At 38.3% G+C, this 144,179-nt stretch overlaps 7 protein-coding genes across 14 annotated transcripts; 3 read left to right on the top strand and 4 right to left on the bottom strand.

Annotated features, from left to right (window-relative positions):
* Positions 1–25,949: 25,949 nt before the first annotated feature.
* On the bottom strand, positions 25,950–82,466 carry LOC149923058 (uncharacterized). The gene is made up of 3 exons (XM_090163785.1): positions 82,147–82,466; positions 45,367–45,676; positions 25,950–26,672 (listed from the first exon to the last, which is right to left on the bottom strand). The coding sequence occupies exons 1-3, from the start codon at positions 82,222–82,224 to the stop codon at positions 26,347–26,349; spliced, it is 714 nt and encodes a 237-aa protein (XP_090019911.1). The 5' UTR covers positions 82,225–82,466; the 3' UTR covers positions 25,950–26,346.
* LOC149923059 (uncharacterized) lies at positions 63,058–63,703 on the top strand. The gene is made up of 2 exons (XM_090163869.1): positions 63,058–63,257; positions 63,334–63,703. The coding sequence occupies exons 1-2, from the start codon at positions 63,058–63,060 to the stop codon at positions 63,674–63,676; spliced, it is 543 nt and encodes a 180-aa protein (XP_090019995.1). The 3' UTR covers positions 63,677–63,703.
* A 2,333-nt stretch (positions 82,467–84,799) lies between the features above and the next one.
* Positions 84,800–98,564, top strand: PIP5K59B (Phosphatidylinositol 4-phosphate 5-kinase 59B). 7 transcript variants are annotated; one of them, XM_090164214.1, is made up of 19 exons: positions 84,800–85,261; positions 85,854–85,909; positions 85,995–86,168; positions 86,240–86,370; positions 86,858–86,975; positions 87,382–87,534; positions 88,144–88,203; positions 88,268–88,507; positions 88,571–88,651; positions 88,718–88,941; positions 89,025–89,157; positions 89,223–89,310; positions 91,450–91,512; positions 92,471–92,686; positions 92,909–93,131; positions 93,197–93,396; positions 93,922–94,016; positions 94,924–95,022; positions 95,240–95,555. In XM_090164214.1, the coding sequence occupies exons 1-18, from the start codon at positions 85,165–85,167 to the stop codon at positions 94,978–94,980; spliced, it is 2,409 nt and encodes an 802-aa protein (XP_090020340.1). In that variant the 5' UTR covers positions 84,800–85,164; the 3' UTR covers positions 94,981–95,022; positions 95,240–95,555. The 7 variants fall into 7 exon arrangements, with proteins under 7 accessions (XP_090020340.1, XP_090020335.1, XP_090020338.1 ...); XM_090164209.1 differs by having other exon boundaries at positions 92,855–93,131; XM_090164212.1 differs by lacking the exons at positions 94,924–95,022; positions 95,240–95,555 and adding an exon at positions 98,263–98,564 and having other exon boundaries at positions 84,801–85,261; positions 92,855–93,131.
* Positions 98,565–98,671: 107 nt separating this feature from the next.
* Positions 98,672–100,065, bottom strand: LOC149923056 (zinc finger protein 830). Of its 2 annotated transcripts, none has more exons than XM_090163248.1 (7): positions 99,919–100,065; positions 99,747–99,846; positions 99,569–99,689; positions 99,427–99,501; positions 99,200–99,357; positions 98,987–99,141; positions 98,672–98,908 (listed from the first exon to the last, which is right to left on the bottom strand). In XM_090163248.1, the coding sequence occupies exons 1-7, from the start codon at positions 100,035–100,037 to the stop codon at positions 98,749–98,751; spliced, it is 888 nt and encodes a 295-aa protein (XP_090019374.1). In that variant the 5' UTR covers positions 100,038–100,065; the 3' UTR covers positions 98,672–98,748. The 2 variants fall into 2 exon arrangements, with proteins under 2 accessions (XP_090019374.1, XP_090019375.1); XM_090163249.1 differs by having other exon boundaries at positions 99,427–99,498.
* Positions 100,066–111,742: 11,677 nt separating this feature from the next.
* Positions 111,743–113,487, top strand: LOC149923055 (uncharacterized). The gene is made up of 7 exons (XM_090162412.1): positions 111,743–111,861; positions 111,932–112,210; positions 112,284–112,430; positions 112,497–112,643; positions 112,706–112,820; positions 112,891–113,068; positions 113,148–113,487. The coding sequence occupies exons 2-7, from the start codon at positions 112,135–112,137 to the stop codon at positions 113,256–113,258; spliced, it is 774 nt and encodes a 257-aa protein (XP_090018538.1). The 5' UTR covers positions 111,743–111,861; positions 111,932–112,134; the 3' UTR covers positions 113,259–113,487.
* Positions 113,488–113,862: 375 nt separating this feature from the next.
* On the bottom strand, positions 113,863–116,971 carry LOC149923054 (ferric reductase 1-like). The gene is made up of 13 exons (XM_090162411.1): positions 116,578–116,971; positions 116,231–116,373; positions 116,074–116,165; positions 115,672–116,002; positions 115,506–115,610; positions 115,285–115,447; positions 115,113–115,220; positions 114,932–115,047; positions 114,774–114,860; positions 114,656–114,715; positions 114,494–114,593; positions 114,214–114,419; positions 113,863–114,147 (listed from the first exon to the last, which is right to left on the bottom strand). The coding sequence occupies exons 1-13, from the start codon at positions 116,780–116,782 to the stop codon at positions 114,055–114,057; spliced, it is 1,809 nt and encodes a 602-aa protein (XP_090018537.1). The 5' UTR covers positions 116,783–116,971; the 3' UTR covers positions 113,863–114,054.
* A 10,608-nt stretch (positions 116,972–127,579) lies between these two features.
* LOC149923053 (ferric reductase 1-like) lies at positions 127,580–133,055 on the bottom strand. The gene is made up of 14 exons (XM_090162410.1): positions 132,981–133,055; positions 130,406–130,635; positions 130,192–130,334; positions 130,036–130,127; positions 129,541–129,967; positions 129,369–129,473; positions 129,149–129,311; positions 128,961–129,068; positions 128,780–128,895; positions 128,615–128,701; positions 128,494–128,553; positions 128,333–128,432; positions 128,042–128,247; positions 127,580–127,981 (listed from the first exon to the last, which is right to left on the bottom strand). Exons 2-14 carry the CDS (start codon positions 130,608–130,610, stop codon positions 127,889–127,891), a joined length of 1,905 nt encoding a protein of 634 aa, XP_090018536.1. The 5' UTR covers positions 130,611–130,635; positions 132,981–133,055; the 3' UTR covers positions 127,580–127,888.
* Between the last annotated feature and the right edge of the window lie 11,124 nt (positions 133,056–144,179).

The raw sequence follows: 144,179 nt of genomic DNA, 5'->3' as shown, positions 1-144,179 counted from the left end.
TTTCCTGGCGACTTTAGTTTCGGAAACTTGGGGGTCGATCTTGCGACACAGAGAGGAAATATCCAGAGCGAAGGAGCGGGTTGATTCGTGTTCGCGTTGTTCGCGGCGCTTCAGTTTACGACGTAAGTCGTCTTTAAGCGTAGTATCGTCGAACATTTGACGGAAGCGAGGGACGAAATCATCCCACGTGTTAACGTGAGAACGGCAAAGCTGCCACCAATCGTAAGCCGGACCGCGAAGGCGAAAGTTTAGTTGTTTTAAAAACATATCCGCGGTGAGAAAGCCGGAATCAAAGCACGCGTGAGCGCGGTCCAAAAACTCACGAGCCGAGATCGCGCCATCGTTACTAAAGAAAGGGAGAATTTCAGGCTTCGTGAGGAGAGCGGCGGCACGATCGGCTGATGACGGCGGAAAAATCGGATGCGCGGAATCGTTGGCAGAGGTATCGTTTACCGGCGGTGCACCACGAAGTGGGGCGCGCTGACCAGCAGTAGACGTAGCCGTAAAAGCGGCAATAAGGTGATCATAACGGGCATTCTCAGCTTCCCGTTGTTCGTCCCGTTCACGTCGTTCGTCGGCGCGAACACGCTCGCGATCGTCCATCTCCTCTTGTCGGACGCGGGCGCGTTCCGTAGCATCTTCTTGACGTTGGCGGTCGCGATCAGCGCGGTCCTCGCGGAAAAGGGTGAATAAGTCCTGGACCGACACAGACGGCACGCTAGAAGAGGACTCACCAGTTGGTGCCATGGAAAAGGACGGTGTTGAACGGTGAGGGAAGAGCTCGTCGCGTACGAGGGTTCTTTTGTGGAGACGCTCCTCCCGTTGACGATTTAAAAATTCTTTGTGAGCGTTATCAGACGGCATAAAAGGATAACGGAGGGTAAAAGAAGAAATTCCGCAATCGGGCGCCAATTATAACGTGGCCCGGATAAAACACGTTATAAATAATTAGTTACGATGATAAAACTTAATAACTAATACTTAGATGATAATCTAGAATAATTTACGGGACGACGAAGACGTCTTTATGATTTTACATCCAAAAAAGAACTGCCTTTATTTTCACAAGGTATAAACGGCTCGCGTACATTTCCACGCGTTGCCCAACCGTTCTCGGAATTCTCCGAAACCCCATGCAGTGGGCCAAAACCATTTCTCGCCTGGAGGGGAGAAAGGGTTGGTCATTGTCCATATCTGACCATATGTATATGAAAGGGGGTGACCCTAAAGGGCGTCGTTACAATTTGGTTCATTTTTTTATTTGATTTTAACTATAAACCTGCTACATTATTTAGGAATGGACTGAAAGTGTTTCCCATATCCCAAGTTAAAGGTATCGCTGTTACACCGGATTGTGAAATCTTTTTCGGAACAATAGATGGGGAAAAGGGGAAGAGATTTCGTCGTTCTTTCAGACCGAGTCCTCCCAATGCTCTACGTCGTTTTTCGAGGGATCAATGACCAGACAAATAGATCTGTGTATTTTTCAAAACGTGAAAATTCTCAACATACGAAAAATGTGTCACGGGACTGAACCGCTTTCCGAAACGCTATTCCCCACCAGAGAGGGCTTTGCGATCACGTATTCCCCACCAGAGAGGGTTTTGCGATAACGTATTCCCCACCAGAGAGGGTTTTGCGATCACGTATTCCCCACCAGAGAGGGATTTGCGATCACGTATTCCCCACCAGAGAGGGTTTTGCGATCACGTATTCCCCACCAGAGAGGGATTTGCGATCACGTATTCCCCACCAGAGAGGGTTTTGCGATCACGTATTCCCCACCAGAGAGGGATTTGCGATCACGTATTCCCCACCAGAGAGGGTTTTGCGATCACGTATTCCCCACCAGAGAGGGTTTTGCGATAACGTATTCCCCACCAGAGAGGGTTTTGCGATAACGTATTCCCCACCAGAGAGGGTTTTGCGATCACGTATTCCCCACCAGAGAGGGATTTGCGATCACGTATTCCCCACCAGAGAGGGCTTTGCGATCACGTATTCCCCACCAGAGAGGGTTTTGCGATCACGTATTCCCCACCAGAGAGGGTTTTGCGATCACGTATTCCCCACCAGAGAGGGTTTTGCGATCACGTATTCCCCACCAGAGAGGGATTTGCGATCACGTATTCCCCACCAGAGAGGGCTTTGCGATCACGTATTCCCCACCAGAGAGGGTTTTGCGATCACGTATTCCCCACCAGAGAGGGTTTTGCGATCACGTATTCCCCACCAGAGAGGGATTTGCGATCACGTATTCCCCACCAGAGAGGGCTTTGCGATCACGTATTCCCCACCAGAGAGGGCTTTGCGATGACGTATTCCCCACCAGAGAGGGCATTGCGATCACGTATTCGTCGTGGGGGAAATTTACCGAAATTTATGATGAACTTTTAGTATATTTTAACGAGGTTAAACTAGTTCACAATCTTATTAGTGATAATATCGAAAATCAACTACGTAAATTTATTCGAAACAAGTGTTACGGGTGTGAAATATCGCACGAGTCCCAATTACAACATGACTGTTTAATGATGGAGTGGTATCAAAGAGTTGATTTACACTTTTTAGATGCTGTTAGTAACTTAAACTATTCAGAAATCAATATGATGTATTCTGGTAAATCATTTCTGGAAAATAATTTCTGCGAACTTATTGTAAGTAAAATTGTTTGTAAGACGAAGCAAATGTTATTATAGACAAATAAAATTATTTTAATGTAATTTGTTAAAAATAAATAGTTGAATATTTTCTCACGACATTAACGATTTTAAATGTAATTTATGAACACTTAATAGTTGATTCCTGATAGTGTGTGCGCGATGAAAATAGATATATTAATATTTTCAAAATTAGTTAAGATCTTTTAATTCTAGCTCGTCTATTATGAAATTATGAACATAATTTGAATCGTGTACGAAAAGATTTTTGTAGATGAATTTACAGGGTATTCCCCTTCTGACATAAAAGAATTAATTGTTCATTGTTTAAATGATGTCAAATACTTAAATGAAGCATTTTCAAACACACTGTAATTTTAATAAAGTGTGGTGAATGTTTGATGCAAGTCTCCACTTTCACTAAAAATTCATTTTTTTACTCTAATAATAATAATAATAATCTAAGCAAATATTATTTATAAGATATTTATAGTTATAAAAGTTAGTATTTATTTAAATAAAAAAATAAAATATCAAATTTGTATACCTCGATGGAATCATATATTACCTACTTTATCAAGTTAAGTCAAAATTTTTGTGGTTTTAGTAAATTATACAAGGGTTATAAGTCATCATGATGACTTATAACCCTTAACTTAATAAATTACGCAAATCTCTCTCTCTCTCTCTCTTAAAGAATTCTTAACTTTTTTTTGTAAGATGAGTCGAAAATAATATAAACTTATAAATTGAGGAATAAACTTATATATTATAGAATGAAAAAATAAGAAATAAATAGACAATTGGTATTTTATTGTTAAATTATTCACAATTAACTTTATTTATAAAACATATGACTGTACGATCACGGGGTGGTTTTGAATAGTAACAACAACCCAAGAAATCGAACGCTTCGCATTCTTTACCACAACGACTGCTCTTGGAGCCTCTTCGTCCACAGTCAACCGAATTTAAATAGCGTAAGATATCTTACCAGAGTGAAATTTTCCTGAAATGCGCACACCTTTCTAATTGAAATGGAGTTTCTAAACTTAAAGGATCTCAAGATAGTTTTTGAATGACCTTCAGGACATGGTTCAAGGTCATTTAGTTCGTATCATCTATGCGGTCTGAAAATATAAAATTCCTTGGAAAATTAGCCTTTCGATTATTAGCTCTGGATTGTTTTTAGCGGACACCCTGTAGAAATTAAATCGGCGCTATGCTCTAGCTATTTATAACCGTTGTGAGAAACTTAACTTTCATGAAGATCTAAGTTTTGTATCTTTATCTGTTTGTGTTCGTACATTTGAGAAACAAGTCTTTGATTTCGCCTGTTTTGTTATGAAGTAAAAGCGCCAAACTTTACGCTCTCCAATTAAAATTTAGAGAATTCTATTCGCAACCTAAAGTTTCAATAGGTCCAAAATAGTGAAACGGCTCCATTCGAAGATTCGTTAAATTTTAAAACGGAAAAAGGCGCTCTCGACATGTTCCCGTAAATATTTAATTTTTTGGTTTTTAACGCTGTAAGTTTATTTTTCCAACGATGTGAATAAATTCTGGGGAATTTTAACAATAGCACCGTTGGTTTTTCTTTGTTTTTTTTCAGTTAATCAGTGGTTAAGGATTACAAAAATATCAAAATTATTTTGCGGAATTAATTATTTAAAAAGATATGACATAAATAAAAATGCATAATTAAATGGTCGAAATCGGCAATTTTATTTTTATAGGTGAAGATCAAGAATTACAAAAAAAAACAACATTATTTGGCGGAAACGCTGTTTTAAAACAAAATTTAAATAAAATGAAATGAAGAAAAAACTCAAAATCGGCATTTTACCCTGCCTATTTCAGTTACTTTTTTCAGCACATAATTTAAAGGCTGGACACACCCATTGATTTAACTACATCTGACACGTTCTCTTCATTTAAACGTCCATTTGTTAATAACGTAATCTCAAAACTAAAGCTCGGAATTGTTTATTCATTATCCACAAATTTTCCGATTTATTTAAAAAACGTTGGTAAAAAGAATATCATTTTAACTTATTTAATTATGTTTTTTACGCATCCAAGCATTTATTTGAATAAAAGTGGTATTTATTTAAATAATTGTTTGTTTTATTTAAATAATAGGCTTATTCACTTTCGATTATTTAAACATTTTACAATTTTTATTCAACTATTGGTTCTTTAAATAAATATTATTTAAATATCGCCGTCGAGCCGGATACATTCGTCAACTTGATTATGTTCCTCAACTAATCATCGAATCGGCTATCTTTCCGTGAGAGACAGTGAAAATTAGCGTGGATTCTCCGTTGGAAACCGTTTAAACCATCGATCATATCCCGATCGTAAACGAATCAACATAAGTCATCATGGATGTTCTGGTGAGAAGAAGAGCAGCTATCAAGGGACAGATCACCAGGATTGAAAATGCGGTGGGTCAAACAGCAACGAATCTATTTATTTAAAAAACGTTGGTAAAAAGAATATCATTTTAACTTATTTAATTATGTTTTTTACGCATCCAAGCATTTATTTGAATAAAAGTGGTATTTATTTAAATAATTGTTTGTTTTATTTAAATAATAGGCTTATTCACTTTCGATTATTTAAACATTTTACAATTTTTATTCAACTATTGGTTCTTTAAATAAATATTATTTAAATATCGCCGTCGAGCCGGATACATTCGTCAACTTGATTATGTTCCTCAACTAATCATCGAATCGGCTATCTTTCCGTGAGAGACAGTGAAAATTAGCGTGGATTCTCCGTTGGAAACCGTTTAAACCATCGATCATATCCCGATCGTAAACGAATCAACATAAGTCATCATGGATGTTCTGGTGAGAAGAAGAGCAGCTATCAAGGGACAGATCACCAGGATTGAAAATGCGGTGGGTCAAACAGCAACGAATCTATCTGACGTCGCCTTGAAGCTGTATGTAGACAAGGTGGAAAAACTATCGAAAGACTTGGATGAGGTTCACGATGCCGTAGTTGCAAATATCGATCCCGACGACGACGACTTCGCGGATCACGAAGATGAATACAACCCTCTAGTCGCTCGACTCGAAGATCTGACAATCCTACTCGTCACTGAATCGAATGAAAGAGCAGCAAACATTCCAGTGAGACCAGTCAGACCAGCTAGTGATGTACGTTTACCGAAGCTGGAACTTCCATCATTCAGCGGTGGTTACGTCGATTGGCTTCCATTTCACGATCTCTTCACGGGCACCGTACACAACAACGAATCGCTCACCGGAGCTCAGAAGTTTCAGTATTTGAAGTCATCATTACGAAACGAAGCAGCGCTCCTAGTTCAATCTATTCCGGTAACTGACGCTAACTATCTGGAGGCTTGGGATATCTTAAACAATCGGTTCAACAATACCCGGGAAATCATCGATGCACACGTAAAACGTCTCTTCAGTCAAACTAACGTCATCCAAGAATCTTCATCCGCTTTACGAACGCTCATCGATACCACCGCCGAATGCATAAGGGCGCTCAAGGTTCTCAAAGAACCAGTACAACATTGGGACTCCATACTACTTCATCTTGTAAAGGAAAAACTGGATTCAGAATCTCGCCGACAATGGGAACTTTCCCTGAGGGAGACCGAAAGACCAACTATCGAGGATCTCGTTACATTTCTTGAACAACGGGCCAGAGCCTTAGCAGCAGCTCCGCCTACAACTACTGCAATCAAGTCGAAGCCTCCATTACATCAGAGACCGAGTACAAAGGCTCATCATGGTGCTCTGAGCGAGACGTGTCACTTTTGCAACGAAACACACTCTGTATACAAATGTACCAATTTTCTGAATGCATCTTCGGACGAGCGTTGGAACATGGTCAAGAGGAGTGCCATGTGTTTCAATTGCTTACGAACCGGTCATCAAAGCAATGACTGCAAATCTGGTCATTGTAGGAAATGCAACGCACGACATAACACACTTCTACATCAAGAGAAGGAATTAACGAAGACGAAGGCAACCTCCGGTGTAGTTTCATGCCCATCTCGTGAAATAATTGGATCAACCCAAGTTATCTTGGCAACCGCAATGGTCCAAGTCAAGGGACTTGACGAGCAACTTTATCCAGCCCGAGCGCTTCTGGACTCGGGTTCTCAAGCCAGTTTCATCACGGAACAATTCACGAGGAAACTAAGATTGAAGGGAACACGTTTCAACGTCTCAGTTGACGGAATTGGAGCAACCGGAATGAACACCTCTCAAGGCAGTGTCATGGTGAATATTCAGTCAAATATCATTAACACGTCGGAGGTCATCGTCGAGGCAATCGTCCTGAAAAAGGTCACGGATTATTTACCTAACAGTCCGTTCGATCCTGGAAATTGTCTACACTTGAAAGGCTTAACACTTGCTGATCCAACTTTTCATAGCCCTGGACAAGTTGATATTTTACTAGGTGCTGACGTGTATCTAGAGCTCTTACAAGATGGCATTTGCAAGGGGAAAGAAGGTCTTCCAGGTGCCTTTAATACTCTTTTCGGATGGGCAGTTTCCGGTCCATTGCTGATGGCCGGAAGAAGTTCGAAAATAAAGGTCCACCATTGTACATTGGAAGCAGATTTGAAACATCTTTGGGAGCTAGAAGACATCCAGCCTCGAAGAATACTATCTCCAACAGAAATTCAATGTGAAAAGAACTTTGAAGAATCACATACACGTGACTCTACAGGAAGATTCACTGTACGATTACCAAAGATAAACGATGCACCAAAACTTGGAGATTCTAAACAAATGGCAATCCGTCGATTCTCTCACTTAGAACGACGTCTACGTGTTAACCCGAATCTCTATGAGGAGTACCGCAAGTTCATGGGGGAATACATTGCCCTTGGACATATGGAACTCATTCCCTCGAATGAAATAAAAATCGAAACCAATCCATCTTACTACGTGCCTCATCATGCGGTATTCAAAGAAGACAGTACCACCACGAGAGTTCGTGTGGTGTTCGACGCCTCTGCCAAATCTACAACTGGAGTTTCCCTAAACGATCATCTGCTAGTGGGGCCAAAACTTCAAGATGATTTGGTCAACCTCCTTATTCGCTTTCGTCAACATTGCATTGTAATGAAAGCAGACCTTGCCAAAATGTTTCGTCAAATTAGAGTACATCCAGACGACTCCGATCTTCAAAGAATTGTTTGGCGAAACAACTCACACGAACCCTTGCTCGAATACCGTTTGCTAACGGTTACATATGGAACCGCATCAGCGCCATACCTAGCAACTAAAGTCTTGAAGCAACTCGGCCATGACGTGAAAGAGACACTTCCGTTGGCATCTTCGGCTTTACAAAATGACTTCTACATGGACGATCTAATGACAGGAGACGAAACGATTGAGAACGTTTTAAGACTTCAGTCAGAAATCATTCTAGCTACATCTCAAGCAGGATTTGAAATAAGGAAATGGGCGTCGAATGAAGCTGCATTATTGGATACACTACCAGCGAACATGAAGGATTTACAAAAGCCACTATGCATCGAGAACGACGAATCAGTCAAGACTCTCGGCCTATATTGGACTCCTTCGGCTGATAATTTATCGTTTATGGTTACTTCTCCAGCGTCAAGAAGTTCAATCACTAAACGTACGATTCTTTCGGATACAGCAAGGATATTCGATCCTCTGGGACTGTTGGCACCAGTAACCGTTCGAGCGAAACTGATGTTACAGGAAATGTGGCAGCTAAAATTGAATTGGGATGAGCAACTTCCCCAACCACTTGAAGCTAAATGGAGGTCGTTTCGAACCGATTTACCAGAAATTGAAAACATTACGGTTCAACGGCACATTTCGCAAGCTAATGCTACAGACATTAGCCTGCATGGATTTTGTGACGCATCGGAGAAAGCGTACGCAGCTGCCGTATACCTGAAGACGGTGAATAACAACGGACAAATCAAAATACAACTGATCGCTGCGAAAACAAGAGTCGCTCCGCTCAAACAAATCACACTTCCGAGACTGGAATTATCTGGTGCATTACTTTTGGCTTCTCTGATTCAACTGATCAGGGAGTCATTGAGATTGGATATAGCTGATGTTCATTGCTGGTCGGACTCAACAATCGTCCTAGCTTGGTTGAAAGCTCCACCGCAACGTTGGAAAACGTTCGTAGCCAATCGAGTGTCAGAAATCCACGAGAAACTACCGAGAGCGCAATGGCATCACATTTCAGGAGATAGCAACCCTGCAGATTGCGCTTCTCGAGGAATATCCGCTAGCGAACTGGGAAATCATGGTCTCTGGTGGCATGGACCGCAGTGCCTTATTTTCGCCGCAACAACGCAAGAACTACATGAACTCTCAGAGCCAAATGAATGTTTATCCGAGGAAAGACGAATTATTTCGTTAGTAACACATCATCAAATGGATTTCACGCTCCTTTCCAAATTTTCAGCGCTTAAAAAACTCATTCATATCACCGCCTACATTCTACGTTTTGTCTTCAATTCGCGAAATGCGACAGAATTGAGGATTACTGGACCTTTATCGAAGGAAGAGAACGAAAAGGCGCTATCCCATTGGATTCGGGTCGTCCAAAGCAACAGTTTAAACGAAGAGATAGCTTGCCTTAAACAAAACAAAGAATTACCACGGAAAAGTAAAATCCTTTCGATGCGTCCGTACATCGATCAAGATGGGATTCTTAGAGTTGGTGGCAGACTTTGCCACTCCAACTTACCATACGAACAAAGGCATCCGGCACTGTTACCGAGACAGAGCAAATTAACAGAACTTCTAATACAACACGAGCACGAGAAACATTTTCACGGAGGTGCTCAACTACTAACTTCTGTCTTACAGAAACGTTATTGGATCGTCGGTCTTCGTGATGCCATACGTTTCCATATCAGAAGATGTGTTTCATGTGTACGACAGCAGGCAGTCACTGTAAAGCAACTTATGGGCGATTTACCACCAGCGAGAGTAAATCCTGCTCGGCCATTTTTGAAGTGTGGAGTCGACTACGCAGGACCATTTACCCTTAAACTAATGAAGGGACGAAGTCACCTCAGGTTTAAGGGATACATTGCCGTCTTCGCTTGCTTTACCACAAGATCAATTCATCTTGAACTTGTCAGTGACATGACCACCGAAGCATTTCTGGCAGCATTGAAACGCTTTGTTGCTCGACGAGGAAAATGCGCCGACATTTACAGCGACTGTGGAACCAACTTTACAGGAGCCGATCGAGAGATGAAAACATTCATCAAATTCATAGTCTCTACAAACAACAACGATCATGTGTCACGATGGCTCGCAGACGAAGGAATTAATTGGCACTTCAACCCGCCTGCAGCGCCACATTTTGGAGGCCTCTGGGAAGCCGGGGTGAAGTCCGTCAAGTATCATCTGAAACGAGTTCTTGGCACCATGGTTCTAAACTTTGAAGAAATGCAAACGCTTCTTTGCCAAATCGAAGCTTGCTTAAATTCACGTCCTTTAACGGCGTTAAGCTCGGATCCAAACGACTTCAATGCGTTGACACCTGGACATTTCCTAATCGGAGATGTGCTCACCGCAATACCCGAACCCGATCTCACTTCTGAAAACGTCAACCGCCTGTCACGTTGGCAATTGGGCCAACAAGTACTGCAGCACTTTTGGAACCGTTGGCGAAATGAATTCCTCTCTCGCCTTCAACAACGTCCAAAGTGGACTACACCAAAACCGAATCTACGAGTCGGCGACTTGGTCTTGCTCAAAGATGAAGATTTACCTCCAACCAAGTGGAGAATGGCAAGAATCACTGAACTTCATCCAGGACAAGACAATCAAGTTCGCGTCGTAACTGTCAGAACCTCTGACAAATCACTGAAAAGACCCGTAGTTAAATTATGCCAGTTACCACTAGACTGATTTTAATTGTATTCAAACTGTTTACTAAGGGTTATTTATGTATGCAAATGTAACTTTTCGGACTTTTACTATCTCATTTGAAATTCGTTATTTCAAGGCGGGCGGAATGTTCGGTTGTACACATCGTAATTTTGTATAGTACATGTACCTATATTCGTTTTCAAATGTTTATATAGCGCACGCGCGCGTGAAAGTGAGTTTTTGGTTGCTGTTAAAAAAGGTGTTATTTTGCGCGTGTAAAAATAAATTAACGGCCTGTTCTGTTTTGAAATAAGAGGAAAAAGGTTTACCGGTTTTTATGTCGGAAAAGTTCGCGTCTTTTATTTCGCTGTTCACGACAGGGGGTATATAAATCTATAGTGCTTGATTAAATTCCCAACGAAGTACAGATGAGTCCTTCGACAGAGTTCTGTCGTTGAGAACGTTAAAGGGGAACGGTCAAGCTTTAACCAGTTAGATAGCCCTATAGCCCATTAAAAACTAAAATTTATAGCGAAAACCGCGTCAAAAAGTATTGAGTGGTTAATTTTTAATAAAATAAAGAAATTTCGAGAAATCGAAAAGCGCGCGTCCGCCGCGACACCTGGTGAGAAGTCGGTGAGACAGAAAAACAACGTAAAAGCGCGCGCTGCTGAAGACGCGAAAAATTTGTTTTGCATGCGCGGCGCGTTCCAGTTATGAGAACTAAGCCTAAATTGCGCGATTTCAAAAGTTACGCTAGTTCGCAAATCGCTCATACGGGGTTAGGGGCGCTGGCGGCAGCCCCTAATATGGCGGCGAAAATTCAAACCCAAACACCTGGCGTTATTTTTCGTTTCAACTTTTTGGGCCAAAAGCTATTTTTTCAAGACAAAAAAAGGTACGTGTTAGTATATTGAACGTCTTGTTAATCTTTTGATACGGAAATAAGACCATATTTGGAAAAGCTTGGCCGTTCCCCTTTAAAAACTAAATTCTAAGCGCACATTAATACGAAACGTCAAACGCGTCTTTAGGGACCTTTAGGAACATTTTAATTTAAGCAATGGAATAATTTTGGCCTTTTTGGCGCCCCTAGAAATGACGTCTAGAGCGGCGCCCTAACATTTTAACAAGTTGGGCAAGACCACTTTTTATTTTATAAAATCAACTATTGTTAAGCCTTTGAGGCCCTCAAGGGGTCGGAGTGTGCAATAACTGGTGGCTTTACCGGGGAGTCGGGGTCCGGCTCTTGTAACCCATAAGGGCGGTGGCGCACTGGGAGATGTTACCTCCGTCCAAAGGGTCCTATCTCCAACCTCGGACTTCGGTCAGGTGTGGGCTGGATACTGGGCTTCGGCCCAGGCTAATGGAGAGGGGCCGGGCAAACTGGCCGCCTCGGCGGATTGGGTTGCCTGCTGTGGGGCTGCGGGCCTCCGTATGAGGGCACGGCGGACCCATCTCCCGGCCTTTTGGGTCACACCGGGATCTCCGGTGCCAGCTGTGCCGGGTTATGCGGGCTGCTGTGTGCCCACCGTTCCCCTTTAGGCGCTCTCTCCAAAGGGCTTGGCTCCCTGCCTCCATAGGCGGGGTGTCGGCCGGCGTTGCTAGAGCATCCGTTCTCTATCCCACTGCTGTGTGCGAAGTGGCGGGCTGGTCGTCCCATTGTTGCACCTTCTGCTGCGTAGGGCATTCTGATGATAGGCCTCCGCTGGTGTGGTTCTTTGATTTACCGGTACATCGGGCTATAAATTCTGACAACATGTTAAGCCTTTGAGATTTTTCTTTCCAGACGCGAAAACCTGCTTCGAAAAATCAGCTGATAACCACTCTGGCTACCCTGGCTTCGGTTCGTATTCCCCCTCAAACTTAGTTGATATAGATTCCGCTTGGTCGCTAATGAGCGGCCCTAAATGGGTTAGAGTGTGCAATAACTGGTGGCTTTACCGGGGAGTCGGGGTCCGGCTCTTGTAACCCATAAGGGCGGTGGCGCACTGGGAGATCTTAGCTCTGATAAAATGGTCCTATTTCCACCTCCGACTTCGGTCAGGTTTGGGCTAGAAACTGAGCTTCGGCTCAGGCTAACGGAGAGGGCCTGTGGAAACTGGCCGCCTCGGCGGATTGAGTTGACTGCTGCGGGGTGGCGGGCCTCCGTATGAGGGCACGGCGGTCCTGTTTCCCGGCCTTTTGTGGCACACCGGGATCTCCTGTGCCAGCTGTGCCGGGTTATATGAACCGCTGTATGCCCGTCGTTCCCCTTTAGGAGCTCTCTCCAAAGGGTATGACTCTTTACCTACGTAGGTAAGGTGTTGGCTGGAGTTGCTACAGCATCCACTCTTAATCCCACTGTTGTGTGCGAAGTGGCAATTGTTCCACCCATTGCTGCACCTTCTGCTGGGTTGAGTGGCTTGCGTAAAAGGTGCGACCATCAGTAGTAGGGTACTACTACCCATGCTGGATTTGACACCTAGCTGTCCGGGCTTTGAGACGCTGGCGTAGGGCACTATGATGATATGCCTCCGGTGGTATGGCCCCTTTTGCTAGGTACACCGGGCTATAAATTCTGACACACTGGTCGCTAATGAGCCAAACCCAGTACTAGATCCCCTTAGATGGCTGGGACTAACGCCATCAAACACAACAATGAAGACTACTACGGCCACCATACACTTTCTTGATAAATGGTGGTTGATTAGAAAACCTAACAAACAACCAACGTGGTGACACAACCGCGTTCCCCCCACTGTGCCCCTAACGCAAAGCGATATTGAGCCTCCCTGAGCAAAAAGAAGCCCACCTGGGGTGGGAAAAGAACTGAACTGACCTGTGATATTTCTAAATGCTAATAATTTGACGATAGCAAAGAGTTTTTGAGCTCCTAAGACAGCAAACAATATGATTGTTGTCCATTTTTAATAAAAAATAAACACAACGCGAAAAAACTCGTAATTCAGGTTTCAATTTATGTTCGATAGAACGCCAAAATCAATATTAGGTGACACAGTTTCTTTTCGCCTGTACTCGGACTAAAAGTGTTGTCTTTTTTTACCCTAAAACGTTTTATTCAACTGTTCCGGGGATGAGAATTACTTCGGCTCATAAATTATTGGCTTGTTCCGGAGTATTAGAGCTACTCTTTTTACTCCTTCTGAAAAGGAGGTGTAAAGGAGTAAATCAGATTTTGTTATCTGCTAGCCAGAATTTATCTGCTAAAAATGTCACAGGCAGTCATTTTGGAAAACATTTTTACCCCCGACTCGAACTAAAATGACGTCATAGCCTTACTCTTCTTACCCTACTCCGAAATCCCGGAACAGCGAAAAGAAACCACCTACTGAATCTGTACTTCCAAAATCCTACAACATATTTACCCGTATTTTCATATTATATCGTAAAGTTATTTACCGTTTCGGAGCGATGTGTACTTACGATTAATGTATTTATCCATTTACGCAACATTAAAATTCGGGTAAAGCCTACACACATTAAATTCGGGTAAGCCTTCAATCTAATCAGATTTCTTTGTTTAAAAGAATTCATTAAATTTTCCCTATCTTTAATTAACTCAATTAAGAGCTCGAAAAATTTTGTCGTTTTAATCTTATTACGGTATTACTTTTCGCCATTTGTTTTAATTCGATTTAATTTCGTGGTACGTAAAAGAATGTTTCAAAGAAGGGAAAATTCGGTTAGGTTTAAACCACTCCAAAATGTAAGTCTAGAATCTCCAGCTGAGCCCTGATAATTGAGCTCTTCGTAATATTATGTCAAGAATGGATAGAGGTTAAAAGAGAATATGTTTGCTGCAACTAAAGCCTCTATTTTCATGAATCCTGGATGATATTCTCCGCCTACACGGAGAGAAATAGAGAGTTTAAAATCGTTACCTGCATAAAAGGCCAAAAGGGGAAAGATTGCAAAGGGATAGGCGTAGGGGCCGCAAGGGGCGTGCTTTTTCTATCGGGAATCAGGGGTGCGTCTAGTTGGTCATACCTTGGAGGAGAGAAGGTCATACTGTGTTCTGACACGGCCCATTTTGACACTCGCGCAATAGCGGCCAACCCATTCAGAGCCGTACCTAGTCCAAATGGCGCCGTGGGCCAAAAACCAAAATGGCGCCCCCAGAACCTTAAGTAGAAATTTTTAAATTTTCAATATCTAATTTAAATGAAAATCATCGATTTTGCGCCCCTACAATTTTGGCGCCCTCGGCCCCTGCCCCTCTCGCCCTACCCAAGGGACGGTTCTGAACCCATTCGTTGAAGTATGTTAACGTACGAACAAAAATATCTCTCGGCTCTGAGTGCCCCTAGCGGAAAATTATTTTAAGAATAGCTTTTGCATTGAAACCAATATAAAGACGAGCGTGGCGCTGAACGCCGATAGTTTATAGTGGGAAAATCCTTGTTCATGGAATTTCGGCGAATGGGTTGGCCGCTATTGCGCGAGTGTCAAAGTTGGCCGTGTTTCTGACAAAAATATTTTTTTCCGAATCAGAAAAATTCTTAACAGAAGCGTTTCTTTTACTAAGAATTCTTTGCCACATAAAATTCATCCAAAAAATCAAAACAAAAAAGCACGTGTTTCTGTTAGGCCTTGGCTCTAAAGCACAATTTTAAATGAGTGGATACTAAAATAACTGTTAGACATTAAAAATCAATGACCAATAACGACGAAATATTACTTACCATTCACCATTCTTTCGTATTCCCACGTATTCTGTTTCGGGATCGTATAGTGTCACATCAATATCAGCAGCACTACACCCCGCCAGAAGAAGTATTTAGTTTCTCAGAATGAAAATTTCTGAGCTTCTGTGTTAGAATTCTGACAAACTAGACGCGCGTTTTTTCCGTTAACCTGAATAAATTCTTGATAATAATAAATTCCCAAACACTTTTCCTTGCGGAATCCGCACTTCATTAATTTAGACTTTTCTCCAAAAAAGATTCATTATTTTTAAACAAAAAATGCAATTAACTGTTTCAGTTAATTTGTAAACAATTAAGGTTAACTAGAATAGACTAGAAACTTGTCTGTAATTCAAATGACTAGATTCTTAGACTTAATAGATTCAAAGCTTCAAATGCGTAAATTTACTGAAAAGAATTGGTACAAAGGAGCAATTTACTCAAAAGAATTGGTACAAAGGAGAAATTTACTTAAAAGGATTGGTACAAAGGATCAATTTAATTAAAAGAGTTAGTACAAAGAAGCTCTCGAAGAAAGGAATAGAATATTAGACTAAACTAAAAATGCAGAAGCTCCCACTGAAATATAAGAAAATGTATACACAAGAGAGTGTGAACATGTGAGTAAATAGGTTAGCCCACTCTTCGCAAACGTATAAAACCACTACCTACGTAATTAATCATTAATTACGTAGGTAGTGTTAGAACAAACGCGTAGCAGGGCAGACGTAGCATATTATCTCATACAAGTTTCATTCATTTGTTGCATACAACAAATTCGGTAACATTAGAGCAAATGAAAAACTACAAAAGTATGGAATCTCATACATTTCTTACTAGTCGTTTCATAAAGGGGATTCTAGTCAAAACGTTGGATAAAGGCCTTCGTTTTGGGAAAAGTAAGTATGTGAGTGAACCAACGATTGACATAATTCCTTATTTAGGCAAAACATTCTCAGAGAGCAAATGAGGAATGTTTGAATAATTGGATATTAACAAGAGAAAGTGGTGAAGTTTTAACCGCTCACTGCACGTGCATGGCTGGTATGGGGGAGTCGTGTTCTCACATTGGAGCGATTCTTTTCCTTATCGAAGCTGGTGTAGCGCTGCTTTAAAACCAGTCATGTACTTCTGGGGTGAATCAATGGCTGGCTCCCCATGTGAAGCAAGTTCCCTTTAAACGTGCTCGAGAAATAAACTTCACTTCAGCCAAACAAAGAAAAAAAAGAATGGATCGTTTGCTGATTGAAAACACTCCTAACCCCGAAACGACAACTACAGTAATTCCCGAAAGAACATAGCTGTACCTGAAGTAACAGACCAGAAGTTTGAAGAGTATTTACAATGCCTCTCTTCGTCTAAGTCCAAACCTGTAATTCTTTCACTAATCAGTGGAATTATTTCGTGCAATGTTGCGGAGTTGGTACCCTAGAAATAAAGGCACCATATTATTCAGCCCGAACTACAAAAATACACGAATACGCCAAGTTAAAATCTTCTTGTTTGAAGTACAACGCTAGTTCTCACTCGTATATACATTCTACTAGTCATCTGTACTATTATCAGGTCCAAACCCAAATGTTGGTGTGCAATAAAAAGTACAGTGATTTCGTAATATTAACCCCTTGTGATATTTACATTGAAAGAATACTATCTGACTATGAGCTTTTCAGTGAAATTATTGAGAAATCTAAAATGTTATTTGACAAATCGGTGAGCACTTCTCTAAAAAAGTGCCACGTAATGATATTAGAGATATTCCTGTTAATACTTTTCGAGGCGATCAGGTTAAGACTTATTGCTACTGTGATAAAGGCGAGGATGGTAAAATGGTCGATTGCGATGGTGAAAATTGTCGGACTTAAAAGAGCTCCAACTATGAAACGTTGGTATTGTCCCAATTGTAAGTCAAAATAAAAGGCAAATAAAGCTAATTTCAAACTTTTAATTTCTTAAAATTTTTTACAATACATTATTATTACACTAATCAAATGAAACCACAGAATTGCATGAGTTAATCAAAGCGCAACAAACTTTAACAATTTTATCCAATTTATTTGGTAAATTTGGAAACACGAAATCGCACAGGTGCGACAGAAAAATAAACAAACGACAAACTATCTTGTGACTAGATTTAAGGCTTGTATATAGTTCTCTTCGCTATATTTTGATGACTATTATGAAATGACCGTCAGTAGCAGAGATGTAGACATGTAGTGTATTATTTCAAGGAAAAAAAGGGTGACTCACTTTCTCTTTTTATTTCGTGCCTGGCCTATATGGGGGGGGGGGGGGGCGGGGCAAGAAATATTGCGGTTACTCAATAGTGGTACCATCTCCTAATATAATAATGCATAAATATTTTCACACAAAGTAAGCGTTATTTACATTTTTGAAAGCATTTCAATTTTTAATGGGCCTTGGCTGTATCATTCGGCGATTTCCAACGACTAAGAGGAATTCGCTGAGTGTTATTAGTCTTTAGTCACATAATAATTTACGTTGTCAATGGCGAAACAGACTATTATTAAAAAATGCATTAGGTAAATAGGTAGTGTCATACTTATGTTTATTATGTTACTTATGGTTGAAGTAAATATATTAAAAATTGGTGGGCAAGAGGGGTCCCCAAATTGTAGTGCCTACGTGGGAAAAAATCCTGGCGGCGCCACTGGATGACGGTCTTTCGATAAAAAATTCAAAGCAATCGATGATAACTGCCACTTTGTTATTAAATGCTACCTTAAAACAATTTGGCATTGTTTGGTGTAATTCATCTCTCTCTGTCGATTTAATTAAACTATGTAGCCGAAAATTCACAACGTCTAACCACTTATCAAACACTCTTGAAATGGTTGAGGGCGAAACGTTGAATCGGTAAGCGAGATCTACAACATCTAAAGCGAGGTTCACACTTACACCTAAAATCGCTTCGTTTTAGCATTACCCGTTCTTCGTCTATGGTTTTAGCAAGGATCCTATATGTTAGAAGGATATGAGGCGAGGGACGAAAAATGGCAGTGCCGTCGGTGGGTCATGCGCGATAGAGAATCCGTCTTAAGATTCCGTCCAGGACAAAACATGGAGGAAATTTGTCTTTGAGATAATAGAAACAAGACGTCCCACGTTTAGAGGCTCTCTTAATATCGACGGCGCTGCCGGCGTTTTGAAAACACGGGCTGGACGGAGGGCTACCTATCCTTCTAACATATAGGATCCTTGGTTTTAGATAACTAGTTTTCAAAACCAGCGTGAGAAATCGCTCCGTGTTGGTTCGCGAAGCAACTCGTCCAAGTCGGTTCGCTTAGAATCGCTTTCAAAACGACAAGGCAGGGAAGTAAAATTGACCGTATTTTCCAAAATAATGGGAATAAAATTCTAAATAATGTCAAATAATATTACTGTATGTATAGTAAACCTGATTAACTAATTGTTTTGGGATATATTTTAGTATTTTCGAAAGTCTTGGCTATAAGCGAACCGGGGTGAAGCGATTTCGCACGTGTGAACCAAGAATTATCGTCGGTGGTCAAAACTGGCATTCAAACCGACCTAAACTGGGTTTTAAGCTTTAGTGTGACCGTGGCTTAAGTCTAGTCGGAGTCTTAAAAGGAGATCTAAAAACTCTTGAAACTGCGATAGCTTTGCGTTTAAACTCGGTTGCATATGGCGCACAAACAACTTAAAAGTTCCCATTATTATTGTTCAAGTTGGAAGACCCGTGTAATAAACTGCTCTTGCTTCGTTAGTTTGGATGTATTCTTCCTCTATTCTGTTTGTCTTGATATTTTCTTCCAGTCTATCAATACCATTGTAACCCGGCCACCTGAATTAATGGCTTTAAAAGTCGCTTGATGACTTAGGCCTCAGGTGGTGCAAAGGGTATTAGCCTAGCTGATTATTATTATTATTATTATATATTCCATTGTTAAATCGGTCATAGTCTCAGAGTTCTTGTATATCTTTTCGGTTTGAGTCTATTTGATCGATTCCCAAATGATCGAACGGGTCCCCTTTTGATCGAATTTCCATTTGATCGAATGGCATTTGATCGAATGGCATTTGATCGAATGGCATTTGATCGAACGAAATTTGATCGAAAGCTACTGTAGGGTAAAACTACTAGTTTTTGGGAGTAAATCGAAAAGGCAACATCTAGTCAGAATGAGATACAGTAGACTCTATGAATAATAATTATTTCTTTAAACTGTACTAAAGAAAAATAATATACAGAAAAAAACCTGAGCGCAGTGACGTAGAAAACAAAATATTATCTCGGACATAATTAATAGAATTTAGACCTATTAAAAAAACGAACTCTGTACCTAATTTTTAGCAATAGAAGGGCCCTTCGTTAGCGTGTTTAAAGGTTAGCCGCGTTCTCCTTGTGTATGTTGCTCCTAGCTGTCATCTAGCGTAAACTCCACACTATCATTAAATACTGAAGATGAAGTCGGAGTTTCTGAAATTTTCCTTTTAGAACGTTCTACCTTGGATTAAAAACGTTTTTAATCCAAGGTTCTACAGATCGATTATGCAAATTAAGCTTAGTGGAGTTGTATAGCCTAAAAAAGCGTTGAAACCCAATCAGGGTGGTTTTCAGGGTGGTTTTCATCCTCTAAACTTGATGGTTTTCCTAAATTAAATTAAATAAAAGAAAACACCATAAGTAACAAATCTATTTAACCAGAAAGCCCCATTTGCGATTTATTTAAGTGATGAATCGTACCTGATATGAAATGATGACTACAGATTCTATGCCATTTGCGAACCACAAAATCAGGCTGACAAAATTTCTCTTGACGCCTGTAACGAAGCATTTCTTCTTTTGATTGAAAGTTCTTCAATATACGGTCCATACCTGTCTTTGACACTTGGAATCGTAAAAAAAATAACCACCCTATCTTTTTCCTTCCGATTTTTACAATTGTAAGCCATACAGCCAACCATTTTGATTAAAATTTTAGGTGTAAAATAAGGGCTCAAATGCAAATCTAATGTAAAATGGAAAACGACCCCTTAAGCAGTTTCAAAGCAATATGTGTGATGTGTAAATCCCTAGTGAAATAAGGGTCAAACGTATAAATGCTAAATATTTCCTAAATAGTGTAAAAGCAATGTAAGTGATATGTGAAATCTTGGTAAAATATGAGTTTGGAATTTAAACAGATTTTAAATTTATAAGTAAGGTTTTGCTGATAAGTAAGCGTAGAGGGCCCGAATGTAAAAAAAGGTAAAATGCCCCTTTAAGTATTTTAAATCATTATTATTGCTTAAAATATATATATATATATATATATATAAAATAAGTTAAAAAGTAAAATGGTTCCTAAATAGTCTAAATGCAATGCTGGTGATATGTGAACTTTAGTAAAATAAGGACTCGCAATATAAACAATATAAAATATAAAAGCAAGACTGGTGATGATGTCAGCATAATGGCTCAATGGCAGTTTTATGAGCAATTTTTGTAAATCTTTCAATTTCTGTATTTTCTCTCAGACTATTTTATGTATTTTTTACCTGCTGTGCTCCGAGAGGAGCCGCCCTGATACAAAAGGGTGTATCCTATATACAGCCAAAAATAAAACCTTTAAACCTTTAAACCTTTGTTAATTACAAACACTAAGCCTCATCGCCTCTATGAGTTTTTCCACAGTAGAGTAAAACTTTATCTGCTACGCCTAGCTCCCAAGTTATCTGGCAGCCCGACACGGGGGAGTGCACGGGGGATGAATTCGTGGGGAAAAGCACTAAACCCCCTTTAGTGAGAACCATGTATACAAGGAGAATGCAGCTAGCCTTTAAACACGCTAACGCAGTGTTGTGTACAAATTTCAAACGTTTTACGGGCGGGGGGAAGATTATTTCCGAATTTTCCCCTTCCGAAGGCAGCAGGCGATAAAGCGTATAACCAATGAAAAATGTACACAAGAAAATGCACGACTTTTGACGGGTTGCGTTCTCCTTGTGTGTTTTATTCCTTCGTTTCCACGATGCACTCTTTTTCTCGAGTTTTAGGTAGTAAGGTTCGTTTTTTCTAAGAAAAACCCGTTAAAAAGCGACTCAATATTTTTGGCAAACGATACAGAATCATTTTATTCGTATACATAAAACATTCGGACAAAATATATACGGTTTCCGTTATAGAGTGGACATTTTTAATAGTTTTTTTTTATAATTCAGTTGTTTTTATTGAAAATGAATCCACTTTTACAACCACGATGGGTATAGAAAGTCTACAACAAAAAGGCTTGATAATTCAATGTTTTATTTCGAAGCGGTTTACCAACATTTTACCGTGTTTATATTATATATTGAATTTTCTTCCCTGCTACAAAAATACCTCGTGATAGGTTTGCTTTACAAATTGATTTCGTTTGCGTTGTAACTTTAAAAAACTTTGGAATTTCTATATATTGAAAAAAACACTCCATTCACTTTTCACATTTACATTTTATCTATGGCTATTTCTTTGGCTGGTTTTAGTTTCGTCTACAACACTAAGTCGGGTCTTTTTTATATAGTAATAAAATTATTTTATATTAACTAACTAATATACAAGTACATCCAGCTTATCCTATACTTACAAAGGGTATCACCTTATAGGAATTTAAAAAAAAAGTAACCACTCCAGTTAATACCATTTTTTAAGGGTTATAAAACGTAAAAATTGGAGTCCCATTTATATAAATTGTTCGGAGATAATCACAAAAAAAATATTTATCTCCTAACATTCGTAATAATGAAGTCCAGTTAAAAGGGTATTTCAATTTAGGAGCCACGCTAAAAATCGTATCAACGTAGAAATCAAGAAATAGGAATCGTTTGTTTCAAGGTGCGTCCGTTTGGGGGACAATTTTTCATTGCGTATCGCGCTATTTTTGACATGTTGGTGGGTTCGTTAATCATAGCCATTTTTAGGACATTTTTCATTACTGCCACGTCTGAAATTGAAAATCTAAGCGATCATTTTAAACGATTTTTTTTACAGAATGGTTGGTTCCAAATAATAATCAGTTACAAATAAAAGTTTAGCCTTTAAAGGGAATATAACCTCAGGTATTTATTGTGGAACATCAACGTTTGCAGCTCTGGCCGCTTTTGCCTTTGGCTTTAAAGGGAATATAACCTGCAAATCAATATTTATGGAAGACCCCTTCTATTTTTAAAATTACCCTGTACAAGGGCTCCAAATATAACCTGAGCTTATATTCCCTTTAAAAATGTTTGGCGCCACTGTACAGGGAAATTTTAAAAAATTGAAGGGGTCTTCCATAAAGATTGCTTTGCAGGTTATATTCCCTTTAAGCGGATGTCGCTTGAGTGTCGTAATATCAAAATTAATTACTTTAAGCGGACACAATTAAATATTTCCAATATAATATGATTTTAAATGACACCGAATTTAGATTTAGCCGACATTTCGTCGAATTAACAAATCGAAAACTGTAATCGCGAATATCATGACTAGAACAACACACTGTGTTTACCGAATCGCATCTTTTAGATACGACGAATTATATACGATACAAATCAATAAATATTTTATTCTTTAACAAATATTTTGAATATATTAAATTTGGGCAAGGGGACCGTAAAGGAGGGGGAAAGGTTGAAAAGGCGGTTGGAAAAACGCGATGAATTTTTTCAGAGATTCAGCATAAATCAGTAAAAACGGGGAGGAGGGGGAGAGAAAATATTCAAATAGGACGACTGATTAACAGCTTTTTTCCCCTATAAATGGAAAAAGGTAAAAATTTGCCTGCAACATTTACGCCTTTTCTCTCTGTCGAGACGGGTAAGGCTTACCGCTTTTAGCTTTTACCCCTTTCTATACCCGCTTTAAAACAGTCCGGTGACGTCGATAGGTTAGGCCTTTCCGAGATCGATAGATTTTTAGTGCCGGAAAAAGGTCTTTTCCCCTCTGTATAAAAACCGTTTCCTTATTTTAAATATTTGAAGGATTTCGCTTTGCTTTATCCCGGGTTTGGACTTGCCGAAAACGAAGTAAGAAAAAAATCTAACAATGTTCTTTTTCCGAGCCGTTTTAAAAAGAATAGGATTGGTCCGGGGAGCTGAGGGGGACTTTCCCGCTAAACCTTATAACTAAGTTATAGTTGAAGGGAATGAAGCGGGAATACGAGATGAGGAGGAGATTTTGGAGAAATCTTTTGTATAAAAGCCCAGCAAAAATCGCTTGCGGAGGTCGTTTTTCCCATCCGCAGTTGAGAAGATTGGTTTTGAAAAAGCCATTCTAGCCTAGTTCACTCCCATCACTCGAGTTCCGAACGATCTCCGGAATCTAGAGGGGACCTTGTCTCATCCTTGTCGGGTTTTAAATAGCCGAAGAGAATTGATTTGGCGAGATAGTACACGAGTGACATCCCGTCCCTTCGTAGGCGCGCTTTCTAAAGCTACGTTCACACTTACCCCTAAATTCGCTTCGTTTAGATAACTGGTTTTTAAAACCAACGCGAGAAATCGCTTCGTGTTGGTTCGGGAAGCAACTCGTCCAAATCGGTTCGCTTAGAATCGCTTTCAAAACGGCAAGGCGGGAAGTAAAATTGCTCGTATTTTCAACAATAATGGGGATAAAATTCTAAATAATGTCAAATAATATTACTATATGTATAGTAAACATGATTAACTAATTGTTTTGGGATACATTTCAGTATTTTCAAAATTCTAGTCATAATTTGAAATGACGTTAAGCCTTGGCTATAAGCGAACCGGGGCGAAGCGATTTCGCACGTGTGAACTAAGAATTATCGTAGGCGGTCAAAACTGGCATACAAACCGACCTAAACTGGGTTTTAGGCTCTAGTGTGAACGTGGCTTAAGTCTACCCGTTTCGAAGATTCCCGGGATTTAGAAATTTATTGGATAAGCTCCGGCGCTAACTTTATAGCCTGTAATCTCTACTCTTAGCGTTTGTCCCGTTCTTTCCCCCTCACTCTCCCCTTTTTTAAAATAAGCCAACGCAACCAGGCGAGAGTACTTCAAAACCCCACTCATTTCGCAGATTCACTCTTGGTTTTCTGTCGAACTTCAGCCCGCCCACGGAAAAGAGGGAAACAAGATCGACGAAGAAGGGGGGGTTGTAATGGTTCAATTTACCAGGGCCCGTGCATCCTAGAGGGTCCGGGGTTTGAACAAAGCGACGTAACCTTCTCCCAGAAACCCTATCGTTATCTCCAGTAATAATGGCTATCTTGTGGCCCGATTTTATTGTTTTACCGGGCCCGGGCCCGCTCTTTACGGCGCGGGGGGAGGTGAAGAATGACCTTAAAACCCAAAGAATAACATTCATCCTACGGAAAAAACTCGAAAATGTTCTAGACGATGGCGAAGGTAAATTGCGAGTGCTATAGGCCGAAAATGGCCAAAGTAGTTTGAGGGTCTTTGCTAAATGATGGGCTCGCTCGATTCGTAAAGGATTTCTAGGATCGAATCCTATGAATATATCAGGAATACTCTATCAAAAAGGGTCTTTTTTGAGATTTTATTTTTATATATACGTGAATAAAACTCTTAGCGGTTTTTCCGCAAGTTTTGAACACTCTCGGGTGACGACTAGCCGGATTATTTTATTGGGCGGACTTTGGTTTGGTGAAAAGTCGGCTTTCTGAACTGAAAACTTTGATTAGGCTTAACCGGAACCTCTTTTTCTCGCGGAGGTACGAGGAACGTAGTACGGGCGTTCTCTATCGGATGAGAAATGGTCGGCATATTGGTTGGAAGGAGGGCTTGAAAAATGGCCCCCTTTAGAAAGACTGTTATAACGGACACCTAGTACTGGTTTTTCTTATCACTAGATGGGGCGCCGAATAAATGACCCAGCGTTATATAAAAGATATTTTTTCCTCGTTTCTTCGCTATAGACTTGTTAACGAAAAGACTCTGTTGATTTGAATGGACATTTATGGTGAGTTTTTAAGAAGGGCACGCCGATATATTACCTCGTTAAAGGCCGACTACATTAATCGAGGGGTAGGACATTCTCAGATAATCTGTACACCGAGTTCGTGCATTTAGCACTGTTAAAGGTACACATTTTCAAGAGTTCGCAAGTTCCATTTAGTACTGTCAAAGGTACGGCAGTGTACACCGAGTTCGCAGAGTGTCTTACCCCTCGACATTAATCTTCGGTTTACTTAGAGGTCGGGGATGGTTAACTTTTATTCAATAGATAAAGCTCTCAAAATTTATATTTCTGTATTATCTGATTAATTTTTTGATAAATTTGTCAAATTAATCGGAAAAACGACGTTTTGTTCGATAAAAAGCTCAAATTTTACGAATAATACATGTTTTTTAATCATTTTCCGAAATATTAACCGGTAAATTTCTTTGTGTACATTTTCCCCCCGAAAAAATCAATTTAATCGTGGATAATGATTAACCGTCCCCGACCTCTACGGTTTACTCTGTCTTTCACTGGAAGTAGGCTGACTGCATGGCACACCTGTTTTGCAGTAAGCCAACTTCCAGTGAAAGACATAGTAAACCGAAAATTTATGTAGTCGGCCTTTAAGTTTATTTCTTACAAAGAAAATTGGCCTAATTGGCACCGTTGATAGATTGGAACCTTGAATTTAGAATGGGCTGAGGACAAAATTCAACGTTTACTCGGAACAATTAATTAAGGTATACATGTTTTAAGGAAACAGTCGCGAAATTGAATTGAAAGGCGCGGCTCTTTGGTGATTTCTCCGAAGCTTTGTTTTAGTATAATGAAATCCTTCTACTATAGTTTATTTAATCAACTGCTAATCGTGGCGTTTCTAACAAATGAATATTTAACAATTAACGAAATTCTATTTACATTCAAAGCACCGCCACCTCCGCCTGTTGTCATACAAAACGTCGACTCATTTGTTTTTTAAGAACGCGAAATGTACGGGAGCAAATTGGGAGGAGACTGAGAAGCTGGAGTGACAACTCTATCGTACAAAAAAAGCGAAACCGAAAAACAACATTGGCCCGTTTATTAATGTCGTTTATAGCTAAATAGACGATTAATATCTATCCGAAGGAATCGCATCCGCGCCAGGATCCCTCGAAAACGAGGTTTGAATAATATTCAGGTACATTTTTCCGTGACGATCGGGCTCAGAGTAAGTTACACATGAGCGTAGATCCTTGCATCATGGATTGCAAAGTGACTTGCGTGTCCATTGGCAGCAACTCGACTGTCAAGTCCTGGCCTCGCTGACTTCGGCATTTCGGGCAGTCGCAGTTGTTCAGGTAGCCTCCGTTCGATAGTTGACCCGCGCCCGTTTGACCCCGGAGCGGCGGGCCTCCGCTGGTGGTGGGACGTCGTCTGTTGGCCGGAATGGCCTGCTCGCTGTAAGCGGATGCCCCGACCTTTTTCGGCGGCTTCTCCTCGATTTCCGTGTAGATGTGGCCGCTGTCTCGTCTCTCGCCGCCTCTCGCCGCTGCAACATCGACAAAGATAATTAATTTCACATTTTTGCCTGCCTGGCACTGCTGTCCACGCGTTTCAACTCCCCCCCCCCCCGGAATATGAAAAGGAATTGCTCTCGGCTCGACGGGAAAGATAAAAGGGATTCGAGAGGTCGAACTTTTAAAGAAATTCCGTAGACTTTCCAAAATATTCCGAAATACAGCCGGGATTTCTTCAAAATCTGGAAATCCGACGCAAAATCATAAAATCCGACAAGAAATCCAGAAATTAAAAAATTCCGAAATCCGACGAGAAATCGCGAAATCCGGGACAAAAGTTAAGAAATCCGAAATCCAACAAGAAATCTTGAAATCCAGCGTGAAATCCCGGATTTCAAAATCCCGTAACATTATTGGTGAATGTCCGGCCCCTCGCAGGGGTTGCTAGTTCCATAGCACCCACTAACTCTTCCATTACATATATACTCCTCTCTTAAAGGGGCATGGAAACTTTTGAATTTTGAAGGTGGTGGCTACGTAATCACTTGTTTCCTAAAGTGGGAAGGTATGCCCGAGTCACGTGACGAAAACGGGAGGAGCTGAAATTCAGCCTCAATTTTCCAAAGCATTCTGTGTATCTTTGAATAATATAATTAATCTGTGCACTTCGATTATTCGCGGGATAATTAATTCTAGCTGTTGTTAACAAGTTAATTTTTCGTTATTTTTAACTGCACCAGTAAAGATATTTAGCAAAGCGTTCTAAGCGTTTCAACGTCACGTGATCGTTTTTGGGTATAGTCACTCGCAATATTTTGTACACCTGAAAACTGATTGTTGTAAAACAATTGGTGATTAATAGTGATTGCTCAACAATTTTCCGTGATTTACGGTGATTATTTTAAGTGAATTCCCGTGATTACCTATGATTTGTAAACCTAATTACTTAAGTTGTTTTTCTCATTTATACTTCGGATAGCAATATAACGACTCCATATTTCTGTTAAGGTTGTAATAATATTTATAGTATTTCAATGAAAATACTGAAATACCATGAGGGTTATTCTGTCAAAATCAAAAATGACCAAAAAATCACAATCCGTCAAAAATGGCCATGCACATATGGAGAAGGGGCGGATATCGAAACATCAAACTATCGATTGTGTAAGTTCAATTTTAAGTAGTGGTGGCATGTTACGCTATATCCGGTATTTAAGTCAAATCATAAACTAAATGCTTAAGCGGACGTAAAACACCTGTTTATTTTTGGAGCCCAAGACTTAAATTGGCACCATCGATTGTATGTTCGAAGCATTTCATTAAAATCACGTTGACTTTACAGACCGTCACGATTTGGAATTTGACCAATACTATCGATAGTTTGATATTTCGATAGCAGCCTCTTCCGCACACGCGCATTTTCATTTTTGACGTATCTTGATATTTTTGCAATTTTTCGTGGCGTTGCTACACAAATTGGGACGACTCAGTTTGCCATCTCCTTTAAATAACGTGAGCCGGTGCATTGGCCTAGTTACGCCACTGATCGTTGCCGTTTCCGCGATCTCCTAGATAATTATGGTAAGTAGGTGATTAGGGTAAGTTGCTCTTTATTTAGCGCCGTAGAAAACATTCCGTCGAAATGAAAGCACGCTTAACCCATCTAATGCTCTTTACAGACGAGGTTTATAAACCCGGGTTTAGATCCCGTTTTTGAAACCAGAGCTTATTTAGCTATACTGAAATGTGCTGTAAAAATTTAACTTTGGTTTACTGAACCCAGTTTTATTAGCCTCGTCTGAATAGGGTATTACAGAACAGTTCTGGAATACCTAGACATTCGATAAAAGATATACGTTCAAACTTCTAAAACGATATGCTTTAACTTTCAAATCTCCCTTATAGGGAATATAACCTCTAGTATTTCTGTGGTCCCCTATATATTTTGACTTTTCGGGGCGGCTTAGTGGGTTGTTGCCAAGCTAATCTCTTAAATTATCGCGGTATTCCATAAAAACCTCGTCGAAAGCTATACTCAATAGAGCGTTCTATAAAATCGGTGTGGTGTGCTTTCCCCCATTTAAGTTCGGAGGAGGTGAATGTTTGGCCGGTTTTTCATGTGAGAGAAAAATATTTATCTGGCAAACCCGTAAGAAAACGAAAACAGTCGAATTTTAGGAGTAGCAACGTAGTTGCTAGCCTAGGCTTCTCTAATTTCCGGCTTTCCGCGCCGTTTTCCTTATTTTAAATTATTTTTGTTAGTCCTGCTGAACTAGCTCTATAGTCTGTATGAAAAGTTTGGCCGATTTTATAGAACGCTCTATTGCAGGTTAAGATAGGAAAAATACCTAGTACATTTGGCGGAAAGATACTAGCACGAATTTCCGGTAAATCGGCGGCGGGAATTCTGAATTTGGTCTGTTTACGGTTGAATTTCTAAGTATACCCCGCGAGTATTAATTAATTAATTAACCAAGATAAGATTAAGAAACAGTTGTAATAATTTATTAATAAATAAAATTCGTTTGGCGAGTCCAGGGTAAGTATAGAATGGGTAATGTCGAGATTACCACGTTGATGTACATGATTATTTAGGAGCATAGTACAAAGAATACGCTATAACGAAGCTTGAAAATAATAATCTAAAGTAAATATTTATTGATCACTTTGAAATTTACGAAATAGACATTTTTAAAATGGATTAATATAACAGGCGTAGGAACCTTTAGGAATTCAACAGAAAAAGGGCGTAATTCGATATTTTGCCTTTCTTAACCCGCAACTGAATACATATTTCCTTTAAAAGGGGTATTAAATCGACTTATTTCACACGTCCGCCACCAGTTTAAACAAAGCTAGGGGTGATTGGCGCCTGTTACGTTTAAAACAAGTCGTAGCGTGTGATTTTTCAATTTAGTTTCAACTACCTTTAAATACCGCCCAACTTGGCGGGGAAACTGTAAATCCGGTAGCCCTTGAAAGGTGGAAAATAAAACCATAGAAAGCCAGAACTCTCGCTCGATAGCGCGCAGTCTTTGGGTTTTTCTTTGTGCAAAATTAAATCAACGCTCCTTGTAAGTCATCGGGCCCAGGAGCGAATTTAGCGGAGCCTTTTGACTTCCCCGGACTTTCATTAGTTTCTAACTTTTCCGGCGCGCTTCCAAGCCTTCCCTTTATTTTCCATCCGGTGGAAAGGCTCTCACCCTTTTCACTTTCAGTCCGTAATTTCCTCCTAGGCCTTTTCGGCTTTAATTGGCTTCTCAAACGATACAGTCTCAATAACCTCCAGGGAAACCAGCTCGCGTCATTTTATGCCAGAGAGTTATATTTAACAATCTGGCTTTTGTAAATTTGTTTATCCACGTTCCTTGTAAATAGACAAAGGCTGGCGAAAATGGCGCAAATGTAATATCTATAACCATGAATGTATTCATTTCAACCATGAATATCGAACTGCATTAGGTAGTCTGACCTCAGTCGTTAGGATGGGAGGGGCTTAGCTTTCATGACGTCGGCCAAAAATTGTATTGATGGGCAACGTTTTGAAACTTGAATAACTTTCAGTGCCAAGGCTTAGCGTTAAATTTTGTTTCTAAAATTTTAATACACATCTTTTTGATTGAACGAAAATAGGTAAGAATATGAATAAAAAATTCCTTTATTTACGATTATCAATTGATTTTGTAGTTGTAGAGGTATTTTCTAAGCAACACGAGTCATTTTATTCTATGGTTAAATCGCGTAATCTCGGCGGAAGCGTTTTGTGGATCGAGTCAACGACAAATGTCTGTCTCCTGATTGACTCAAGTGATTATATAAAACGCAGAAAGGCACCGCCCATCTCAGCCCCAGATGGTAGAAAGGGTAATGATATAGTTCGATATTCATGGTTGAAATGAGTGCATTCATGCTATAACCAAGAATGGATAGAGGTTTACAGGTAATATGTAGTTTCAGCTACAGCCTCTGTTTTCATGATTCCCGGAAGATATTCTCAGCCTTCAAGGAGAGAAAGCCCGCAATTTTGCCGGAGTGAGTCCCCCCATTACCGGCAGAAAGGGGGAAAGATTACACAGACCAAGGCGGAGGGGAGTGGTTTGTCTTCGGGGAATCACGATGAGAACAAAGTGTTGCCTACGTATTCTCCTGAATGCATTTTCGCTGTGATCATATACATATTACGAGAGAAATCACCGCGAGGGGTCCGTCACCGAAGGAAAATGTGTACAGGATTCGGAATCAAGGAATCTAAGAGTTGATTCTTGTTGATTCCATGAAGATTCCGTGATTCCACGATTCTACTCTGATTCTATGATTTCGCACTGATTAAGTAATTCTGTGATTTCACGCTGATTAGGTATGATTCCATGATTTGGGTATGATTCCAGATTACAGGTATGATTCCAGCATGATTCGGTATGATTCCATGATTTGGGTATGATTCCAGCATGATTCGGTATGATTCCATGATTTGGGTATGATTCCAGATTCCAGGTATGATTCCAGCATTATTCGGTATGATTCCATGATTGGGTATGATTCCATGATTGGGTATGATTCCATGATTGGGTATGATTCCAGATTCCAGGTATGATTCCAGCATGATTCGGTATGATTCCAGATTCCAGGTATGATTCCAGCATGATTCGGTATGTTTTAATGATTTGGGTATGATTCCAGATTCCAGGTATGATTCCATCATGATTCGGTATGTTTCCATGATTTGGGTATGATTCCAGATTCCAGGTATGATTCCAGCATGATTCGGTATGATTCCATGATTTGGGTATGATTCCAGCATGATTCGGTATGATTCCAGATTCCATGTATGTTTCCAGCATGATTCGGTATGTTTCCATGATTTGGGTATGATTCCAGATTCCAGGTATGATTCCAGATTCCAGGTATGATTCCAGATTCCAGGTATGATTCCAGCATGATTCGGTATGATTCCATGATTTGGGTATGATTCCAGTATGATTCGGTATGATTCCATGATTGGGTATGATTCCAGATTCCAGGTATGATTCCATGATTTGGGTATGATTCCAGATTCCATGTATGATTCCAGCACGATTCGGTATGTTTCCATGATTTGGGTATGATTCCAGCATGATTCGGAATGATTCCATGATTGGGTATGATTCCAGATTCCAGGTATGATTCCAGCATGATTCGGTATGATTCCATGATTTGGTTATGATTCCAGCATGATTGGGTATGATTCCATGATTGGGTATGATTCCATGATTTGGGTATGATTCCAGCATGATTCGGTATGATTCCAGCATGATTGGGTATGATTCCAGATTCCAGGTATGTTTCCATGATTTGGGTATGATTCCAGATTCCATGTATGATTCCAGCATGATTCGGTATGTTTCCATGATTTGGGTATGATTCCAGATTCCAGGTATGATTCCAGCATGATTCGGTATGATTCCATGATTTGGGTATGATTCCAGCATGATTGGGTATGATTCCATGATTGGGTATGATTCCATGATTGGGTATGATTCCATGATTTGGGTATGATTCCAGCATGATTCGGTATGATTCCAGCATGATTGGGTATGATTCCAGATTCCAGGTATGTTTCCATGATTTGGGTATGATTCCAGATTCCATGTATGATTCCAGCATGATTCGGTATGTTTCCATGATTTGGGTATGATTCCAGATTCCAGGTATGATTCCAGCATGATTCGGTATGATTCCAGCATGATTCGGTATGATTCCATGATTTGGGTATGATTCCAGCATGATTCGGTATGATTCCATGATTGGGTATGTTTTAATGATTTGGGTATGATTCCAGCATGATTCGGTATGTTTTAATGATTTGGGTATGATTCCAGATTCCAGGTATGATTCCAGCATGATTCGGTATGATTCCATGATTGGGTATGATTCCAGATTCCAGGTATGATTCCAGCATGATCCGGTATGATTCCATGATTTGGGTATGATTCCATGATTTGGGTATAATTCCATGATTTGGGTATAATTCCATGATTTGGGTATGATTCCAGCATGATTCGGTATGATTCCATGAATTGGGTATGATTCCAGATTCCAGGTATGATTCCACAATTCGGGGATGATTCCTGATTCTAGAGGTGATTCCTGATTCTAGAGGTGATTCCATGATTCGAAGTTAATTCGACTATGATTTCGTGTTTCGAAGTTGATTCCCTTATGATTCCATGATTCGAACACGATTTTTTGACTCTGAAACATTTATGATTCCCGCCTAGATTCCTGCGATTCGGAATCAAGTAATCAGGGCCTGTACATGATTCCTCGAAGTGACGGACCCCTCGAATCATCGTCTCTCTGTACTGCTAATGTTGAAACACGTAATCTTCTCAGGCTTCCGTTGATTTTTCCAAATAGCCTTAGGAATAAATACTTAATAAATCAAATACGGACTTTCTATAGCGGTTAACATCTGAAAATATGGTTTATAAATCGGTAAATATCTAGGGGTAAGACACTCTGCGAACTTGGTGTACACTGCCGTACCTTTGACAGTGCTAAATAGAACTCGCGAACTCTTGAAAATATGTACCTTTAACAGTGCTAAATGCACGAACTCGGTGTACAGATTATCTGAGACTGTCTTACCCCTCGGTAAATATGCGACATTGTATAATATTTTCAAATTCATAATTAAACGCGGTAAATGGTCAGCCATGGTGCGGTGTAACCAGCGGCATGGAATTCGCATCCAATTGGTAACTGCTTCAAGCCTACGAAGGTAATTCTTACTAACTTCTACCATTGTCAAAGCCTTCATTAGAGAGGGTAAGCCGAGCGCTCTAGAAGTTTTAACGACAACAACCCCCCATAACTTGAAGCCGACGCCATATTTCTGTCGATCTAATGTGACACGTTAATATCTATAGCGTTTAAACAAAAATATTGAATATTGCAATTTTCCTGCTCAACAAATCGAGCAGTTGTTCCTTTTCTAGCAATGTGCGTTTTCACAATCGTAAATCCGTAAATACTGGTTTAAATTGAAATGCAACTAAGCCTTGTATATTATAGGGCGAAATCGGGCTACGGAGACATTTTTAAAGTAAAGCAGGGTACACGAAAACAAATGTTTGTCTTTCGACAATGCTGACAGCCATACATAAGGCACGTTTTAGTATTGGTTAAACACTTTTCTTTTCGTCATGTATATGACGCGCCATCCATGTCAAAATTAAGGGAAAAAATACCTGTTTTTCTTTTAAACAAAAATTATATTTGTTAACGCCGCGCCGTTCAGGCCAAATTTATAAAAGAATAAAAAATGTTGCTGAAAAAGGTATATGATAAAATATATGAATATAGATGGTGTTACGTTATGGAAAAAAAGAATAATTCGGAGACTACTTATGTTATAATGGACCAGACAAAAATAGTTCGAGGTGAAAAGCATCATATTATGACTTTAAATAGCTGTTAGATCTGGAAAATATGGCTTAAAAATCAGTAAATATCGCTACGTAATATAATTCTTATATTTATCAATGTTTTCGAACTAATAAACGGTGTAAATGCTTAGCCGTGTCCACATTAGCGGGAAATTCTCGACAACTGGAAACTGAATCAACCCTACGCAGGTACAAGTTTCATTTTTTGGAGACTTCTATCGTAAGATATATATTATACACTTCTGGTTCAACGATTTACTTCAGGTGTAAGACATATTTTTGAAGTTATTTATACCATTGGTTATAGAGCTAACACTTACTTTAGAAATTAACACTAAAAGAACTGCAGCGACACTAACAAAGTCTATTTAAACTATTCCTTGATTTTCTGCGTTTAAGTGAACTGAGCAGCGAGCTCCTTTTTATGTGAACGTAGTAAATTGTCGAATTAGTAGTACCCGAATTAATTATTTTTGCTGTAAAATAACACCATCTAAATTCATATGACCATAAGTGGATCATTCTCTATTGTTCCGTAAAGTTATTTATTTTCGCAAAGTTTTTTTTATTTTCGCAAAGTTTTTTTCATTTTCTTAATTTTTTCTGATTTTAAAGAAGTTAATTTCACGAATGTGTAGATACTCCCGACGTTGTTGTTCATACTTCTAGATCGTTCTGCTTAACCTCTCTATTATAGAAAGAAACGCCTTGCCAGATAATAATTAATTTTATTTACATAAGGATTTCCCTGTTGGCGTGTTCTTCGTAACGAATGTGAATCGAATCATTGATTTTTCGATAAAAAATAATGGCTTAAGGACCCAATTGAGCTCCTTACCAAATATTTATTTTGTGGATTCGTTTATTTGGCTAATTGCTCAAATTCGATATCAGTGGTATCATAAGTAACATAATAACATTAAGTATGACACTTCCTATTGATTTAATGCTAATTTTCTAACCGAACCTTTTTTCGGCACTGATACTCGCTTCAAGCTGTGACTTGGACTCGCGACTTACCGTTTTGGATACGTTTTGATAAAACTTTAAGCCTAATATCGGAGAGCACGTTCTGGAGTGGAGGGGGGCTTTGGCTTTGTTTTGAAGCCCGCGTGCGAATCACGAGCCAAAAACTAAATATCCTCAGTAAAAAGGGTTACACACTGTTTAGATTTGATCCCGGGTTTCCATTCGCGTAACCCCCACTGCTATTGCAGAATTGCAGTTAGCGAAGCATACTTAAGCATGGGTCAGTTGTTGTCCATGGGTATCTTAGGCTTACGTTATCATTGAAAACAATAATCTGTTTAAAGGCATTAAAAGTAGCTCGACGATTTGGGCCTAAGGGTGGTGCCTTGGCTATTAGCCTAGCTGATTATTATAATTATTAGAGTATCAAATGGGTTTCAAAACACTAATATAGTCATAAATTGAATAGAAACAAGTTAATATGACATTAAAATAAAAACTAACATTGGAAACACGCAATGGTATTGACATATAAGGGCAGACATATAATACACTTGAATTATGTTGGATATTATACTGAAATGATATTGGAAACGCAACGCATTTGGGGCGGCTCAGAGGAATAACAAAGATTTCTCAAATATTGTCCTTGTCCAGGTTTTTCAGCGCATTATGGTGCTAACTCGGTCTCGCGGCTGCTGCTTGGCGCTGGCGACAAGACTGGGTGATGTCCGTTCAATGTAAAGGCGGAATTTTATGTACACCAGCCGGCGCTTCAAGGCACGACTTGGACCGCACTCGATGTTACTTTTTGCAGGTCAAGCGCGACTCTAACAAATTGTTAGTCCTGAAAGATGGTTTCCTTTCTATCCCGAACAACTCATTCTCTTCGCGCCAACTTTTACTTTTGTACCAAACCCTGGTCACGTGACCAGTCGGAAGCTTCCCAATCACCACTCGCCCACGCAACGTTTTAAAACTCCCACCGTCAAACTTCACGTGACATCCAAGTTTGCCAGTCCGGCTCGACGAACTACATTTATAGTATCCACTATTTGGTCTTTGATGTCTCAAGACATACGGCAGAAAACATAATCGAGCGGGAAACACAATTTCTCGGCAAGGAGAGGACGCATAAATAAATCAACACTTAAAATATTTCTAATCCATGGTACCCGTTTGACACTTAAGTCATAAAACGGGGGTGACTAAACCGGGCTGCTGTTACTTAAAAACATTTCAATAAACGAAGAGAGAGAAGCTCTTATAACAATGATGGGTTCACAAACTTTAACCTCGGGAGTCCAGGGAGAATATTGGCTAAAGATTCCCCGCCCATAAACTCTCACTCGGCGACCAAAGCCTTCGGTTCGAGCATCGATAGTTTGATGTTTCGATATCCGCCCCTTCTCCATATGTGCATGGCCATTTTTGACGGATTGTGATTTTTTGGTCATTTTTGATTTTGACAGAATAACCATGGACTAATTAATGTATACTAATTAATATATACACAGGGACGGTCCGCATAGGAAATTTAGCGGCTAGCGATTGCTAAATGTGCCCTCGAGCGGCGATTGTGCGAACTAACGACAAACTGAGTCAAGGGGGATGGAAACGGGAGGAAAGGTTTAAGGGTACAAAAAAAAGCAGTCGCCTTGCTGGCGATGTTGTAAGCTCCACGTGCGTTTGGTAAATGAATTCATTTATATTAACAATTAAATTGATTGATATTAATTTTTCGGCCCATACATTCGAGACGTTATTCTCAATTTCTCCAGACCAAAAGAAAATTAAAAAAGTGGATTTAAGTGATTCCGATAATGGTAAATCAAAGATTTTTTTGGACAAGGCTTAGAAAAATATGAATAGGAAAGGTATAAAGAAATCTTTCGTGTGTTCTTTATGACAATACTTCGAATCACTTAAACACGAAGGGTAAACACACAGCTTTTTCCTCATAATTAATTTGTAAAACTACTTAAATAAATTAAAGCTCTTAAATCATACACCTTATTCAAATGAACGAAAAAAACCGTTTGTTTTTGAAATCATAAGCAGACGCCAACATCGATAGACTCCAAGACTTGCAGATAGAGGGCAGCATCGTTTTTCCGTTTGATGACGTTTTGACTCGGCTAACTTTGCTTAAGGGGGGAGGAAAAGAGGGAACAGCATTAACAAGACTTAGTCGCCGATTTTATGAGAGAGTGGCGTTGTGCGGACCGTCCCTGTGTATACATTAATTAGTCCATGGAATAACCCTCATGGTATTTCAGTATTTCGATTGAAATACTATAAATATTATTACAACCTTAACAGAAATATGGAGTCGTTATATTGCTATCCGAAGTATAAATGAGAAAAACAACTTAAATAATTAGGTTTACAAATCATAGGTAATCAAGGGAGTTCACTTAAAATAATCACCGTAAATCACGGGAAATTGTTGAGCAATCACTATTAATCACCAATTGTTTTACAACAATCAGTTTAAGCCTACCATCAATGTTTTTATAGTATGGAGATATAGAAACAGATTTTAAGATTTTAACTGAAGATTTTCATTATAAAACCATTTGAAGCTATTGTATTTGGTTAAAGCTGCCCCTTCGTAATATTAGTTTTAGGTTTTAGTCCAGGTTTTTTTCAATAGGTGATAACTTAATTTAAAAAATGTATTTGAATGACTAACAAGGAGACGCACCGAGGTTATTTTCACCGATTTTCTTTAAATTGGTGGGATAAGTAGGTCTTTATAATGTAACTTTAAATTTCCCAAAAGGAAAAGTTTTGACGGGCCTTAGTTCCCTATGGAAATTAACATGGAGAAATCGCAATATTAATAAATCTAATATATATATATATATATGTGTTTGTTTGTTTGTTTGTCCACGGTAGGATACTACAGTTTTCAACTCAGGTCGACCACATTTGATACCATGAATGTGGTTTTCGACAGTTGGAAAATGCTGCCAGATCTATGAAGAGAGTTCTCAGCTTTGGCAAAATTGGCAGTATGAAGTAAAACCATATATAGACAAACCGGTTTTATGTCCACTTGTCGCAGCACAAACTCTATAATCGGCTATGAATGATCTTTTATTTAAAGGACTATTTAATAGCATTTACGAATTTTACTTCCATAACCAAAATTTAGTCAATTTTACTTGCATTTACCTAATTCACACATTTTACTAATATTTACCGAAATGTACATGCATTTACCCATTTCAAATAATATAAGCCAAATTTACTTATATTTACCCAAATTGCTTGCATTTACCCAAATTAACCTGAATTTACTCATTGTACAATTTTTTTAACATAATTTTTTTTAATATTTAAACATTTTTTCATAGGGTAAAGAAGATTTTAAGTAATCAAAAACAATTTTGGTTGCCTTGGTAAAACCATATGGGACGAGAATACGCTCTGATTTTTAGACCCAATCACAGTCGCTTTGCGGCCAGCTGCAAGAGTTCGTGTCGATGCTAGGGCCCCAACTGAATAAAGACGGCCGTACTTTAAAAACGGGAACTTTCAAGGTCATTTGAAGCGCTTAGAAGCTTAAGTGTTTTCCCCCCTCTTTCAATAACAGAGCGTCAGTGAGAGAAACAGTGGAAGGTAGGCGATTTCTCGTCCCCTTAGGGATATATACTGTCTATGGTCAAACTAAAGCCCGTCTAAACTTCTCCTTTTAGGAAATTTCAACTTACATAAAGTTCTACTTATCCCCCGAATTTAAACAAAATCAGTGAAAATCACCTCGGGTCGTCTCCTTGTAAGTTTAATGTCAATAATCCTACAAAATTAATATTTACAACAAATTTTCTGAAAACGATAATTTTTTTATCCATGGAACGATAACTATGAAGCCCCGCCGCTGAAAGAAAATGGAGATCACTCACACACGGAAATCGACTTTCCAGAAAATTAATTTAATTAACCCCAATTAGTTCTCACACTAAATATCTCGCAAAATTTGTCACATTCTTCACGAAACTGACCTTGTTCCGCGCAAAATCACGTATTTACATGGTTTAAGAATAGAGCAAAAGGTAAGTGAATTTCTATTCGAGATAAGGCTTAATGTCTAGAGCTTAGCGCCGCCGCCACCACCGATAAATTTTTATCCCGCCGTCGAATTTGGTTTTAAGTTTTTTAAATAACTTTATTTTCCCCCCCAAATTTTCAACGCCGAGTATTTTTGAAAAATCTGTGCGCCGCGCCTCCGCCGCTGGCTGATATTCCCGAAATGCCGCCGCCGACCCAAATCAAATCGGCGCTATGCTCTTGACAGTATTATCGCTCTGTAGCTTTGGGATATGACCACCATTTTTCGGCCAGTTTTTATCTATAGGAAAAGCATGGGTGACGTCGACATACGTCACGCCGATATTACTCTATTAATGTCGACTACTCGGCGAATTTATCGTAGCACGTCGCGAGCGAAATCTCCGCTGTAAGCCACGCCCTTTTTTATGAGAATCATCAGAGCCACTAAAGTCTTCCTTAGACATATTGACGTGGGAAAGTAGCGATCGGCTGAAGTTTTTGGTTTCATCTGTGGATTAAGAGCTGCTGAAGCCCCGCCCTCGGAATCGGGGTTATTTACACAACGCCATCTGTATTGGAATGAATCAGTACCGGATTTACTGAAGGAGGGGCCCTAGGCAGATTTTAGTACGGAAAGCGTAAAAACGCAAAACTCGGATGTCCCGAAGCTGAGCTTATGTCACGATACTAATGATTTTTGAAATAATAAAACAACAAGCCTGACATGTTTTTCTCTTAATCAGTGAAAAATCCATTGATTTCATCAGTGGTTGGTGGGGGCCTAGTAGGCCTATAGTCAGTTGCAGGCTAAGAAAGACCAAATATATAGTACAGTCGGTGCAAGGATACCTCAGGCCATTACCGGCAGTCGACCGCGTGAAATTTGAATTTGACCACTTTACGGTTAATTTCAAATTTCGTGATTTTAATCGTATTTTCGCGCCATCTAGGAACCGACATTAAAATGGATTTTTCAATTTAATGTTGTCATGAGTTTAATTACCGAATACAGCCGAATTATTTTGCTAAAGACGGTTCGATAATATAAGCTCCAAATATTTTAAATAGCCCAAGAGATACTATAAAAAGCATGATAAAGGTTTATTGTTAACAAGTAAAGAGAAAAACATAATTTTAAACGTCTATAGCTCATTAAAACAACGTTATCCCCAAGAAAGTGTGGTAACTATTTTAAAAGAAACTGCCGATTTAACTGGTAAGACGTAGAAATAAATTTACAAAATTAAATAATTATACATACCATTTTAAATTTAAGAATGATAGGAATGCCTTATCTTTTAAATTTGCTCGCCACCACAATTATGAAATTAAAAAATAAAGATTCCAATTTTGGTCTCTAGATCGCGCTATAAAAGACGACGAAAAGAGCAAAATTCGAATTTGACCGTAAAATGGCCAAATTCAAATTTCGCGCGGTGGAATGACCGGAAACGATCTGAGGCATCCTTGCGCCGATTGTACTATATATTTTGTCTTTCTTAGCCTGCAACTGACTATAGTCCTTAATCCGGCACTGGAATGTAGCAACAATACACGATTTCGACATTTTTGAAATAAAATAAATACAGATGGCGCGTGGTGTAAATAACACAGATTCCGTCGGCGGGGCTTCGTTGGCTCTTAACCCAAAGGTGAAACCAAAGATAATATAAACCTCGTACCCTAGGCTGCGAAGTATCCGAATAATTATTTTCGTTGAGACCTTTGCTAACGTGACGTAGGATCTTGTTGAACGCTTTTTACGCTTGTTGTAAATTTTGTAAAATATCGTCTGTTGCGGCGTCTGCAGCTAGCCTTACTCCGTGCTGCGACGTCACGTGACTGTTGAGCAATAGAAAACCCTGCTCTTACAGTCTGGGGGTACGTTCAGAAACAGTCAACGAAAAAAAAACCGATGGATTTATACATTGAGTTGGGAATATTTATCTAGAGGTCCAATCAAAACGTCGGATTTCAGTATTTCGCGAAACAAGTTTTTAAAAATAAGAATACTGTCGTCTGCTCCCATCAGCGTCCCAAATAACGAGAAAACGTTATCATTCTACCCGTGGCGCCGTCTATCTCTCAATGGTTCCTTCAAATAAGACGCGTTTTCAAGCAAAAATATTTTTTTTCTTCAAAATAATGGATGGCGCCACGGGTCATATGATAACGTTTGCTCGTCATTTTAGAGCAGACGGCACATTCGTATTTTTCAAAAACTTGTTTCGCGGGGAGCAGATTTGATTGGATCTCTAGATTAATATTCCCAACTCAATGGATTTATATTTTCCACCGATGAGCTTTTTCGTCATAATGACGTCGTAAGTTGCTGAACGCTTTTATTCAGTCATCGGTTTTTTTTAAAATAGCGTAGCATTAATAGTAGTTTTACGTCAGTAATGACGTCAGTCATCGGAAAAACCGACTATCTCTTTCGGTGACTTCGGTGTCTCACCGATGACTATCGTGACGCCAATACCCGAAATTAAAAGGCCGTTCAGTAAAGCACCGGTGTCAGCGGTGACTCAGCGGACTCACCGGTGAGCGTTTCTGAACGCAGCCATAGTTACTGAACGCAGCCCTAGATTCTAAATCACTGCCTCGCGCGTAGTCAATAGCGCTTACCCACTTCCTGCCGGATCTCCGAAAAAGTAGCTCCATAGTTAACATAGTAACCAACTATAGATAAAACCACGGCCAACTTTAATGACACGCTGTTCGCGCAACAGCGCGTCTTCAAAGATGGCCGTAATAAGGCAATACCGCGACGTATGGAGGCCGAGTTTTCGGGCGATACTTGCCGGAAGTGGGTAAACGTTTCATTAGAAAACCGTCAAAATTCTGAGAAGGAATTCTTCTTAAAGCCACGTTCACAGTTGCCCCTAAAATCGCTTCGTTTAGAGAACTAGTTTCCAAAACCAGCGTGAGAAATCGCTTCGTGTTGGTTCGGGAAGCAACTCGTCCAAATCGGTTCGCTTAGAATCGCTTTCAAAACGATAAGGCGGGCAAGTAATATTGCTCGTTTTTTCAAAAATAATGGGAATAAAATTCTAAATAATGTCAAATAATATTACTTTATGTATAGTAAACATGATTAACAAATTGTTTTGGGATACATTTTAGTATTTTCAAAATTCTAGTCATAATTTGAAATGGCATTAAGCCTTGGCTATAAGCGAACCGGGGTGAAGCGATTTCGCACGTGTGAACCAAGAATTATCGTCGGCGGTCAAAACTGGCATTCAAACCGACCTAAACTGGGTTTTAGGCTCTAGTGTGAGCGTGAGAACTCGCTAAAAAGCGTCAAAGATGGCGACTTACGAGAATGCCACGAACGTTGTACACTACTAAGCCCTTGACAATAAATAATATTTTGACACGATTTCACGACAATATAAGAAGGAAGAAAACATTTTAAAAGGAAATATTTCATCGAAAATTAACTTAACATTTGGTTTCCTCCTCTCCTGTGAGAAAAACCGTCAAAAATTTGAGAAGTGAAGAATTCTCAGAATTTTGACGCGCCCCAGAAAACTCTCAGAATTCGAATCTAGGTTACGGAGTTCTATATTATCTTTGGTTGAACCAAAAACGCCACCCGATCGCTAGAGGTCGGGGATGGTTAACATTTATTCAATAGATAAAGCTCTCAAAATTATTCGTAAAATGTTTTGATCAAGTAATTTATATTTCTGTATTATCCGATTAATTTTTTCGATAAATTTGTAAAATTAATCGGAAAAAAGACGTTTTTTTCGATAAAAAGCTCAAATTTTACGAATAATACATGTTTTTTAACCATTTTCCGAAATATTATCCGGTAAATTTCTTTGTTTACATTTTTTTCCCAAAAAAAAATGAATTTAATCATGGATAATGATTAACCGTTACCGACCTCTAGGCACCACCTTTGGCCCAAGTACTTAAAACTGCTCATTAGTTGGAATTAGTCGTCTTCCGTTGTTTTAGCCGCACTATTTAGTCACAACTCCTCAACAACGAAAACATTTACGCTTATACAGTGTATAGAAAATGAAGCTTTTTCTGGATCATTGTTTATTTATTTTAAAAAAAATTGCTCTTTTAATCGCAGAAGCGGATGCGAATGAAGACCCTCTAGATACTTCAAATTTTAAATTCAAATTCGAAAATACTGTATTATATTTATTCAAATAATATTTTTAATGGTCTTTTTTAAATGAAGTCCGTATTATGGGACCGTTTTGTTTGAAATGCCTCAACATTTAACATTTTAGGCCTTTTTGAATATTGTTATATGCATTTAATATGAAAACTTTACATTAAAATAAGATATTTGAGTAAACTTCAAGTACAGCTTGATACAAGAGCGCATGGTTACAAAATATACCCGAATTGTTCGAAATTGGTATACAGCTCTGAAAATTAATATACACGTGCCTTAAACTATACTCTCGACTACCTAAATTTTATTTTTCAAAAAAACCGACTGGAAAAACTTTCATAAGCAAAAAACGCCCTTGTTGCCGAGGACGCGCGCATCTTAGTTTATCTGTGTTTTTAAAACTTAAGGTTCTAAGTTGCACCGCATCTCCGCAACTTTAGGAATAAAAAATGGTAAATCACATGTAGCTCGCGTGGTAAAGGTGGTAAAGTTATGAATTTTTTTATGGTAATACGTGTCACAGTACTACTTAAAACCTGATATGGAACCACAACGAGATATTTTTTTTACTCGACGTTTTTAACGATTTTTCGTTTTTCTCCATAGGGAAAAATGGCATATCAGGTTTTAAGTAGTACTATGACACGTATCACCATAAAAATTTCATAACTTTTCCACCTTTACCACCAGAGATACACGCGATTTACTATTTTTCCCTATGGAGAAATACCTATGGAAAAATACCTCGATGTGGTTCCATATCAGGTTTTAAGTAGCACTGCGGAGATGCGGTGCAACTTCGACCAAATTATTTTAAAAACACTATTAAACTAAGATGCGCGCGTCCTCGGCAACAAGGGCGTTTTTTGCTTATAAAGGTTTTTCCAGTCGGTTTTTTTGAAAAATAAAATTTAGGTAGTCGAGAGTATAGTTCAAGGCACGTGTATATTAATTTTCAGAGCTGTATACCAATTTCGAACAATTTATCACCATGCGCTCTCACTATAGCATTCTGTATCCTTGAATGATAAAAGGATGAAAAGTACATTACCAAAGGGGGCCAAAAAGCTAAATTCAAGCAGAATTTAAAGTTATTACAAACTATACGAGTTATTCATACACATAAGATAAAAAGGATTTTGAATCAAAAAGCGAATTTAAAAGGATAGAAAATATTCAGAATTTCCCACAGTAGACCGGTTCGCCCTAATTGGAGTTCATCAGTAATGATCATGGAATCTGGTGTGTGATTAACAAACCAAAAAGAGAAGCTAAGCCTAACAATTAAAAATTTCAAAACTCGTTGCGTAGCAACGGAAAACCGAATAGGGGAATATCTTTAATTGGTCAAATTAAAATTTTTAATCGGCCAAAGCGTTGAAGGAGCAATTAAATAGGATATCCTAGGATATCCCTCACACTAAAAGTTTTGGGAAAGGCAACGTCGTCCTTGGCTCTTATCTGCTATAGCATCTAGAAGACTACAGATTGATACGCAGTACAACACGACCACCTGAATTAATAGCATTAAAAGTAGCCAAAAAATTGGGAGTAAGATGGTACCTTGGTTATTAGACTATAGCTGATTATTATTATCATGAAATTCCCTACCAGGATTAGTGCTCGCTGGTAATATTTCGGCTGTACCCAAACCAAACTTAGTAAACGCCAAATTTTTAAATTTCGACTTAGTAGTAAATTCAAAGATAAATGAGAATTGTATACCTACTGTAAAAATTGCAACCACCCAAAAACATTCCTCGATGCGAGATACCACTAAACAAAGAATTTAGACCCCAGGAATGGAAACTGCAGCTCTATCTAGTATAATTTTCTTGTCTCTAGCCTCCAAAGGCAAACCTAGGTTGACGGGCTTATTTCCGGTTCTATTGATTCTTCTAGCCGGAAGCTCTCCCGTCAACTCGAGAGGCGAGGCATTAACGGTTTTTCTTTCGATTCCTGGGGTCTATATTCTTTGCACTAAAGCACTACATTCATTATCATGAAAAATAATATAAATCAAAATCAAAAAACTTAATTTTCTGAAATTTAAAAAATGGTCGTTTATTAGGTTTTATCTTGAGATAGTCGATAAGGTCCCTGAATTGGAAATGTTTAACTTACGATTCTGGTAGAGATACTCCACGGCCTTAACGGGTATTTGCGGTAACTCTTCGGACTGTCTTCTGCACGTCTTTTTGGCTTCTTTGATGACGGCTCCGTGTACCACCGCGTTCTCTTCCTGGGATTTTGGTGGTGGTGTCCGGACCTGGGTCAAGTTCTGATTTTGAATGTCCGAGGTGTTCCTACTCGTTGAGGTTGTGACGGTGGTAGAGTTGGTGGGCGTGTCGTTGACGCCAAAGGGTAGACCGCATTTCGAACAGATATTCTTGTTCAAAGAATTTGATTTCTTTCTCGAAAATAGTCGCAATTTCTGAACCAAAGAGAAAGTGAAAGCAAAAAAATATAATAAGGGAAAGATAAAATTGAATAGGTTATTAGGTGGCTGAGGGTCTCGCCTTGAAGCCTCCAAAATACATTTTATCGGCAAAACTTTTTTTCAGTTCAAAAATTTGTGTAATCGATTGTGAATCGTGGAGATTAAATTAAGCCTACTTAATATAATTCCACTTTGAAACTATTGGGAACTGGGTCATGGCTCGTTTTTTTATTCGTTCTTTAGCAAAAATTCCGATGGCTATATACTTTTAGTGTAAGTATAATTTCTTCCAATAAAACCTAAAAAAAGATTCTTTCGATCGATTTACGGCGCCGGCTCCTTTTTAGATTCATTAATTTTCAGTTTTTCAATCGTAAAATTATAATTAGAACCCCAATAATTGACGCTTCAATTCTTGCGCCGAACTTAAGTATCGAAGGAATTCCTTTTATCTCTTATTAACTTTTAATTGCCTTTGAAGACTTCGAATAGTTTTGATTAGAGCATTTTCTATTGCATTTCCCTTACAAGAACAAAACCTTTAAAGTTTCCTTTAAATTGTTTTCAAAAACATAGATCTTTTTGTCGCCTGCAATACTTTAGTATTATTCGAATTATGGATTGTTGCTCTACTCCTTAGGAAATTTCCAAACCAAGTATTTTTACCATATTTCTAAGTTTTGAAATGTGCACGACCGTGAGTTACAGCTCATGGAAATGATGTCACAAGCAATTCGTCAAGGGGGGGCGAAATATGTAAATGTTAAGAGGGGGTCGAGAAGGGTGTGAAAATTTTGTACAGTCAAAGGTAAGCCCAAGGGGGGGGGTCTGAACCCGGAACCCCCCCTTGTCTACATCACAAGAAAAAAAAATGACTTTTAAAGCTATTAATTCAGGTAGTCGGTTTACAATTCGTAGGAGGGTGGTGACAAGCCCTTCATGCCACGCCAGCCAACAGCTCCCTACACTAACTATTTTAACTTATGAAACATGTACATAAACTATGGTGTGGGATAAATACGTCACCTTAGTTAGTTTACATGTTTTAAGGCTGCTTTTCACTATGGCGAAAATTCGACGCAAAAAATCCCGGTTATAGGACTAATCAGGAATTCATACACGAACTTGGAATGTTTATCACGCCATATAGTAAGATGTCACTGATCACTTAGGCTCCGCCTACTAGATAAAATATCCCCCTTATGATACGTTCCCCCTCACTTGGTTGTTTTAATACTAGAAAAATCTCAAGGTTTTATCACTTTTGTATAGCTGTATGGTCTGCTTTTCAGTTGTAGCCAAATTTCCATGGCGTCAAATGTAATTTGTGCATGATACTTTCCGGATGTTTGGATGTTTCAAAACTTTCACCTTCGCTGACATTAAAAAGCCTAGCCAACTCACGGACTACAGATTTTGAAGCATAAGACTTCATCCTAAATTTTTGGGAGTTTTGGTAGTCGATGTATAAGCCAATGAAAGACGCCAAAAAAATTACGAATGTTTTGAAGTCAGTAGGAGGAGCTAAAGCGATCAGCCAGATCGAGACGAAAAATAGTCCTAACCGGGATTTTTTGCGTCAAATTTTTATAATACAGTTTTTGCGCCGACGCTCACCGTGGCGTTTTGGCTCTAGTGAAAACCAACCCTCCTTTGAATATATAACAGACTTCCGCAAGTTCCGAACTGCATATTGTTAACAAACTTGGGCTAAATTCCTGTATTCGAATACGTCGAAAGTGTTGGTCATACGGTAACGCTGATAGTGGTTATACACGAAAGGCGAATCGATTCGGAGTGACAAAAGGGTCTTTTCTAATTATAACTGTAAGTCGAGGATAGAAAGGCGGCCCATCCCGGAACGAAGACAATTAACCCTGATAAGCTTAATTTAATGATTTTCCGTTGGGATTTCGAGCCAGTTCGCCAACGAAGGGTTGGCTGTAAAGTGTATTTGAAGGGGTCGGGACACCCAAAACTAGTTGAAAATTCGGACAGCCAATTCGCGTCCTATATTGATCGTCCGCGGGAATTCCTCTCCCTGACAAAAGAAAGTTTCTATCTCTCCTCCGGAACAGAGAGTTAACTCCTGAGCCACGTCCACTCTCTCGAACCGATAGCGACTCTGCCCAGTGCCATTCACTAACCCCAGATTTTAAATTTGATCTATACAGGGTGTTCGAACGGCTCATTGGAAAACCTCCTTAGTACTACAAATTATATTACATTATTATTATTGATGTAACGATCATTATACGTTGCAATTGATCGAAATTCCATTTGATCGAATCCCATTTGTCATTTGTTTCATAAGATCGAACCTTCAAATGATCGAATACTATTTGATCGAATTCAAAAGTATTTATTGTACCAGTTGGTATGTTTTTATTTTACCGAATGTCATTATGAAGTGCAGAAGGAATAATGATGGAATAATTAATTGCTTTAACTGTATTAAGCCACAAAGATGAAGAGATTTTTACTTTATACACTATATGATGGAATTTTTTTATGACATCGACGATAACGGCCCGTTGTTTTTGATATATATAAATAGGGTCAGGTTAGGTTAGGTTAGGTTAGGTTAGGTTGATGTACGCGCGCCGTAGGCGCGTATGCACCGTTGCCTTTTCGATTTACTCCCAAAAACTAGTAGTTTTACCCTACAGTAGCGTTCGATCAAATTTCGTTCGATCAAATGCCATTCGATCAAATGCAATTCGATCAAATGGGACCCGTTCGATCATTTGGGAATCGATCAAATAGACTCAAACCATTATTATTGATGTAATAGTCAAACTTATTCGACGGGTTCGACATTCTTAAAAATTCCGTACACTCTAGAGAAAAATAATTTCAGAAATCCACTTGGAAATCCCAAAATATGAAAGAAAATCGGTTCCAACCTAAACAAGATGTTACGGACATTCAAGTACACACAATTATCTATATTTTAAATATTATATTTAAATTTTGGGCCAGCAAAGATTAAACGCGACTATATTTACGAACCATATCTCGAAAGATGGGGTTATAACCCAAATATTTTGACCTATAAATAATTAAGTCGCCACTAGGTAATTTCATTTCATACGCATTGTCAGCTGTAGAGGGTGCTTCAATGTTTAAAGGGAGCATGATTTAAATAGAACAAGATGTCGCGGACATTTAAGTACACACAATCCCCCGGGGTATTAACTATATTTTAAATATTAAATTTAAATTTGAACCAATTTTCAATCATCTTGTACATTAATTTAATAAACCCAAGAGGAATTTTATCGAAAATGAATTTTTCGAGTTACGTAGTTTTGGAAATAAAGTAGCGAAACGCGAACAAGATAATTTAAATTTAATTTAAGACAAACCGCATTTTTCGAGTTACCTGGTTTTTAAAATAAGGTAACGAAACGCCATCGAGTTAGATGGCGCCTAGGAGCAACAAACACAACACCACACACAAGGAGAACGCAACCCGTCAAAAGTCGTGGATTTTCTTGTGTACGTTTTTCATTGGCTAGATCCTTTAGCGCCTGCTGCCGTCGGAATTGGAAAATTCGGAATTGTCTTTCCCCCCAACCGTAAAATGTTCAGCGTAAAGGCTCGTGACGTTCATCCAATGAAATTCGTACACAACCCTTCGTTAGCGTGTTTAAAGGCTAGCTGCGTTCTCCTTGTGTTTGTTGCTCCTAGATGGCGCCTTTATCAATTGGCACGAAATTCAAATATGACAATAGCGCGTACGCGGGTTGTGGGCTCCCTCGAATTTTATAAAATGTCTTTACACTTGCCCAGCTTGTTGAAATGTTGCCCTGGAGTAGTTCAGCCAATGCCTAAGAATGAGTTCATAAGCTCTTTAGTGGGAGAGAAAACGGATCCACAGCTGAAGCGGGGAGGCAACATTTCAACAAGTTGGCCAAGGTTATTTTATAAAAAGAACTATTGGTCAGAAATCTTACTAAAAATTAAAATATATTAATGCAACCGAAAGTAGTACAGAAATGATCAGTACTAACTAAAAATATAACTTTCAACCAAGTCGCTCTTAATTTAAAAAATGATGTAGATTTTAAGCCGAAAATCGCCCAAAAACACATAAATGGAAAAATTATTAACTTCATGGGCTCAGATTTAAAAAATTATATTGGGATACCGAGGCCGGTAAATGTAGCGTTGAATCGTTGAAATTTGTAACCCTAACTGGTAAAGAGTTGTGTACGACACGGCGGGATCGGCTACACTGTACGTGAAACCAATACACACAAATCCCTTGGATTGTGTGTAAAACCAGAAATCAACGCGAAAATTGTGATCCGAAATGTCAAAATCAGTTTATGATTTCTGAAATCACTTTAAAATTTAAAATTCCGTACGTAAAATTTCAAAATGTTGTACTCCTCGAACCTATTAGCTACGCGCGGGCTATTAAACTTATTTTTTAATAAACAAAACTATTTTACTGTGCAATAGTGGTTTTTATTCATTTCTTTAAAATTATTTTATTGTATACTCCGCATTTTCCACCGCTAATAGTTAATTTTAATTTGTCAATAAAATTATAGCCAAGGTTTATTTATCTTTCCGTGTAAATTATATCAAATAGAACATTTTTTTTTGAGATACACAAACATCGGTGTCGACCCGAGGCCTTAGACACCAGCACACACACAATAACTGATTAATCAGGGTGAGATATGTGTAAAGGCCACGCCAACGGGGGGATACGTGGGGACAGGGGTGGGGACACCCGTGGCGGAAGTATCCCGACCACCCGTTGGGGGATTGGTAGTCGTCCTCACACGGCCTTCCACAAACTCTGCCTCCCGGACGCCTGGGATTACAGGAGTGAGCCACTACTCCCGGCTATCAAATAGGACAAAACACGCCCTAAAATTGGTAGCTGAAGTGTTTCCACAATTGATATTTTTGCGCTACACTTTGCTGCCCTAACAGTTTGTTTTCGTGCCAAATTATAGCTATAAGTGTAGCACTAGTTTAGAAAATATTTTCCAAAAACGTATAATTAGTTGGGTGATGCTAAAATACACTCTCTCACTGATTTCACTCTTTTTGGATGCCTTAATTACCAAAATGCTAAGTCGCGTATTTCTTAAAAATGTAAATGTTATTTTGCCGCTTTATCCAACACAATCTGAAGCAGCAGACGATTATATATAGCAGAGTACAATTCATACTAATCACTGGTTTTAACACCTCCTAGCCTCCTACTACCCAAATACACCGAAACTCAACTGATAGTTTACGGTGTAATGTAGTGTAAAATTCGGAAAAGCTTAAAAAGTGTTACCAATTTTCTGAACAACTTTTTCAGTGTGAGGTTTGAAGAAAAGGGGTTTTTGTCCCTTCTCTAATTTTACTTAATTACTTTTGGGAGAGCTAATTTTTAACCTATCACTTAACTTGGACTGAAACAAGTTAAGGGAAATTAATTTATTTTAGTACGCGCCTTCTCTAGTTCCTAAGTTTTAGGTCAGAAAAAAATACCACGTTACGTTTGGTTTTTTGCAAGGTTTATTTTAACCTTATACGGTTGAGAAAAAGTTTTATTCTACTCATCTCCGCTCCCTGGACCCTCGAAGAAAGCTCGGTTAATCCTTTAACAAGCGGGGGAGGAAACGAGCGCCAACATTCTATGGAATATTACTGACGCGCTCGTTTCCCGGATTTTCCAGAGGCGCGGAATTTTTTGAGAATGTCCAGAGAGCGTCGAAAAGATTCAAATACAATACATACATACGATAAATTTTTTGCTTCGAGTTTCACAATTATAAAATATTTAAGTTACACATTTCTAAGGTTTAGGGTTTTACTAGTTTAATTACATTTATATTTATTTATTTTAGAATTTAATTGAATTACATTTATTTTAGAATTAACATTTAAATAAGATTAATCGCACAAGATTGGCACAACTCCCTGTAGACGTTTGTAAGATAAGATTTATCTGGAGCGGGTTGAACTGAATCTACTTGAACTGGTAGTTAGGCAGGCCATCACCGCGTTCCTCTTTCATTCCGCTCTGTCTAATCGATTGTCTTGATCGAGTAATCGACCAGGAACCCCGGCTCCTTCGGCGTGGCATCGACCAAATTAGCTTTCTCTAAAGACTGCTCGCGAGATCAGCGGAGGAGAAATGATATTTTTTTTTTCCATCCACACTTTTTTCTTCCTCCGCCCGTCGATGTCTGACAATCCGATTAAAACCCTCCTTTGTTTTCCATTCCTCGCTTCGACAGATGAGACTCGATTTGCGCGGGACAACGCCACTCGCCCTCCTTCAAAATTCCCTTTCTTTGGGAACCTATTTAATTCTTTCAAATTGGTCGCGATTGAGAGCTCTTTAGTTGAAATTAGAGAGCCGCGTTTGAAGCGGAAACGGTATTATTCCCACCCATTCCCGTTTCAAACTAGCGCGATCACATTATAATTTAATTCTCGAAATTCCCATTCCCGATTCGAAATAGCGCGACCACATTGTAATTTAATTCCCGAAATTCCCATGCCCGATTCGAAATAGCGCGACCACATTGTAATTTAATTCCCGACATTCCCATTCCCGATTAAAAGTAGCGCGATCACATTATAATTTAATTCCCAAAATTCCCATTCCCGATTCAAAGTAGAGCGATCACATTGTAATTTAATTCCCGAAATTCCCATTTCCGATTCGAAGTAGCGCGACCACATTGTAATTTAATTCCCGAAATTCCCATGCCCGATTCGAAATAGCGCGACCACATTGTAATTTAATTCGAGAAATTCACATTCCCGATTAAAAGTAGCGCGATCACATTATAATTTAATTCCCAAAATTCCCATTCCCGATTCAAAGTAGAGTGATCACATTGTAATTTAATTCCCGAAATTCCCATTTCCGATTCGAAGTAGCGCGACCACATTGTAATTTAATTTCCGAAATTCCCATTTCCGATTCGAAGTAGCGCGATCACATTATAATTTAATTCCCAAAATTCCCATTTCCGATTCGAAGTAGCGCGACCACATTGTAATTTAATTTCCGAAATTCCCATTTCCGATTCGAAGTAGCGCGATCACATTATAATTTAATTCCCAAAATTCCCATTTCCGATTCGAAGTAGCGCGACCACATTGTAATTTAATTTCCGAAATTCTCATTTCCGATTCGAAGTAGCGCGATCACATTATAATTTAATTCCCAAAATTCCCATTCCCGATTCAAAGTAGAGCGATCACATTGTAATTTAATTCCCGAAATTCCCATTTCCGATTCGAAGTAGCGCGACCACATTGTAATTTAATTTCCGAAATTCCCATTTCCGATTCGAAGTAGCGCGATCACATTATAATTTAATTCCCAAAATTCCCATTCCCGATTCAAAGTAGAGCGATCACATTGTAATTTAATTCCCGAAATTCCCATTTCCGATTCGAAATAGCGCGACCACATTGTAATTTAATTCCCGAAATTCCCATTCCCGATTAAAAGTAGCGCGATCACATTATAATTTAATTCCCAAAATTCCCATTCCCGATTCAAAGTAGAGCGATCACATTGTAATTTAATTCCCGAAATTCCCATTTCCGATTCGAAGTAGCGCGACCACATTGTAATTTAATTTCCGAAATTCCCATTTCCGATTCGAAGTAGCGCGATCACATTATAATTTAATTCCCAAAATTCCCATTTCCGATTCGAAGTAGTGCGACCACATTGTAATTTAATTTCCGAAATTCCCATTTCCGATTCGAAGTAGCGCGATCACATTATAATTTAATTCCCAAAATTCCCATTTCCGATTCGAAGTAGTGCGACCACATTGTAATTTAATTTCCGAAATTCCCATTCCCGATTCAAAGTAGAGCGATCACATTGTAATTTAATTCCCGAAATTCCCATTTCCGATTCGAAGTAGCGCGACCACATTGTAATTTAATTTCCGAAATTCCCATTTCCGATTCGAAGTAGCGCGACCACATTGTAATTTAATTTCCGAAATTCCCATTTCCGATTCGAAGTAGCGCGATCACATTATAATTTATATCCCAAAATTCCCATTCCCGATTCAAAGTAGAGCGATCACATTGTAATTTAATTCCCGAAATTCCCATTTCCGATTCGAAGTAGGGCGACCACATTGTAATTTAATTTCCGAAATTCCCATTTCCGATTCGAAGTAGCGCGATCACATTATAATTTAATTCCCAAAATTCCCATTCCCGATTCAAAGTAGAGCGATCACATTGTAATTTAATTCCCGAAATTCCCATTTCCGATTCGAAATAGCGCGACCACATTGTAATTTAATTCCCGAAATTCCCATTCCCGATTAAAAGTAGCGCGATCACATTATAATTTAATTCCCAAAATTCCCATTCCCGATTCAAAGTAGAGCGATCACATTGTAATTTAATTCCCGAAATTCCCATTTCCGATTCGAAGTAGCGCGACCACATTGTAATTTAATTTCCGAAATTCCCATTTCCGATTCGAAGTAGCGCGATCACATTATAATTTAATTCCCAAAATTCCCATTCCCGATTCAAAGTAGAGCGATCACATTGTAATTTAATTCCCGAAATTCCCATTTCCGATTCGAAGTAGGGCGACCACATTGTAATTTAATTTCCGAAATTCCCATTTCCGATTCGAAGTAGCGCGATCACATTATAATTTAATTCCCAAAATTCCCATTCCCGATTCAAAGTAGAGCGATCACATTGTAATTTAATTCCCGAAATTCCCATTTCCGATTCGAAGTAGCGCGACCACATTGTAATTTAATTTCCGAAATTCCCATTTCCGATTCGAAGTAGCGCGATCACATTATAATTTAATTCCCAAAATTCCCATTCCCGATTCAAAGTAGAGCGATCACATTGTAATTTAATTCCCGAAATTCCCATTTCCGATTCGAAGTAGGGCGACCACATTGTAATTTAATTTCCGAAATTCCCATTTCCGATTCGAAGTAGCGCGATCACATTATAATTTAATTCCCAAAATTCCCATTCCCGATTCAAAGTAGAGCGATCACATTGTAATTTAATTCCCGAAATTCCCATTTCCGATTCGAAATAGCGCGACCACATTGTAATTTAATTCCCGAAATTCCCATTCCCGATTAAAAGTAGCGCGATCACATTATAATTTAATTCCCGAAATTCCCATTTCCGATTCGAAGTAGCGCGACCACATTGTAATTTAATTTCCGAAATTCCCATTTCCGATTCGAAGTAGCGCGATCACATTATAATTTAATTCCCAAAATTCCCATTTCCGATTCGAAGTAGCGCGACCACATTGTAATTTAATTCCCGAAATTCCCATTCCCGATTAAAAGTAGCGCGATCACATTATAATTTAATTCCCGAAATTCCCATTTCCGATTCGAAGTAGCGCGACCACATTGTAATTTAATTTCCGAAATTCCCATTTCCGATTCGAAGTAGCGCGATCACATTATAATTTAATTCCCAAAATTCCCATTTCCGATTCGAAGTAGCGCGACCACATTGTAATTTAATTTCCGAAATTCCCATTTCCGATTCGAAGTAGCGCGACCACATTGTAATTTAATTTCCGAAATTCCCATTTCCGATTCGAAGTAGCGCGACCACATTGTAATTTAATTCCCGAAATTCCCATGCCCGATTCGAAATAGCGCGACCACATTGTAATTTAATTCCCGAAATTCCCATTCCCGATTAAAAGTAGCGCGATCACATTATAATTTAATTCCCAAAATTCCCATTCCCGATTAAAAGTAGGGCGATCACATTATAATTTAATTCCCAAAATTCCCATTCCCGATTAAAAGTAGCGCGATCACATTATAATTTAATTCCCAAAATTCCCATTCCCGATTCAAAGTAGAGCGATCACATTGTAATTTAATTCCCGAAATTCCCATTTCCGATTCGAAGTAGCGCGACCACATTGTAATTTAATTTCCGAAATTCCCATTTCCGATTCGAAGTAGCGCGATCACATTATAATTTAATTCTCGAAATTCCCATTCCTGATTCGAAGTAGCGCGATCACATTGTAATTTAATTCCCGAAATTCCCATTCCCGATTCAAAGTAGAGCGATCACATTATAATTTAATTCTCGAAATTCCCATTCCCGATTCGAAATCAATCAATTACGATCTCAACATTAACTAAAGTTACCATTATACCCAAGGCGCCACTTTAGGCCCAAGTCATCTAGCGACTTATAATGCCTTTTAAACAGGTGGCCGGGTTATAATGCGTAGGAGGGTGGTGGCAAGCCCTTCTCGCCATGCGAGCCAACAGCTCCCAACACTCACTATTACTATTACCATTAAGTCAAGGAGTAGTTCCAAGTTTTCACCCAGGGCCACAAGCTGGGGTGGAACCCGGCTCCTCTTCCTGCGAGGTGAAAATGCTAACCACCACTTATAATCAATCTGATCCCCTCTCATTCCCGCGGTATTTCCATGGTTACCGTGATAAATGGTAAAAAACCGTTGAAATGATCTTTTTTAGCGAGTGTAGTTCGAAAATTCAAAATTATCATCTTACTCGCTTTGACGACAGCTTAGAATTTGCCCGTATTCGCACTTTCTTTTAACAAAAGTAGCATAAGACCCAAAAGTGTGTCAGAACGGTATAGTAGTTAATGAGAGTTTGTAGCAAAGTAAAAAGGGGAAACGAAGGGGGGGGTTGGAAAATACGTCATCAAAATCGAGGTACAGTCCCGGACAAAAGTTTCTGGACACTTTGTTTTTCAAATATTTTTAAGACTGCTTATAGTAGAAAGTCGAATGATACCTTTTTGGAAAGGTTAAAAAACGGAGAATAATTAAGCTATTTTTATTTTTTTAAATGTGAAGAAATATTTGACCAACGCTTAAAAAACTAAAACATCGCCTTTTCAACCAATAGAAATTCGAGAAATTAAAAATAGCCAAATTATTCTCCGTTTTTTAACCTTTCCAAAAAGGTATCATTCGACTTTCTACTATAAGCAGTCTTAAAAATTTTTGAAAAACAAAATGTCCAGAAACTTTTGTCCGGGACTGTACTCCAGCCCTTTTAAAACGTATGTCTATGGGCGAGTAAATCGAAGAGAGAAAATCGCGCCAGACAATAGACTTTTTTTTGGAATTTTGCTGGGCGCGTCCATGTTGAGTTTACCCCCCTTAACCCCCATTCTCCATATCCTGGGACCAAAGACCCGAGCCTAGACCCCCCACCGGTGGTCCCAGGTAATGGCCGACTAGCGGGCGGCCAAAAAGAGGGGTCGAAAAGACCGCGAAAAAGAGTGTATAGACTAAATATAATGTTGCTAGTACTATTCCATGTAGTGTGACTAGGTCTCACTAAAAATTTTAATAGGCCTGCGCGAAGGTACAGCTGACACACTTTTGGGTCTTACGCTATACTTTTGCTTTTAATAACGCTCTTGTAATCTCGTTAAAATTCGCGGCACTCTCTAATGAAGGTCAAGCTGTCCGGTAATGAAATTTATAATTATGGATGTCCGCGGAAGAGGAAGTGCCTAGAAGTCATCTTGAGGACAATCAAGGGTCACTCTGTCAAATTGCGGTCATCCGACCTCATTGTTCCATGGCCGTGGCCAGGAATATAATTGCTTGGCTAGTAACATTGTTACTAAGAACTAAATTATATCATAAGTAACATAAGATTAATAAGTATGATCCCAACGCTAATTTTTGTAATGATCAGCGGTGGAAACTGGTGGTATTCAAGGTTGATAAAATACGCGAATAAGAAGAAAAATTCATATTAAAAAAGGATAAAAAAGCTAACCCTAAACTTACAAATAGCTCGTAAACTTTATAGTGTCGCCATCTACCTCAAACATTATTAAATAGGAAGGTACCTCGGGTGGATTTCGCCCCTTTTTGCATATTTCCCTGTAGGCAATATGTTAATGCGTCTATAGGTCTTCGAGCAAACATAAAGACTAGAAACTCGGACCAAATAGATCTTCGAGTGAAAAACTAAATTAATTAAAATGAAATTAGCCTTTTTGGGACTCATCAGTACCGTGCGGGAAATCTGGCTCGCGACTTTTACACCGAAAAGAAAAACTAAGCCTAAACATTAAAAATTTCAAAGCGGAAAGCCGAAAAGGGGGGGGGGGAGTGTGGTGGAGAATAAAAAGTATACGAAATGGTAAGTTAAAAAGAACTACCTATAGGTGGTTCATTTTAACCATAAGGTATGCTTGAAATTGAAAGGGGCCCGAAAAAAAATTAAAATTAGTGAAAATCTTAAGCTGGTTAAATTTTTAAATTCCTTAAAATTGTATAGAAAATTATAACAGGAAGCGTAGAAATTTGCATTTTCAGTATGAATCACCATGTTGTGCTAGCTTTAAAAAATAAAACTTGACCCCAGAATCCTTACAAGTGGGCCTAAAAACAATCAAAATGGAGAATACCTCATATACACTCTTTTATATCCTTATTTGTGAGAGCTGCCATTTTATCACAGGTCTGATTTCAAGTAATGCATGCAAGTTCGCTTCACGCGGTCAAGTGCACGCGACGTCTCGAGCTGATGAGCACGTGCAGGCGCCCTTGCCTGTACTATTTTAAATCAGGCCTGTAATGAAATGGCCGACTTCGTAAAAGAGTGTATACTCGTCAAACCAATTATCCACCACTGCTAAAAAAAAGTTTCGCCAATGACCGCGTAAATCATAACATTATTTGGCCCATGTGTCAAGTTACCGATGACTGAAAATTCGCCTCCTCAATTGCCGTCGGAAGGGGAAAATTCGGAAATTGTCTCCCCCCCCCGCTTCTTAAAACGTTCAGCGTAAAGGCTCGTCCAATGAAATTTGTACACAGCACTGCGTTAGCGTGTTTTAAGGCTAATTGCGTTCTCCTTGTGTTTGGTGCTCCTAGCTGACAGTAATTTTTCCAACGAAAGAAGCGGGAACTATTAGCGCAATCGTTCTGTTACATCGTATTGTTACATTGCTTATGACATAAGTAACATAATACCAATAAGTATGACACTTCCTATTGCTTTAATGCAAATTATCTAACCGAACCTTTTTTCGGCACTGATACTCTCTTGATACTAATAATAATAGTCATCGAGCGACTTTTTAAAGCCTTTAATTCAGCCTTTAATACTGTGACTAGGACTCGCGACTTACCGTTTTGGATGACTACATTTTGATACAAATTTAAGTCTTATATCGGAGAGCATGTTCTGGAGTCGCGAGGGGCTTTGGCTTTGTTTTGAAGCCCGCGTGCGAATCACGCGTGATAATAAAACACGAGCTCGTGGCGCCGAGAAAAACTTTTTTAATTTTTATCATTTTAGCCTAATATTCCGCTTGATTACGCAATAACTATGAAAATCAGTTTGGTTGTTAATTGTCATACTTATTGTAATTATGTTACTTATGCTTATGATAATATCAATAAAAAGCACGAGACTTATCGAAGGTGATTGGTGCGGGAAAAGGCGGCTTCTTTCGCCAAATTCCCATCTCCTTTGAAAGACGGAAACAAATTTCGAAGGAGAGGAGTGAAGAAAACACGTAAAGATCAAAGAGAATCAGCCTATAGAGTCTCTTCCATTCATTACCAATCGGCAAATCCGTTTTCTCCACAAAGACTTTTACAAGTCCCCGAATCTCTTTTTCAATTCGATTGGAGATTCCTAGAACGCGCTATTTATCTACAGCCTCCCGATCAGCGACCGAATCGAAGCTAGTCGCTCCCCCTGGCGGGCGTGTAAATATCCGATATCGCGGATGACTTGACTCGTACACGGTGAGGGTACGGCCCCCGTCACACCGCCCTCAATCTCATTCAAGAACTATGCACGCGCAACAGCGTCTTGTCCGCGTCGAAGAAGAAACAAATATATCGAAGAATGGGAGGCGGATGAGTTCTGGGTGGGCCAAGAGGGTGAGGTGGGCCAAGGGGGTGATGCGTCCAACGAGGCGGATGAGTTCTGGGTGGGCCAAGAGGGTGAGGTGGGCCAGCCCATCGCCGGTATCATTGACTTTAGATTAGTCCCTTAAAATACACGGCAACGAACTAAAACAGTTTGGTACCGTGCCAACTTCCAATCTTTTGCCTTTTAGATAAAGAGCTAGTACGGCGCGAATAGGTTAAAGGTGACGGCTCTAAGCGGTCAACGTACTACCCACCCATTGATATAGCCTGAAAGTTTATACCCACTACAGTTTGCGTTTTTTTTTTCGGATTTATTTTCGCTTATTTATGTCTAGCCACTTGAAAACTGCGCAGCTGTCGGGTTCATTCTTAGAAATGGAGCCGAATCGCTGAAAAACTTGGACCAAGGCTTTGGAAAAGTCCAGAAAGACTCAAAGGCCTTCGCTAGCTTTTTTAAGTCTTTATAAGGCTTCGTCGCTCGGACGTTCATACAACGTAACTTTCGTCAATTTTTTCCTCGCCAAAACTTGAACTTAAAAATTGCCCTTCTGCCTCAATTTGCGTCGACTTCTTTAATGTCTTCCTTCCTTTTACTAAGTCCATAAAGAGACCGAAATTTCTAGAGAGCTCTCTTCCCCGCTTAATTCGATAATGGCACCAAATCCCTATTAATTTACCGAACAGGTCGATGCGTAAAAGTTGTATAGCTAGTAAAGGAAAACATCAATTTATTCCGTTTTCGTTATAAACTCTTAAATTGAAAGGGAAAACGGGGCTCTAAAATTTAGCCCTTTGAAAAGGGGGTTAGAATGAGCGCGATCGATTGTAAAGACCAATAAACGATTGTCGAGAAGCTCGCCGTTTTGAATAATAAAATACGTGTAGCTAGAAATGTTTCTCGAGTTTATTGCTTCTTTTTATCTTCCATTTTTCGAAGAAAACGAAATTGATTTGTTTCGTTGAACTGCTACTCCGAATTAGCTGGGAATTGGATTATTAATACTTTTTGCTTCGTATTGCGTGATGAATACTAACTTTAACAAGCGCGTAAGTAACGACGGCGTTAATAAATGGAACCCTGGAAGTCCCCTTGTCCTTGAACTACCATCTTTGGTCGCTTTTTTTGCTGGGATTAGGGTCGGGTTGTGCCGGGTGCAGGGGCGTAGGAACGTTCTAGAAGTTGGAGGGGGCAAAGATAAACGAAAAGGGGTCTGGAGAATGGTTTTTAATTTTTAATGGAGTGTAGCTTCTCCGAATGCATGTTTACTGTTTAGTACTCTGTAAATTGGCGGGAAATGACTGAAATTTAAACACAGTTGAGGTTCTATAAACTGTATATGCTTTTAAAATGATAATTTGAGCCTTTTGAAGATTTCAACTGACCAAAGGTTGGAGGGGGCAATAACATTAGTTGCCCCTCCCAGCAAAATCCTAGGGTGGGGCATTGCCCCCCCCCCTGCCCCTCCCGGTTCCTACGCCCCTGGCCGGGTGGAAAGACTTGCTGGTCGCAAAAAGGATCCTCGGTCGTTGGCGTGGCCTAAGAATCAAATCATTGAAGTAGACTTTGCGTGCCCACTCTGCGTTCCAAAAGTAATCGTGCGATAAATTTTTATTGTAATAGGCCTTTCCATAAAATATTTCTACGTGCTTTCACTTTTCTACGTCACCCACCGCCAATTTCGCTAAAAATAAACAAAAAGTTGGCTTTACTTTTTGCATTTTCCGGTAAGATTTCCACAAACATTTTATACGGAGCTCGGTTTCAAACTTATTTTAATTTACTTTCGATACTAATTAAATGAATTAATATGGCAATACTCATATCAACTCTGTGAAAGTATTGTTAATGCTTAGATATTTACTAGCTAGTATTTTATGATAAACAACAATCTTTACCTGATACACTACTGTGACTTTCAATGAAATGTTAAGCCTTAGTTCGCGAGGCTATAAACTGTGAAAAATCATCGAAACCGTACTAAATATTTCGTTATTTTAAATATTTAAATCATTTCCTTTTATGACTAGTTAAGTAAACTATAGGAGCCACAAACACAGCACCCACATAAGGAGAACGCAACCCGTAAAAAGTCGTGGATTTTCTTGTGTACAGTTTTCATTGGTTAGACACTTAAGCGTCTGCTGCCGTCGGAAGGGGAAAATTCGGAAATTGTCTTCCCCCTTTCCGTAAAACGTTCAGCCTAAAGGTTCGTCCAATGAAATTTGTACACAACACTGTGCTAGCGCGTTTAAAGGCTAGCTGCGTTCTCCTTGGGTTTGTTGCTCCTAGAGTAAACGAAATACTTTTATACCATAAACATTTGGTATAACAAATTTAACAATATCACTTGGATTAATTTTAATCCGCCGTGTTTTGTAAATACTTACACTTGGTAGCAGACGACATACCGAGCTCAAGAGTTGAGCGAGGGTAAAAACTAGGGTCTTTGCACAAATCCGTGTTTCTATATCCGTTTAAGGTTATACGTGTAAACGTTAATAATAATAATAATAATAATCAGCTAGGCTAATACCCAAGGCACCACCTTAGGCCTAAGTCGTCAAGCGACTTTTGAAGCCTTTAATTCAGGTGGCCGGGTTACAATGCGTAGGAGGGTGGTGGCAAGCCCTGCATGCCACGCGAGCCAACAGTTCCCTACACTAACTATTACCGTTAACCTCAACAAGTTTTTATGGAAGGGGAAACCGAAGAACTCGGGGGAAAACCCCTTAATCCAGTGGGGAGAGAACTTGCGAACTCAACGCAGAAGGAGTTGTTCCGAGTTGTCACCCAGTGCCACAAGCTGGGATCGAACCCGGCTCCTCTTGCTGCGAGGCGAAAGTGCTAACCACTCTGCCACCCCAAACCGTTTCCAAAACGACCGTGGTTTTTTTTTGTTTTTTTTTTTTTTAGAAACTCGTTATGAGCGATTGTAACGGGTGGGACAATTCAGTGCGCTCGTCCATTTGATATGTGTTACGGCCACGCCAACGGGGGGATACTTGGGGATAGGGTTGGGACACCCGTGGCGGAAGTATGACAACCACCCGTTGGGGGATTAGTGGTCGTCCTCACACGACCATCCACAAACTCTGCCTCCCGGACGCCTGGGATTACAGGAGTGAGCCACTACTCCCGGCCCAACCGCCGTGTTTTTAGAAGTTAACAGATAAACGTATACCCGTGTAGTTTGATACGTTTACACGGACCTATCGACACGCTTATCTTAAAACGAAAATCCGTGTTCCTGCTGTGTAGCAAAGGTTGGGTACAAAAACTTGGATGTTACCAAAGCTTTTTTTTTAATGAAATCTACATGTTTTTTAATAATTATTACCCATTGCAAACGGTGTACGATCTACAATAGGACTTTGACTTTAGATAACAGAGGTCTTTCGTTTCCTTTTGTTCCAAACGCATAGTTTATTGGAATATATTATTTTTTAAATCGATGTTATGGGCAAGATGAAAAGTTGGGTTTGGCAATTCGCGGAGAGAAAGGGTGACACGGCATTTTGCCTTGTTTGTGATGACTACACCAACAATGAGTTCACGTGTAAAGGAGGTTCAACAGGGGCAATCGGAAACCATTTAAAGAAGGTTCACGGCAAATCTCCAAGTGACCATCTTGGTGCAGTAGCTGAATTAAACCAGAAGTAAGCTACTTTTGTACTGAGCTCTGCGTAAATGATACGTGTTTGGAATATTTAACGCAATTTTTTTAATTTACAGCGAGGAGGACGACGTTACTAGAAAGGGCGATAGCGAGAGCGGAGATATTGTCCAAATCGATGATCTACCCAGTACACCGTCGACGAGTGCTTCCAGATCATTTTCAATTGGGCCAGTACTTAAACGCAAGCGCCTTTCTACCGGGAGTCGTAGACGTATTTGTTCTAAAGACCGTACCGAAAGTATTCATCAAGCCCTTGCAAAGATGATTGGTATGTCACAGCTTCCACTTTCGTTTGCATCGTGTCCGGGTTTTATTCAGTTCATGGAAACTGTGGAGCCCGGTTACAACATTTGTAAGGGGTCTGCTCTAAAAAAAAAGGCTGGACATGTTGTACGATAAGGTGAAATGTCAAATAAAAGAGGAATTTGACGCGGTTGAAAATGTTACATGCACATCCGATTGCTGGACCTCACGAGCCCAACAATCATACGTTACGGTGACAGTTCATCTAATAGACAACCAGTGGACACCAAAGTCATTTACATTGACTACTCAGCTTATGGAAGAACGTCACACTTCGGCCAACCTCTGCAACGCCATGGAAGACGTTTTGAAAGAGTGGAACATCTTAGACAAGACCATAACTGTTGTGACTGATAATGCAGTAAATGTGGTCAACGCCGTTCGTGACATGAGTAGCCTTGGCATAAAGGAAAAAGGTGGGCTCACTTGCGCGGCACATTCAATTCACCCTGCCGCTAATAAGGCACAAGACCACCGTTGATGTCTGCCAAAAAGCCTCTAAAATAGTTGGACACTTTCGACACTCAAATGTGGCAACATTAGCTTTGGAGACGAAACAGGTGCAGCTAGGATTTCAAAAACAGAAACTCATACAAAGCGTAAAGACCCGATGGAACTCGACGTTTGAAATGTTACAACGTCTGTTGGAGAATCGACTGCCCATTACCACTGTTTTAACCGACAGAACACTCACAACCAGAGCGGTTGCTGAAAAGCTTGACGTAGCAGAGAGAGAGTGGACACAAATTGCCGAATTGGTAGACCTATTAAAACCACTGCAAATCGTAACTACTGTATTTTGTGGTGATAAGAGTTCACCAACGTCCATGGTTCGACCACTAATTACAAAAGTAGTTAAAAAACATATGCAACCATCTACCGGCGATTCCTCGATGACTTCCGAATTTAAAGATATAGTTATCAAGGAACTTGTGACGCGCTTTCATCTTAAATTGACATACATTAGTACAAGCGACAACCAAGAGCAGGTTCTCGCACGTCTCATAACGGCCTTTCTGGACCCACGCTACAAAGACCTTGCGGATGAAACACCTGAGGTTAGACCAGGGCCGGACTGGCTTGTAGTTGGCCCCACCTGCTCTGCAATCGTGATGGTCCCATTTCCCATTGATTCCAAATTTTTCCTTTATGGCCCCCAAATTGAGTTGGCCCCGATCTGACCGGCGATCCACGGTTAGCCGCCCGGGCCAGTCCGGGCCTGGGTTAGACAAGCTGTTCGGGAATATGTCCGAGGCATGTTGCGCAAGAGCTCCGAGGTAATGGAAATGGAAGTCGAGTTGCCAAAGGCCACACACACCTCCGCCCTAGCGTACCTTTACAATGACCCCGGACCATCGCAGGCCGATGAAGATAGCCAGTTTGATGAATACCTATCAGAACCCCAACTGAGGTTCGATCTGAACCACTTAGAGTGGTGGAAAGCGCGCGCTCAAAAATTCCCCGCACTAGCCTCACTTGCGAACAAATATTTATGTATTCCTGCCACGTCAGCAAGCTCAGAGCGCACATTCTCCACAGCTGGTAACATTGTTACGTCCAAAAGAAGTTGTTTAAGTTCAGAAAATGTAAATATTTTGGTATTTTTATACCAGAATAGGTTGTTATACGTTTAAGAGGTCACGAAATGTCATTGGTGGTGGTTTTCGTTAAAACTTTGTATTCCTTACTCGATAATCTTTGAGAAATATATTGCTATACTTAACCTATCTTGTGCCATGCTTGTTTCTTGTTATTGGTAAAGAAAGTCTAGAGTAGAAAGGTCATAAATAAGAATAAACTATAAGTACACGACTGATACTTCATCGTGTACTTATAGTTTACTCTTTCATATCTTAGCCATGGTTAAAAATTCAATCTCTATAACTAGAAAGGTGGTAAAAAAAGCTCCTTCGATAAGAGCCAATTTTAAGAGCTGACTCGCTAATACAACTCTAGGGTTAACAAAAAAACTTCGTTGGGGAACCGAGTTGTCATGGAATAGTCGAGCCATTGTACCCAACATTTGGATCCAACACCCAATTGTCGCTGTCCAAATCGGAGTTAGATATGAGAGTTGACGTTAAACATTGGCTCTTGTTTACGCCCAACGACCCAGGCCTTTAAAATTGTACTGTCCAGTTTTGAGAAGAAACTCCTTAACTCGTATCAAGTAGGCAAGATAAAGTTACGTCTTACACAACTACACTATCAGGAAACACAGGGGTAAACGTTACGAATAATCGATTGAATGGAAAACCGATTAAACGATTAAACGAAAAAACGGTTAAACGTTTATACGGTTATACGTTTTGAATAAATCGTGTAAACGGATAATTCCAAAGGTTTATAGCTATCCGTTTTATAAACGTACTTCACTTAAGAATACGTTTATACGTAGACACGTTTATACGGATAATAGTAAGCCCTAGTAAAAACAAGTAATATGTATAACGTTGATTTTAATCATTTTTGTGTATTATCCACTTATGGCTAGGCACCACCCACGGCCAACTTTGGCACTCGCGCAATAGCGGCCAACCCATTTTCCGAAATTCCATGAACAAGGATTTTCCCGCTATAAACTATCGGCGTTCAGCGCCACACTCGTTTTTATATTGGCTTCAATGCAAAAACTATTATAAAAATAAATTTCCGCTAGGGGCGCTCAGAGCCGAGAGATATTTTTGTTAACATCGAAACTTCAACGAATGGGTTTTCCACTATTGCACGAGTGTCAAGACTGGCCGCGCACCAATTTAGGCCCAAGTCAGCTAGCGACTTATAATGCCTTTTAAACAGCTGGCCGGGTTACAATGCGTAGGAGGGTGGTGGCAAGCCCTTCATGCCACGCGAGCCAACAGTTCCCTCCCTACACTCACTATTACCGCTAACCTCTACAAGTTTTTATGGGAAGGGGAACAAACTGAGTACACAATTTTAAGAGACAATTGTTAGATTTTGTAAATGTAGATGACACCAAAAGTGACATAATTACCAAAAGTGTGACAATCCCTGTACTTTCGTATGCTAAAGGCTTAATGAATGCTCGACACGAGATCGACCACATAAAAGACTATTATTGTCGCCCTTTCTGGCTCTTTTTTTAGTCTCTGGTATTATATCGTAGGTAGATGGCGATAGCGTCTCCACAGAACGACGAAAAATCAAAAAATACAGTAGCTTTGATCAGTGCTACTTAATTCTGCCGTTCCTCACTAGGAGGCGTTATTTGTTGGTTTTAACATCCTTCCCTCCCCAAGGCATACTTTCCCTTCTCCCCTCCCAACTTGTATTTCGCTCGTAACATTCATTAAGAAAGAGGGTCGATTGACACACTTTTGGTAATTATGTCACTTTTGGTGACACTATATGGCATACGCCTATAGACCAAATTTGTCCAACTTAAACCATACTCTTGGGTGTATTTCGAATGCGGTATTTTAGGCGGAAGTAAGCGTAGTCAGTGCTGTTAATTCGAGCATATTCGAGGAAAAAGTAAAGCTCTGTTTGAATAACGGCTTTCGTATAAGCCTAAATCGTTGTTTCAGTTAGTTTTAGTATGAGGAGGAAGTCATGATTTCCCCCGGCTCCTTCTCTCATTTGTTGACAGTTCGTACTAGTCTAGTTTTGTTTGCTTTGTTCGGTTCTTTTCCGTTTGGTGTTTTCCAATTGAGGCGCGTGCCGGTTTTCCTCCGCTGTGACCGGACGAGGCTTGGGAATCTTTCAAATCGGACAGCCAAGGAGGAGGTGGACGGAGGAGGTGGACGGAGGAGGTGGACGGAGGAGGTGAACGGAGGTGGACCTAAAGAAGAAACCCCCGTCATTCTCTTTCGGAGGATGTGCCAATGGTTCGATAAAGGGTGCTCTTCGAGGGTGGAGGAAGCTGGCTGCCCGATTCGGAAATTCTTCTTTTCTCCCATTTTTTACACATTTTGGTGTTAGATTCAATCGATGAAATCCACCCCTTCCACGCGGTCGTCTCGATCGACTGCACACGCGCAAACTTTACCCAACTTTTTACCTATCAGTTTGCCCCATTTTCTATATATATATCTGAAACGTTTTTTCTGAAGTCTTTGGGAGCGGTAAAGCAGCGGGATTCAGGGCCGACAGATTTTTCAAATATAACTTTTCGGGAATATTCAATATCGGTTGCGTGATGGAACTTCACAAGCTGGATAAAAATATTTTCTGGGGTTGGGGGTCAAATCAATATTTTTTTTGGCTTTTATAAACTATTGGTTTGTGTTTATTTATACAAGAATTTATTTAAACTTGTAAAATTAAAACTCCGTTGTGGCCCTAATTATACTTAATAATAATAATTACTACCTTAGGCCCATAACATCTTGCCACTTTCAAAGCCGTTAATTCAGGTGACCAGGTTACCATGCGTAGGAGGGTGGTGGAAAGCCCTTCATGCAACGTAGTCTAACAGTAAATAACATCGATCGTTAGCGAATAAATAATATTTTAAAGTGGTTTTCTCCGACCCAATTTACATATATTGCACTCCAATTTTTACGTTTTATAACCACAAAAAAATTCAGGTTTCTATCTGGTTTTGAAATAATATAAATTATCCGTGTTTTAATATAACCGTATGTAATTGATTTGATTAATTAGAAAGCGGTTGACGGCGGTTAATGAACGTTCAATAGTTCTAAATCATCCATGAATTTGATTTTAGTTGGAGTGTAAATTTGACGCCGATCAATATGTGGCATCGAATGGACTATAGTTAAAATGGTTGATTTAATTATCTCTGTTTATATAGATGTTAGTCTTCGATAGCGTCCATTCGGATTCACCGAGACATTTTAGAATATTATACAGGGTGGAAGCTTCAGCCGTGGTCCAGCCTCTGTACTTCTCCTAGTTCACCAGAGTGCTGCGGGTGGAACACTTCTACAGGCGCTGGTAGGCCAAAAATAGACCAATGGGAGAATTGGAAGCCTCAGCCGTGGTCCACCCTCGGTACTTTTCCTAGTCTAAAAATGGAAAAATGGGATAATTAGAAGCGCATCTTCTAAATGCTTTTTCAGGCGATTGGGTAAAGATGCGCTTCTAATTATCCCATTGGTCTATTTTGGTAATACCAGCGCCTGTAGAAGTGTTCGACCCGCAGCACTCTGGTGTATTAGGAGAAGTACCGAGGCTGGACCACGGCTGAGGCTTCCACCCTGTATAGCGGAATAAATTGGATGAAACATTTTGAAAAATATGCAAAATTTAATTTCAATGATCGGTCGATTTTGGTTTGGTCAAAACATATTTCTCCTATACATGTGGTATTTTAAATGTAAAATATTTATCTTTAGAAAATGTGTATGTGAGGGTGTTACGTTTCAGTAACCGAGTTAGGAACGAACAACGTATAGGCAAAATAATCTAGGACGAGGGACGTTTTTTAGGGCAAACCCAAACATCTCGGGATGGAAGAGAACCCGCCTTCGAAAGTTTCTCTAAAGTGACGCGATCCGTGAAGCCTCGACTGATCCAATTCGCAATTTTGACGGAGAAAGATTGCTCGTTGATGTAATACGCTTTGAAAAGAGAGCGGTCTTGTTTGCATTGGTAACCAAACTTGGCGTTCGCACCTCGAGTGTCTCGAAAGCCCCGGAGGAAACCCCGGGTCCCCGCGAGTCTTAGTCATTAAGTAGGCGTCAAATCGCGCAGCCTCGCTTTCTGGAAGAATGTAGATTCGTTCGGAGCCCCCTTGTACGAGCGAAAGGTGCCGTTGAGAGAGAGAGTATCTTCGGCGAGGAAAGCCTATTTAAATTGATCCGGGAGAAGGAAGTGGCGAGGTGCAAATACAAGATAACCTCTCGCTCACAGCCACTCCCACTCTCCCGTTTTCAATTCCTTTTTAAACGAGTGAACGCCAAGTGGCAAAGGCTTAGCACGCTCGCTCTTATAATCTCTTATATATACGCGTCTGTTTGCTTAGACTCTTCTCCGAGAAAATCAAGTAGACGGGCTTACTTTTAATCATAATAGAGAAGACGTCTTTCCATAAACACTGCGCCAGAATCACTTGAGCTTATCAAACGGATAATGATAATAAAGTAGTAATCTCATTTTTATCCGCCTTTAAGTTATTAGCGGTGGGGAGTATATCATACGTAAAATTGTGTTATTAAATATTACAATGGACGATTTTTGATAATGATACGCGGTAAAAAAACTTGTTAATCCCTTTCGGGTATTAATAATAATTCCCTCGTGGGTACGAATTAAGCTCCTTTTGGACTCTAACTGAAACCCTTTTAGGTATTTGAATATAACCTTAAGAGAATACATTAATATAAAACTGAAACCCTTACTGGTTTATTCACCAACCAAACGGACTGGGTTTCTGACAAAAATGAAAAGGCCACGCGGGGCTTAAGTTTGGTCTGTCATAAAGAGATTACTTAGTCGGAAAATGAAATTCTTCGTTGATGGCGATAATATACAACTATGTAGTTTAACAAACCAAGCAAGTGTTAGTCATTTTATGTTCCAATTAAATAATTCATCATATTTTTCGGTATTTTTGTGAAAGACTGATTTTTTACTTTAATGTTCAATAAACCTTGACTGATCCGTCAAAGAAGTCAGCAGCGGTGATTTCTCGATCGTTATCTTGCAGCTACAAAGATTAGTAACAATTGGCGGAGAGCCGTCAGTCGTTACCAACATAATGGATTATTTGACCAGAAACAACTATCATTAAAACAATTAGCATTAGGATAAATAATTAAAACTACTTTAGGTTAATTATGATGGTATTAAATTAATTCAAATAGGACATAACATACACTCTTAAAAAAAGGGTTTATTTTCAAACCTTTAAGGGTATTTTCTTGTCCCATATTTAACACCTTAACAGGTTTATAAAGGATGTTATCATGAATTTATTCATTTACCCATGAATATGGATCAGCTATTATGAGCTACATGTATTATAGTGCTGTCAGTAGCGTAGCCAGGATTTTGTTTCGGGGGGGGGGGGGCACACCATTGAAAAAAAAGTAAAAAAATAAAACTATTTGTACGTACACTCTAAAAACTAAGGGTTTTAATTTAAACCATTTATGTGTATAAACTTTTTGTCAAAAATCCAATCCATCGAAGGATTTCATAAAAACCATTCTAAATTTAATTGGTTTAGTTCTAAACACATGCCCAGAGCCCTACAACCAAAGGGTCCCAGGTTGGAGCCTTTCCCTCATCAATGGGAACGAGTTATGTGTTATCTCTGGTCATACGTTGAAAGTGACGCATAATGTTTCAATAAGTGCCACACTTACTTGTTATTTCTGGTCATACTTAATGGCCATACTTTCAATGAAATTCAAATATTCCAGCATGCGTAAAAAATCCACGTTTAACACGAAATCGCTAATTATTTAACTTTTTTTCTACGCGAGGCGCCACAAACAGGCGAAGTTTGTCCAACCTTTTTTATAATTTCATTTTTCTCTCGATGGTTTCAGCAGCACATTAAGGGTTACCCAATAGTGGAAGAATAGTTTAGCTTCCCACCATTATGCAGTGTTAATAGCACAATAATGGTTTATTTCTAATATAGTAGGAGTTTAACTATAAACCATTATGGTGTTTTCAACTTTATATTAAAGGTTCCCCGCTGTTATATTTAAGGCTTACCTTTAAATCAGTATAGTGCTTTCAACAGCACAGTAAGGGTTACCCAATATTGGAAGAATAGTTTAGCTTCCCACCATTATGATGATTTAAATAGCACAATAATGGTTTATTCCAAATATAATAAGAGTTTCACTATAAACCATTATGGTGTTTTCAACTTTATAGTAAAGGTTTCCTGCCAGTATATTAAAGGCTTACTTCAAAACCAGTATAGGGATTTCAGCAGCACACTAAGGGTAACCCAAAAATGGAAGAATAGTTTAGCTTCCTACCATTATGCTGACTTAAATAGCACAATAATGGTTTATTTCTAATATAGTAGGAGTTTAACTATAAACCATTATGGTGTTTTCAACTTTATAGTAAAGGTTTCCTGCCAGTTTATTAAAGGCTTACTTCAAAACCAGTAGAGTGCTTTCAGAAGCACACTAAGGGTAACCCAAAAATGGAAGAATAGTTTAGCTTCCCACCATTATGCTGACTTAAATAGCACAATAATGGTTTATTTCAAATATAAAAAGAGCTTACCTATAAACCATTATGGTGTTTTCAACAGTTTAATAAAGGCTTCCTGCTAGTATATTAAAGGCTTAATTTTTAACCAATAAAGTGCTTTCAGCAGCACACTAAAGGCTACCCAATAATGGAAGAATTTTAACTATATTTATGGTTTAGAACCAGTACAGCAGATAATCCATTTATGGTTTAAAGTTGGTTAAATTATTTACAAACCATTATACATCCATAATTTTCGCCATTAATGGTATACAATTTCCATTTATATGCCATATTTAAACCTGTAATTTTTAGAGTGTACGACCATACGTTTCGGGGGGGGCATGTGCCCCCTGTGCCCCCCCCTGGCTACGCCACTGAGTGCTGTAGGCATCCTCGTCAAAAGGAGGTTGGTCTATAAACATCGCGCCATTCGTGGCTCCGCCCCTTCTGTTACGCGTCGTCTGCTATCGCGTATGAACGAAAATTCCTAGCCTCGGCGATTGAGTTGGATGGGTTCGAGCTTGTTCGAGAACCAATGCCTAAGAAAAATGCCAAAGTAGCGCGTGATATTGAAACAAATACCGTTCCAAATACCCCAAATACCAACTTTAAACCAACTTACAAATAATATGTAATTTTCTGACCACTAAAACCAACTAATTACCAACTTAAAGAAAAAATTATTTTCCCATCAACTTAATAACAACTTAATAACAACTTATTACCCTTTTAACTAGTTTATTGAAATATTCTGATCACTTGAGCCTATACTTAAAACCAACTTAACATCAACTAAAATGTGTATACCAATTAAAATCCAACTAATTTTTTGTAAGGGTGATCTTAATAATCAGTGTAAAAATATCCAACTAGTTCCTGATTGCCATATGAGTAAGATTATAGAAGAACTCTTCTTTGCGAATTTGTCCAGATAGAGCAGGGACAAATACTGTAGAATCTTCTCTCTTTATTTCAAATGATGATAAGCCTAGGCCAGAATGGTTACTTAACGGAATTAGTTTTAGGTTGTTGTGAGTATCACAAGCGGTGGAAAGAATAAGTTTCAAAGGATCCACCTTTGAACATTACATATTAGAAGAGAAAACATTGAAACTAACTTTCAAACTTATTTAAATAACAAACTAACCCGCCCTAACTATAAACAAACCCGCAAAGAAAGGACGATGGTGAAAGCATTGAAGCAGACGATTTTTTAAGGGCGCGCTCTTCGAATTCCGAAAATAAAATCGTAACCTCCGATTGGTTTTTTTAAAACGTTGAATGACGTAAATCGAAAGTTAGTCCAACCTCCTTTTGACGATGAAGGTACCATAGCTATAGCCTACTGATCCATATTCATGGGTAAATGAATAAATTCATGATGTTATTCTACACCTTACAAAGCAGTTTTCTTGCTAGGGTGTTTATTTACACTGTTTGGGGTATTTATGTCCTCCGTTTTGGTTCCTTTGTTAACAGTTTGTGGTATAAAACTATTCCCTTTAGGGTTATTATCTACTCCCTCTAGGGTACAAGACTACTCTTTTTAGGGCAGTGTTTCTTTAATTTTCTTCGGGGGGGTTTCCCAGACATCCGGGGGTGCCGGTCTCCAGTGGCGAGCGTAGCACTCCATGCACGCCTGGCAGTGGCGTCGGAAAAGGGGGAAGCTCCGGGGGGGCGATAGACTTTTTCCGGGAGGGGGGGGCTTCACCCCCCCGGAGAGATGCCTGAAAGAAACACTGTTTTAGGGTACCAAATGACTCCCTTCAGGGTGTTACACTACCCCCTTCAGGGTTCTACAATACTCCCTTAAGGGTTCTATAATAATCCCTTTAAAGTTTTTAACTACTCACTTTAAGGTTCTAAACTACTGCCGTAAGGGTGCTACAATACTCCCTTTAAAGTGTTAAAATACTCCTTTTAGGGTACTAAACTACTGCCTTAAGGGAGCTACACCCTTACCAGGTGTTAAATCACTCAATTTACGGTGCAATATAACACCCTTTACACACTTTTTCAAGTTTTTAATTTGGGACAATAAAAATCCCTTTAGGGCGTTTAAATTAACATTAAAGAGTGTTTTTTTACAGATATTACACCCTTAATATACCATTAAGAAACCCTTTTTTTAAGAGTGTAAGCTATCCCAGATAACAACCAACTACACTCAAAAAGGTTTATTTTTAAAACCTTTAAGGGTTTTTTCTGTTCTTATATTTAACACCTCAACGGTTTATAAAAAATGTTATTCTACAAATTAAATTGCCTTTTTACTTTTAAAACGGTTTATTTATACTGTTTTTGTCCTCCGTTTTGGTTCCTTTATTACACCGTTTGTGGTATAAAACTACTCCCTTAAGGGTTCTTAAGTACTTCCTTTAGGGTTCAAGACTACTCCTTTTAGGGTACTAAACGACTCCCTTCCGAGTGTTACACTCCTCCCTTAAGGGTTCTGCAATAATCTCTTTAAAGTGTTAAACTACTCCCCTTAGGGTACTAAACTACTTCCTAAATGGTTCTAAAATACTCCTTTTAAAGTGTTAAACTACTCCAGGAATCCATACTTCTACTTGGAATGCTTATCCTGCCGTATCGCGTATGGTAAGATCACTCGGACGGCTTTGGCCCCGCCTACGATACAAAATATCCCCTTTGCGCGCACTCCCCTCTCACTTTAGACCCTTAATATACCACTAAACTGATAAAAGGACAGTTCTTGTACATAATTAAGAGATTAAAATAATTAATTGTACAACTGTGGTTTTTAATTATTTTAATCTCTTAATATACCAGTAAAAAAAACATTTTTTTTTAAGAGTTAGAGTTAAATGCATTTTAATAGATAATAATAATGAATAGACAGTCGTTTAACCCTAAGCGTGTTGTTATTTCAATATTTGGCAAACTTTTCTACTACACAGCTATAGACCATATAAATCAAAACAACGCTTAGGACCGAAAACTCTCGACGAGTTGTTATAGGGCCTTTTAACTTCCAGTTAAATCTCCCCCAAGGTTTATTGAAAATTGAAACGTTTTCAAAGGTGAAAACAAAGTTCGCTTTGGCACATTAATGGTGGAAATATTGAATCGGGACCTAAAACTGTCACTCGATCGTCTCGGTTTTTCCGGTAATCATTTTCGAATAGGAGACCTAAACTCGTTTTGTACCGTATTTTACCGACATCAAATTAACCCGGTAATAATTCTACGAACAAAGATTTTCTCGTTTGTCAGTCTCTTTTCAATACTTCCGAGTACGCAATAACTGTCGTTAGCCGATGTCTGGTTTGGCGTCATACGTACCTCAATTACATTACTTACGACAGGATTTGCGATGAAAAACTGTCGTTAACCGTTGTCGGGTTTTGCGTCATACTTATCTCAATTACATTACTTACGACAGGATTTGCGACGAAAAACTGTCGTTAACCGATGTCGAGTTTTGCGTCATACTTATCTCAATTACATTACTTACGACAGGATTTGTGACGAAAAACTGTCGTTAACCGATGTCGGGTTTTTGCGTCATACTTATCTCAATTACATTACTTAGGACAGGATTTGCGACGAAAAACTGTCGTTAACCGTTGTCGGGTTTCGCGTCATACGTATCTCAATTACATTACTTACGACAGGATTTGCGACGAAAAACTGTCGTTAACCGTTGTCGGGTTTCGCGTCATACGTATCTCAATTACATTACTTACGACAGGATTTGCGATGAAAAACTGTCGTTAACCGTTGTCGGGTTTTGCGTCATACTTATCTCAATTACATTACTTACGACAGGATTTGCGACGAAAAACTGTCGTTAACCGATGTCGAGTTTTGCGTCATACTTATCTCAATTACATTACTTACGACAGGATTTGCGACGAAAAACTGTCGTTAACCGAAGTCGGGTTTTTGCGTCATACTTATCTCAATTACATTACTTACGACAGGATTTGCGACGAAAAACTGTCGTTAACCGTTGTCGGGTTTCGCGTCATACGTATCTCAATTACATTACTTAGGACAGGATTTGCGACGAAAAACTGTCGTTAACCGTTGTCGGGTTTTGCGTCATACTTATCTCAATTACATTACTTACGACAGGATTTGCGACGAAAAACTGTCGTTAACCGATGTCGAGTTTTGCGTCATACTTATCTCAATTACATTACTTACGACAGGATTTGCGACGAAAAACTGTCGTTAACCGATGTCGGGTTTTTGCGTCATACTTATCTCAATTACATTACTTACGACAGGATTTGCGACGAAAAACTGTCGTTAACCGTTGTCGGGTTTCGCGTCATACGTATCTCAATTACATTACTTACGACAGGATTTGCGACGAAAAACTGTCGTTAACCGATGTCGGGTTTTGCGTCATACGTATCTCAATTACATTACTTACGACAGGATTTGCGACGAAAAACTGTCGTTAACCGATGTCGGGTTTTGCGTCATACGTATCTCAATTACATTACTTACGACAGGATTTGCGACGAAAAACTGTCGTTAACCGATGTCGGGTTTTGCGTCATACCTATCTCAATTACATTACTTATTGGCGAGTGTAGAGCGTTTGTTGCAGTTTTCGCTTTCTCATTTTATCCATATTTTTCCATTTAACAGCGTCCAGAATATCGTAACCCGAATACAGTCTATTTTCTTCCATCAATATTTTTAGCTAATCAATATTTTACCTCTACATTTCTTTCGTTCTCCGTAAGCTAAAACCATCTTTTTTATCATATCCGCTTTTTTTGACTGGCGTCGCGAACACGGGTTATTTATGGAGCTTTTGTCCCTCCGACTTTGCTCCCAATTATTAGATACGCACTTCTTTCCGTTCATTGCGGGGAAAGAAGCATTCTTGCCCTTTTTTATGTTCCACTCTTTTATTCGCCTTATTCTCGAAGAAAAATTAATTTGAGACGGCGAGTAACGAAAGTGAATTTATGTTTGTGGCTATTTTGCGCCGAGGAGAACGGCGTCATTCGGCCAAGCCTCTTTTCACCCGCAACTTCCGGTCTTAATGGGGATTTTTCTCTCTCTGATTCGAAATCGGGATGGCAGTAAACTTTACCCATGCTCTCCGCTTTTCTCGAAGGGTCAGAACAGAGTTCGTCCGGGATTGATGCCGTAAATGAGAAAATCTTTCGCGGTTAATCTAATTTACAGCCTTTTTCTTTCGACGAGGGACTGAAGTGATTATCCCAGTCTGTCTTATACCCGCGTTCGCCCTGTCTGTTACGCGTCCTTTTAGATAAAAAGGCACGTGTTATTGTTTAAAATGTTTTCCTTCGCTCGTAGTCCGTTGTTTAAATTTCCTTTTGGCTCGTGGGGTCACCATCTCCCAAAGGCCAGTGCCATCCAACCTTCGCCATCACGCCCTGTCTTTCAAACATCGTCGCCATACTCCACGAATTACTCTCAATGGATTGGAAAGGTCAACGATCTCTTTTAACGGGAGTAACTAGGGCCATAACGCAAATACAACCTAAAAGGAGGAAAAACACGCGATGCCTACTTTCTTTTTCATTTTTTTTTCTTTAATGTTTTTACGTGGGAAATTCTTTCAACTCAAATTTATGTAAATCTCCGCTGTGGAGGATTGAATTTGAAGCTAGATTTTCCGCCCTGGTTTGAAGAGGATAAAAGCTTGGGCAGAAAAACGTTTTTTTTTTTCAACTAAAGACAAGAAACAAAAATGTTCCGAAATTGAGGTAAAAGGCAGAGAAAATAAGATCCCAATGTTTACTAAGCCATAAACGATTTGGTATTTCGTGAATGCTCGTGTATGATTCGAAAAAGAACCCATAGATTTAAACTTTTAGTACAGGGGCTTGCTACCACCCTCCTACGCGTTGTAACCCGGCCACCTGAATTTAAAGGTAGTAAAAGCCGCTAGATGACTTAAGGCTGGTTCACACGGGCAGTGTTTTCCTGGTTTTCGCTATTTCCTTATTTTACCGCCTTTTCCCGTTGTTGTGGCGCACAGGAAAACGACTGTGCACACGGACAAAATTTGCTGGATTTTACCGCCACGAGCGCTGCCGGGAAACGAGAAAACGGAGAAATTTTTTTTTAAATATCTCTACTTTATTTTCACGGTTTTTTAAGCACTTTGAGCTCGACCAATCACCGAGCGTTACGTTGTCACGTGATATAAAGAGCGAATTTGAAAGTCTTTAAAAGTAGGCTTACGAATTTTTGCGTCTATCACGTGACGGCATAATACTCGCTGATTGGTCGAGCCTAAAGCGCCTCAAAAAAAGGTCGTCCGTTTTCTCTTTTACCGGCAGCGCTCGCGGCGGTAAAATTAGTAAAATTTTGTCCATGTGAACAGTCGTTTTTCCGTGCATTAGAACAACGGCAAAAGGTGGTAAAGCTAGAAAATAGAGAAAACCAGGACCACACCGCCCGTGTGAACCAGCCTTTAGGCCTAAGGTGATGCCTTGGGTATTAGCCTAGCTGATAATTATTATTATTATTATGCATTTTTTATGAACCACGGCCAACAACGGTGTGCGTTTTAATCTCGTTGAAAGACGTAAGCTTTAGGGTACTGGGTTGATTTGATTTTGAGGGTAAAGGAGCTTAGTGCGTGAGGGGGGGGGAAATAATCCCAACATAGTCCCTAGGTATAAATAATTACAATCTTGATGGGGGCTTTTGGATAAAGTTCTCGAGAAAGTTTTGAACCGGGTTGGATAAAGAAATGGTCCTAATTAACAAATAGTTCGAGGAACTTTTTCCCTTTGAACTATAATCCTTCAAGTCCAACATTTAAATGTCCCAATTAAGTCATTGGTGGGACTCCTATTAACCGCCTCAAAGTATGGATGCCCGCCCATAGACATAAAGGCAGCTCTTTCTTCCTGAGAAGATCATGAAAACACCGTCTCATTAGCCGTTCCTCGGTCGCCTCGATCAGCCAAGCGATTGATTTTTATGCCACATTTTTTTCCCTCGGCGTGTTTATTTCTTTTATTCTTCTCATTCGCTTTTCTCCTGTCAAAAATATTCTAATAAGGTTCCCGGCGAAATTTGCCAACGCTTCAGTAAGATATAAAAAGCAATACGAGATGTGGCGGGGGGGGGGGGGTACTTCTCAAATTTAAACCCTCCTTTTCCCTTGTATTTTAGTTAAATAAGGGCTCGCTTTATGCCCTTGTCGGTTTGATCGAAAATGATTAGAAGCAAATTACCGCTTCTAATCCGTTAATCTAACGCTTCGCTAAATTGTGAATGGGGATGACGGCGTCGTCTAGGTGTTATTTAGCCTTTGAATATTTAAATTTCGCAACGCGCCTCGCTTAACCATTCACCTAAACTGCGTACCGAAGTGAAGTCTCGATTTAGTCTATTTTTGGTCTACTAACGCCTGTAGAAGTGTTCCAACAGCAACACGGTGATGTATTGCCTACTAAGTCTTCCACCAGGGGTATAAAAGTATTTTTAATTATTTTACTCGCTAGAAGGGGAGACCTTACAGGTTAAGCTTGCACTGGAGAACGCGTTGGTAAACTGCTTTCTAGGACGCGCCTAGCCTGTTTAAAATTTGTGTTTGATTTTAATCTTCTATCTACCTCTTAATTATTTCTACCCGATATAAATATGGTAACTTCTTTAACTTATTATTTAATTCTAGCTTACAATCATAACGAAATATTTCTACTCGACGAAAAGGAGAAAAATAAAGTGGGTTATAAAACTTATCAATTTGTTAATGAGCGGAAGTCAATATTGTTTGTTAAGTTCAAGCTATAATCATTAAATTTCTTTACTACAAAATTCCAGAAAAAAACGACTAGATACTGGTTGCACCAAATAAAAGTGAATTCACAAAATAAAGTATTCTTTCATTAACACCGAATTTTCCTTACAGTGAATTTTTTTACACCAAAATTAACTGAACCAATTTTATTTGTATTTCTTGGCATTTAAAGGCTAATATGATACAAATAATGTATTTATTTTGAATTGGTGAGGGGGGGTAAAAACGTCACTTGTATCAGCTTCAATCGCATCGGAATTTGTCAGATTTACAGAATATTAGGAAAATCCCAATAAATTGTCTCAACAAATCCATAGAAATAAATTCATTCTTGATTTTATAATATGTTAAAAGATTAAAATAGCGCTCTTTCATTTTTTTAGCATATTAATCTCGAATGCTAAAGAATTCCACAAATGCGCTTGTTTTTGACTTTCTAGCTCCCGTCTCGAACCAGGTGATCCAGCGCATTTACGTTGATATTTTATTTACGACGAAAAGTATAAAGTTATATATAATCCTATGCACGGGCTTTTCGAAAATGACTACCTTTTCTGAGAATACTAATACAGTCTTTAACCGATCGGAGCCACGCACACGCGACGCTATACAATTTTCACACGCGAAATACAAAAACATAAACATTTCTAAAGCCACGCTCACACGATACAATATCTAAAGCTTATTTTCTTCTTCCCCTGCCCCCTGGGTGCACGGTGCACCACTGTCAGTTAATAAGGGTGTAGTTAGTGTAGGGAGCTGTTGACTCGCATGGCATGAAGGGCTTGCCACCATCCTCTTTAGAGGTCGGGGACGGTTAATCATTATCCATGTTTAAATTGATTTTTTTCGGGAAAAAAATGTAAACAAAGAAATTTACGGGTTAATATTTCGGAAAATGATTTAAAAACATGTATTATTCGTAAAATTTGAGCTTTTTATCGAAAAAAAACGTCGTTTTTCCGATTAATTTTACAAATTTATCAAAAAATTAATCGGATAATACACAAATATAAATTACTTGATCAAAACGTTTTACGAATAATTTTGAGAGCTTTAACTATTGAATAAAAGTTAACCTCTAACCCTCCTACGCATTGTAACCCGACCACCTGTTTAAAGGCATTAAAAGTCGCTAGATGACTTGGGCCTAAAGTGGCGCCTTGGGTATTAGCCTAGCAAAAAACAAAATGCAAAATAGATAGTTTAATCGCAAAAATAATCTGAATGCTTCGTAATCCAACAGATTTTTCGATTTTGCATATCTCTCGAAATTTAATTTATGTTTATTTTGATTTGCTTACCAGGAGATAATAGACAGGTAAACCCACCGCGCGAAAACGTGTAAGGGGAACTTGTAGGATTTGTAGACGTACCTTTGTGTGTACAGCCTGCAACTTCTTCAAGTTACCTCTACACGTTTTCTGGGGCTGGCTTAACTTCTCTAATATATACTAAACGTATATACCTTTTCAGCTATCTGAATCTGATGAGATTAAATATCGTGGATTAGTTCAGATCGGTTACTTGAAATAATGAATCAGATTCAATTTGAAATCAGATTGCTGGGGTAGGGGATCTAAAAGATTAACCTGATCTGTGTATCTGACTAACTGATTACCTTCAGATATCTTAAAATTACACAGTTAGAAAAAAGAGTTTGATTATAAACCCCCAAGGTTCTTAAAAAAAATTCCACAAATTCAAACCCTCCAAAACCCTTTAACGGAAATTTTCAAACCCACAAGGCTTCAAAATGAGCACTTTCTGTATTTATAGATTAAATTAAAAATAATTAATTTAATTTACGACTTCATAACAAATTTTGGCGATTGCAACGGGCGCGTTTCGAACCCAAGCCCTCTAGCACGACAGGCGGGCTTTTTACAACAGAGCCACCGAAATATGTATGATTTCAACGATGTTTAGTGAAACCCTTTTGGGGAAAGTCCGTCTTCCTTTACGTTTTATGAAATTATTATACGGCTTGATATCAAATTTTGGCGTAGATGGCGTGAGATAGTTTAAAACGTGCAGGGTTTGAAAAGGGTTTTAAAAAGTGATAATTTTTTTCTATAGGTTCTTAAATTGGAATCCTTAGGGTTTTCCATTGACCTATAGGGGTTTCCTTTAAACATTTAAACCCTTTTCCAACCATGCAAGTTGCCAAAACAAACCTTAAGGGTTTATAATTTTTTCCTAAACCTTTTTTAAACCCAAAGCAAACCCTAATAAAACCTATGGAAACCCTTTTTTCTAACTGTGTACGACCCGAATAACCCGATCAGTTGACTTAAACTGGGTTTTAAGACTTTTACAAAAATTGATTCAAAATTTATATACAAAATTGGGCAGATACAAATTCGACTTTGATCAAAATTACAATTCAAAATGTGTCTTTTACGATGTATGATAGTAAATGTTATTCCTTTTGGGAATTGGATTCAACCGGACGCGTTTTTATTCCAGTTGGATCGAAATTTGGATCTTAGATCAAGTCATTTTCAAAATAAATTCCGCTAAAACGTGTGTTTCTTTTTAAAGCAAGGGTTTTACAGCGTCGTTTAACAAAAATATGAAATTCGAGTTTCACGATCCCAAACACCGTATAATTCGGCAAAGACACGTGCTAAGTAATTACCTCTTTAGCCTTTGACCCATCAATCTTATCCACAGTGGCATTGTCGGCGGGTTCACAACGACAAACTTTTTCTGTCATATTTGTGGCGAGGTCGTCCTCGAACTTGACACGCCGAGAAAAGTTCTAACTAGAACAAGTCGATTCGATCAGTCGCTGTTGACAACCCGATTTAAAAGTCATTTCAGAATGAACAACGTACGTTACTTTTCGCGTGTATTTGAAAACAGAGGAAAGAACTATCGGAGAAAAGAATATCAAGCGAGAGGCATTGGCCTCGCGTTGTACTCTGGAGAGAGACTCGCCAGCGACAATCCTCGCTCTTCGGCGTTTAGATTGTGGCTGAAGTAGGCTCCCCTACTTCGCGTCTTTTCTATCCGCAGTCCCAACTCCGCCATAGACTGGAATCGATCTATTTTACTACAGGATATTGTGTCGAGCCAGCCTCCACCCTTCCATTGGTCGAAGGTGCCTATTACGTACACGCGGCAGCCCGTCAGTTTTATACCTCGGTGTCCGAGATATATAGTTTCTTCGGAGCGCGGTGATGAGTGACTGCCAAGGCAGGTATATCGCCTGGACCCTCTCCCAAAAGCCGTTATAGTTAACGGGATATAGGTGGTCCCTGATCATCCAATACATACGATATAAGATCTAACGAGGTACGGGGATAAATAGTGTCTTCGTACCTAGGAAGGAGGTTGTATATGGATATCGGACAAATATCGTCCTTCTTATTTCCCGTATTGTCTTATTGTTTCGTGACCTTCTGTCCCGCCTGCATTATGTGGCCATACTGATGGTGTATTCCTTTGGGAAATACTCGCTCGACAATTTATCGTCTTTATATGGAAGAAAACGAACTCGGGACATTGGTTCTACGCCTACAAATACATTCAATTCCCCATTCTCAATAGATGATTTCTTTTCGCTTGTTCCGGGATTTCGGACTAGGGTAAGAAGAGTAAGGCTATGACGTCATTTTACTCCGATTCTGCGCTGGCGAATAGTTTGAGTCGGTGTAAAAATTGTTTTTCCAAAATGGCTGCCTACGGCCTTTTTAGCAGATAAATTCTGGCTAGCAGGCGACAAAATCTGATTTACTCCTTTACACCTCGTTTTCAGAGTGAGTAAAAAGAGTAGCCCTAATTCTCCATAAGCAAATAGTTCAAGGGGCGCAGTTATTCTTATCCCCGGAACAGGTGACTAAAATGTTTTAGAGTAAAAAAGGGTACAGTTTCAGTCCGAGAACAGGTGAAAAGAAACCACCTTGTATGGGTTAAACCTATATTTTCTTCCAGTCACTATCTTTACTCGTAGTTACGGTAACTTTGTCAATATCATACTTCCGTTTACAATAAAGTATACGCCATTGAGGAAATTATGAAACATTGCGTCATTTAAATTATGGACCTTTAGTTCCGGATTTATCTCTAAAAGGATTAGCGAGATTTATTTTTGTTAATTTTTTATTGTAACGTAAATGCATTCTGACTCATTTGGCATAGTTGGACTTTATTACGAAATTTGGTTTTATTGAAGTGACAGTTTATGAAGGGTCCACGTTGTCAAGTAACGTAATAAAAAGAACTGGCAGTTACTATTTTTTAATGCTAATTTTCTGACCGACCCTTTTTTCGAAACTGACACTTTTCTTAAATTTCGACTTGGACTTGCAACCGAACTGTGTAGTATATTATTGTCGAGGAGTAGCTCACTCCAACGCTTATTAGGACACCCTCATATGATTACATCACGATTAGATTAGATTAAAATTAAATCTGTAGCTTTGGCTGTACAAAGATTAAAAATGATTAGGTTATGATTAAATGTTTAAACATGATTATTAGGACACACTGTAACAAAATGATCGGCAGTTTACTCATAAGGAATAATAATAATATTATTATAATAATCGTGTATGTTCCTTATTATTAAAAGGCCCATTAATGATTTAAAATTACTTATTCCCTGGTCTTAACGGTCTTCTGTCAAAAGCATTTCGTTGTTTAATTTTCCTAATGTTTTGGCCTATTTATTTATGGATGATGTTGTGCTATTGGATTTAGTTGTTGGTTTTATCATGGTTAAAATGTAAAGTTAGTTTTCCATCGTTGATAATTCACGAAAAAAGTCAACACAAATCTGCAGATCGTAGCGTAAGGACCTTATTTGAATATTTAACCTAAACTTATAATCTTCCTTAAGTAAATTTCATCTAATCTAAAATTCATTACGTTGAGTACGCTTTAAGTTTGTCAAGCTTGTAAAAAAGTTAAAATTATTGAAATAAGAGAGATTTTGTTAAATATACCCAATGTTTTCAAAATATATTTCTATATATAGCGTAAATATTATTAAACATGAGAAGCCACCAACGGTCGAACATTTACAAAATACACAGAAATATTATTCAATACTTACGTAGATTTTTTTATTTTCTATTATTGATAATGTTGATGATTTAATCGAATAAACGGAGAGGTATTTTTATTTAAGAGTGACGTTATCGATGGATTTACCCAAAGACTATATAAGCTATCGCTACATTTATATAGTCTTTGGATTTCCCTTATCGAACCAACAACCCTTGAGTAACTTTCCCTGTACTGCATTTTATAGAAGCTTTATAATGGTATAACATCCGCTTCTGGCAAACCTGTTAGACTTCCTGTTTCTTGTCTGACATTTTTTACGATGCCACTCCGCCGTGTTGACCGAAACGCCCTAATTATGATTATTTAATCTAGATATTTTACCGTTTCCGATGATTTCTTTTCACTTTTAGTATGCGTTTCAAATTAGAAAGTGTATATTTTAGTGACGTATTGTATTGGACGTTTATAAATTATTCGTTTAGATTAAAAGCCGAGACAATCATTTCGCGATCGGTTTAGGCTTAGAAATTAAGCCTCGGGTTACTAAATATCAGGAAGAGAAGACTTGTTAGCCTGCAGTGTTATTAGTGATCGACTTTTATATGCCTAGTCCAGTTTATACAATATTGTTTTTTGATGAATTATGGAAGTTGCATCCTCAAAAAATATAGAACTTGAAGGGCAAACAACTTCTAAACAACTGCTAACTACTTCTTTTGAAGAATCTGACATAGATGCAGGTATTGACCTACTAGGCTAAGTATGGATTTTGTCATGTTTTTCTTACAAAGCAACTTTACTTTAGGGTAATAATATACGATACAGCTACCATATCGTTCCAAATAATAGAGTTTTCATATCACTTACCAAGCTTAGCGTATATTATTCAAATACAGGATAGGGTGTAAATTACTCTAAAACTAAAGAAATAACAAATGCAAACTCTTGTAATTCTCTTAATCTTAATGCATTTTTTATAACTTCTAAAACATAAAATTGCAGATTTTTAACTAAATTCTTGTACCATTTAGCTAAATGTAACCAATGAAATTAGGTGTATCTAGACCCCCACAGTAAGTTCAGTTAATTGATATACATTTTGTAAAATCAGCTCTAACTGCTTGATTAATCATATTCTATTACAAATCCCCTCTAATCTTTGTAAATTAACTTAAAATGATGCACAATTCTTCTAAACAGCGCAGATTTGACTAATTACATTAACTTGGTTTGAATAGTTTAGGAATAATACATTTTTTGGTATAATTTAGTGATAAGATAGGACTACTTTTTTCCATATATTAACTAACGAATATGGAACATGTTTCTAAGGTCTTGAAAAGTCTTCTGAAGAGAAGAAAGTTAAACACAAACCACCACCAATTGATGTAATTATTTTACATTTGTACCTTTTAAAATTATATTTGACATGGTAAAAAAGGTTGATGAAATAAATGGGGATAATTGGATTAGGTATCATCGGCTAAAGAGCTTCAACATCAAGGTAGTCATGAATCCAGAACCCCTACTAGTACGCTTCCTCATACCCCAGGAGGGGGCATGTCTGCGAGTGATAAACGCAAAGACAAAGAGAAAAAAATTGGCCATCGGAGGGTTGACGATGAAGGCCAAATCACATACAAAAAAGTATGCCCCTTTAACTCTTATTTTGGCTGTTTACAAGTAAAGTCTTAATGTTTAATGTGTAATGTTTGTAGATACAAACATCCCAAATTATGGGATCTATACAACTGGGTATCAGCTACGCTGTAGGAAGCTTAGCTTCTAAACCAGAAAGAGATTTATTAATGCAGGATTTTGCTATGGTGGAAATGACGTTCTTTCCGGGGTAACTATACTATTCCTGTTTAATTTTTACAGTTTAAGTAATAACAATAATACTCATTTTCAAAGAGAAAACTTAAAGGGCAACAAAACGTTCCTGGTCCAAATTGTTGGGGAGAATGCAAATCAAGTGTTTTTTTTTAAGTATGTTCGGGGCACGAAAACAACTTGTTTTGCATCCTTCACAGTAATGAAAGCCGGATATATTTTGTGTGCTTTAAGCTCAACAGCTTAAAGACAAGTAAAAGAATCATAAATATCAAAGCACTTAATATTTTTCTTTGAATTTTTTTATTATGATATAATTTATTCATTTAGCTATTAGTCACTCAATTTATGATTTTTTTTGTGGGTTTTCTCAAATTTGTTTAATTTTTTAAGTTTTTGTTTGTTATTTTATTGTTCTTAAGCCTATATTAGTTGAACGAGGGTTAAACCTCGTTAGGTTGCGTTAACCTTCATGCTTGTTATTTTTTCTACATGAACCCTAGAGAGGGGAGCAACATAACTCCAGCTCATCACTACAGCGATTTCCGCTTCAAGACCTACTCTCCCGTTGCCTTTCGTTACTTCAGGGATCTCTTTGGTATTCAACCAGATGATTTTTTGGTATGTTTTATCTTTTTTTCATAGCCAATGGTACTAACTGGACGCTGGAGTTGTTTGTCTTTCTTCTCCGCTACTAACAGCTTGTGCTGCATAGTTAACTGGCATTATATTTCTGTACCTTCTTTGTGGTATTGGTTTTGGTCTTTTTTAATATTTTCCATTTTAATCATTAACCTTTCAAAGTTACTTCTTTAATAACCATTTGGGAATTTCTTATGGCTTATGGGTTTGAAGTTGTTCAAAAATTTTTTTACCTTTTTAAATTAAGGATGATTTAATATCATGTTGGTATCTTTATAGCTTAACTGTTTCCATGTTGAATGTATGCTTTTGCTGATCTGATTTTCGTTACATTCAATATAAGTTTAATTTGTTAAGATGAGCCTAGTGTCTTAATTCTTTATAGCTATGTGTATGTAACGAACCACTACGGGAGTTGACAAATCCTGGTGCCAGCGGAAGTGTATTTTATTTAACAAATGATGATGAGTTTATCATTAAAACTGTTCAGCACAAAGAAGCGGAGTTCTTACAAAAGCTACTACCCGGTTATTACATGGTGCGTATTTACACATAGGGTACGTTCAGTTGCTGTAAAATGTTAAAACCGATTCCAAAAAAAAAACTATTGCGATTTTTCCAATGAGCATTGTGACGTCAGTACCAGTTGTACGGAATTTTACAGATGAGCATCGTGACGTCAAAAATTACTATACGCTATTTTTTTTTTAAATAATGCCATCGATTGGTTTTATGAAAGGTAGTGACATCTAAAGGCGACAGACTGTACATTGATGTCATCGATGGGCATTAAGAATAGTATTGACATCTATACGTGGCTGTCAGTAAATTAAATTTTAAATTTTTAAATTAATCAATTTCTGGTAGTCTTCTATAGATGCAGCTTCTATTTTCGCGATACAAAATTAGCATTATTATTTTCCATTGCTGAAGTCATATTCTGCACGTGCTTCGCGACCGTGGGCTTGGGAAAAACACCGATGCGCCATTGATGGGCATTGTGACGACTAAACCAGAAATACAAAAACTCACAACAGTCACTTTTTTTATTTTCTGATGCGCATAGATGGCTTTTTTTAGAGAAACTGAACGTACCCATAAATATAATGCTGGTTTTAAAATTTTAATCGCTACGCCTTTATTGCAGAATTTAAACCAAAACCCCAGAACATTACTACCAAAATTTTTTGGTCTCTACAATTATCAAGTAATATTAGTTCTTTTTGGGGGAAATTATTAAAATTTTTAAATTGTTAACTTTTATGTATTAGTGTGGAGGAAAAAATGTTAGATTAGCTGTTATGAACAATCTATTGCCATCATTCATAAAATTGCATCAAAAATACGATCTTAAAGGATCAACATACAAAAGAAGAGCTAATAAATACGAAAGGCAAAAAGAGTCGCCAACGTATAAGGATTTAGATTTCATGGAACATCATTTGGAGGGTATTTTACTTGAAGCGGAAACGTACGCTGCCCTCATGAAGACAATGCAAAGGGATTGTCGGGTAAGGAATTATTTGAAATAATCCCATTTTATTACAGAAACATTTATTATTATTATTACTCAGGTGCTAGAAAGTTTCAAAATTATGGACTACAGTTTACTAGTAGGAATTCATAATTTAGATCAAGCTGCCAAAGATAAAGCAGTAAAGTTTTGAATATTTTTAGTTTTTTTAAAGGTGCGCAATAACTTTGATGCTTTTCCACTCTAGGAGCAGCGAATTAGGAAAGAAATTATGGAACAGCAAAAACATTCTGGAACTGAGCCTGAAAATTCTGCTAAAAGTGCCAGTATCGGCGGTTCCGGTGGTAAAAAAAGTTTCATCAATTTAACTAGGAGTAAATCCATAAATAGACAGAGATTGGCTGCCTTTTCTACGGCAATGGAGTCTATACAAGCTGAGGTTGAACCCGTAGATATGGATGAGGATGTGCCGTCAGTATTATTATTAGTATATTACCTTTAAATGTCATAAAAAACCAACTTTTTTCACCATATTCTTTCATTTATAAACTCAGAGCTGGTGGCATTCCCGCTAGAAACGCCAAAGGGGAAAGACTACTACTCTTTTTAGGAATCATAGATATACTACAAAGTTATCGTTTAAAAAAGAAATTGGAACATACGTGGAAAGCTATGCTACACGATGGAGTATGTTTGACAGCAAATTAGCGCAAATTTAATAATTTATCTAATTTTGATATTACGTGATTCAGGATACTGTGTCGGTTCATAGGCCAGGATTTTATGCCACGCGGTTTTTAGACTTCATGGGGAAAACAGTGTTTAAGAAGATACCTTCTCGTAAGTCGAAATTTGTAGTTTCCTGATTTTGCAAGCACTCTTCCCTCACTAAAAAACACGGTAATGTTGTTGGGGGCTTTTCTCTACTAACTTGTCGTCCACTTTTTGCACTCAAATTCTAAAATACTCTCTTCTCTCCAATTGAGTGCAATAAGAAATTAAAAAAAAATAATTTATGGTTAAAGACCAAAAAGGACAATTTTTAATAAGCGGGCTATAGGATAGGAAATTAAAAAAATATTGATAATAATATTGCAAGCTATCTGGTCAATTATCACTCCGTACAAGGAAGAATAGTTACAACTAGTATTAGAAGCTCAATGGGTAGATGAATTTAACCTTTTTTTTTAATTATATATATATACTCATTTATTGACCGGATTAGCTTGCGGTATTACGCATAAAGCATGGTGAGTTGTTAACTTATAAAAGACAATTTTTTTTCCCCTCAAAATTTATAATCTTACTCCGGAGTATTTTGCCAAAGCTAGTGATATTTGCGAAGGTTTCAAAAATAAAACTGTTCCCAAAAACTAGTTCTGATAGGTTTTTCAAAAGACCTATAATATCATGAAAAAATTAATTCCTAGAACAAAAAGTACAATGTATTATACAATCAGAGTGTCTAAGGTTTAGCAAAAATCTTTAAAAAAACTTTTTTTTACCGTACAAAAAGTGTTTCCTTTCTGTAGAGTTCAGATACTTTTTAATTGAATTTAGTAATCGTAGGGAAATTGACCAATTTCACGTAGCCTACTACTTAGGTTTCGTACTCTGGTTTTTGGGACTCAGTTACGAAGCATTTTTCGAAGCTATACCTCTAAAATGTAGCTTTAGATGTATTTTTTTTTATATTTTCCAATCAACGCATTTTTTTATAGTCTTTCAATTTTATTTTCTTCTAAAAAGCTTCATTGCACACTTTTTATCATTTTGTTAATTGGCGCTCCAGTTTTTTTTATCTATTTGAAAATTAGCTGAACAAAAATCTTATTTAAAAAGCTAGTTTCACTCCAGCATTAATTTTGTTTTCATTTACATTTTTATACGTATATTGATTTCATCTTTTCGCCATGAAATATATTTTCCTTTTACATTTGTAAATACTGTTAACTGTAGTAATTGACAATTGTGATGCCGAGTGTTTCAATTGATGCTTTTTTAAATTTAAGGTTTTTGTCAAAAAATAATGTAATTAGTATAAACAATTTAAAAAAGAAAATAACAGGATTGTAAAAGATGAGAACCCTTAGTACGAGTAATCCTTTTTTCACTAAATAAAAGTGATTTACTATTTTAACCAATAACTACCATGCTCTCTTTTTTTGTAGAATGTTAACACTCTTTCTCACTGATGAGAAGATTCACTTTCTTTTGCGTGCAAACGCTAGCTCACGATGCGCACATACGCTCACCTTAGCATGCTTCTTTTTTTCCAATTTACTAACACACTTATAACATCAAAAATACATATTGATATGCGGGATAAATATGCAAATTATATTGGACGAATTCACAAAGGCTTATTTTGCAAATGGAGATTCGCAGCTTCAGTAAATTGCCAATTTTGGCACATGTAGTTACGTGGCTCCCCTTTCACCGTAATCCAAAAAATGTTGTCTTAGCATGTTCTCCACATTGTACCACCACCATTATGAAATTTTTGGTTTATGTACAGTGTTTGGTTGCCTATGTTTTCAAACATGCCTCAGAAAAACTGTTCTACTTAAGGTGCTAAAATTATATATTGACATCTCTAAATATGCCAATTTTATTTTTGCACCTAATGGCGTTAATAATTTATCTGGTTGTTAAACAATCATAGGCCCAAATAATGTCATAAAATGTCTGTAAACGTGCGCCCTGTGCATAGTTATTCGAATGAGACCGTGTGCGTTTCATTTTTACCCTGCTTATAATAAGAGTTTGTTGAACCCAGTGAAAGTTCCTTCCCCTTTTATGATTTTGTCTGCTTTGAATTATCTTTATGATATAACACGTGTCTCTTTCTTATTCTCTTTTTCCTATTGTATATCTGGATCATCCTTTAAAAACTACCGTACTTAAATACTCCATTTCACCGTCCGTCAATTTAACCCCAAAATTTATCCTCTTGTCCTGTTCCCAACCGTCGACAAGTGGATCTGCCTGAAATCAAAGGTCCTCACCGGAAGTTTAGAACTCTGGTATCTAGTGTCATAGGTTCGTTTCTGGTTAAGCAAATAATGGTGTTTTGGCCTGATTTTTCCATCATTGTTTTAAATATGTTGTGACACAATCAATGTTTTTAAAAAGTTTTTGTGTGCCTCTGTTTCACATCTATTTGCTATCTCAGAGACCTTTCGTAGCTCTGCCTCCAGAATTCACTCCCTATATCTTCTACCAGGTAGTTCCGGCTTATATTCTCTAGCTTAGACAATATTTTTGATTTTGTGACTCTAGAAATCATGCATTTCAACCCTTAGCCGTAGACATTAGGGTTCTGGAAGTTTTCTGTAAAAAATATTTTTTACCTAGAATTTAGTATTTTTTTAGGTTTTACATTGCAATACTTAATAATTAACTCATATGCCCACTGAAAACAGCATTGATGGCTTAGTTTTACTTAAGATGCAGTGGGCATTTATTGTTACAATTTGTTTTCCATAATATGAAATTTTTATTTCCTACATACTTTATTACTCACTGCACTATAGGTTCATATACTAATATATAGGTTCAACTTTTTTCTTTAATTTCAAGTTGGTATGTGTCCCATCAAAATGCGGATTTACACTGCATGTATCTCAACATGGCTGCGATGTGAAGAGGAATAATAATAATATAAATCACGATCTAATCTTTTCTATTTTTTTTGGTCTAAAATGACTTTTCTATTGACTCTTTAATATTGGTAGTTTAAAGCTACATTGATTTTAATTTTTCATAAAATGGTCTTGAGTGTTTAATTTGCTTGCTTTAGGGAAGCATTTAATAGGGTTTAAATCTACTAGTAGCTTATCTTTTACATAGGAAATTTTTTTTTAAGGAATGAAGTGCGTGCCATTACCAGATTATTTTGGTTCTTTAGCACTTTTTGAATGGCTAATTTATAGCTAGACTCGTATTCCGTTATAGTTAAGTTTCAATTAACTGAAGATGTCTCTGATTTTATTTGTAGCTCTTAAGCATTCTCCGTCTAAACGAAAAGGAACCTCGTTACGGCACCGTCCCTCTTCGTTGAGCGAATCTGATACTGTCAAGGCGGAACAACAAGGTGGTACAACTCCAACCACCGTGTCCTTTTCTTTAGGACCCGCACCAGCTCAGAATAATTCATCAATGGCTCAGTCTATATCTAAAACAGATTCGCCTGACTCTGCTGCCAGAACAGAATGTAAAATATTTGCTTTGTTGCGAAGCGAGTTGCTTTCTGAGTCTCTGTAACGTATCTGTCCTCGATGCTATGTCCTACAGGATAAGATACATTGTAGAGCTACAGTGGGTGACTAGGCTAACTGTAAATGGCTAGAGGCTTGAAGGATGTATAATTTTCTTTATGAAGTGGAAGAAATTCCAGGACCAGCTACCAAAGTTATTCATTCTCCCATTTCTGCAGTCCCTCATAGTTCTCCCATGGCTGTGCCAGGTTTTTCAGTCAAAGCTAATACACCGTCATCACCCAAAGTATCCCCTTTGGTTGCAAGACGGTTGGAGGATCCAAGGAAGCCTAGATCGAGCACTGATCCTGTCAGTGGTGTTAGAATGGTCACTCAACAGTCCCAATTGAAGCATATAACAAAAGCATCCTCTGGTTCGTTAGACAAAAGTGATGTCGTTAGGTAAATCCGATGTTTTTAAGTGTGTAGGCTCTTTTGTTAAAGATTGTTTTCTCTTATATTTATAGTATTTCTCAAGTAACAATACAGACTGAGTCACTGGGCAGTATGTCTGAAACCAGCAGTTCTGGGACTTCAGGTTTGGGCTCAACTGCCTATTCTACTCGAACTGCAACTTGGACTCCACCTCAGAGTGTGGCTGGTTCCACCCCTACACATACTGAAGGAACGCCTTCTTTTACTGAATCTAGTTCAAGTGGAGATATGGGTAATTAACCATTTTTACAATGGTTATTTCTTACTATTACCAGATGTTGACTAGATATTTGGTTACTATGTGTATTTCCTAAAATATGCAATATTTTCCCCTTAACTCTTCTCAGATTTGACAACCCCTAAACCTTTTATTATTTGATTTCTGATGCTATGATGCTTGTCGGTTTACGACTTAAAAACTCTTCCCTAAATTGACTTATGACATAAAAACTCTTCCCTAAATGGACTTATGACATAAAAACTCTTCCCTAAATTAGTTTATGATATCGAAACTCTTCCATAAAATTAGTTTATGACAACACTATGCTTCCCTAATTCGTTTGATGACACAGTGGCGTAGCTGAGAACTTAGAGCCCCCCCCCCCCCCCCCGCAAAAATCTATGAGGCCTCCCTTTTTAATTTTTTTACGGTTAGCGGGGCCCCCTGAAGCTCGAGGCCCATCATCTACGCCACTGTTTTGACACCACCACTCAACTATATGCTGGTTTAGGACATCAACTGTTTTTTTTCCTTAAGGATGCCCCACTACGCCAGTAAAAAGTCAAACTGGTTCGAGGGAATCCTTTTCTATACGAGATGGATCATCACAACTTTACTATGAAACAGAAATGGTAAGCTAAAAATATATATCTTTTACAATTATCTACGAACTCGAATTTAATGTAAAATGGGTATTGGCATTTCATACTAAGCTTTTGTTTTATGTCATTGCTTTTGCTTTGGCTATAGCACCAATTATATTAATTTTACGAATGATATTTCTGCACTAAGTTCCGAATTACAATACAAACTATACCGTACAATAATCTTTTATTTTGTTTTAAGTTGGTTTTTATGTTTAGTTTAGTAGTTGCGAATTTTCTTAACTTTAAAATAAGGAATTCAAGGCTATAATGAACTCCACATTTTAAGTGGTAATATTTATTTATTGTATATCGCTTTTGTTTTATGTCATTGCTTTTGCTTTGGCTATAGCACCAATTATATTAATTTTACGAATGATATTTCTGCACTAAGTTCCGAATTACAATACAAACTATACCGTACAATAATCTTTTATTTTGTTTTAAGTTGGTTTTTATGTTTAGTTTAGTAGTTGCGAATTTTCTTAACTTTAAAATAAGGAATTCAAGGCTATAATGAACTCCACATTTTAAGTGGTAATATTTATTTATTGTATATCGCAGAAAAGGCTGCATCTCTGCATGGAGACTTCACTTTAACTTCTTGTGGTTGCATTTCATTATTTTCCTAACTAAAAAACAAATATCAGACTTTCTTGAGATCAAACTTGAATTCCTCTCAGCCATTTTAAATTGTTTTGTTTGTTTATTTTGTTATCAGAATTTATTTGGTTTGGAATTTCTTTTGCTATTTTTTTACTTTGTTTTGTACCACTAAGCTAAGCGAACACATTTATATCACAAAGCTAAGCACATACTCTTAAGATTTAGATGTAACAAAGGTTTACTCTATGTAAACTTCTTATTTTCTTTTTAATATTTTTGTTTAAAAAAGGAAAAGGCTTTGATAAATGGGTCATCTTTAAGAAGTGTTAATCATAATCGGGTCTAAAATTTAATGGCACATTTCTTTGGTATGGATGGTACGTTTAAGGTACGATTATAGACATGTAGTGAAAATAACTTATAGACAAGATAGTACAATGGTTTACTAGTACTGGCCTAAATGTTATATTAATGTAGTTATTCTAACCAATAGACTATAGAAAATAGAAAATAATTTTATGTAGTAGTAGTACTATAGCTTTGTGGCCTACAAAACTAACTATCGCTTGATGCCTATTGTCAGTTCTGTCTTTTCTGTTTTCCAGTGACCCGTACCACTTCTAGGGCTGTCCTGGTGGTAGATTTGGCCACGTTGAAGCTAAATTCTCTTAATTCATCTACTTATTTGCTATTCTGTCACACCTCTTTTATTAACAAATTTTCCAAAGCCCATAGTTTTGGTTGGCCATAAGAATATTGTCTTCCAACGGCATATCTAATAATTTTCTAGTAAATATCTTTTACGCTGAATATTGAAAATATTGACTATTTAAGGAAAACCTCTTTCTTTATTTAAACATTATAGCTAGGAAGCTTATATGGTTGGTTATATAAGTATTTTTTATTTATACTAATCAAGTACCGACAAAAGTGACATAATTATGTCACTTTTGGTACCGAGTATTATAGTATATTGTTGAATTTAATACATAGTGTACAAAGATCTACTGCCACATTCTAGGTAGGATTTTTATTAAATTTATTTAAGAGCAGTTGAGCTTTGATACAAATTAGGTAAATTTTTTATAAGAGGGTGTTTGCTAAACATTCCTGAACTATTTTATGATGAATATTTAGTCTGTGATTTTATAGAATATTATATTGGGGGAATATTTTAGAGTAGATCTTTCAGTTTATATAGAAAAATATGGTATGTATGCGTATTTTTTGTAAAATAAAAAATCTAATAAGAATGTCCAGAAAAACATTGGAAAGAGTTAAAATTATAAGTTTTGATTAGAAACTATTTTTGTTAAAAAGTAATCAGTTAAAATTTATTTAGTATGGAACAGGTTCTAAAAATTTATTAGTTTGAATTTAAATTTTGTTTTATAAAATCACAGAAATATATATTAAGTTATTAGGCTCATATGCTATCCAATTTGATGATTTATGATAAGTTTTTTTCCACGGAGTGAAGTAAAAATAAGCTTAAGACCGTACTTTTGTTTGAATTAAATTCAAAATGTAAATATTAAATATTTGAGCGCTGTAAAAACTATTTACTGGTATGTGGTTGATAAATTCTGTATTCTATTAGCGATCATTTGTTACCAGTAATTGTATATTTAAATCCGTGAAATACTTAAAAGGAAAACAAACGACTTCTTCATCGATAACTTAGTGCCAAGATTGTGTTTATATGAATAGCTTGCTATGCTTTTTTGAAAACTTTGAGAGTAATGGTGTACGTTTAAAAATAATATCAGTGTTAAAATTCAACAAGAAAACTGTTAGTCAAGTTTGTATAGCTGAAGTTTTAAATATAATAGACTTTGAGGGGCGGGGTAAAATGTGCCAGCTAATTTATACATATATTGTCTGTAAACAGTATAATGATCAGAATAGTTTTGGTAAAAACTAACTCAAATGTGTATATGTGCACTATATTTTGAAAATGTGAAACTATAGTTAGAATTACGCTTCTGGTCTGTTGCTATATAGTGCGTGTAAAGGCAGGGAGATGGGTACAAAATAAACATCTTTAATGCCTTTCACAGCCACTAAGGACCAAGACCACAATTTCAATATAGAAAGGAACTTTCTGCAGTGTCGCTATTTGTTCACTAATGTTATATTTTCGTTAATTGACGAAATAGTATATTAAGATTTGCCTATTTTACAGTATTCCACACGCAAGCCGTTCCTTACACCTCCCTCTCTCTCCTAAAATATAGAAGATTTCCAAGTAAATTCCTTTGACTGTGAATCCATGACCTCTTGACTAGACGTTTTTTCCCAGATCAACACCAAGAATTAAATTTTATTCTCCTAATAAGTTAAAAATTGTGTGGTGTGGTGCTTAGAGTTCCTGCAAAATTTGCATAATTGCCCAAGTACTTAAGGTATCTTGGCAAGTATGCTGGTCTACGCATTTCTTAACTAAAAACAAAATTTATGGTTCATTTTTTATAGATTTTTAATTTCTTTATGGAAAAGAGGTTATTGCTCAATATTCATACATTATAATTTGAAGGCTTAGTACTTAAAATATTGTTTAATATCTGGCTTTTCCTCGTTTAATGTGTTCTATTTTAATTATAAAGTAATAAAAATAGGACAACATTTTGGATTTTGTTCTTAAAGAAATCATTATCACCCAAAGATGTTATCAAATGTTGCTTCTAATCCTATGTGATGTTGATTTGGGGGTTTTTTAAATTAGATTCCCAAGATTTTATTCTAAAACCCTAATAACTGTAAAGATTAACTTATTGCTATTATCCAGTTATATTTTTGGCACGAACATATCAGCATTTATTTTAAATATTTATTTTTATCTATTTAAAAAGAATTAACTTTCATTTCATCACTGTAAAATAATTTTTTTGCCAATTTTATTTCACCAACTTCAACAAAATAATGTTTAATAAACTCATGATTTTCAAAGTTAACGTTCAAAGAATAAATGTTGATATTTTAAAAAGTATATATATTATAAATATGATTTGTAGAGAAAAAACTATACTTTTTGTAAAATATTAGGCAGAGCTTTTGAAAATTATTGTGTGGGCTATACTTGTAGTTTATTATGGAAACTACAAAATAATACTAGCGTGATTGTATTTGTATAGAGTATTAAAATACAAGCTCATTCATGGGAATTTTAAAATCTATTTGTTCAACATTATCTTCGGCTTCTTCAATGTCTGGTTCAAACATGTTCATTTTAACTCATATTTTTAGAATAGTGATTTGTAAGTTTGGTGGAGCAAAGCTGCACTGGAAAACAGCCAATCAACTGCTTTTAATTTGTAAGGAGCTGAAAATTTTTTGCTTATTTGAGGGTTTCTAAGTTGTGCCACTGCGATAGCAAACTGATCATATATGTACATGTTATTGTTAACATAGCGTAACTTCACTCACACGCTTTTTGTTTTGGCTAAAAGCTCGTTGCTACAATTTCATAGAAAAATATGGTATAATGCTTTTTCTACTTTATAATATAATAATCTATCTATTTGCTATCAATGTTTCAATCTTTTATTTGTTCTAATATTTTTTGTGATTAACATCTCAAAATGTCATTTGTTTCTTTGTATTTTCCAATTTTTCCTTTCTTTTTCAGACCCATCTTTAGGCTTTATTTTTTCGCTGCTGCTTACAGTTCCTAAAAAACTGGTCAGATTTGTCTTCCAACAGCAAAAATGGGGTTAAAATTGCTGGTCAAAAGATGTAATTAATACTATAATACCACCGAAAGGAAGACGACCAAGTGAAACTTGTCACAATATTTAAAAAAAATTCAGTCACCTTTATATTTAAATCCGTCACAATTTAATTAAAATTTTTAAGTCTGATTTTAATTTGTTTATTGCGAGCTTCTAAAGTAATATTTTTAATTTGTGTAAATACTCATTTATATTTCTAAATGAGTTTTTGCTAATGTAATTTTCATTGTATGAATGACTGTTTCTTGAGCGTCAAGTAAACAAAATTTGTAATATTTAACTCTTTAAAAGTAAAGAAAGTAACTGTTAAAAATAGTACCAATTTTATTACCAAAGAACGCAAAAAATATTTACAAACTTTTAACTCTAAAATTGTGTAAAATTTAACTATTTAAGGCTCCTTTATTTCTCCAATTTAAAAATTCATCAATGTTTTCCTCATCCGAAGAGCCACTTCCATCAGAATTCTTTTCAGATGTACCACTTTTAACTACAAACGTTTCTCTCCTACTTTGTAATGCTTCCACTCTTGCCCAGTTATTTCTAGAAAAGAAAGTTACTATCATCACAGGTTTACAGTATCTCATAAAGAGGTTGTCATTATTTGCGATGTCTATTTACATTTGTTCATCAATTTCATCTATGTCTCTTTCAACTTTACTTTCTTCTACGTCTCCATCAATTATGGCCTGAGATGCGTTTGTTTCTTCATTTATGGTTTTTTGAAACTTTTCCCACTCTTCCTCCATTGGATCTTTATATTCTACTTTCCTGGCCTGTGTTACGCATGTATTCAAGTATGTTTTTAATAGAGAACTTTTAATTGTATCTAACCTTCGCATCTTGTCTAGGATCGTCAAAAAAACCTTCCGGTAATGTCTCAGATTTTGCAGGGAGAATTTGGTTGTCAATTTTAAGCTCCTCGGCAGTTGAAATTGGAGGTGATGAAGGAGGGCTGGAATTCTCAGTCAATGTTGGTGTATCAAAAAAATCTGAGACATGAGTACCAAAAACATATTCTTAGTGAAGTAAATTTCATTGGACTTGATGTTACAAATTACCAGGAGGTAGTACAACGGTAACATCCTTTTCTAATGAGTCTGCTTTTGTACTAGGTTCTTTTAACGTGTCATCTACTGTAAACAGGTTCAAGCTTATGATAAAGGTATTTGATCCGAAATTAATACATGTAAGCAAACATACTTCTAGCGTTCTTGATTTTGTTATTAATATCATCAACTGATGGTGATGTTCTTTTTCTGTTTGTGGTGGTTGTAATAGTGGGTTTTGGGCCAAGTTTTTTGGCCTTTAGAGCTTCTAGGGCCTGAAAGAATTAATGCCTTTTAAAATAAGATTAAAAAAGGTTTTACAAAGTTATTACATTTTTGTGTGTTTTATTAACAATGTGAGATGCCCAAAGTGTTTCTTTTTTTATTTGTATGTTGCAGATTGAACAAAATAATTGCCCTAGATTATTATATGTATAGAATCACCATGATAAGGACAACTTAACATAATTGTTGTAAAAAGTGTTAATAATAATGAAAGGATATTTGGCTAGAGGTGAATCAATTTTCTTTTCCTGATTTCCAGATAATTCTCGCCTTTCTTTCATCAATCGCCTTAAATCGTTTTGTTTAACATTTTTTGATGGTTTTGTGGAGGCCGCCATAATTTACCTGTAGCTTAATAGCAGACGCTTTTGGTCAGAGCGCTGCAGCGTTGCCAGGTCACAAAACTGAAATTATAGTATCGAAGTCGAAAAATTATCGAATTTTCTAGAAAATTATAGTACACAAGTACGGCCAACTTTGATTACTCGCTAGAGCGTGGTAGCACTTTATCATAGTTGGCTGTTACTAACATATTTCATTTTCGTTAGGCTACAACCCGCTTGATTAGTATTTTCGAGTACCAACCTAACGCTCCAAGGAATATAATATTTCAATTCTTAGCCTACTAGGAGTAACAAAAGAAACTGAAAACGCCGTTCTTATGTTAACAGATAGGAACTTTCTAAATTATCGCACAAATATCGGAAATGTAGTAAAATTATAGTACAATTATCGCAAAAAGCGTACTATATAGTACGCGATTGAAATTATAGTACGGAAAAATTCGAAAGGTAAAATTATCGAAATGTACTATAATTATAGTACGGTTGGCAACGCTGAGCGCTGCCTACGGCACGGCCCCCTCGAGATCGCTCGCTCGCGCCCATAGTGTCCAGGAAATTAGGATTTTTTTTTTTAAAGAACAGGTGACCAGTGACCCCTCTGGCCTAGAATAAATAAACTGGACCATGACCAGTGCACGTCGTCTGCTACATTAGAATAGCGTATTTTAAGTTTTAACCGTTTATACAAGAAGCATATCTATATATATAAAATCTGATGTTTGTATATATCTATATTATAAAAACCACTTCGTCGTCGTCGTCGTTCGAGCTTTTGGTTAGTCAGTAAGGAAGGCGAAGGCGGGCCGGCGGGGAAAAAGCGACCCGCGGAATACAGGGAAAGCGAGACTGCCTTTGGCTTCGTTACTGAGGTGGTTCGACTATCTATTTTGAGCTTTTGGTTAGTCAGTAACGAAGGCGAAGGCGGGCCGGCGAGGTAAAAGTGGCCCGCGGAACAGAGGGAAACCGAGACTGCCTTTGGCATCGTTACTGAGGTGGTTCGTCTATCTATTTTTTCAAAATCTGTCGCCCCTGAGAGTTGGGCCGTGTCTGTCCCAGCCCGCAATACACCCGAAATTTTCTCTCTCTCCGCCGCGAATTTCGGAGGGGAGGATCGTATGGGGTAGTTTCAGAAGGCCTGTGAAATTCTGGAACGGGGAGGGGCGGGGGGTTTCGGGGTCGTTCCGATTTGAAAGTCCGGTGTCTCTCTCGGCGTACGATAGTCCCGTGGCCTTTATGCATCAGCCATTGGATACAGGGGGTTTAATGGGATACAAGGGGGTTTGGTACGACTGCGAGTTTGAGTTATTTTTGCGAGGAAAAGGGTACCACGGAAATTCTCGCATGGAGAAAAGGGGGAGAGTGTACCACGGTAATTATCACATGGGAAAAGCGGAGAGGGGGTACAACGGTAATTATAACATGAGAAAAAGGGAGAGGTGGGTACAGAGGTAATTATCACATGGGGAAAAGGGGGAGGAAGGAGGAGGAAGGGCCTTACTGGCGGTACCCCGGTAATTATCACATGGGAAAAAGGGGGAGGAAGGGCCTTACTGGGGTGGTTCTACTATGGGGAAAAGGGTACCACGGTAATTATCACATGCATGCGGAAAAGGAGGAGGTGGGTACAACGGTAATTATGAGAAAAAGGGGGAGGTGGGTACAACGGTAATTATAACATGAGAAAAAGGGAGAGGTGGGTACAGCGGTAATTATCACATGGGGAAAAGGGGGAGGAAGGAGGAGGAAGGGCCTTACTGGCGGTACCCCGGTAATTATCACATGGGAAAAAGGGGGAGGAAGGGCATTACTGGGGTGGTTCTACTATGGGGAAAAGGGTACCACGGTAAATATCACATGCGTGGGGAAAAGGGGGAGGTGGGTACAACGGTAATTATGAGAAAAAGGGGGAGGTGGGTACAACGGTAATTATAACATGAGAAAAAGGGGGAGGTGGGTACAACGGTAATTATCACAAGGGGAAAAAGGGGCCTATGGGGAAAAGGGGGCCACGGAAATTCTCGCACGGGGGCCGTACTTGGGTGGAAACACACAACTAGCTGAGGGCCCGCCTGTAAGGCGGGCTTCTCGGCTAGTCTATATATATTGGTTTGTTACCTTCTATGCACGCCCAAGATAATTGTCCGATTCGCACGAAATTTGGCCTGTGGCATTGTGGCCCCTGCCGTCAGGTTATAGGGGCGTCTTGAGATTGCTAACCTTCGTAGTTTTTTACCACGGGACCAATAACCGGTGACCGCAAGACCGAAACCCCTGACCTCACGCTGTCAAGAGACGCGGGTATTAAGATACACGGGAGTTTATATCTCTGGCTCTAATTGCCTCACTTAGCTGCTGCATGGCACGACCTACGACCCTTGCGTTCGTTCTCTTTTCTCAGCCCCCCCCCCCTCCCCTCTCTATCTGTGTCACGCTGACACCTTTGCCCGGGCCGTATTCATTCCACGCATACCCATAATACCAACCGATATGTCATTTGATTTTAAACGCCTGCAATTCCCAATCAATCTTAGCTTCGCAATGACAATTAATAAAGCGCAAGGACAGTCACTTAAAACTGTGGGTATTAATTTAGAAAACCCATGCATTATGTGGCGTGCTCAAGAGTTGGAGCTGCAAATAACCTGTACATACTTACTCCAAACGGAGAAACTAAAAATATTGTGTACATAAAAGCTTTATCATAATTACATCTTAAACTAATCAAAGAAATCAAATATATGTTACAAGATATGATATTTTGCACTATTAAACGTTTGCAATTTAAAAAAATTCCTATTTACTATTTAAAAATAATTTAATTGGCATTTTTTAAATTGCAAACGTTTATTAGTGCAATATTAATATATATTTGATTTCTTTGATACGTACCCCAGATTCGAAATCACGGCGTTTCTCAATAGCGCGTTTTCTCGTGAGGCTTTTACTGAGTTCGCGCCGGAAGTCGGAAAAATCGGGCTCCATAGCAGGGTGAGACACAAGGAATTTCAATAGATAACCCAAGATTATATTACTCACCTTTAGTTTTCTTTCGTTTAGAAACATTTTTAGAGCTACAGGCATGATCCATTATTGTTTTAAAACCATATAAAGCAAAAATATCTGGTATCTTGAAAACCGCAAGTCAAAAACCAAAGCGCAATTTTCACTAAAACTTTACGTTTTAACTAGATGTCGTTAGCCCTGCCAGCTCCATGGATGAAGTTTTTTCCGACTTCCGCCGGGAACTCAGTAAGAGCCTGCGTTTACGTGCAAGGAGCTTTATTTCGAATCTAGGGTACGTAGTTTTATTATCTTTGATCTCACCACAGTTTCCTCATGGAATAATCCATGGTACAGGCTTTCCTATTCAGACCGCCGTTCCCTCTCTCGTTATTCCATGGTCCCGTGGCCTTTATGCATCAGCCACAGGGGGTTTAAAGGGGTACACGGGGTTTGGTACGACTGCGAGTTTGAGTTATTTCCCACGGAAATTCTCGCATTGGAAAGGGGCAGGTGGGTGACACGGTAATTATCACATGGGCAAAAGGGGGAGGAAGGGCCTTACTGGGGTGGTTCTACTATGGGGAAAAGGGTACCACGGTAATTATAAAAAAGGGGGAGGTGGGTACCACGGTAATTATCACATGGGAAAAAGGGGGAGGTGGGTACCACGGTAATTATCACATGGGAAAAAGGGGGAGGTGGGTACCACGGTAATTATTACATGACAAAAAAGGGGAGGAACGGTAATTATCACATGGGGAAAACGGGGAGTACCCCGGTAATTATCACATGGGGAAAAAGGGGAGGTAGGGCCTTACTGGGGTGGTTCTACTTTGGGGAAAAGGGTGCCACGGAAATTCTTGCATGGGAAAAAGGGGTTGGGGGGCGTACTGGGGTGGAGCGCCTCGAAACACACAACTAGCTGAGGGCCCGCCTGTAAAGCGGGCTTCTCGGCTAGTTTATATATATAGGCAGGAAAATAAGAAGCGGGAATTGACCGATTTCAAAATTACGTTTTGGCGCGTGACAGTACCTTTGCATTGTGAGGTATAGCAGGCTTATTTACCTACTTTTATACCCTAACATGGCGGCGTATTTTCACGGGCAAAATTAATTTTCAAAGTTAAAATTTGGTTTCACCCTAAGCCTTAAAATATCAATATAACATAACAAAGTACTTATCACTTAAAACATTTTGAATTGTGGCATCGAGGTTAATGTCTATAGAGGGTGTAGTAGAGACAAGATTGATTTGACGCTTCTTTAGAAAACTGGGCTATTTTGAATTTCAGTGAGGTTTTTAGTTACATTTTCATTTGTTTCTTTAACTAACGGTGTCAGGTTTTCATTTTCTCTACTTATCACTGGGCTCAGGGGTTTTCGGCGTTTGCAAGTATTTACCCTTTTTATAATATAACAGAAACTACTGGCTTTAATCCTGTAGGTGCAGAGAAACATTTTGCTTTCTTTATCACGGGAATGCCATCAAATTGTGAAGCTGTTTTATAGAAGTAGGCTTTATCGCATAATCGCTTATTAGGAAATATGCTTACGACAATTTCCGTCTAAGTTCAAGGTAACTGGTTTATTTTCATTGCCATTAGGAATCTTCTCTTCTAAAAATGCCTGTTCTCATTTCCGTCGAAAACTAACTTAAGATAACGTTTGATTTTTAGTCGACAAGCAATTTTTAATTAAACAATAATGAGACATGGTGGAACTAAATAAAGCGAACAATTCCTTCAGGTCAAAAGCATTACGTGAGTAACGTTATCATAGAAATTAAACAAATAAGCTTTAGCTTAATATATTAAAACGTTTGAAAAATCACACGCGCCACCGTTTAAATGCAAGAGTTGACTAGCAAACTGACCTCACAGTCTGACACGGGTGGTTTTTTCTCCATATTACCGACATCTGGCGGTAATCAAATGCGGTAGCTTAGAGCCAGATTTAAAAAAAAATTACTGTTCATAATATGGCCTGTATTACAGATGGCTATGGTCAGAGCATGGCCGCCTCCATGCGCGACCGGGGAACGTGGTGGGGTGGCAGTCTTGGTTAATAAGACTGTACAGGCGATTCGTCTGCCACCTCTAGTTTGCTACGGCATTGAATCCCTAGTTTTAAAACTTCACTTCCCTTTGGGGTGGATTACGCTCTTCAACATTTACGACCCCAGGGGTAAGGCACCCAAAGCATTTTTCGATCAGCTTTTTCGTAGCGTGGACACTCCAGTTATTGTTCTTGGGGACTTTAACGCTCACAACTGCCTGTGGGGCAGCAATAAAACAGACGCCGCGGGCCGCCGCATTCAAGCTTGGCTGGAGGACAATGACCACATGGTCCTTCTTAATTCTGGTGAAAACACCCGACGCCCATGTGGGGCCACGGAAGGTGTGCTCGATCTTGCTTTCGCTAGCCGAGATATAGCCTTACACATCCCTTGGACAGTTCTGAACAGTGGGACCAGTGACCACCTCCCAGTATTACTCGGACAAGTTAGCAGGGATTAACTTCCGTCGCAAAGGGGCCCAGCCTTCTGGAAATATAAAGAGGCGGATTGGAAACGTTTTCGCATCAACCTGGATGCCTCCCTGGGCGAAGTTCCCTTAACGGTCGAATCGGCGGAGCGTCTCCTCTATCAGGCGGCGTCAGAAACGTTACACACTACAAGGGGGGTGGCCCCTCGGCCCCTCGTCCCCCTCCTTGGTGGGACTCCTCTTGCGCGGCCAAAGCCAAGACTGTCCAAGCCGCTCGTAGAAAGGCTCAGCGCTCCGGTTTCTCTTTTGATCAGATTTCCTACAAGAAAGAACGAGCTCTTTTTAAACGCCTCATCAAGGATAAAAAAGGACAGTTGGAGACAGTACTGTGCCAGGCTTCACGCTCACACTCCTCTGACCCAAGTGTGGTCTCAGGTTCGATGGCGCAAAATGGGGTCCTTACCTCGTAAACTTATCACCCTTAAAACTGGCGCTGACTTCCTTACGGACCAGAAGGAAGTCGCGGAGTTTTTGGCTTGGACTGCCTGCTCTGACATTCACCCTCCTCCGGCGCTTCGTCCTGACCAAGAGTATGTCTCAGCTTATTTCCTGGCTAGCCCATCTACCAGTTACACTGCTACTTTCTTCGAAGAAGAACTCTATGGCGTCCTCTCCGGTCTACACAACACTTCCCCAGGGGTGGACAATGTATCTAATCTGATCATAAAAAACTCTACCCCGGCCTATCGTGGGGCACTCTTGGCGCTCTACAACCGCCTCTGGGGTGAAGGGGTGATGCCTTCGAGGTGGAAACACGCTATCTTACACCCGATCTTGAAGCCGGGGAAATCTGCTACGGACGCTACCTCTTACAGGGACATTGTTATTCTCCCAAATCTGGGGAAAATCTACGATAAACTGGTACTTGGTCGGCTAGTCTGGTATCTAGAGCTCAACAAGGTGCTCCCTCCGGAACAATCGGGTTTCCGAAAAGGTCGTCGTGCCTCGCTTCTGCGGCCAGCTGCGCTCTGGCCTCCAATAAGCATTGCCTAGCGGTGTTCCTGGATCTCAAAGACGCATTCGGGAGTGTCCACCATCGCGCGCTCCTCTACTAACTCCAAAGTTTTGGCCTGGAGGGCAACCTGCTGCGGTGGGTTGAAAACTTCTTGGCGGGTCGCACTTCTCAAGTTCGCGTCAAGGGTGAATTTTCGGCAACTTTCCCGGTTCAGAGAGGACTTCCTCAGGGCAGCGCCATTAGCCCTATCCTATTCAGTGTCATGCTGGATGGGATTCCTCCGCTCAGCCCAAAGGCGGTCTATCACGGGGAGCACGCGGATGACATTGCCGTCTGGACCAGCGGCTTTGACTGGGGGAATCTTTTCCGGACTATGCAAGTCGTTCTTGACAGGATCACCGACTACGGCGCAAACTGGGGACTAAACTTTCAACCTCTCAAGTGCAATTTTATGACCTTCTCTCGCGACAACGTCTTTCCGGCGGCCCTCACTCTCACACTGGGCCATCAGCCACTCACTAAGGTATCCACCTACAGGTACCTAGGTGGTCTTTTCGATGACCGTCTCTCTTGGATTCCCCATATCGAGGACCTTTCCTCCTCTTCGATGAAGAGACTAAACCTCCTGCGAGCGGTTTCGGGTACCCAGTGGGGTGCAGGTCGTAAGGTTTTGCGGCTTCTATATACACACCTCGTACCCTCCAGACTGGATTACTCCAGTCCCCTTTACGCGTCGGCGCCCGCTTGTGCCCTCAAGAAACTAGATAAAATTCAAAATGCGGCCCTTAGAGTCATCCACCGTCTTCTCCTATCAGTTTAATGGAGACCGAAGCGGCCATTCCGCCTTTAAGCAACAGGAGAGACTATATGGACCTAATCACCCTTGCTCCATGTGGGGCGGCGGACACTCCGGACTTCTACCGCACTCTCCTGCGCCGGGACGTTGCTTCCCAAAGAACAGGCTGCCTTTTCTACTTAGAGCTTAGCGCCTGGCTCAGGCCTGCAATCTTGATTGGCTTTTCCACGTTACTAGTCGACACCTTGTCACTGCGGCGACCCCACGATGGACCCCTCCGTTGGCGACCATCATCTCGCGTTGGCTCACCAGTCCTAAGGATGACAATAACTCCGAACAGTTACGGCAACTGTTTTTCGCAACTCTCGAACCTCACGCGAAGGACGCGATGGTTTTCTACACGGACGGTTAGGGTTCCCCCGATTCAGGGGTCGCGGGTGCTGCCTTCGCAATTCCCTCCCTCAACATTGGTGCGGTTAATTTAGTGGACTCAGGTCATCCTATCAATCGGGTCGAGTTATTTGCCATCCAGATGGCTCTCTCCTACGCGTCTACACATCTGTCTTCGCCGGTAGTTGTCTGTTCCGACTCTAAAAGCGCACTCACCCAACTGCTAAGTCGGTCTATGGATCCGGTGGCCATCTGTATCCAGGAGCTTTGCGATGATTACCCGTATCCGGCTTCTCTAATCTGGTGTCCAACACACGTGGGAGTTCCCGGAAACGAGATGGCCGATCGTCTCGCCTCGGTCACTGGGCTCCAGCGCCCTTCTAGAGTGGACTTCCTCCTCCCGTCTACTCTTGTAGAAATAAAGAGTGCGTGTCGTCGGGCTCTCTCAGCTGAGTGGAGTACGGACTGGCAGACCAGTAGGGTAGTGCGGCCTCTTCGTGAGGCAAAACCCTTTCCTGGCTCTAGTACTATTCTTAACTTGAAACTCTCGCGCAAGGACGATACCCTTCTCTCGCGACTAGGTTGTGGTCGCCTTCCCACAAACGCGACCCTATACCGGTTCAACCTCATTGTGACGGCCGTTTGCACTCACTGTGGAGCTATCGACGATGCTCACCACATCTTATTCACCTGCCCCTATCACACTGGCCGTCGCCATAGAAATCGGATAACAAACTAGAACGCTTAATCGAATGGCTAACAAGGTACCAATTAGATTCTTGGCTAAAACGACAGTAACGCCATCTGCGCTGCCTAAAGAGGCGCGCTCACGCGTAACTTGCTTAAAATCCCCCCCCATTGAAATTAATGTAAAGTTGGCGATAATTAAACGTTAATTAACCTACCAAATGATATAAGAAATATTCCACTGACAATTTTTCCCGTTTATATGAACTTAAATGTAATATAAAATCGTCTTGAAAAATCGTTTATCGCTTTATAACATTCAAAAATAATATTTTCCCGCACCATGTAGATAACCGAGCATCTGCTCGTCTAGGTAAAGTTTGTGTTGTCAACGCGCGTAATAGAAAGAAAAATGAGATTTTAGAAAGTAGGTTGTAATTCGGAACGATATTAATACTTTTCACGAATTTTGCCATCGGTGAATTATAAATATGACTTGAAATAAGTTTCAAGGTTTATTTAAAAGCTAGTTTCACAACTTTTCATCCATTGGTTCGTTCAGAATGTATCTTTAAAGTAGACGAAAATTTTAAGGCGCGGAATCTTGCCCAGTCTTAAAGGGAATATAACCTCTGGTATTTCTGTCGCCCTCCGAGGGTTCCAATATTGTCCGCTGCCTCCCATGGCTTTTCACACCTGCTTATTGTGAAGGGAATAAAGGAAATTGATGGGGTCTTCCATAAAGACTCGGTTTAATCTACTGCGTATTTTGAAACGGAAAACCCGATTACTATCGTTAAATCTTGGTTAAATGATGGCGAACGCTCCTTGTAATAAGAAACAAATAACGAAATACGTTCTAAGCTTATTTAAAAATTCCACGTATTTCGTTATTTGTTTCGTATTAAAAATATCATATTATTAATCCAAGATTTAACAATAGTAATCGGGTTTTTCCGTTTCAAAATACGCGCGTTGACAACGCAAACTTATTATATTATTAATGTTAATAATTTTAATATTATTTTTGAATGTTATAAAGCAATAAACGGTTTTTCAAGACGATTTTATATTACATTTAAGTTCATATAAACGGGAAAATTTGTATGTTGAATATTTCTTATATCATTTGATAGGTTGATTCGCTCGCGTTCTACATGTCGAACAGTCTCATCCGACAGGCTGATCACTCCGCGTAATCGGTGTACAGAGCCGTACCTTTGACTGTACTAATGGGATTTCGCGTAATCTTTGAAGTCCCTGCCTTTGGCACTGCTAATCTAAGCGTAATCCGGTGTACAGACTTTCTAAGAGTGGTTAGCCCCTCGGTCTCATCGGTGTCGTGTTTTCTTTTCAAAGCATTGATACTGGTCTTTTGGATTTATTCCTTACTTAAATTGAAGTGACCCATTATTCCGACTTTCTCATCATTTTGTCTCACACATCCTTCACAATAGCTTCATTTTCAAGCGATTTATTGCAAAAATAACAAGAGTTAGCTGGGTGGTAAATTTTAAACGCGGTTACATGAAGAGCGGCGGATGCGTTTTAAGTCAACGAAGGCGCAAAATTGTAAGCCGCGTTTCACGTACAACGTTAAAACCGCGATTACGACACAACGATTGCTCGTATGTAAAATGTTCATAGAACATTTTTTGTAGGAAATAGCCGGACCCTAATATTCATACTTGGGTCTATAGCCGTACATACAATACTAACGTAGATATTCGCGATAAACCATTACTGTGCACCGGTTTTCCCCATAACCATTGCTCGTAAAACAACTATTTCTAACAGTAACCAGTGAAAAGATATGTTTTTGTTTGAGTAATTACTCCTTAAATATTTAATTACGGAATTTTGCGTTCTTAGCGATTGGAAATTATGGTAAAAAGAAAACTATTTCTAACACTAACCTGTGAAAATTTATATTTTCTTTTGAGTATGTACTCTTACACGATTTGATTACTTTAATTAAACATAAGTTACTTTAAAGATGTAAAAAAAACCGCGTTAGCGTCGAACTAAAGTCGGCCATTTAATTTTAGGCGAAATAGAGTGTTAGTTCACCAGTTTGGCACCGATGGCGTAACTTTCGTTGCCAGCCAAACGAAAAGCATGGGCCAAAGGCAGGGTTTTTTAAAAGTTCTAATCGGAACCCGCGACAAAATTTCAAAAATCGTTCTAGTTTGTTATCCGATTTCTATGGGCGTCGCCCAGCGCTGGTTTCAGCGCTCCAGAAGTGCAATCATGGGCCAAATAATGATAAATCCAGGACATGCCTCCGGTATCTTCATACGTACTAAATCGGCCGTCTACCAAAAGTAACGGGTGGCCATTTTAGTAGGCGGGGAAAAGGTGCAAATAAAAAAAATTGCGAGCAAAATCAAGCTGAAATTTCCGGTTTCCCGAACGCCATCTTGTGTTGACTAAGTCGAAATTCGGAAATAAGTGGCGGTTGTAATTCGAAAATCCTGCCATATGGGCCCCTCATTTTTAGATTAATGTTAACGATTCTAGGAAAGTATATGTTTAATATTATATAATTATATATATTATACTAATTATGAATCTAGTACGTAAAAAAAAGTACTTACAATAATAACCACACTAGATATGATAACTGTGAATAAATATTCCAGGATATTTACTACGACGATCACGTGTATTATTTTTGAAAACTGCCCCTAAAAAATTTGCCCCCAAAATTACGTAGGTCCACGATCGCGCATTTTTCCCAATAGGGGCAATAGTGGTCGGGTGTTAGCGCTGTTGGACGGTTTTTTCGCATAGAGTCATGTCCTGGATTTATCATTATTTGGCCCATGGTGCAATCTTCCGAACACTCTAGTGGGAGTTCTTAAAGCAGTACATGGAGGTCATATGGACATTATTATTGCCACCTGTGCTATTCTGCGACGTGCGGTGCATTGACATTCTACTCGGTTTCCTTATTTTGTTTTCCTTTGTTTTTGGTGTAATTCTACCATTTGCACAGTGTACTTCGAGCTTTTTATTATTTTTCTTTTTTGTTTTGTTTGTTTTTTAATTGCGCGCCTGGTGTGAAGGCCCCCGCTATATACACCACAAACTTGTAAACCTTTATTCCGACCCCCCCGTCTTATTTTAACGAACTATTGAGAGATAGACGGCGCCACGGGTAGAATGATAAAGTTTTATCGTGATTTGGGAGCAGACTGCAGTATTCTTATTTTTTTAAAAACTTGTTTGGTGAAATACTGAAATCCGACGTTTTGATTGGACCTCTAGATTAATATTCCCAACTCAATGGTCTGATTTCCTTTTTTCTTAGAATGTTAAGTTAGTTCCTGTTTCAAATTCCTTGAAAAAAACTTGGGAAACTTAAAGTATATTTACAACTTTTAAAAATTTCAAATAAATAAATACTTTAAACAGCAGAACCTCAGTTTCTTATAGTCCCTGGTAATTATATTAAGGAATTGAATCTTTTTGAGATAAATAAACAATTATATTATTGTATAAATTATTTTAGTCTATGATTGTACCAGGGGGCTGTGATTGTACCATAAGCTGCAGAAACTTCATGAAGTTATGACTTTTTTCAAATCGCATGGCGTCATGGCCATAGCTTAAATGGTGACTGCTATCATTGAGGAATATATTTAACAAATGGTTAAATGACAGTGGTAACAGCAACCTAAGTTTTGTCTTACAAGCTTCTTTAATGTAGCCAAAATGATTTGTTTGAGAAACATCAATACAGTGCCAATCACTGTAATTATTGGACTCATACCTTTTTCGTTTGTTTTTGGTATGATCAATTTTATTCACGCACTATCATTTGTTTAGATAAAATTCTGTAAAATTATTTAATTATGCAATAGTTGATGCTGATTTGGGAGCAGCGTGTAAGAAAGTGTTCAATATAGCTCTTTTTTGCTCTGGACGAAATATTCATTGTGCTGCCGATAATACTTGTCAATGCAGATCTACACATCCGGTTATAATTAACCCCCATTTGTGTCTTAAGCGTAAGAATGCAAATTTGATGCAGCAGGTTTTTCTATTACATTTATCAAAATTTTATGTTTTTACAGAGCAGTTGTATAATGAAAAATGTGAAGACTCTCTTCAATGTACACATTACGACCTTAACACTTACTGTACCTTAGGCTCAATACAAAGTATCTGCAACTGTAAAAGTGATTTTGAGTTCAATGAAATCAATAAAAAGTGCCAAAAACGTATGTCAAAACAATACCTGATTTAAATAAATTATCTAATTTTAAGTAATGGTTATCTCTAGTGACAAAAGGTGGAAAATCATCTGGTGTACCAGTGGCTGGTGCAATTATTATTACTGTGGCTATTGTTGGGTCAATTAGCGCACTTTTGCTTCTAGCACATTACTTTTTGAGGAGGTTATTAGAAATTTTTTGTTTCATTTTCTTATTCTGTTAAATCTACAAGAGCTTCATTATTTTTTAATAGAAAATCGCACATAAGATTAATGGCAATAATTTCATCATGCCATTCTGACATTCCAATGTCTGAACCTAGTAATCAGCCATCTGCCCCGACACATTGTGATAATACAACTAATTTACTTTCAAATAATCCAAATGCAACGGATCCATTGCCTAGCTACGACACCGCTATTTCTTTGGAAGTAATTATATTTTGTATTTACGATCAACAAAATTAAGGAACAAACTATCATACCCAAAACAAACCCTTATTTTCTTTAGCGTGTAGATAATCCTGAGCTGAGTGGGGACATCGAATGCCCGCCCTCTTATGATGAAGTTATGAAGAACTCAGTTATTGAACTTAATGAAACAAAAAATATTTCTACTTAATTTACTACCAATTGATGGCAGATACTATTAAAAATTAAAATTTGTAAGGACTTTGCTAAAAACAAATTTAATGGCCTAGTACTGTCCAGCTCTCTAAAAATAGTTTTTATATGACATTGACCAAAAGAACTATGCATTTTTGCAATATTTTTGTATTTGTAAATAAGAAAGCTACTCTTTTAAGGACATGTTATATTTCAAAATCATGAATTAAAAGTCCATAAAATAATTACCGTAGCAATCTATGTTTGTAATACTTAGTGGGTTGCAAACTCTCAAAAAAGAATCTAGATTCCCTCGATAAATAGATACATTAATTTCATTTCATTATGTACAAAAGTATCTAGTTTATTAGGGTAAAAATCTATGAATTCACAAATTTTTCACAATCACTAAATTTCTAACGCAAACATTTTGCTTTACGTAAAAAAAAACATTAAAAAACAATGTACAAAAAGGTTTAAAATATATTTCGTTTGTCTCATGCGTTCTCTGTAGTTGGACTTAACCAACAACCTATCAAAGTAAATTTTGATTTCATTTATGTTATAACTAACTCAAACCATGGTCAACTAACTTAACTTTGATCTCGTGCTATAGCGGCCAACCCATTCGCTGAAGTTTCTATGTTAACCTACAAGCAAAAGATATCTGTATGATCAATATAAAAGACTGTATGAGTGCAGCGCCACACTCGTTGTAGCCTTTAACTTCGGCGAATGGGTTGGCCGCTATAGCGAGAGATCACAATTGGGTGTGCTCAAACTAACTCTTGCAACACCTAAAATACCATTCATCACTGTAGACATATCATCAGTACTAATGTAGTTACTAAGCCCACATTCACTGTTATATAGAATCCCAGCATAAATCTTCTACAGCGGCTTCCCTGAAATTTAGAAAACTTAATTAATTCAATATTCAATATTTCAACTTTCTTAAGCGAGGTCTTTACTGGTGAATCCTTTGTAAATTCCATTTCTTTCTTATTCAGATCTTTCATTTGAATATCGTGACTTCCTTTTTTATCCATGAAAAATGAATGAATTTGCATGATGATATGGAATAAAACATGGAAAGCTACGAAGGCACTCAGAACCCAGTAGAATCCAAAGGGTAAAGTGACGGCCGATAGCTCAAATGCGAAGTAGATGGTTACAACTGCAAAGGGATAAAGACAATGATAATGTAGGAAAGTGTATCCTAAACGCAACATATAAAATATAAATAATTACTTCCAAGAATTTGAGCTGCATTGCCAACAAACCAATGCAACCAATTGAAAATGTCACGATTTGAACTTGTGGGTTTTGGCCGAAAGAAGGCCATAATTGGCTGCAAAATAAAACAGAAGGACATTATTTATCAATCATTCTATCCGAGTCTCAAAATCTTACTTGTAGGACTCCTAGACCAGTGCAAACACAGCCAATTATAGGATGTGGATTCGGGGCAACCTGTGTAGCTAAATTTTAGGTTAAGTTTTAAATGTAGGGAATTAATTAGAATATATACCTGACTCCAGCCATCCACATGCAAAAATATCACTACGAAGGCTGCTATGATTAATCCCATTGCTAGTAACATTAAACTTCTGTGACACTGCAATAAATGTAATTGTTCCCGTATGGTAACTTTTCTTCAACTATTTAGAAGACCTCTCAAGTACTTACGAAAAACCACACTTTATCCTTGCATATTTTGTTATTCTCCCAGACTGACTTGTAATGTCTGGCTAACAGTATTGCAATGCTGACTAACCCTATCCAAGCGACTACCATAAAAGCACCTACAAAATATTAAAATTCTTATTTGTAATTTCATTAAATGATAAATTGTGTAGTGCCATCATACCGTGAATTTTAACGAGGTAGTTTGTTTTCCCTGCAACCACTTCGATAATAGTTAAATTTACTTGGTGTTGGGACTGAAGCCGTTCTTTATGCCTAAGTTTTTCACCAGCTAGAAACGAAATTTTCCTTTATGATTCCAATTAAGTTCTACAGTTTTTAATCAATCATCATACCAGGGTTTCTTTGTACTAGTCCTTTGGCTAACATAAGGAAATAGTTGTTTTCAGCAATATTAAAGGTAGCTCCTTCAATATTGGTCAACAACTGTCTCTCCCATCTACAAAATAAAATTCCATCTGAGAATTCTACAGACGCCATGCTTATTCCCAGAAATGGCTGAAGAAAAAGTATATTAGTTTCTCCCTTAAGCATTCGATTATTAAAATATGTTTACATTTTCCAAAACTTTGTTGCGTTTCTTATTAATTTCATTCCAGCTTTGTCTAATCGTAGCTTGCGAGCCATCGGTAGTTAAACATTCGGTTACACTATCCCCTCCCTAATAATTATGATTAAAGTAGTAACGTTGCCCTTGTTGCGGTAAAGTTTAAATTTCCCACCATAAATTTGTCCTCCGAAAGACCAACGGCGATCCACCAATCGGAGATGTTATCTAAAGCGGCGGTCAATTCGAACAAGATCCCGTCACTTAGCGGCGTGTACATAAACAACACCTCGCAATTTCTTCTCTCGGCGCAATGGATGGGCATGCCGAAGCAACCCTTGGTCTTTCCACAAACTTCGTAAGTACCATTTTCTTCGGAAATTTCGTTGGATATTTTCGGCGTAGTTGGCTGTTCTTGTTCAGTCGTAGGAGTGCCACCTTCGACCGATATGGGCGAAGTTTCCAAGTTTGTCCAGAAAACGTTGAACTTTCTAGCCACGGTCGCTCTATATATATAGTTGAGGTAACAATACGACTACAAACTTATTGATAGACGCATAAGTATTTTGGTAAATACCTGAATACGACACGGCCTTCGAAATTCGGAGGTGGGGTCCATACTGTGGTTAGGTTTTCTTTTTTGGCTCGACTGGAGTGTGTTAGAGAGTCCTAAGCGCGAAATATATCGTTTTAATTTGTCTTGGACATTAACTATGGACGTAATTTTAGTTCACTTGTTTCTGCCCGGCGCAATTGACACCTTTCGTGTTAGAAATGACCGAGAAAGATCCGGGAAGAATAATTTCGTTGTCCTCGGCGTTTCTGGCTTGCAGGAAAAATCCTTCGAAAGGATCTCCTCCGACATTCATAATGGTCACTATGAATAATAAACGAGTAATTTAAAATTGGACATTACCTTAAAGGGCCACATTAGCATTTTAATTTCACTAGTATCCCGAGTGAGTAACGGAAATAGCGCTGGAAGAAGTAGTAATATAATTGGTCGGATCTACGATGTACAGCCAGATTCATCAAACCCGGTGTGACCCTTAATTTACTCAACCATTCCTTTCGTACGTACCAACGACTACGTTTCTGTTCTTCTCCGTGTCCTTGATTACATTGAGAGTATAAGGTGAATCGCCGATTTGGGCGACAACACTGTGGCCAGGGACCATGGAATTGCAGACACTGGGTGGTGCGCCGCTACCAAAGCCTTCGATATAACTCGAAGTACTTAGCAGAAGAAATGCCGTCTTTGCCAGAATAATTTGGAGGTAGACCATCTCGGACCGTCGGGATCTGGCGGCTTTGAAAACGATTGTGAATCTTTTTACTCCAAAAACGGATGCATTTGATCAAGAACCGAAGCGAACCGTGACTTGTCAAAATTTAAAAATAAGATAACTTTATCGCGCTAAACGCAGAATCCTAAGATATTAGTCAACTAAAATTAGGTTTAGCTTCGTGCCCCCCACACCAGGTGCGACTCACTAGTTGCCGAAAATATCAACGTAAAATAGGTTGAAGATAGAAGTGACGAATTTATATTTTGTGATTAATTTTGTTGATAAAAGATTACTTTTTTAATTGATCTTTAACTTTTACTTTGTTGTGGTGGTCTCAACAGCGTAAATTTCAATCAACAGAGTTAGAACCATCTGAACTGCTAAGCTTTCTACTTTAGTGATATAGTTTTAATCACCGGGATATATTTGCATAATGCGTGTATCAAATACTACATATACATTATGTCATCATTGTTCATAGTGGCGGCTTGTGTTATTCCCCTTTGCCCACACACAATGCCTTTGAGAAATGGCCGTTATCTTGGACAAATTTATCGGTAAACCTTGTAGGTTTGCTTTATTGACGTAAATTGTCTTCAAGAAAATTATTTCAAAACCATAAACATTTAGCTAGGAATGCAAAAAAGCTAAAAATAACGTACTATTATTATTTTTCCTTATAATCATTTTCTCGTACAAATACCGTAAAAAAATCATATTTTCATTTTTATCTTATAAGATAAGCCAAATGTTTTTAGAGATAAAAACAACTAATTTCATTTCATTATAATTATTCGCTGACAGTGCTGCGCTAGGAGATGAGCTCAGGTTATAAAACTAAGACAACAATTTGGGTGTTCACATTTCGCCACAAAAACTCCGGAACGGGTAGCAATAACGCAACCTAGAGATCGGCCACTTTAACGATATTTAAAGGGCCACACCGGCATTTTAAAAATAATAGCCGGCTATGCCCCGACGATTTGCAAAATCTTGTTAAATTTTTAAGATCTGGCGGAGTGAAATAAGGCTCTCAGAAAAAAATTCGATAATACATATCATATAGCATAAGCCTATCATAAGGTCTAGGCCAAAGCAAAGGTCTAGGTGGGTCTAGGCCAAAATTTTACGATCACATACCCGGTATTAAGAGGTAGGTATTCAAAATCTGCACCTCCTAGTGGCTACGTCCTCAACTATGCATTTCTGAAATAAATTTCCGCGAAATGCATTGTGAATGCGCACAAGCCGTGCGCAAACGTTTTCAAACAAAACCACGCGGGAGAAATCTCCGCCGCTAGCCTTTAGCACCGTAGCCAAGGCTTATTCGCAATTTTATCGCTTTTAAGCTTAAAATTAATACTTATCTTTGTAAAATGATTCATCAGAACCTAAAACTGGCTATTAAAAATAAGATTTGCGTTTCTGAAGGTATTTATTTTTCAAATTTGAGATTTCGACGCCTTTTTTGTGGCATTTATCAATGCGAGCGTGGCTGCTCTACCAAGCAGCCCTGGATTAACCATTAGGCAAAAAAAAAGCAATTGCTTAGGGCATCAAGAAATATAGAAATTAGGGGCACCATCGAAATTTTATTCATTAGGAAAAACTAAAAAATGTTATAATGATACAATGGAACTAAAACTAAATAAAAAATAACTATATCAGTATAATTATATAATATTTATAATAATATACTCCTTTGAAGCGTCTACTGACATCGGCAATTCGCCAAAACGATTACCTCCATAAATATATTGAATACCGCAGGCCTGGTGGCGGGAACAAAACGGCTACATGAAATGTTTTGACTATACTAAATATACTAAAGTCACGTATTTTGGTAAAATTTTTATTTATTAAAACTCACAGTTCAGTAAATACATTTAACTCGGAAAACATTTTGAAATAATGCTAGTCTGGACTCTGGCATCATCTATTATACTTTAGTATAATCAAAACATTTCGTGTTACCATTTTGTTATCGCCACCAGTTTTGCGGTATCCAATATATTTATAGAGGTACTGAGGTAGGGTGGGGTGCATTTGGCCTACTCTTCATTTGACCGACTTTTCATTTGGCCGACTGCTCATATGTCCGAATGCCCATTTAGCCGACAGCTCATTTGGTCGACTTTTCAGTCGGCCTAATGAGCAGACCATATGGCCGACTACTCTTTTAGCCGAAATTCTGGTCGGCCAAATGAGCAGCCCATTTGAGCGACTGCTCATATGACCGACTGTTCATTTGACCGACTGCTCGTTTGGCCGACTGCTCATTTCGCCGACTGCTCGTTTGGCCGACTGCTCGTTTGGCCGACTGCTCGTTTGGCCGACTACTCATTTGACCAACTGCTCATTTCACCGACTCTTATTGCCTGTCCTTCTCTATGTCTTTAGTGTTAGGTTGACTTATAGAACGGGCAATGTATTCTAAGTATTGGCGCCTGACGGCGCCGCGAACTCACTTCGCTCGAGCGCTGGGAGCCCGGCCCGGTGCCCCCTTAGCCCCGTTCTTTATAACCAAGCTGGGCCAAATGAGCAGACGGCCAAAAGAGCAGTCGGCGAAACGAGTAGTCGGCCAAACGAGCAGCTATCCACTCTCTGAAAATCTGTACACCGATTACATAAATGTGAAAATGAGTACAGCCTTTGGTAGTGCTAAATCTGTACTCACTTACGTAATCATTTTAGTGCAGTCAAAGCTACAGGCTTGTACACCGATTACGGGGAGTGATCAGTCCCTCGTAAAAAGTAAGACAATATTTTATATGTAGGAATTTTGAAAAAGAAGATGTTGCTACTGCCCTATCGTCATACGTTCATTTTCTTATCGCATGGACAACGCCGTTACCATGGGCCCCTATGGTATACCTTTACTTATGGGGACCTTATGATAGGCTTATGCATATAGTTATAGTTTAAAAAACTTTTTCTACCATAAACGGCTAATCACGGATAATGTTTCTTTGAGAATCTAGGCATGTAACGACCATATTTTAGGCTTACGTTAGCCCGTTAATTTTAGCATTCTTGATGGGCTTTCTAGTTTCAGTTTAATTGTATCGTTCTTTAAGTTTTTGTAACTTCCCCTCGGGCGTTCTCTCTCTACCCCTTGGCGCAGGCCGTCTTGGGTTGTGTGGGATCGGGTGAACCAGCTGTTCTTAGCCGAGCTTCCCTCTCTTCCATAGGGTCCATAGTGGCTTTAGTGGCCACGGGCTGCTGTGCCGCCAGTAGCTTTTCTCGTTCCATATAACGATGCGTTTGGAGTAAAGGAATGCCCTCTTGTCTTTGTAATGCCGCACTATCTTTTCACCCCCATCTCCCCATTTGGCATTTCTCCGAAATAAGAAACAAGGACTGCCACTATGTCATGTTATTTTATATTTTTGTTATTTCTGTGTGACGTTTTTATGACTTAAGTTCTGAGAGTTTGTATTGATACAATTTTAAGGAAATGAATAGAAAGTGACTCAGATGGAAACGTTTAACGCCTAAGTGCGAAAAGTAAAAGTTTCAATGTGATTGTGTTTGGCTCGGCGGTACCCCCTTCATGGTAAACGAGCGTCCCTTCAACTAATAACTATTTTCGGGGGTTTGAATTTAAAGACTTTCGCTCCCACGCTCGACGATTGGATGTCCTCAGTGATGACCGTTCAGGAACTGAACTAGTGATTGGGCAGATCCCAAAAGCGCGGGAACCCAAGACCATCAAATCCAAAGATTTTGGCGGATTTTAACAGAACGAACTGGAGAACCGCTCTGGGGTCTCGAACCAGAACAAGGGTCACCCTCTCCGCTACTCCTGGAGCAGACCCGACCTTTGGGTAACTTTGGCCACTGACGCGAAGTCGGAAGCATCCCTAAGCTAACGGTGACTATAAGTCGTGATGAATCAAGCTAACCTGGCGGTTTAAGTTAGAAAGGCAAGCTAACCTGGCGGTTTAAGTTAGAAAGGCAAGCTAACCTGGCGGTTTAAGTTAGAAAGGCGTAAGTCCCGTTAGGGCAGCAGAAACCCCGGTGTGCGCGTGTGTGTGTCTGTGCGGCATAAAACTAGCGGTCACCGTTAGTCTCTGCCGAGTATTTGGTAGAGTGAAATCTAATTTGTGTTAATAATTAAAAGTAGCCATTCTAATGACAATTTGGCAGTCCGTCCTTTTATCCCTATGAATAGTTGAAGCATACCCCTAGACTTCAACTCGTTAACTCCAATCGTGTACGTTATACGAGTTTCCCACACTGAGAGAAAAATATGCTGTCGAATTTACAGGTATATTTTGGACCCACGGGTGTCCATGTCGTTACTGTAGATTGAACTGGATCTTTTCGTGAAATTTATGTACATAAACAAAATGTAGATTTTACATTTAAAAGTTTACGGTAGAGGTTTTTGTTGTTACAGGACAATATGTAAACATAACAGTAGGTAACTCTATACATTTTCCATACACTATATTACAGTTTCTAGCTAAAAATGTTTAAACTACAGTTCGCCCCTTAGTATATTTTACAGTTATTTGTATTTTATGGAAAAATATGTTAAATATACAGTCTGAAGTACTGTATATTTTACCGTAAGTTATGTTTATTATATTGAAGAATTCGTAAAATATACAGCTCAAATTACCGTATATTGTACAGTAAGATATATTTAATATATCGAGGAATATGTGAAATATACAGTCGGAGGTACTGTTTATTTTACGGGTACGTATGTGTATTATTTTGAAGAATGTGTAAAATATACATTTGGAAATATTGTTTAATTTACGGGTAGTCACGTTTATTACATTGAAGAATGTGTGAAATATACAGTTTTAAGTATTGTATAATTTACGGGTTCATATGTGTATTATATTGAAGAATGTGTAAAATATACAGTTGGAAGTGCTGAATAATTTACGGGTAGTCACGTTTATTACATAGAAGAATATGTAAAATATACAGTTTGAAGTACTGCATATTTGACGGCTAGTTACGTTTATTACATTGCAGAATATTGTTAAGAAATTATGAGATGGTGTCTAAGTTTAACTGTGAAGAACCCTGTGATCTTGTTCCCAAACGCACTCGTACCCGTGAAACTAATCAACAACCCTAGGCATGGACATCAGGCCCTGTCTCTAGGGATTGAATCGTTTGAGCACGGAGACATCGGTACTCTCCGCCCTATCGCCATTTACACTGGCTATTTATATCGAGTGAGAACGCAGCGGGGGGCTCGGAACAGGGTACACAATATATTAAAAAGTTTATTTACAAAGGTTATTTATATTTACAGGTAAAAGCTCTAAATGTATTTTTATCTTAACAATATGTAAAATATACAGTTGGAAGTATTGTATAATTTACGGGTACTCATGTTTATTATATTGAAGAATGTGTAAAATATACAGTTGGAAGTACTGTTTTAGTAAAGACAAAGCTACGGTTCTAATCGGCGGGCATTCCGCCTTTGCAAAAATCGTTCTACATGTAGTTACTTTCTGATTTCTATGGTTATAGTTGCTAACCCTGTTCGCACGGCCTCGTAGTGACCTAGAAGCCCAACTTAAATAGGATAAATTCTAGTAAAATCCCAATTTGTAACGTTTTCGAAAGGAAAATCCTACGGATAATATAAGATCTTTGGGCCAAAAAAAAACCCCCTAGGTCAAATGCCAAAGTGTTGAAAATATATACCCTGATGGCAAGATCGACCTCAAAATGCCAAGATCCTGGATAAATGCCAAGGAGAGGCAACATTGTTCGAGAGTTTGAAGAAACGAAGTTCTACGATCTAAGAATCTACATTTTTCCTGCAAAGACTATTAATACGCTTCGCTAACTAGACAGACGTCGCCCTACAAAAAATTTGTTACCCCATTAGAAACACGGGAGAAGCTTCTGACCAGCCGTTAGAGGCGCCAGTAGTAGCACTGCTGAACTGCTTAACAAACGACGACCATCGTATGCGGTAGAGTCCGACGCCGAAAGAAAATAAAATTAATCGTTATGTTGATCAGTACAAAAAGGTCAACAAAAGTACAATAAGTTCCTTCTTTAGCCTGGAATTCAGCAACTTAAAACATTAGCGTATCACAGCAATAATTCAAATATTGATGATAAAAGAGTGACGAAAACGTCATTGAATAAAATATTAGAGATTTATTTATACTGGGTAACAGGAATGTACCCTCGGAGAGATAAAAATTAGTACCTTAAAGGGAGTACGTAGTTCCATGTTTATGGTGGATCAACGAGTTTCGCATTTCTACCACCAGGTGTAATGCGAAATATCAAATTAATAAGAAATATACCATCCCCTTTTCCCCAAAATAATTGCTGGTCGAATATTTTGGTGATTGGGTGATTCGGTTGTTTGTGTTTTACCCCAGGTAAGGGAAGGGCCCGTCCTTTTACCGGGAGATCTTTGTTTTTGTGGGATAGCGAGGAGATCACAGCGCCCCTTTGACCCCTTATTGATATGCCGACGTGTCTAAGACCAGTTGTTTGATAGTCATTTATATTTCTTATACATTATATATATTATAAATTATTTATTGTGTTAAAATATGCTTACATGTATTATACATATTTTTACGTTTATATTTATTCTCAAAATTGAAGAGTTGGAAAATAATACGCGAGATAAATAACGCGAGTTTTTTAATAACGCGCGCTCGGACGTGAGCTAAAAAAAAAGAGAGAGTAACGGTTCGGATTTTGATTTGAAAAGGACTCCATTTTATGATCGGAGCAAAATAATTGATATTTCAACTAATTTTGGACGTTAAAGTCGTGTTTTGTTTAACCTTCGAGCTGTAAACGTGTTGACTTCAAGATAAGGACAGGAACAATCTATATTGGCCAATTCGTTATGCCCAACCATATTGTACGAGATACCATCGCCACCAACATAAATTCTGTGTTCCGCTGTTCCGAAACGTCAACAACGTCGCTCAGATTCTTCCACGGCTCCAACCGGACTCTGCCACTTCGATAAAGTTTCCGCAGTTCAACTGAACATTTCGGGATGAACTTTGTTAAGTAATGGTTGCAACCTAGATTTTACATTTCGTCAATGCCGCGAGCACTGGCCAGTTGCTTAGTTTGATAATATTTCATTTAGTTTAATTAGTGTTTGGTAGTTTTAAGTTAGCTTAAATGTTTGGTTAGGATATTGAGTTTAAATTAAACAATTAGTGTTTGGCAATCTAACAACTGGCTTAATACGTTTAATAACAAATTTCTCCTAGACACCAATTTAATACTGAGGACCCTCGCTAACCCCACCATATCACGTTACGCGAGTAGTCCCGGGCGTATTCAGTCATTATTATTAATTGTAGACGGGTACCTTAGGGGTTCGCTTAAGTCGATTGTCCCTAGGTTGAGATCTCCAACATTCGACACCCGCGCTACACAGGTTTAACAAAGCTAGGAGTGTTTGGTGCTAGTTACCTAAGAACGAGTTTTAGCAGACGATTTTGGGATTTAAGTGAACGCTTATAATAATAAATGTAACGTTCCACCCAGTAGCATAGCCGGGGTTTAATTTCGGAGGGGGCACACAATGGAAACAAATAAAATACATAAATTGTATATACACGTGCCACCTGTGCCCCCTAACTACGCCACTGGTTCCAACTGAATAGTTTATTATTATTTGGTAAAAGTAAGAGTCTACTTTTACCTTTAAAATATATTTTAAATATATATATCCAGACAGCCATTTCGAGAAAAAGTTTTGAACCTGACTCGAACTAGCGGAAGGTATCCACCTAAAAATAACTGAAATTTCAATGACCGAAGTCTGACTATGTTAGATAAATTAAATTAATCCACCCCTCGAAAACATGTGGTATGAAATTGCAGGAGTGACATGTAGACGTAGTTTTATTGTCTAGGTGGTTTCTTTTCGCCTGTTCACGGACTAAAAGTGTACTCTTTTTACCCTAAAACGTTTCATTAGCCTCTCCCGGGGATGGGAATTCCTCCGCCCCATAAACTATTCGCTTGTTCCGGAGCAGTGTTGGAAATAAGGCGGTGGCGTCGGTCAAAGACCAGTTTATTTTGGGCTATGACCAGTAAATTAAATAGAATCTGGGGGTTCACTGGTCATAATGGCCAGTTTATTTTTAATTAAAATTATAATTCTATACCGAATAGAGAAAATGATAAAAGCGTTGTGCTCTCAGTTTCTCACAGCCAATGAAATTGTGGATTTTGACTCCTAAATTGAGCGTATTTCGTGGCATCTGGCAGAAATACAATTTGACGTTCTTCCGCTACAATCAGTCAAATTCGTCGAACCATAAGCCAACCATAAGGTCCCCATAAGCAAAGGTCTAGGCCAAATTTTTGACGATTACGTACATACCCGTTATTAAGAGGTAAGTATTCAAAATCTACACCTCCCAGTGGCCACATCCTCAACTAGGCATTTCCCCAAATGAACTTCGCGCGTTGCATGATGAATGCGCAGAAGCCGTGCGCGAACGTTTTTAAACATAGAACCTACCGCGAGAAATCTCCAGCGCGAGCCCTTAGCACCGTAGCCAAGGCTTATTCGCAATTTTATCGTTTTCAAACTTAAAATTAACACTTATCGTTGCAAAATGATTCATCAGAACCTAAAAATGACTTTTAGAAATAAGTGAAATTATTTTCGAAGGTATTTATTTTTAAAATTTGAGATTTTGTGGAATTTATCAACCCGAGCGTGGCTGCTCTCCCAAAGATAATTTAAACTCGTACCCTAGATTCGAAATCACTCTTTCGTGCGTTGCCGATAGCGTTTACCCACTTCCCGCTGGAACTCAGAAAAAATTCGCTCCATGGTTTGCACCTTACCGCAACCGATGGAGCCCGATTTTTCTGAGGTCACGTGCCGGAAAAGGGTAAACGCTTCGTAACAAAACCGACAAACCGTCAATGGGAAAGCTCTCAGTATTCGAATCTAGGGTACGAGTTTAAATTATCTTTGGCTCTACCAAGTAAGAGAATATTTTAGATGTAGAAATTTTGAAAACGAAGATGGCACTACTACCCTATCGTTGTACGTTAATTTTCTTATCTCCAGGACAACGCCGTTAACGCCCCTATGCTAGACCAGTGGTTCCCAATTTTTTTTGCTATGGAACCCTAAATTATCCACCTAATTCTGGCGGAACCCCAACTCATTTTTTTTACTCATCTTAAACTCTTGACACAAACAAAGATGGCCGCGCTGCGAATTCTCGGAACCCCTGTGACCCTTTTACGGAACCCCAGGGTTCCGCGGAACACCTTTTGGGAACCGCTGTGCTAGACCTTTACTTATGGGGAATATGTTTAAGAAAATAAGCAAAGAAGACATTTCAATTTCTTTATGACTTTTAGAATAAAAAAGAAGGTCAAAAAGGTAAAGCGGTTTCTATTCGAAGAACAAGAAGATGATGAAATATTTTTTAAAAATGTGATAAATATCAAAGCTCTTTGTGATAAATAATAGCTATTAACAATTCACTTTCAAAGGCAAAATAAAAGGGGGGGAGAGGTGGGGCAGAAAAGGGTGGTCATGACCAGTAAATTTAATTTTAAGTAGGGGATATAGTGGTCACATTGACCAGTACTTCTAAAAAGCTTATTTCCAACACTGTTCCGGAGTATTAGGGCTACTCTTTTTACTCCTTCTGAAAAGGAGGTGTAAAGGAGTAAATCGGATTTTGTCGTCTGCTAGCCAGAAATTATCTGCTAAAAAGGCCACAGGCAGCCATTTTGGAAAAACGTTTTACTCATAGCGTTTTCCATTGGGAACCTCCGAGTGTGATCCGGATTTGTTGAATGACGTCACTGCTCTCTGTAGGAGGCGCTCGGAGGATTCGCCCTGGTAGCTCCCAATGAAATACGAAATGTTTTCGTAGCACTCTTTTGTTTCCCTCCGACTCTTGAGTTGGGGCAGCCGGGAGCACTCCGGGAGCACTCCGGGAGGGAGTACCTTGGTCAATGGAAGACGATCCTCCCTCTCGTAGTTGCCCCTTTTTTCCCAATGGAATACGATTTTGATTTTGGAGCACTCCGGGAGTGCTCGGAGGTTCCCAATGGAAAACGCTATTAGACTCGAACTATTCGCCACAACAGAATCTGAGTAAAATGACGTCATAGCGTTACTCTTCTTACCATACTCCGAAATCCCGGAACAATCGAAAAGAAACCACCTAATGGCGTTTTCCATTGGAGTCCTCTGAGCGCTCCTGGAGCGCTCCTAAATATAAAACGTGTTCCATTGGGACAAAAAGGGCAACTCCAAAAAGGAGGCACGTCTTCCATTGGTACTGTTGCTCCCTCGCGGATTGATCCGAGCTGCCCCTACTCGAGGGACGGGGCAACCAAAAAAGAGCAATTTTTAAGCAAAGTGACTCCGAGAAAAATTCGTATTCCATTGGGAGGGCTGGAAGTCTAGTCCTCTGAGCACCTAGCGGAGTTCTCCGTGGTAGAGCGATGACGTAGAAGGCAAATCCGGATCACGCTCGGAGCAGTCCCAATGGAAAACGCCATAATTTACACTCAAGTTTTCGAGGGGTGGCTTAACCTTACATGTCTATTAATAGTTTCCTTTTCCCAGTACTTTTTAAATATAGCAGTGTATATTCCTAAGCCCCTATATATAATATTGTGAAATTTTAAATCATTAATTCATATTTTTTTACATTAAATATTTCACCAACGTGTTTGCAATACTCCGAATTTTGTTCCCCAAAAATTATAAAAATGGGTTTACGACACCCCTAAAAGCGCCAAAGACGTCTAGCATAAATTAAATTCTAGCAATTAGGAAATATGGAGGGAAGTTCTTTATTTCATTATGTACAAAAGCATCTAGTTTATTCGGGTAAAATTCATGAAATCATAAATTTTCCATAATCATTGATTTACTAACCATCACAAACATTATTTCGCGTGAATAAAAAAAACATTAAAAAACGATGTACAAAATGGTTTAAAATATATTTTGTTGGCCTCGTGCGTTCACTATAATTTGACTTAACCAAAACCGACACTGCAATCAAAGTACATTTGATTTCATTATGTTATACCTTAAACTCAAACTAACTCTTGCAACACTTAAAATACCGTTCATCACTGTAGACATATCATCAGTACTAATGCAGTGACTAAACCCGCATTGACTGTTATATAGATTCCCAACATGAATCTTCTGAAGCCACTTCCCTGTAATTTAACGACAGAAAACTTAGTTTCACATTTCAACTTATTAAGCGAAGTCTTTACCGGTGAATCCTTTGTGAATTCCATTCCCTTCTGATTCAGATCTCTCATTTGAATATCGTGACTTCCTTTTTTATCCATGAAAAATGAATGAATTTGCATGATGATATGGAATAAAACATGGAAGGCTACGAAGGCACTCAGAACCCAGTAGAATCCAAAGGGTAAACTGACGGCCGACAGCTCAAATGCGAAGAACATGGTTACAACTGCAAAGGGATGAAGATAATTCTAGTTATGTAGCAAGGTTATACCCAACATTTAACTTAAAAAATATAAACAATAATTGCTTACTTCCAAGAATTTGAGCCGCATTTCCAACGAACCAATGCAACCAATTGAAAATGTATCGATTTGAACTTGTGGGTTTTGGACGGAAAAAGGCCATAATTGGCTGCAAAATAAAGAGATGAACGTTGTTTATCAAGTATTCAATTTGAGTAACAAAATCTTACTTGTAAGACTCCTAGACCAGTGCAAACACAGCCAATTATAGGATGTGGATTCGGGGCAACCTGTTTACCAAAATTTTAGGTTAAGTTTTAGATGTAGGGAAAATTATATTAAAATATGTACTTGACTCCAGCCATCCACATGCAAAAATATCACTACGAAGGCTGCTATGATTAATCCCACTGCTAGTAACATTAAACTTCTGTGACACTGCAATAAATGTTTTGGTTTGTGTATGGTAACTTGTTTTATTCAACTTTTGATTAAGAAGACCCCTAAAGTACTTACGAAGAACCACACTTTGTCCTTGCATATTTTGCTATCCTCCCAGACTGCCTTGTAATGTCTGGCTAACAGTACTCCAATGCTGACTAACCCAACCCAAGCGACTACCATAAAAGCACCTACAAAATATTAAAATTCTTATTTGTAATTTCATTAAATGATAAATTGTGTAGTGCCATCATACCGTGAATTTTAACGAGGTAGTTTGGTTTTCCTGCAACGACTTCGATAGTTGTTAAATTTACTTGGTTTTGGGACTGGAGATATAGTTTATGCTTAATTTTTTCCCCAGCTAGAAATTAATTTTTGCGTTTTAATGATTCAAAGTTGTAAAAGGTTATTAAAGTAATAGCGAGTAGTCGTTCATCTTACCTGGGCTTCGTTTGACTAGTCCTTTGGCTAACATAAGGAAATAGTTGTTTTCAGCAATATTAAAGGTAACTCCTTCAATATTGGTCAACAACTGTCTCTTCCATCTGCAAGTTAAAATTCCACCCGAGTATTCCACAGACGCCATGTTCATTCCCAGCAATGGCTGAAGAACATCGTATTAGTTTCCGTTTTAAAGATCTATTTTGTAAAATATACTTACATTTCCCAAAACCTTGTTACGTTTCGAATTAATTTCATTCCAACTTTGTCTAATCGCGGCTTGCGAGCCATCGGTAGTCAAACATTCGGTTACACTATCTCCTCCCTAATAATTATGACCGAAGTAGGTTAGTAATGTGGTTACTTATTGCGGTGAAGTTTAAATTTCCCACCATTTTCTTGTCCTCCGATAGACCAACAGCGATCCACCAATCGGAGATGTTATCCAAAGCGGCGGTTAATTCGAAAGCGATCCCGTCACGTAGTGGGGTGTACATAAGCAAAACCTCGCAATTTCTTCTTTCGGCGCACAGAGTGGGCATGCCAAAGCAGCCTTTGGTCTTTCCGCAAACTTCGTAAGTGCCGTATTCTTCGGGGATTTCGTTGGCGATGTCCGAGGATGTCGTTGCGGTTGTTGTCCTAGTTGGTGTTCTTGTTGGTGCTCTCGCTGTTGTTCCTCTGGTTGGGATGGCCTCTTTTTGGGGTATTTTCTGCGTAGTTGGTTGTTCTCGTTCGGTCGTAGGAGAGCCCCCTTTGACCGACATGGGCACGGTTTCTAAGTTCGTCCAGAAAACGTCGAACGATCTAGCCACGGTCGCTCTATAGTCGAGGTAAGAAAAGAGTTTCAAAATTGTTGATAGACGGATAAGGATTTACTTCATGAATACCTGAATACGGCGCGGCCTTCGAAATTCGGAGGGGGGGTCCATACGGTGGTTAGGTTTTCTTTTTTGGCTTGATTGGAGTGGGTTAGAGAGTCCTAAGTATGAAATATATAATTTTAATTTGCCTCGGTCATTAACTAGGACGTAATTATGATTTACTTGTTTCTGCCCGGCGCAATTGACACCTTTCGTGTTAGGAATGACCGAGAAGGATCCGGGAAGAATGATTTTCTTGTCCTCAGCGTTTCTGGCTTGCAGGAAAAATCCTTCGTAAGGATCTCCTCCGACATTCATAATGGTCACTATAATTAACCAACGAATAATGATAAATCGGACATTACCTTAATGCCATCGACCTTCTTTTCGTACGTACCAACGACCACGTCTCTGTTCTTCTCCGTGCCCTTGCTAACACTTAGGGAATAGGGTGAGTCGGCATCTTGGGCGTCGATGCCGTGGCCGGGGAACATGGAATCGCAGGAACTGGATGGTGCGCCGCTACCATAGCCTTCGATATATCTCGAAGTACTTAGTAGAAGAAGTGCCGTCGTTGCCAGAATAATTTGGGGGTAACCCATCTCGGACCGTCCGGATCTGGCGGTTCTGAAAATGAATGTGAATCTTTTTAGTACTCCCAAACGAATGTTTTCGAACCGAACAGTGAATTGTCAAAATTTTCAAGTTTCAAAATAATAATAAACCTTTAGCGTTGCTAATAGCGCTTAAAATAAAAGTGAAGAATTTACATTTCTTGAATAAATTTGTGGATAAATGATTAGGTTTTTTAATTAACGTCTTTTTTGTAATAATTATCCATAGTGGGCATGTCCATCGTCAAAATAGGGGTAAAAAATACCTACTATTATTTATTCTTTTTTTATCGTATACTTTCAGTAAAAATAATATTTTAATTTTTATCTCTTATTACTCGTATTTTTAGACATGCAAACACCATTTTATTTAATTCACGAAACTGGTCACAATAGTAATGAACACTTAAACTAAACTAGAGAAAGGGAAGTCAACAATCCTAGAGTCAACCGTATTTATCAAGCCTACTTTCAATGTACGTTTAAGCCCAATTTTCCTGCTGTTTTGTAAGACTCCAAGTATACTCATATTCTTCTTTTTGTAAACACATTTCCCTTTAAAACTAACCTAACGATAACAGGATTGGTATGGCGGTAAATTCTGGCCTTATCCCAATTGTACATGTTGACCCCTTTCTCTTAGCTAAGGCCTGAAGTATATAAAATCGATCTTACGAGAAATGTATCCACCAAAGATGTTAAAATGAAACTTTAGTAGGCTCGAACCAGATTTCAATGGGAGCCATTTTCCCGCCAAACCGCGGAAGAATACCGCGCATCACGGATCAAAATTTACCGAGTGTATTAAAAAAAGTAGATTACACTGCTTACCTATTTATAAACCATGTTATAGTTTTAGATAGTAAGTATTTCGCCATGCACTTTTATTTTCCAAAACTATTTTAAAAAGTCAGAGGAAGCCCGCGAAGGTTCGTGTTTCAAGTTAATAACACTAACAGTATATGGAGATGGACACTTATCTCTAAATGAAATATTATATACTTCTGCTAAAGTTTAGTGTTTTCCGATTTAAAAAAAAAAGGCCTTGATAAGCCGCTAAACTATCTTTCGAATCTTTTCGACTCGACGTATTGGGACTTAGTTGCAGGTATTGGAATGCTCGCTTTGGAAAGTTAAGCGCTTATGGCAAGCCAAGGTCATTCGCGCTAGGTCCTAGGTCAACCCGGGGAAGCATCGATAGCGAAAGAAACAAGCGTACTTCAAATAGAGACTGTCCTAGGTGCCTGGCATGGTAATTACGCGTTGAGATAAATATTTGCTGCCAAGACAACTTAGACAAGTCACAGCTAAACTCTTATTTAACCTGATTTCATTATCCTGTGTAAATTTTAATGTATATACTCTTTGATCTCATTGTTTTATAAATTTACCTTGCAAACTACTGTACAGCCCTCTGGCGTGATGGGCATCGCCTTTTGCCGGAATAAAATACTTTAGAACTTTAGAACATTCTTTATTTAACATTTTGATCTTTATTGTAAATGTTACGGCTAAAACAGCACCAAATGTAAGATTTGTAAGATGTCTGTCACTTTAAAAAAGAACAATTCTTGCGTCGTTGTCAATCACAATAATTTGTTGAAAGTAAAATAATATTATTTTGTAGATACTTTGGATGGGTCTTCCGGATGAGTCATCAAAGATATCAGCAAAATAATGTTAAATCATTTCATCGGGAACTGTTGGGAGGATTATGGTTGACAGCGAACCCGTCGCTCTCTTGCCCCAAATACCGTCCCCGTTATCCAGAGATTTTTACAGGCGTTTTTAGACATAATCCTATCTCTTTAAGTCTAAAAGTTTCGTAATTAAAATTAATCTAAATTAATATGTTGGAAAGAGTATTGTTAGGAATCTAATTTTAGTTAAAAAATGTGTCTACATTGAGTATTTTCTTCGCTAAAGCAGTGAGTACTCAAAATGAACAAAAGTAAAATGTTCTCGCTTTCAAATTTCGAGCATAAAACTTTGTTATAAGAGATCTCATTACATTCCGCGATTCCCAAGCCAGAACGCTCGTTAAATCAACGCGTCATTTTGTAAATAAAATTAACAACGTAAGTCGACCGTATGAATTAAACGATAAACGAGGAGCAAAAGCAAAAGGAACGATGCCAACATACCCGCGGAACTCCGCTTCGAAAGGCGTCGTAACTAGGAATAAGTCAAAGACCCGACAACATACCAAACAAAACTACACAATAGTCTATACGACGTACAATCCCCAGTAGAGTACCGACAAACAGCTCTTTAAACAAAGATCAATAAGAGTCCTACCAGACCTACCACACTATAAATTTATATTTCGTACGTAGACCTATAATGAAAGTCTCTTACGTTTTTGGTTCCGGGAAGTGGGCAGTTGGTAAACATTTAGTATTCAGAGCCGCCGACCCCGTTTGGAAAAGGCTGGCAAGTACATTCTACGAGCTTGCCGTTGTATAAGCCTTCGAGCGCTTCTATCACCATACCCACGCAGATACCGAGAACAATGTAGATATATAACAGTAGCATTAAATAATTTCTTAGAAAGAAAAGCGAAAAAAAAAACGTGTCCGCTAAATCGCGTTTCGTTTTGGTACTCAATCCACGAAACGGATTAAACTTTTTCTTTATATAGTCGGTCAGTTACTTCCTAGTTTTGACCGGACGTCGATCGATTGGTCAGGTGGAGTGGGGAAAAAACGGGACCAAACTCTCTCTAACCGTTTTGTTTCTATTCCGGAAGCCGCGAGAAACCTGGTCAGAGTTGAGTGACCCACAAACGATAGTAACCTAGCTAGATTACGGCGATTCTAACGATTTCCAGGTGCAACTGATTGCGCGGTCAAGGCGAAGGCTGAAGGTGCAGGCTGCGCCTTCGTTATTTAGCCGACTTTGAACTTGGCTGATTTGATCAGTTTGCAATCCTTATTATATACCTTGCTTGTTTTTGTAAACACGCTTTGGACATTGGCTAAGAAACTACATTCGTATAGCTGTATACCACTATATTTCGTTTGATTCGGATATTATCTGGGTTAATCATTCCTTTTTTTTTCATTTATATATGATTCTGAGATTATTTTTAAAGATTATTTTCCCTACAAACGTTTTTCTAGAAATTCTTTAGAGCTGTATAGATATTTTGTAAGGCACTATATCTTTTAGAATACTCTATAGAAATTATAAATAATCAATTATAACTATAAATACTTACTAGTCTTTACAATATTCTATAGAAATTCTATATATACCTGACAGGGATCTATATCCTTTAGAATTTTCCATAGAAAGTATATAGATACTTTTCTAGGTTCTATATCCTTTAGAATTTTCCATAGAAAGTATATAGATACTTTACGGGGTTTTATATCCTTTAGAATATTCTATAGAAAGTATATAGATACTTTACGGGGTTCTATATCCTTTAGAATATTCTATAGAAAGTATATAGATACTTTACGGGGTTCTATATCCTTTAGAATATTATATAGAAAGTATATAGATACTTTACGGGGTTCTATATCCTTTAGAATATTATATATAAATTATATAGATACTTTACGGGGCTCTATATCCTTGAGATTATTATATATAAATTATATAGATAATTTACGGGGCTCTATATCCTTTAGAATATTATATATAAATTATATAGATACTTTACGGGGCTCTATATCCTTTACAATATTTCATATAAATTATATAGATACTTTACGGGGCTCTATATCCTTTAGAATATTCTATATAAATTATAGATACTTTACGGGGCTCTATATCCTTTAGAATATTCTATATAAATTCTAAAGAATCCTTTAGGGCTCCATTGATACATCGTGGGGCTCAATAGTCTTTAGAATATTCTAAACATGTCTCTATAGATGAACGTTTTGTAAGAAAGCCGCTAGACTGATTCTAAAGGGTTTCTATAGACTACCTAAGTTTATTCTGAAAATTATAATTGTTCTTAAGTTTTTCAATAGCATATGCCTTTAAATGACCCACGCTTAAGATATATTATTTGGGTGGAGTGGTTAGCACTTTCGCCTCGCAGCAAGAGGAGCCGGGTTTGATCCCAGCTTGTGGCACTCCTTCTGCGTTGAGTTTGCAAGTTCTCTCCCCACTGGTTAAAGCCCACCCCCCACCCCCAAAGTTCTTCGGTTTCCCCTTCCATAAAAACTTGTAGAGGTTAACGGCAATAGTTAGTGTAGGGAGCTGTTGGTTCGCGTGGCATGAAGGGCTTGCCACCACCCTCCTACGAATTGTAACCCGGCCATCTGAATTAATGGCTTTAAAAGTCGCTTGATGACTTAGGTATTAGCCTAGCTAATTATTATTATTATTATATTCTATAGTAATTTTACAGAGTTAGTCTATAGAAAAAATAAGGAACCTCTTTTTAAAAGATTTCGTGCCACTTGAGAAAATTATTACGTTAAAATTATCCTATATATATATATATATATATATATATATTTAGGAAACAATTACACAAGCTGTCATACATAATCATAGTTAAAACACTAACAATGTAAGTGACGTATCTCATCGCATTTTTTCTTATCAAATAAACTATAAACATTGACAATTATATCTTCGTTAAGAAATGGATAGCAAAATGTAATACAATTTTCTATCTTTCTCTGGCTGGTATCACCCTGTATTTTTACGATAAAATAGATTTTAATCGACTTATCGATTTGACCTCGAGTGCCGTATAGCTCTTTTATCGCGAGCATTTCTACCGTATCTAGGCCAGATTAAAAGTAAACGTAAATATTACAAAATAAAAGACACTTTACCTTTTATCCTGTTATCTGTTAATGACAGACCGAGATCAGATTTTAATTTTCAACGAGTCAGTGTCGAATGGTCTGTTCCGCCTAAATATTTCCTACGTCGTTCATAATCACGGTCTTAAACGGAAATGTATCGCGGCTAGGCGCGATACATTTTAATTTCCTTTTAACGATGAGATCAGAGCCCGCGAAACTATATTAAAGTCAAGGTTCTCCACCGCCTATTTTCGGTCCCGTTTTATAATTCTTTTATTTAGAAGGACATATGAACATTTTGTTTCCGCTTGTTTGCGTAATTGTAAACCGTTTAATGATTTTACTTCGCGTCATTTCCAACATAAAAGATTAATTTATCAAATTATTAAAAAGACACCGATTTACGAGTTTCCCGTTTTAGTCCCTGGAATTAAAAGCCAGAATATGATTGGTCGAATCCGCTATAGTGAGGGTGGAGATACAACAAATCTGGCCCGAAATTTTCAATTGATAGTGACCCTTAAAGTATAATTGTAAAAATGATATTTATTTAGGGCACGGTGAATAGTCATTTGGTTATAATAATTATTGGAAATGTAACAAAGGTTTATTTATTACTCGTTATACTGACGAATAGTAAATTTTTTGGCTACTTATGTATAAAAATAAAAGATAATTTATAAAATTTTGTACAACTTTATTCACGTATAAGGTATTTTATTACCTAAATAAAGTTGTACAAAATTTTATAAATGTTCTTTTGAATGTTACTATTTAGCGCTATCAAAGGCGGGGAAATATAGTCCACTAAAGTGATTGGTTTAACATTTGGTTAACTATATTTCATGATACCATTATGTATTCAAACTGAGAAAGTAACACCGTTTTGCATATCTCCGTAATAATATCCTTGTTTTTTAATAACATGCCACAAATTTTACTAAAAATTTTACATTTTATTATGTTAATTAACATGTTTGTTTCCTTTATAAATATTTTGTGGGTCTTTTTATTTAACGATAAAAACCCAACAACGAAAGATGACTGTCATGCCATCTATGATTAGTTAATAAAGTTCTTTCAATCTATTAATAGGTATTTCTATAAAATACGGGAGGTCACGTATAAATCTTTCTACGTCACTAGCTATAGTTATTGAAGATAGAGTGCTCGCGCTAGAGTCGATAAAGATTACGGAATTTGAAGTCCACGTGCGAAACGAGCGTGTCAAAAAAGTACTAATAAGCTCAAGCTCGTGACGCAGATAATTACATTTTATACTTTTAATTTTTTACTTTTTTATAAATGCAAACAGCTTAATACACCCATAAGCGTAACTAACATAATAACATTAAGTATAACACGTCCTATTTTGTAATGCTGACACTCTCGCCTAGCTTTCACTTGGACTCACAACCTAACTCAGTAGTGTATTCTACTCCTTAGTAGACGTATATTTAACTTTGGGCATATTTAAACACTAGGGGGCTCTGTACTGAATTAAACATTAATTGCGCAATAACGGTCAAAATCAGTTCGATAATATTTTTTGCTAATTGGGATATGTTATGTTACTTACTCAAAGTAAAATAATACATGAATTTAGGTACCAAAGATTATGGTATGGTAAATATTCTAAGCCCATCTTGCTATTCGCGACCAAAAACGAGTCTAGGTGGCGTAACGGCGCTAGCTTCTCCGAGGTAGCGCCGATGGTTTAGCGTCTGCTACAGACAAATTAAAAAGTCATATTAAAATGCAAGTATCATTATTTATAAAGTCAATTTACTAGTAGCTTCTGCTTTAGCTGCTACCTATCTAGGTTTCAATTGCGAACCAAAGTGGGCGTAGCGATAGTTTTCGGTCGCGAATACTTTGTAGTGAAAGTTCGTCTGCTCGCGATTTTTCGTCACACTCAAACTACCTCTATCTATGTTTTCGTTTTGTAATTAGAAAGTAGCCGCCGAACATAACGCGGCGACAGAATATATGCGAAGATGGTAGACAGGCTTATTTATTTACTCCGACATTCTTAGGTACCTAAATACATTATTATTAACATTGGTTTAGCTTATACTATAAAGAGCAAGAATGTATGTATTTATATTTCAAATTGAGAATAGAGAGGTTAAGCCAGGACCAGAAAATGTCAATAAAACGTATTGAGGGAACTTGTAGAAGGCTGTACACACCAAGGTACGTCTACAATCTGTCGAGCTAATAATATCTATAGCGTTTAAATATATATATTGAATATTGCAATTTTCCTGCTCAACAAATCGAGTAAGTTGTTCCTTTTCTAGAAATGTGCGTTTTAGAAATCGTAAATCCGTAAATACTGGTTTAAATTGAAATGCTCCTAAGCCTTGTATATTATAGGGCGAAATCGGGCTACGAAGACACATTTAAAGTGAATATAACCTGCAAAGCAATCTTTATGGAAGACCCCTTCAATTTTTCAAATTACCCTGTACAAATGCGCCATATATTTCTAAAGCAAGAGCGGCCAGAGCTGCAAACGTTGGTGTGCCACGCCAAATACCTGAGGCTATATTCCCTTTAAAGTAAAGCAAGGTACACGAAAAAAAATGTTTGTCTTTAGACAATGCTCACAGTCATACATAAGGCGCGTTTTAGTATTGGTTAAACAAGTTTTTATTTTCGTCATGATCTCGGGTTTAGCAAATATTTCAAAAATGTGTTAAAAATCTATTGTAACTGTAAATGTTTTCATAAGGAGTTAAGGTGAAAGCACGCTTAACTGATTTTCAAGAAATTAATTTTGCGAACGTGTAGGTACTTCCGACGTTGTTGTTCAAAATTCTAGAGCGTCCTACTTAACCTCTCTATTCTTTGAATGAGCCAAGGGTTAAATTTGTGAATGTAGTTCATTTTTTGCGTCGTTTATCTCGCCCGTTTGTTTTAATGAAAGAACTAAATTGTTTAACTCGAAAAGAAACCCACTGTTTTCGTTTAAAGCAACTGTCGGCTCTATCATTGCCGTCAATATTATGATAAGTCCCTTGTTATTAGAGATGGCAATGAATCTATCGGATTCTTCGCAAAAACTACTTTACTGGAGAGCGTGGTGCCATCTATTAATTGCCAAGGAAGCTATAATTCAAAATGGTGAAACGATAACGTTGCCAGAGAACCATTGTAGAGTATTTTAATTAAACAGTGTGTCAGAATTTATAGCCCGGTGTACCTAGTAACAGAGACCATACCACCGGAGGCCTATCATCATAGTGCCCTACGCCAGCGTCCACCTAGCCCGGACAGTGGCCTTTAACCTAAATTTTATATATTAAAAACGAGTCAATCAACGCGAGGTATACTTTTATGTCCCGCCTTTTTGGGTAGAAATGTAGCTTAAGTATCTTGTTTTGATTTCGACGCTAGCGACATCTGTTGAAAAAAGAGCTACTTCACGTCGAGCCGACTCTTGCTTTAATAGGTGCTTCCATAAAATCCCCATCAAAGTCCAACATAGAGTTTGTGCTACCGCGACTGGACTTACAACTTATGTTTCGTTATACTGCCTAAGCTACTATCAAAGTTCTAGCAGCGGTTATCGGCGGGGGGCAAGGCAGTGTAATATGATTTTATATAAAGATCTATATCTCATTTTCCACGTAACTCACTTAGTTAATTCCGAAATGGTTTAATAATCACGATGTCATTGAAAAGTGTTGAAACTTGATAATCTTTTTAATTATTTTAATACTTTTTTTTCTATGTACTATAGAGGCCACCTTTAGATAAAGTTCAAAGGCGTTTGAAAAACGAGATTTGGTACTTGGAAAAAGCTTTTATTTGAAATGATGTTGCCGAAAGGGAAATATTTCGGGGGAATGTTTTAGGGTACGATAACCCGAAAGTGCGCGTTACCAACTACGCGTTGTGCAACATTCCTAGAATTTATTTACTCATTCTTCAACGGCATTAATGAGATCCTTTGCGTGGCACACCCAATGTTGAAAAGCGCTCTCTGGCGGGAAAAGAATAGCACTACCGGTGTTTGGCCTATTTAGACATATCATTAACGGGGGGAAATCAGTCGCCTGGTAATAAAATATTCCTTAAATTATTTATCCTTAGGGAGAATGACTTGTTGAGATTGTCCACAGCCATTCATGGTCTAGTTTTCCACCATCACGAAATAGGGGAAATCAAAACGTCATCGGCGCGCAGTGGCGTAGCCAGAAATTCGTCAAGGGGGGGGTCTAAGTATGTGAATGTTAAGAGGGGACATTGAGTGGAGAAGCGGGTGGAAATTTAGTACAGTCAAAGGTAGGCCCAAGGGGAGGGTCTGGACCCGGAACCCACCCCCCCCCCTTTGTCTACGCCACTGCCGGCGTGTGCTACAAAAGCTTCGGATGATGTCATTTTCAATCATATACCGGGTAGATGTGATTATTTTTTAAGGGAAGGAGTACACTGATAGACCGTCAGGCAGTGGCGTAAGCAAGATTTTGGTTTAAAACCCATAAAAAATTACACCCCCTGTCTAAACCCCTGCCGTGAGGTGGATTGGGATAAGCGCTTAAAATTACCCCTGATGTGGATTGGGATAAATAAACACTATTTGGTGTTACTTAAGAAAAACATAATCAAGGTAATACCATTTTCATTGTTTTCCAAGAAGGAATATCGTTATTAATACGGTAATAATATGTTTTAAAATTTCCTCTAAAACTCGAATGGAAATTTGGAAACGGCTTTCTATATAATTTCATTGAAATTTCAATATTTCGATTACGAAAAATGCATTAATGAAAAGGCTCGGTTTTCGGTGACTATACCTTTACCTTTTGGAGGATAAATTTCGTTTGAATATTGTTTATGCAAATCTAAGGGAAATGAGTTTTGTTGCGGGAAACCCTTTATTAACCTAATCACTCTCGTACGTGTACTAAAAAAAATTTAAATTTTATTGGGACAAGTTTATTAGACGAGGATACCCCATTTTCTGGCAAACCCGTTCATTTTATCGTGTCATTTAGTCGAGATAGATTCAGTTACTTTTGTAAAAATGGTCACTCTTCTAGAGATTTCTGAAAATATAGGTCGACACTATAGTTTTTACGAATTCATTCCGCGAGATTTTTCCATTCTCAAGCGTAATGAGCCCGTTACGAAAGTGAAAACGCTAGTTAGTTAGCAAGCACCCCTGCTAGACCATGACATACTTAAACACGCTGTGAATTGAAATTTATAAGCGCCCAGACCGCACCCAACCGGAAAAAATGAGATACTGTTGAATCATTGCCGCCTTCCCTATATAGTAATGGGTTTTTTTGTTGTTGAAAGAATCTGTGTTGGCCGAAGGATAGTGACCTAGGATTTCCTTATAATGTATCTTTAATCGGCATCTTTAACCAAATACACTGTGACCCCAAAATCAACCTCTGTAACTGGAAGGTTACATTTTTCAAATATTTTTTTAACCTATACGCTTGGTTTGTTTTTAAATTGACCATTTTTCAGCGTTTAAACTTTTTATTTTCTATAGCATATCCTCAATTTAAGATATTTTGTGAAAATATTTTACGTCATACTAGAATATTATTGTAATCATTCCGTATTTACCCCCCAAAGATGGTGTTAGTAGGTCTAGCCCTGTAAATTAGCCTTTCTCAGGGAACAGGTGCTCGGCGAATTAAATACTTTTACAGGTATTCGGTGAAGACGGTGTTAGTAAGCCTACCCCTGTAAAATGGCATTCTCACTGGGCACAGGTGCTCTGCAAGTCTAACACTTCTACAAATGATCCGCAAAGATGGTTTTAGTAGGCCTACCCCTGTAAACTAGCTATCTAATGGGCAGTAGGCTTTTATTGGGCACCAGTGTTACGCGGGTTGAATGCAGATTGTGCAGTAGTGATCGCTTTAGTATTCCAAACCCGACATACGCGAAAACAACCACCAAAATTTCCTGTATTGTAAAAAAATGTAATTAATATTCGTGATAGACGCTGCGTGAGAAAGTGCTTTTGCTATTGTATAATTTTGACCTTTGTGTTCTAACCTTAACGAACTTCGAATTTATTTTTACACGTTTGAAATATTTGACGTCAGTCAAGATTTCCGGAAATCTTCGAGGTTGGTCGTAGAATGATATTTTGTTCAAGATCTGGAGAATTTATTTTTTATTTATAAATCCTTGATAAAATTTACCCTTTTTTCAACGGTTTAGTCATAAAGGTTCCCTTCCGGTGACGCGCGGAGAGCGGAACAAATATTTGTATTCACAGAATTCCGCACATGGCCCAGAAGCAAGCTTGGAAATTAAATTTCGAAGGTTGACTTAACATTTCTGACTTAAAAAAAAGGCGCGTTCTTTGTAGCCTACGGTGTACGCTTAAGTTGAAAATTATTCGTAAAGATACCCCGATTGTCTGAGCATTCCGTTGAAACACGTCTTGTCTCACGACTCAGCCCTGTGGCGAAAAACCAGAACTTTCACTGACGGTTCGTTTCCTATAAATTCTTTCGTAAAATCTTAGTATCTAATTTATTTCTACATTTTATGGGTGTAATATGGGTAAAGTTTTCATTCGCTTAGACTAAATAGGACTGCCAGGTTACGTATTCGTTCCACTAAATTTGATTCCCCTATTGCAACGTGTGGTTTGTTTTGTGGCTTTAAATCTGAACGTAATCCCAAAGATTTTTTCTCCGAAATATTAATCTGGTTTAAATAATAACAGTGTCAACTGGGCCATAACTATAAAATGAACCCCTTTCGATTTTGTGATAACAATTTAACGTATTTTTTTGAGCTACATTTGAGGTGATTGCAAAAAAATTACGTCATTAACCGGATTTTTTTTTAAAATAATCTTTACGATCACTTTACAACGGGTAGCTGTTTTAATGCCAGTAATCATTTATTTAGTAATATTTAATTAATTACAATTCAAACGAGGAAGAATATTGACGTCCTTTTATACGAGCGAGACCTTGAATAGGATTTGCAAATTTTATTTTTCAATGTAGCCGTGCTCCATCAAAAATGATTAAAATTGCTTCGCAAGTAATTGTCTACGGTAAATAAATTACATTTAGCTTTTAGAATTTTATGAAGCTCTTTTAGTTATTTAGTTATTTTTTCTCCTTTTCCAAGTTTTAACAACACTGTAAAGTCACGCAGTCTTTCGAAAAATTATAAAACTCCTCAAATTCTTAAAATAGTTTTGACAATTTAAAATTCAATTGTTAAATAATCTGGATTCGCACGAAACTAGCTTCGAATCATGACATATATTTCATTAACTGATGAAGTATATAAAATTTCTTACGAGCGAAGATTTCCTATCCTCTTAATGTTAATCGATTTTCAAGTTTTAGATAGATACTTCACATCTAAGAGATATGTGCTTTAATTTCACAATCCACCTGATTCTTATTCTAAAGTACTTAATTATTTATTACGTTATATAAATAAGGGTTGAAAATTACCAGCCAAAATTTACTTTCGAATTGAATATTAAAATTACAGGCAATTAATATCACATCAAAACTATGTGATAAAAAGGACATTTATTTTTTAAACGCAAAGGAAAATAGAACTTATAAGAAAATGAGATGATATATAATGCTGTTAATAGGAAAAACGTTAAAGGAAATGAATCGAAGATTTATCGTCTTTTCCTCCACTTCAAGGCCAATACTTTGAATTCTTTCAATTTCGGCTCTAAAGTCTTTGCCTTAATTTCTTTTTTGAATTGAAATTTTTATGTCTTTACGGCGCGTACTTTAGACGACTTTCAAGGACTCAGGTAACAAACAACCGAATTAACTCTACACAGGTATATTTTAAAAATTAACACGGCGCGGGTGTCGGCAATTAGACAGTTTAAGCACCGGACTTTCGAACCTGAACGTCTATAAGTGATCACGAGGCGTTTCTATCCGTTAGAAACGCGTAGAGAGGCATTTTAGACGCCTATAAAGATTGAGACGCGTGGGGTTTTCACGTTTAATCAGTGCTACCACATGACTTTTTTATAACTTCAAAGGCAGTCGCCTAATGCTAATCGAGGGGTAAGACAGTCTCAGATAATCTGTACACCGAGTTCGTGCATTTAGCACTGTTAAAGGTACATATTTTCAATAGTTCGCGAGTTCCATTTAGTATTGTCAAAGGTACGGCAGTGTACACCGAGTTCGCAGAGTGTCTTACCCCTCGATGCTAACTGTAATGATGATACATTACAATATTTTGATTTTTCTTATAAAAAAAGTTTGGTAATTTGAAAATAGCAGGGATACGTCCCACAAATTTGTCCTTATTTTAAGTAATTTTCTTCTCAAAATCAAAATAAATGTGGGATTTATATATTTTAATACGTAGAAAAGGAGTGTTTTGTTGTGTTTCCCCGATATTACGTCAACCTACAAAAACGCGCCTTTCAAACTAAAACACCCTTTTTTAGCTTCCGTTTTACTGTTAAATCTGTTTTGGGTGACTAAACACGCGACTATATACATCCATGACTATCATCCTGCACCGATACGGCTCTGCCTTTTCAAATTTCCCTGAAATGTATACTTAAATCGAAGAGGCTCCTAAAAGAAGGTTTCATTCATTTCGTACCAAAAAAAGACACGAAAAAGAAAACGCGTAAAATTAATTTTCCTCGCATCATGCTAGATTAAACACGTATACGACCAATAACCCAGTTATTTCCCCTAAAATATCACCAATTAGATTTTGACACTATTTTCTACGTATTTATTTTCTCTATTTTTGAAGCATATTTCTTAAGGTGTAG

This window comes from Leiobunum rupestre, chromosome 11 (assembly GCF_980474605.1).
Source record: "Leiobunum rupestre chromosome 11, qqLeiRupe1.1.hap1, whole genome shotgun sequence".
Taxonomy (NCBI): Eukaryota; Metazoa; Arthropoda; class Arachnida; order Opiliones; family Sclerosomatidae; genus Leiobunum; species Leiobunum rupestre.
The sequence above is the reverse complement of the archived record's forward strand: the minus strand, read 5'-3'. Positions and strand labels throughout refer to the sequence as shown.

What these genes read in the sequence shown, in the direction of transcription:
- LOC149923059 (XM_090163869.1), top strand. Translation starts at nt 63,058, where the DNA reads ATGGGCAAGATGAAAAGTTGGGTTTGGCAATTCGCGGAGAGAAAGGGT. An exon ending in GTAGCTGAATTAAACCAGAA is followed by an intron (nt 63,258 to 63,333) that starts GTAAGCTACTTT and finishes TTTAATTTACAG; the next exon opens with CGAGGAGGACGACGTTACTA.
- LOC149923058 (XM_090163785.1), bottom strand. Translation starts at nt 82,224, where the DNA reads ATGACAGAAAAAGTTTGTCGTTGTGAACCCGCCGACAATGCCACTGTG. An exon ending in ATGGGTCAAAGGCTAAAGAG is followed by an intron (nt 45,677 to 82,146) that starts GTAATTACTTAG and finishes TCTTTGGTTCAG; the next exon opens with AAATTGCGACTATTTTCGAG. An exon ending in GGAGTATCTCTACCAGAATC is followed by an intron (nt 26,673 to 45,366) that starts GTAAGTTAAACA and finishes TCGATGTTGCAG; the next exon opens with CGGCGAGAGGCGGCGAGAGA.
- PIP5K59B (XM_090164209.1), top strand. Translation starts at nt 85,165, where the DNA reads ATGGAAGTTGCATCCTCAAAAAATATAGAACTTGAAGGGCAAACAACT. An exon ending in CAATGCAAAGGGATTGTCGG is followed by an intron (nt 88,508 to 88,570) that starts GTAAGGAATTAT and finishes ATTATTACTCAG; the next exon opens with GTGCTAGAAAGTTTCAAAAT. An exon ending in TTTACTATGAAACAGAAATG is followed by an intron (nt 94,017 to 94,923) that starts GTAAGCTAAAAA and finishes TGTTTAAAAAAG; the next exon opens with GAAAAGGCTTTGATAAATGG.
- LOC149923056 (XM_090163248.1), bottom strand. Translation starts at nt 100,037, where the DNA reads ATGGCGGCCTCCACAAAACCATCAAAAAATGTTAAACAAAACGATTTA. An exon ending in TTAATAAAACACACAAAAAT is followed by an intron (nt 99,690 to 99,746) that starts GTAATAACTTTG and finishes TAATTCTTTCAG; the next exon opens with GCCCTAGAAGCTCTAAAGGC. An exon ending in TACCGTTGTACTACCTCCTG is followed by an intron (nt 99,358 to 99,426) that starts GTAATTTGTAAC and finishes CTCATGTCTCAG; the next exon opens with ATTTTTTTGATACACCAACA.
- LOC149923055 (XM_090162412.1), top strand. Translation starts at nt 112,135, where the DNA reads ATGATTTGTTTGAGAAACATCAATACAGTGCCAATCACTGTAATTATT. An exon ending in CAATAAAAAGTGCCAAAAAC is followed by an intron (nt 112,644 to 112,705) that starts GTATGTCAAAAC and finishes GGTTATCTCTAG; the next exon opens with TGACAAAAGGTGGAAAATCA. An exon ending in ACACCGCTATTTCTTTGGAA is followed by an intron (nt 113,069 to 113,147) that starts GTAATTATATTT and finishes TATTTTCTTTAG; the next exon opens with CGTGTAGATAATCCTGAGCT.
- LOC149923054 (XM_090162411.1), bottom strand. Translation starts at nt 116,782, where the DNA reads ATGGTCTACCTCCAAATTATTCTGGCAAAGACGGCATTTCTTCTGCTA. An exon ending in ACTAGTACAAAGAAACCCTG is followed by an intron (nt 115,221 to 115,284) that starts GTATGATGATTG and finishes TTTCGTTTCTAG; the next exon opens with CTGGTGAAAAACTTAGGCAT. An exon ending in AGGATAAAGTGTGGTTTTTC is followed by an intron (nt 114,861 to 114,931) that starts GTAAGTACTTGA and finishes CATTTATTGCAG; the next exon opens with TGTCACAGAAGTTTAATGTT.
- LOC149923053 (XM_090162410.1), bottom strand. Translation starts at nt 130,610, where the DNA reads ATGGGTTACCCCCAAATTATTCTGGCAACGACGGCACTTCTTCTACTA. An exon ending in ATTGCGCCGGGCAGAAACAA is followed by an intron (nt 130,128 to 130,191) that starts GTAAATCATAAT and finishes TTTCATACTTAG; the next exon opens with GACTCTCTAACCCACTCCAA. An exon ending in ACTAGTCAAACGAAGCCCAG is followed by an intron (nt 129,069 to 129,148) that starts GTAAGATGAACG and finishes ATTAATTTCTAG; the next exon opens with CTGGGGAAAAAATTAAGCAT.